Source organism: Cervus elaphus, chromosome X (genome assembly GCF_910594005.1).
Source record: "Cervus elaphus chromosome X, mCerEla1.1, whole genome shotgun sequence".
NCBI lineage: Eukaryota > Metazoa > Chordata > Mammalia > Artiodactyla > Cervidae > Cervus > Cervus elaphus.
The window spans coordinates 90,308,140-90,452,318 of NC_057848.1; the positions used below are offsets into that span (position 1 = coordinate 90,308,140).

Genomic DNA, 144,179 nt, shown 5'->3' on the forward strand with positions numbered 1-144,179 from the left:
GGGAGTAACAAGAGGCAACCCCTCCTGTGTCTTTTGTTACTCTGTTGCTCAACTGTACACATCAACTGAAAACTGCAACAACCCAACAAAGTCAGGGCCATAGGATTCAGATCCCTCAGGAATGAAGGTTTGTTACACCCAACTAGGTAAAGAACCTCATCTATTCAGGTGCTGACAGAGAGTAAGGCAAGCAGGGAATGGGAGAGTAAAGGCAGCTGTGGTTATCAGCTATGCTTCTCATTCCTTTTATCTTTTCCCCTACTCTCCATCACTATTTTAATGAACAGTAGTGGCTAATATTTTACAGGAAGTATGACTGAAATTATACCACCTTGCAATGATATGGTAGTTTGTGTAACTTCATGCAACTCCTTGGGTGGAGACATGAAATTTTTACTCAGATGAAGGACAAGAATGGATGCTGAGGTATAAAAGAGGTTTATGGTGCTAATCATGGGCCTCCATCATAGCTCAGTTGGTAAATCATCTGCCTGCAATGAAGGAGACCTGGGTTCGATTCCTGGGTCGGGAAGATACCCTGCAGAAGGAAATGGTAACCCACTCCAGTATTCTTGCCTGGAGAATCCCATGGACAGAGGAGCCTCGCAGGCTACAGTCCACGGGATCACAAGAGTCTGACACAACTTAGCGACTAAACCACCACTAGTGCTGATAATATTTCATTTGACCCTGCAGCTCTTCTCTCCACACTTTTTCAACTGACTTGGTGCCCCAGGAGGCTGACCTATGTTGGACTATATTGACAAGATCCCATAACTTCTGATTTCCAGTCAGGTAGAGCTAGTGGGGAACTAGGACAGGAGATCAGAAAGAAAGACAAAGTGAGATCAGGGAATTTGTTCTCTGAAATGTCAGATCAGGCTGACTGTGACCAGGCTCAATCCAAGGTGGTCTTCTATACACAGCTCTTACCTCTTCATGTCTAGAAGTTGTAACAACTCATTATTACTAGCCCAGGTTACCACACTATCTCATATGGATCTCCTACATTCTGCCAACACTTTTGTAAATAATTCTTTTATAAATAAACCCTTCTATTAATTTTTTTAAGAAAATTTTATTTGAGTATAGTTTCTTTACTATGGTTTGTTAGTTTCTACTGTGCAGCAAAGTGAAGCAGCTTACATATACAAATACCCTCTTTAAAAAAAAAAAAAAACTCCTTCCCATTCAGGTCAACACAGAATGTTGAGTAGAGTTCCCTGTGCTGTACAGTAGGTTATCATTAGTTATATATTTTATACATAGTATCAATAGTTAATCCTAATTTCCCAATCCATTGCATTCCCCCCTGTCCACTTGGTATCCATACATTTGTTCTCTACATCTGTGTCTCTATTCCTGCTTTGTAATTTTACAATATTTTTCTCTTTCTGACTTTCTTCACTCTATAAGATAGTCCATCCACATCTCTGCAAATGACCCAATTTTATTCCTTTTTATGGCCAAGTAATATTCCATTGTATATGTGTATCACATCTTCTTTATCCATTTCTCTGTTGATGGACATTTAGGATGTTTCCATTCCCTGGATATTGTAAATAGTGCTGCATGAACATTGGGGTGCATGTGTGTCTTTTTGAATTATGTTTTTTTTTTGTCTGGGTATATGCCCAGTAGTGGAATTGGTGGGTGACATAGTAGTTCTATTTTTAGTTTTTTTAAGGAATCTCCATACTATTCTCTATAGTGGCTGTATGAGCTTACATTCCCACCAGCAGTGCAAGGTTTCCTTTTCTCCACACCTTCTCCAGGTTTTATTGTTTGTAGATTTTTTGATAATGGCCATTCTGACAGGTGTGAGGAGACATCTCATTGTAGTTTTCAGTTGCATTTCTCTAATAATTAGTGATTTTGAGCATGTGATTCTTGGCTATGTATATGTCTTCTTTGGAGAAATGTCTATTTAGGTTTGCCACCAATTTTTGATTTGGTTGTGAAAGGTTGTTGCTGAATCATGCAAAGATGCTGTGGTTCTTGGCCTCCGGAGGAGAAGAATTCAATCCAGGGCCAGAGACGAGGCTGGATTGCTCAGAGCTTTTGTGTAATAAAATTTTATTAAAGTATAAAGGAGATAGAGAAAGCTTCTGACATAGACATCAGAAGGGGGTAGAAAGAGTACCCCCTTGCTAGTTTTAGCACTGGAATTATATACTCTCAAATTAGTTATTGCAGTGAATCAAAAGAATATCTAGAGGTTGTAAAGACCTCACCAGACCTACTCCCATGATTTACATTTTGAGATAACAGAATTAGCCAGAAGGTTTTTTCAGAGACTGTCCTCAAGCAAGATACATTATTGTTATATAATCCTAAGGAATGTAGAGGGGAAACAGTATTTGTCCTTTCTTCCTCCTTGAGAATTCCAAACCCCTCCCTCCATGGGGAGCCCTAGACTTCTTATCAACCTGCCTAGGAATTGACTCTATCAGTTGTTTATTGTTTTGATATTGAGTTGCATAAGCTGTTTGCATATTTTAGAGATTGATCCTTTGTTGCTTCCTTGCAAACATTTTCTCCCATTGTGAGGATGTCCTTTTTGTTGTTTATGGTTTACTTTGCTGTGCAAAAGCTCTGACATTTAATTAAGTTCCACTTGTTTATTTTTGTTTGTATTCTCATTACTCTAGGAGGTGACTCAGAAAAGATCTTGCTGTGATTTATGTCAAAGAGTGTTCTGCATATGTTTTCCGCTAAGAGTTTTATAGTGTCTGGACTTAAATTTAGGTTTTTAATTCATTTTGAGTTTATTTTTGTGTGTGGTGTTAGGGAGAGTTCTATTTTCACTCTTTTACATGTAGCTGTCCAGTTTTCCCAGCACCACTTACTGAAGAGGCTGTCGTTTCTCCATTTTATATCCTTGCCTCCTTTGTCATAGATTAGGTAACCATAGGTGCATGGGTTTATCTCTGAGGTTTCTGTTCTGTTCCATTGAACTATATTTTTGTTTTTGTGCCAGTACCATACTGTCCTGAGTACTATAGCCCTGTAGTATAGTCTGAAGTCAGGGAGCCTGATTCTTCCAGCTCTGTTTTTTGTTTTGTTTTGTTTTGTTTTTTTCCTTTTTTTCCTCAAGATTGCTTTGTCTATCCAGGATCTTTTGTGTTTCCATACGAATTGTAATTTTTTGTTCTAGTTCTGTGAAAATTACCATTGGTAGTTTGATAGGGATTGCATTGAATATGTAGACTGCCTTAGGTAGTACAGTCATTTTCACAATATTGATTCTTCCAATCCAAGAACATGGCATATTTCTCCATCTGTACGTGCCATCTTTGATTTCTTTCATCAGTGTCTTATAGTTTTCTGCATATAGGCTTTTTGTCTCCTTAGGTAGGTTTATTCCTAGTTATTCCATTCTTTTTGTTGCAATGGTGAATGGGATTGTTTCCTTAATTTCTCTTTATGATTTTTCATTGTTAGTATATAGGAATGAAAGGGATTTCTGTGCATTAATTTTATATCTTGTGACCTTACTATATTCATTGATTAGCTCTAGTAATTTTCTGGTGGCCTCTTTAGGGTTTTCTAGGTATAGTATCATGTCATCTGCAAACAGTGAGAGTTTTAGTTTTACTTTTTCTTTTCTAATCTGAATTCCTTTTACTTCTTTTTCTTCTTTGATTGACATAGTTAGAACCTCCAAAACTTAAAGAAAAAATAAAAAAATAAAATAAACCCTTTTAAATTATCCTAAATTGTGTGTGCATTCTGTTAAATGACTAGATCTCTGATTGATACAATCCCCTGGGCAGTGCTCTTGGTACAGTCTACTATCTATGGCTGGGTGGGTACAAGCCAGATATCTATGTGAAGTGAAAGCCACTCAGTAGTGTCTGACTTTTTGCGACCCCATGGACGGTAAAATCCATGGAATTCTCCAGGCCAGAATACTGGAGTGGGTAACGATTCCCTTCTCCAGGGGATCTTCCCAACCCTGGGATTGAACCCAGGTGTCCTGCATTGCAGGTGGATTCTTTACCAACTGAGCTATCAGTCTATCAGATATGTATAGTCAGTTTATAAAATTTTTATGCACATATATAAGTAACAGGACAAAATCAACTTATAAGTTTGTCCTGTTACTTAATTGCAATTATCCTTTAGAATTTGATTGTTAAATATTTATTCAATATTACATAGGACTATTGGGCCTATAGAAATCATTCACATGGGATTCTTGGTTAGGTCTAGAAATACATAGCCATCAGACTTGAGCAGACATTAAATGACTGCTTAATGACAAAAAAAAAAAGGTATATATATATATAAAGCTTCACACCTGGTGGGTTGATATTCATATTTCTATCTTGTTTTATGCACTGACATATTATTGAGATTGCTTTGAGTTATATACTACATCATGGATTTTATTCATTGCTTTCCCTCCTGTTCATTTGTGATAGATGTAATGGGGTTATAATATGGTTCTTCACTTTCTATTAAGTTTGCTGTACTTACAAAACTTTATCTGAGTAAAGAGGCTATAATAAAGGGAAACATCTTTCTCTGGATTATATCTGAAGAAGATCTATAAAAATTAATACTCTGAAAGTTGGGATAAGGAATGAATAGTGTATATCTTAAAAAAATAGGTAAACAAATAGAATAAAGAAATAAAGATTATATTTTGGGGTGGATGGGTTGAAACTGAGATATACTGATAACAAAATAATTAAGTTGTTCTGGGCCACTGAAGACAGAAAGAGGATTATAATTACCTCTGTGAAAGAAGAAGATCTGTTTCATGAAGAGAAGACAGGAGAAAATGAGATCTTTAAAATGTAGGGAATTTATTTTACTATTTGCACTTTGGTGATATATTGATGTAAATACATACACACACACATAAAGGAAGGGAGTGTTAAGAATTGGGGGGCAGTAAGGTACTATACTGGGATGCAAAGGGTATCTGTTGCTTTTGAAATGGAAAAGATAGTAGTGATTGAAATGCTGGAGAGTCTTAAAGCCTAAATATTTTCCATGGATTAACTCATTTAATTGTAGGGCTGCTGTGAAGCAGGTGATCTTCAAGGCCTGCATTTCTACATTGTACGGTCTCCAAATTTGGCATTAGGTTTTTGCACTTAATTTGGCAAATAAAGTTTATGGTAAAAACCACAACATATTAATCAAAACTAATAACTTTTACCAATCTCCTGTTTCATAGCATTTAATGTCAATTATATAATAACTATGCTTACGTGAAATGATTGACAGTAAAATGATTGGCCTAGGTTCTGAATTGGGATGAGATGAAGGTAGTCACACAGCTATCAACAGACAGCTGTTAACTGTGTATAGAAAAGATTTAGAAATACTCATATGAAAAGGGATTTTCAAGTCTGGAAACAATGAAAGACATAAGTACTTATTTTAAATATATAAACAATAATCCTTCCATGAAGTTGGGAAGAGATAATACAAAGCTCCTTTGGTGGAAGGCTTAATTGCTTATAGTAGCCCTTCAGAGAATGTGGGGTGGGGGGCCCTTTGGCCAGACTACATATTTGAATCCTGTAAAAGGTTGATACAATGCTGTCAAAGGAAATGAGAAAGGGAACAGGATTTATAACCTTTATTTTTTCAAAACCTTTAATTTTTAGTATCAACTAAATTTTTTGAAGATATCCTTTAAAATTATTTCTGTGAAACAGGATTTTCCTGAAAGTACTACATATAATCAGATTCCATAAGTAAAGTAATAAATGAAAGACTACTTTCCTGAGTTGTCAGCTTCCTTATCTAAAACTCTTTGATGCAATTCCACAGGGCCTAAAAATATCAGGGAATAGTCTGAATGGTGGGAATACTAACCTCATAGTCTGCAGGCCTGTCACAGAGTAGGATGTACAAACCAAATGCAGAGGCCCTCAAACCACCCAGGTTTTTCTTCTTGTGTGGAGAATAACTTGGATTTTAAAAGATGATACTTTAACCAGTTATTCTTAGATAGTACTATTGCTAAAAACATTAGATCAATATGTTTTTAAATTTGATGATGTAATATAACTATTTTAATTGATACAAATGGTTATTTTAATGATTAGTAAGTTAGTTTCTATTCTATTTTATAAGTTTATAAAAGCTATAGAATTTTAAGTTCTCAGTAAGATAGTAAAATGGGTGATGAATTTTTCAGTATATAAAGTAATTTTATAAATTTATGTCAGCTTAAATTCAAGGAAAAATAAAAGTTTTATTTTCTCCATGTGGGAAACAAGACACTAAAAATAACTAGCAATAAGATGATTTATCATAGAAATATTATTAATTTTTGTAAACAACTTCTGAGAAAAGACATCTAAAAACACCATTTGTAAGAGTTTTTGATTATACCATTCATAGTAGTTTATTGGAAGGAATATTAGCATATTCAAGATGTCCTAAAACAGTTCTGCTTTTAGCAAGTTTCTGAGCACAAAATCATACTCATGGTGTGTTAATATTATCAGCCTCCATCATAAAAATTGATCCAATTTCTACATCCAGAAAATATAATTCCTCAAATAGCTTGCTGTATAATCAGGATTTCAAAGAAGTGCAAGTTACCACTATTCACAATAGTCAATACATGAAAACAATCTAAATGTCCATCAACAGGTGAATGGATAAAGATGTGGTATACATATACAAAGGACTATTATTCAGCCATAAAAAATAAAATATTGCCATTTGCAGCAACATGGATGGACCTAGAGATTCTCATACTAAATGAAGTAAGTCAGAAAGAGAAAAGCACATATCGTATGATATTATTTACATATGCAATCTAAAATATGACACAAATGAACCCATCTCTGAAACAGAAACAGAATCATGGACATAGAGAACAGACTGGTGGTTGCCAAGGAAGAGAGGGTTGGGGGATGGATGGAGTGGGAGGTTGAGGTTAGCAGATGTAAACTTTTATGTAAAGAATGGAAAGATAACAAGGTGCTACTGTATAGGACAAAGGACTATATTCAATATCTTATGATAAATCATAATGGAAAAGAATCAAAAAACAAAAATATGTGCAAGTCAGATTAATTATGCCCAGTATATCAATGTATAGAAAGTGGTGTTTCCCTTTGTTCTAGTAGAAATTTGGTAAGATGCACCAGATTTTCTTTCATTTTATGAACCTTGAAAATCTTATGCTATGTGAAAAAAGCCAGCCACAAAAGACCACATATTGTATAATTTCATTTATATGACATCTATAGAAACAGAAAGTATGTGGAGGCTAGAGGTTAATGGGGAGGATAGGATTTCTTTTTTGAAGTGATTAAAATGTCCTAATGGGTTGTGGTTATCTTTGTATATATCTGTGAGTATATTAAACGAAACACTGAATTACATATTTTTAAATATGGATTTTATGACACATGAATTATCTCAATAAGCCATTTACAAACTGAGTCAGGGAGCAGATACATAGCAATGGTACACTGGATTTATTCAGACTCTCCTTTGTCCAAGGGCTTGACCAGCTAATTCAATTTAATGAAAGTTATGAGGCACCTATCATATGCAAAATACTGTGTACCATCATTGCAAGAGATAAAAGATGAAACAGCCTCTACTTTTCAGGAGACTACAATGAAGAAAGGAAAATGATGATATAATAATAAAATAATAATGGTGATGATGATGATGTTAGGAAGAGGAGAAAAGAAGAAGTAGCATTCACTGAGTATTTTCTATGTTCCAAAAACTGTATTAAATACTTTAAATGTTATTTTATCTAATTCTCATAGCAGTCACAGAGATAGATATTGTTGTTTTTCTGATTTTGTATCTGAGGAAATACATGTAAGAGGTGAACTAACTTACTTAGGGTCACATATCAAGAAATGGCAGGGTGAGAATTTTAAACTAGTACTTATCCAAGAGTCAATGCTCTTAACAACCTAAGCCCACAGATATACAAAATATATAATACAACATTTTATAGAACTAACACCAAAAAAAAAAAAAAACAGATTTCCTTTTTATCACAGGGGGTTGGAATGCAAAAGTAAGAAGTCAAGAGATACCTGGAAAACAGGCAAGTTTGGCCTTGGAGTACAAAATGAAGCAGAGCAAAGGCTAACAGGGTTTTGTCAAGAGAATACGCTGGTCATAGCAAGCACCTGCTTCCAACAACACAAGAGAAGACTCTACACATGGACATCACCAGATGGTCAATATCGAAATCAGATTGATTATGCTCTTTGTAGTCAAAGATGAAGAAACTCTATATGATCAGTAAAAACAAGACCAGGAGCTGGTTGTGGCTCAGATCATGAGCTCCTTATTGCAAAGTTCAGGCTTAAATTGAAGAACATAGAGAAAACCATGAGGTCATTCAGGTATGACCTAAATCAAATCCTGTATGATTATAGAGTGGAGGTGATAAATAGATTCAAGGGATCAGATCTAGTACACAGAGTGCCTAAAGAACTATGTACAGAGGTTTGTAATATTGTACAGGAGGCAGTGAACTACAACAAAAACATCCCAAAGAAAAACAAATGCAAGAAGGCAAAGTTGTTGTCTGAGGAGGCTCTACAACTAGCAAAAGAAAAGAAGAAAAGCAAAAGGCAAGGGAGACAGGGAAAGATATACCCAATTGAATGCAGAGTTCCAGAGAATAGCAAGAAGAGACAAGAAGGCCAACTTAAATGAACAATGCAAAGAAATAGAGGAAAACAAAAGATTTGGGAAAGACTAGAGATCTCTTCAAGAAAATTGAAGATATCAAGGGAACATTTCAAGCAAGGACCTAAAAGAAGAAGAAGAGATTAAGAGTTGGCAAGAATACACAAAAGTACTATACAAAAAAGGTCTTAATGACCCGGATAACCACAAGGGTATGGTCACTCACCTAGAGCCAGAGATTTGGAGTGTGAAGTCAAGTGGGCCTTAGGAAGCATTACTACAAACAAAGCTAGTGGAAGTGATGAAATTCCGACTGATCTATTTCAAATCATAAAAGATGATGTTAAACTTCTGTACTCTATATGTGTGCAAATTTGGAAAACTGAGCAGGGGCCACAGGACTGGAAAAGATCACTTTTCATTCCAATTCCAAAGAAGGGTAATGCCAAAAAATGTTCCAACTACCATACAATTGCACTAATTTAACATTCTAGTAAGGTTATGCTCAAAATCCTTCAACCTAGGCTTCAGCAGTATGTGAAGCCAGAAATTCCAGATGTAGAATCTGGGTTTTAAAGAGACAGAGGAACCAGACATTAAATTACCAACATTTGTTGCATAATGGAGAAATCAAGGGAATTCCAGAAAAATACCTCCTTCTGCTTCACTGACTATACTAAACCTTTGACTGTGTGGATCACAATAAACTGGAAATTCTTAAAGAGAGGGGAATACCAGACCACCTTAACTGTCTCCTGAGAAACCTATATGCAGGTAAAGAAGCATCAGTTAGAACCAGACATCGAACAACTGACTGGTTCAAAATTGGGAAGGGAGTAAGAGAAGGCTGTATATTGTCACCCTGCTTATTTACCTTATTTGCAGAGTACATCATGTGAAATGCTGGGCTGGATAGAGCACAAGCTGGAATCAAGATTGCCAGGAGAAATATCAATAACTTCAGATATGCAGAGGATACCACCCTTATGGCAGAAAGCAAAGAGGAACTGAAGAGACTCTTGATGAGAGTGAAAGAGGAGAGTGAAAAAGCTGGTTGGAAACCAACATTCAAAAAACCAAGATCATGGTATCTGGTCCCATCACTTCATGGCAATTAGAAGGGGACACATTGGAAGCAGTGACAGATTTTATTTTCTTGGACTCCAAAATCACTGTGGACAGTGACTGCAGCCATAAAATTTAAAAGACTTGCTGTTTGGAAGGAAAGCTATGATAAACCTAGATAGTGTATTAAAAAGCAGAGACATCACTTCTCTGACAAAGGTCTGTATAATCAAAGTGAAAGTGAAAGTCACTTAGTTGTGTCTGACTCTTTGTGACCCTATGGACTATACAGTCCATGGAATTCTCCAGGCCAGAATACTGGAGTGGGTAGCCTTTCTCTTCTCCAGGGGATCTTCCCAAGCCAGGGAGCAGACTCATGTCTCCCACATTGCAGGAGGATTCTTTTTTTTTTTTTTTTTGAAAATACTTTTATTCAACATATATACAATGCTAAATGATATCTTTACAGAGTCTATTAATATTAGCCAGTCATTGATGTTAGACTTCCCAGAGGAGCTCTTATACCACTAAGGCTTGTTTAAAGGTCAGTCATTTGTGACTATCAATTAATACAACATTTATAAAAGGCATATACCAAAATTGTAAATGAACATGCCCTTTGACTCTGTTCACTTTAGGAATTGTTCCTACAGAAAAACCTGGACAGATAGGCAAAGACATGTACAAGGGTCCAGTATAGGGATGGTTAAATTCTGATGCATTAATATGACTGAATCATATGTAAGTGTTAAGTAATTGGTGAGGCCTGGTATAGAAAACTGTGACATGTGCTATACAAGAAGCAGGTTGCAGAATAATGTGAAAAATATTACTGCCTATTATGTCTGTCCACATGAATTAAAGTTATAATAATTAGCATTTATTAAGCATTTACTATTAAGCACTACTCTTAATTACATTAGATGTATTCAGTAACTCATTTAATCCTCACTGTAGCCCTAGTTAGCTTTTAACCCCTATTTTAAAAGAAGAGTTTAATTCTTCAAGTTCATGGCTAATAAGTACCCAAGCCACAATTTGAACCCAAATCATCTGGCTTCCAGATTGCTCTACTGTGCCTCTCAAAAATATAAGGGAGAGTGTACTTTACTTTGACACACATCTACTATATCTGACTTTGATTCTAGAGTAAACATGTGATCTGCATTTGGGAAAAAAATTTAAAGTCAGCCACCTTAATTAGATGTCAAGTTCAAGCATTTAATTTTCCATTGAAAGTTTACCAAAACAGCAAATCCAAAGTTAGGGAAAACAGCTACATAAGACGAGCTTAATTTAGATTAAATATGTTGAGGCAGACATACCCATACACAGTACAAACCCCAGGATGATTCAATAGAGACTATTACTGGGTCTCATTCTTCAGGAATAGAGCTTTTCTGGTACTGTTTGTTGCCAGAGGCTTCCTCCTTACTTAACCAAATTTTGCAAACTATAAAGCATAAAGCAAGTTGGAATTTTCCCTCTCAAATATTTTTAAAGGAAAATACCCTTTATGTAGTCAAAAAGGGAAAGAACTTGCTATTAAATCTACTTGCCATGTCTGAACCATGTTACCCTGTCTGCACACCACCCCTTGGCTGTATCATCTCTTGACTGTACTAGCACCAGCCCCTCTAGGTCTGCTTGCCTCCCTCTAGGTTCTTCACAGGACAACCATAATGAGATTCTGAAAAAGAAAATTTGATCCTGTCATAGGCTTCCTCCTTTAAAATTCTTCCAAGAGCTTTTCATTGTTGTTGGGATAAAAACAAATATCCTTCAGGAGGCCAATAAGGCTTTGCAGCCTCTGGTTTCTGGACACTATTACAACTCCAGGAGGATTCTTTACCAGCTGAGCCACAGGGGAATACAGGAGTGGGTAGCCTACCTATTATCCAGCGGATCTTCCCAACCCAGGAATCGAACCAGGGTCTCCTGTGTCGCAGGTGAATTTTTTGCCAACTAAGTTATCAGGGAAGATTATATATAATCAAAGGTATGGTTTTTCCAGTAGTCATATACGGATGTGAGAGTTGGACCATAAAGAAGGCTGAGTGCTGAAGAATTGATACTTTTGAATTGTGGTGCTGGAGAAGATTATTGAGAGTCCCTTGGACTGCAAGGAGATCAAATCAGCCAATTCAATAAACCCTGAATATTTAATAAATATATTTAATAAATATATTAAATCAGAATATTCAATAAACCCTGAATATTTATTGGAAGGACTGAGGCTGAAGCTGAAGCTCCAATACTCTGGCCATGTCATGCAAAAAGCTGACTCATTGGAAAAGGCTCTGATGTTGGGAATGATTGAAGGTAAAAGGAGAAGGGGTCAGCAGAGGATGAGATAGCTAGATAGCATCATTGACTCAATGGACATAAATTTTAATCAATTCCAGGAGACTGTGGAGATCAGAGGAGTCTGACATGCTGTAGTCCATGAACTTGCAAAAAGTCAGTCACGACTTAGTGACTGAACAACAAGAACAAGGTAGATTGCTGTATGTGTCATGAAAGTCAAAAGTGATAGTCATTTGAAGAAAGAACACATCTTATTTGCAGCTCAAGTAGGACTAAGAAAACTAGTTCAGTTCTGAAGTACATAGGTATGCTTGAATGTTTGACTACAATTTTCATGAATCATGAAGTAGCTTCAAACCTACATCACAAATTAAATACTTCTTTTTTCGGTAAAATAAATATGGTCAAACAGAAAATGACCACAGAATCACAATGTCAAAGGTGAACCTTCCTCAAAATAAATTTGTAATAGCCAAAGAAAGTATCACAAGATACAAAACCAGAACCCCCAATTCTATTCATTCTCCTTATCTCCAATATAATCTTTATCTTCAGTCTGAGATCTTTTAAATTTTTCTTTTTCTGCTTGCAATTACATTCTTAATCTAGATTGTATTGATTTCCCCCCATCTCTTGTCTACTTTCTTACTGACTTTCCCACTGCTTCCCATCCCACAAATTTACTTAAATACTGTGTCTAAAGCTATTCTTATGAATCACATAGAGCACATTACTAGTAACTGTAGTGCTTTTCACATAAGGGATAACTTATTTAGCTTTTAGTCTGCAGGCAACATGTTAAATGTTCACCTAAATCTACTTAGTCTATTGTCTTCTATATATTTCCTTATCACTTTTTTTAACCATCATCTATACTTACATGTAAAAAGTAGCATCCCTATTCTTCACTGATTCCTATGAGTGCTTTAAAACTGCCTTCCGAAAACCTTTACTAGCAGATTGTTTTGGCCATAATCAGAGGAATAATGAAGTAGTTTTACTTCCTAGACAGTTATTATTGCTGATAAGTGTGAAATATCCTAGGACCCTCTTCTTCAGTCATTACATAAAAACCAAGGCAAGTAAAATAACATTTCCTTCTGTTATGGCATAAATGATTACTTTTGAATCATTCTGCTGACTACATGAAGATGTGACAGAAATAAGTGAGTTATTTTATGTAAATAATGAAATAGACATTCCAGAGTTGTATGTTACTATTCAGAGTAGGATAGTTGATTGCTGCAGTAATGAAAAGGAAGACCCAAAATCTCAGTGGCTTAACACATAACAGTTTATTTCTCACACTCAAAACATTCACCCCAAGTCCATCAGCTCTTCAGGGCAGGTCCCTTACAAACAGAGACTTAGAGATACAGGTTGCATCCATCTTGTAGGTACACCATTTAGAGCACACTGCTTTCAGGTCCACATGGCAGGTAAAGAGAGCTGGAGGGTCACATAGGACTTTTTACTGTACCAGTACTGAAACAACACATCACTTTTGTTTATAATTTCTCTGTAATCCCTCTGCTAGAAGTAATAAATGGCATTGCCTAACTACAGGGGCTGGGAAGTGAATGCGAGCACATAGATATTTGATAGCTGTTAATGTCTTTGCCACATTCTACAAATAACACATGCTTTTTAATATTTTAATAAAAAATAATTTTTGGAAAACTCTATATGGATAAAAATATCCCTTAAATATAATAGTTTTTATTTGCATATAGATATAGCTATATTTTAGGAAACAGCTACAGTTACGAAGTTTCAGTGTGACCTAACAAGGCATTACATTTATAATTTTCCAAGAATGTTACTGAGAGATTCTGGTGTATGCACTGCAAAAATTTGGGGAGTCAATATGTTACTTATCCACCAGATGTTTTCCATCTTTATAATAATTTTACTTCTGACTCAGGGGAGCTGACATAAAATCAGCTTAAAAAAATAGCTATCTATTCTCTCCTCATGCCAAAATACTTTGTACATATGACATTACAATTAGCACAGTATCTGTAATGGGTGTTTTTTAGGCATCAATTTATAATTCATATCACTCTGATATAAAATATGTAAAGCAAAAATAAATTTCAACTTATTTCAGCATAGTGGTAAACATGAATCAGCAACAAACATGAGGCAACAAACTCCAAATCTTAGTAAAATATGAAACAGATTACAATTTCCTAATTTAACTCCTATTTTAACTCAATATTAATGCTTAAGACAACAAATTTTTAAACAGCATACTAAGATTTTTGCAGTAGTTTTATGTAACAAGACTTGCTTATAGTAAACCAGCTTCAATATGAAGGCATTAAATATTTTCATAACTTTTTTTTTACATGCTAAATATTTTAGAAAGTATGCAATCAAACACAGTAATGAAATTAATATAGTAAGATTAAGAAATTAAAAACTTGAAACTTGTACCCTAAGCATAAATCATATTAAAAAAGGATTACTGATTATATAGAATGTCCCTGGATAATCAAAACTTAATAGTATAAAACATGCAAAACATTTCAGGATAAAGATTTATTAATAAAAAAATACCAGGGTCTATTTAAAATGATTCTCCTCCAAAGGGTATCAAAGTTAATTAAAATCATGTAACATTCTAACACTAAATATTATTCAGTACTGTTGAATTGGAGGTCAGTTTTATAAAACTGGGGTTTTACATATACTGTAAATTGTTGTCTTTCTTGTTCATGTGAAGCAGCATACATTACTAAGTAAGAAAAGAATGGATGCTCCACTAGCAAAAATAGGATGTGTAAGTATCAAAGGCACACTATTCAGCTCACCAAAGTGATAGCAAACTCTTTTTCCCCCACAAGCCCTTTCCCCATGTAAACAAAAGTTTATTAAGGAGAAAAGAAAAATAAACTAAATTTTAATCTTCAAACGTAAATATTTAGAGACATTAATGTTAAGTCCATGCTTCAAAAAGGTCAACTATTGTTGCCTGGGTATTTCTGAATATATTTTAAAGATGTATCCAAATTAGATACTTTCGACATTAGATACATTGTTTGGTCAGAATTATTTATCATCTAAAACGTCAATTTAATTCTAAACATTTTAACCACTAGTATGACAACACGATTTTAGCTCTCAGAGAAATTAGCCAGTGGAGGGAAAAACACGTAAACAAAACAAAACCCTACATTTAAGCTGCAGGCAACAATTACGGCACTTTCTGGCACAGTGGCATTTGACTGGCAACAAAGTCAGGAATAATTCTACTAACACAGGGAAACTCATGCATTTTGGTAAATATGCTCTAACACTCACAGTTGAATTTTCCTATAGACCTTCCTTGCTTTTTTCAACAGGTAAATCCTTTTTTCACTTGATACTATCCTGATTTGTGACTTGAACCTGATTTCTTTTTCTTCTTCTTACTATGTTTTTTGTGCTGTTTCTTTTTCTTCTTCTTTGCTTTTTCTTGCTCTTCACGTCTTCTCTTCTTTTTTGCTTGAATCTCCTCTTCATAATCTGATTCTGATGAGGACTCCAATGATAAAAGTTTATTCTCAGAACAAGTCTTCTTTCTTTTTTTGCTGAGACTTCTAATACACTTTTCTTTCTCTGTTTCATCCTTTGACTTCTTTTTCTTTTTCACAGATTCCTTGCTCTCAGATTCACAATCACATGGAGAGCTTTCTGATGATTTGTATGAATGGTTCTTCTTTTTCTTTCTCTTTTTTCCTTCTTTCTTTTCCTCACCTTCAGAATCTGGAGAATTGCTTGAAGAATCAGCGCTTGATGAAGAAGAAGATGAAGACCGACAAGATTTCTTCTTTTTCTTTTTCTTTCTTTCTCTTTTTTTGGATGAGCTCTCATTTCCACTTAATAATTTCTCTCTGCTTTTTTCTAGTTCCTTCTTCCAGTTCTCATTCATTTTTTCTTCAAATTCAGCTAATGCCTTGGAGCCTTTCTTTTTATTTTCTAATTGTTTCTTCACCTCTTCCCAGGTGGGCCTTGGTCGATTCAGATAATCTTGTATTGTTGGGCCTGCAGATTGAGATGGGCCCCTCCATCTGGCCATTGCTATAGGATTCATATAGGCCACCCGATTGTCCCGCTTCCCCATGGTGCCTGATGGTTCCCAGAGCAAACTCTCAGTTGCTAAAGAGAATAAAAACAGACACCCTCCTTAAATTCTTCATCTGCTGGTATACCAAGCAGGTTCCATTCTGTGAGAGAAGCAGATGGAATGATTACAAAACACTTTTAATATAAGACAAAGTAAGCACATAAGTTTAATTGTTCACTGTTTATCACATAGTATCGTAGAAAGATTTACAAAATCTTAGACCTTGAGAAAATATATACACAAAAGTTTTACATGTTTTAGACATTGTGGTGTAAATATAACATAAAGTGTTTTTCATATCTCATGTAAAGTTCTGACTGTTATCTAAATTTTACATAGCTATTTCTTTTTATATTGTATGGTACTTACCTTTTTTCTTTCTTTCATTCTGCCTTATATGGTATAACGGGAGAGAAATGTCTGTAGCCAAATTCTGTACCAGGCAGACCTTCCCCATTTCAGTAGAGTGCAGCACAACCCATTCCACTCTTTGACAGAAACCTAGGAGTCATGCCTGAAAAATCCTTCTCCCTCAATTCACATATCCAATTCATTAATAAATCTTGCTGTTTAAACCCCCACAACAAGAGGCCTCATGTTTGTTCACTTCTCTTCAAATATGCTGTCATCAAAATAGTGCAGGTACTGTCACCTGTCACTTGGATTATTCATCTCTCTTAGAGGCCAGGGACTGATCAGTGTTGTGCAGTGGATTATCTTATTTGGTCTCTAGACTAATTTAGAGGTTAGTCATAGATCAACGTCCTATGAAGTTGATCCTGTCATTATCCTATTATACAAATGAAGAAACTGAAGCTTAGAGAATTTGAGTAACTTGCATAAAGTGACATAATAAATGGCAAATGGTAAAACCAGGATTTAAATCAAGGCAGCATGAGGCCAAACCCTGCACACTTAACACAACATTATATTGCCTCTTGACATCAACTTCTTGACAGCCCTATTTTTTGCCCTTATTCTCTTCCCTTTCAGTCCCACACTGAAATCAGAAGGATTTTAAAATAGTCTAGTGGCTTTATATTTTAATGCTGCTTCTGTATCTGTCCCTTACACTCTTTATTCTTTATCACAGTTTCTTGCCTCTTTTATTCATAGCACTTAGAAAACTGATGATTATTTTCTTTATTGATTTGGATGTGTATTTTTGTGTGTGTGAATGCATGTGTGTGTTCACGTGCATATGCATGTGTGTATTCATTTCTAAATATAAGGCCAAGAAGGGTAAAGGTCACATTTGACCTGTCTTCTAGCTATGATGTTCCCAGTATCTTACTGGCATCTGGCCCACACTAAGTACTCAATAAATATTTGCTCAATAATAAACAAACAAATGAGTGGATTAATGGATGGGTAACTCTATGAGAGAGGTGCATTCAGAGAAGGCTCCTGGAGTTGGTGATGTCAGTACAAGATTTTGAAGAATAAATAGGAGTTCACTGAATAAATGAGGAACTGAAGGACATTCTAGGCAGAAGAAACATAAAAATAGTGGTATTATGAGTGAAAAAGGGGGAAATATGAGCCATACTAAGGAGATTCTACTGGAATTAATGAACAATTAGATACAAAGCATGAGGAAGAGAAAGGAATCTAGGGCAAGGTTCTGGCCTGTTGTTGTAGTTCAGTCACTCAGTGTCCAACTCTTTGCAACCCGATGGACTGCAAGGTGTCAGGCTTCCCTATCCTTCAGTATCTCCTAGTGTTTGCTCAAACTCACATCCATTGAGTTGGTGATGCCATTTAATCACCATCCTCTGTCGCTCCCTTCTCCTTCTGCCCTCAATCTTTTCCAGCACCAGAGTCTTTTCCAATGAGTTGGCTCTTCACATCAGGTGGCCAAATTATTGGACCTTCAGCTTCAGCGTCAGTCCTTCCAATGAATATTCAGGGTTGATTTACTTTAGAACTAACTGGTATGATCGCTTTGTAATCCAAGGGACTCTCAGCATTTCAAAAGCATCAATTCCTCGGTGGTCAGCCTTCTTTATGTTCCAACTCTCACATCCATAACATGACTATGGGAAGAAACATAGCTTTGACTATATGGACTTTTGTCATCAAAGTCATGTCTCTGCTTTATAACATGCTGTTTAGGTTTGTCATAGCTTTCCTTCCAAGGAGCAAAATGTCTTTTAATTTCATGGCTGCAGTCACTATCCACAGTGATTTTGGGGTCCAAGAAAATAAAATCTATCATTATTTTCAATTTTTCCACATCTATTTGCCATGAAGTGATGAGACTGGATGCCATGATCTTAGTTTTCTGAATGTTGAGTTTTAAGCCAGCTTTTTCACTCTCCTCTTTCACCCTCATCAAGAGGCTCTTCAGTTCCTCTTAGCTTTCTGCCATTAGAATGGTACCATCTGCATATCTGAGGTAGTTGATATTTCTCCTGGCAATCATGAGTCCAGCTTGTGATTCATCCAGCCTGGCATTTCTCATTATGTACACTGCATAATAGTTAAATATGCAGGTGACAATACACAACCTTGAAATAATCCTTTCCCAATTTTGAACCAGCCTGTTGTTCCATGTCTGGTTCTAGTTGTTGCTTCTTGACCTGCATACAGGTTTTTCAGGAGGCAGGTAGGGTGGTCTAGTATTCCAATCTCTTTAAAAAGTTTCCAGTTTGTTGTGATCCACACAGCTAAAGGCTGTAGCACAGTCATTGAAGCAGAAGTAGATGTTTTTCTAGAATTCCCTTGCTTTTTCTACAATCCAACAGATGTTGGCAATTTGATCTCTGGTTCCTCTGCCTTTTCTGGCTTGTGAGACAAGATAAAAGGCCAATGACTGGATAATATAGGAAATGACATAGACTTTGAGTAAAGTTCTAGGTTCAATGTTAGATTCATAAAGCTTGAAACATGTGAATGAACCTATATGTAGGAAATTGGATGTATGGGTGATAAAACTCTGGAATATGACCTGAGTTAGAGATACAGGATTGGCAGTCACTGCGTGTTGGCTAAAGTCATGAGAGAAAATTAAATTACCTTGAGGGAAGATTTCATATGAAAAAAGGTTTGAGCACTGTGTGCAAATGAACAACACACACAGGGCTGGCAGAGAAAGTAAAACTTACAAAGAAGACATCAGAAAATTAGCCAGAGTGGTAAGAGCTACAGCAGTATCAGAAAATAAAGTAAGGTCACAGAAAGAGAGTGGGGAGAGTAGAGTTTCAAGGCAAGGGCAATAATCCTTAAAGATTCGTAAATTTCACTTGAGGAACTTCTAAACATTAAAATTTGAGGAAAAAACCTAAATGTTCATCAATAACAAACAGGTTGTATGAATTATGGTACACACATACAGAAAGTTCACCAATGTAACTACTGATTATCTCTGCATAAGAGAAGGCATTATTTTCTTTTGTAAGTTTTCCTATACTATTTATTTTTTTTTTATGATGAACAGGTATTATGTTTAACTTTAAAAAAATCCAGGAAAAAAATGATGTTATGGACAATACTAAATCAAATAGGTCACATAAGATAAAATCTGAAAATGTCCATTATATTTGACTGTGAAGAAATTTTTAGTAACTTTTGCTAACACAATTTCAATTAATTAGGGCATAGACCAGATGACAGAAGGTTAAAGAGTAAATTGGAGGTGAGAAATTAGAGACATAGGATGTGTGTTAGTTGCTCTGTCATTTCTGACTCTGCAACCCATGGACTGTAGCCTGCCAGGCTCCTCTGTCCATGGAATTCTCCAGGCAAGAATACTTGAGTGGGTAGCCATTCCCTTCTCCAGAGGATCTTCCTGACTCAGACATTGAACCTGTGTCTCCTGCATTGCAGGCAGATTATTTACCAGCTGAGCCACCAGTGAAGCCCAAAGAGAGATGAAGAATTCTCAAAAAATGATTTTTTACTCTTGTTTGTTTTTATCATAGAAGAAACTTGAACATATTCAGAGGGTGATGGTATTTAAATAGAAAGACTTTAAAGAAGACAGGAAAGAGAGGCAATAATTCTTTGTGGCAAAACCAAAGAAGAAACAGAGAGGAATCAAAGGCATAGTTAGAGGATCTCCCTTCTTGAAAGAGCAGAGGAAAAGAATAAAGAGTATGCGTATAGGTTTTTTTTTTTTCTTTTGTTAGTGACAGGGGAGATGACAGGGGGAAATTTGAAGCATTTCTCACATAAGAGCCTTCATTTTCACTCAATCATACATGCCAAGGTCATCTGCTACGACTAACAGGTTGAGATAGCATAGGAGTTTTGAGAACATTAATTACAAATTTGAAATAACACCAGACAAGTGTTGTGGGAGGGCTTCAGACTTGCAGAATATGTGTGCTCTTTTCTCAGAAGATAATAACACCGAGAAAAAAAATAACAGCAACAAAGTCTCCTGCTCAGGTACTCTGTCTTAAAAGTACTGTGGCTTACTTTCTGTTTCTATTTTAGAAGAGAAAATTCATTTTCTTTATCTCTATTCATTTGTATGAAGTATGCTGATTTTGTATAAATATTAAATACAAATTGTAACAGCCTTGCTGGTGATCTAAGTGTTATAACAGTTATCTGTCCATTCATTTTTATAACAACTCCCTTTTGATCATCTATTATGCACCAGACACTATGCTATACCCCATGGAGATCATGGTCTAGTAAAGGTAAAAGTCATTACACAAATATCAAACAAGTGAGTATTAATTATAATCATGATTAGAATGATAAAAGAAAAACATAGGACATTATGAATAATACGTGAACTAATTTAGAATAGAAGGTCAACTCTGAGATACTAAAATACAAGTAACATGTAATCTGAGACCTGATGGATAAATTAGAGCTAGCTAGATGCATGTGACTAAAGAGTAAAGGAGTAATAAAAGAGCCAAAGTTGACTGTATGTTGCAAGCACAAGGAATATCAGATGCTAAGGCCCTGAGGTGAAAAGGAAAAGCCAAATGCAATGCATATATTCACATTACTACACTGTTGTAAACCAGTCATCATATCCACTTCTTCATGTTAAAGGTGATTGTATCAACACCATTTTTCATTGAACATGCTCAGGTGAAAGTCAATATGAATTCAAATTAACTTAAAGCATATTTTAATGTTTCACAGTCTTAATTTCAATTGTCACTATCATCAAGGCTAGTTATTTTAAAGAGCTACTCTATTTTACAAATCATTTCATTCAATTTTTTAATGATATGTCAAACTGTAGGCAATGTACTCTCTCTCACAGACATAGGGACTTCAGCTGAAAAATCTTTGCAAATAGTTGGCAATAGCTCTGAGACTTTAAAATATCCAACTCTTCTGCAAAGCTCTGGACATTTGGATGCAGCCTCTATTAAAAAAAAATTAATGTTCTTTATTACCACTAGTTAATGTAAGTTTAAATATCATGCTACTGAAATATATGCCTCATAAACCTACTTAAAGGCTTTAAGAAATCAATGAGTCTACTATATTATAAAATAATCATATGCACATATGCTAGCAAAGTAATGCTCAAAATTCTCTAAGCCAGGCTTCAACAGTACGTGAACTGTGAACTTCCAGATGTTCAAGATGGATTTAGAAAAGGCAAGGGAACCAGAGATCAAGTTGCCAACATTGCTGGATCATTGAAAAAGCGAGAGAGTTCCAGAAAAACATCTACTTATGCTTTATTGACAATGCCACAGCCTTTGACTGTGTAGATCACTACAAACTGTGGAAAATTCTTAAAGAGATGGGAACACCAGACCACCTGACCTGCCTCCTGAGAAATCTGTATGCAGGTTAAGAAGAAACAGTGAGAACTGGACATGGAACAACAGACTGCTTCCAAATAAGGAAAGGAGTATGTCAAGGCTATATGTTGTCACTCTGCTTATTTAACGTATATGCAGAGTACATCACGAGAAATGCTGGACTGGATGAAGCACAAGCTGGAATCAAGATTTTCAGGAGAAATATCAATAACCTCAGACATGCAGATGACACCACACTTATGACAGAAAGCAAAGAAGAACTAAAAAGCCTCTTGATGAAAGTGAAAGAGGACAGTGAAAAAGTTGGCTTAAAACTCAACATTCAGAAAACTAAGATCATGGCATCTGGTCCCTTTACTTTATTGCAAATAGATGAGGGCAACAGTGGCAGACTTTATTTTTTGGGGCTCCAAAATCACTGCAGATGGTGACTGCAGCCATGAAATTAAAAGACGCTTACTCCTTGGAAGAAAATTTATGACCAACCCAGATAGCATATTTAAAAGCAGAGACACTACTTTGCCAACAAAGATCTGTCTATTCAAAGCTATAGTTTTTCCAGTAGTCGTGTATGGATGTGGGAGTTGGACTATAAAGAAAGCTGAGCGCAGAAGAATTGATGCTTTTGACTTGTGGTGTTGGAGAAGACTCTTGAGAGTCCCCTGGACTGCAAGGAGATCTAACCAGTCCATCCTGAAGGAAATCAGTCCTGTGTGTTCATTGGAAGGACTGATGCTGAAGCTGAAACTCCAATACTTTGGCCACTTGATGCGAAGAACTGACTCATTTGAAAAGAGCCTGATGCTGGGAAAGATTGAGGGCAGCAGGAGAAGGGGATGACAGAGGATGAGATGGTTGGATGGTATCACTGACTCAATGGACATGTGTTTGAGGAAACTCCGGGAGCTGGTGATGGACAGGGAGGCCTGGTGTGCTGCAGTCCATGGGGTCACAAAGAGTTGGACACAACTGATAACTGAACTGACTGACATGACATATGCACACATATACCTACATATATGCTACCAATACCTTTAATTATCATTGTGTTCCGCTATTTCACACCAACTGATAATATATAGGATCGTCACAGTTTTATGGAATTCACAGATCAAATAAGAAAAAAAAGAGCATTTATGGGGATGTTTAATGATACTTGAAAATTTCCTGAAAATACTAGTTTTAGCAAGTATATAAAAAATGATATCTTTCTTCTAAATAAAACTCAAGCAACAACATATTCTATTCTAGTTGGTAGCATGACTGTTTTGAGGGAGAAATTATCCCTTATTTTGACTGGAATCAACATGATACAACGCTGTGCTATGTTAAAAGCCTTCACTTCAGGTGAATTCCCTCTAGCATAGCTGTGTCATGGAGCATTTATCACTCCAGAGAAAAGGTGTAGAATCTGAAATATTGCCTCTTTTTCTGTCTACAGAATTGTCAATTGACAAGGGATCAGTCTCTAATATCTTAAGGATGATACCAGAAATTTAGAGCAGGAATAAAATATTGCAAATACAAGAGATAAAATGGAAAAGAAAGGCTATGAGAGGATAAAGTTCTAAGTATAAATTTTAGCTAATTGTTTATTTTAAAGAAATGAGTACTTCACCCTCTTATTTCTCTTCAGTTCAGTTCAGTCGCTCAGTCGTGTCTGACTTTGCGACCCCATGAATCACAGCATGCCAGGCCTCCCTGTCCATCACCAACTCCTGCAGTTTACTCAAACCCATGTCCATCGAGTCGGTGATGCCATCCAACCATCTCATCCTCTGTCGTCCCCTTCTCCTCCTGCCCCCAATCCGTCCCAGCATCAGGGTCTTTTCCAATGAGTCAACTCTTCAAATCAGGTGATTCAGAAAAACAAATCATTGTTATTATTTAGCTTTTATGATGATGAAGTAAAATGTTTTTAAAAAAAACTTTCTGTTTTAGAATATCTTTAGATTTATAATAAAGTTGCAAGAATCCTTTGCATCTAGTTTTCTTATTGATAATGTCTTACATTACTATGTACATTTGCCACAACTAATGAACCAATACTGACACATTCATATTAACTAAAGTCTATTCTTTATTCAAATTTCCTTAGTTTTTAAGTTAATATCCTTTTTCTGTTCTAGGAATCTATCCAGTATACCATATAACATTTAGTAATCATGTCTCCCAGGCTCTTCTAGACTGGCAGTTACTCACAATTTTCTTCGTTGTGAGGAGTATTGATCAGATGTTGATTTTTCAGAACACTCTTCAATTTGGGTTTGTCTGATGTTTTTCTCATGTTTAGAATTAGACTGCAAGTTCTTGGAAGAAAGAACACAAGTAAAGTACAATTCTCATTACATTACATTGAGGGTACATGTGAAGGTGACTTATCATGATGTTAATGTTGATCACAAGACTGAGGTAGTGAATGTTTGCCAACTTTTTCCACTGCAAGATCATACATACTCTGTTTCCATACTGTACTCTTTGAAAGGATGTCACTATGTACAATCCACACTTAAGTAATGGAGACTTATGCTCTACCTCCTTGATGGGGAAATAGCTACATAAAATATTTGAAATCCTTGTGTATGGAGATTTGATCACTGTATCAGTATAGATCATGAGTTTTAATTAAGTTTATACTTCAGGCAATATTTCAATACTACTTTACTTATTTTGTTGTTGAAATTATTTCAGCGGCGGCCTTCAGGGGCTCTTTTAGTTGGCTCCTGTATCCTTTTGACACACCCTTTTCATTTTGTCTCCTAAATACTTCCTTACTTTCTCATTCTACAAGACACTCTAGGATCATCTTGTATATCCTGTGCATTAGCCCCCATTGGAATATTGCTGCTTCTGGACTCTTTCAGCAGACAGAGCTAGGAAATAGGAAATGATTTAAATTTATTCAATCATGTACTAAGCTTGAACTAAGTACCTGGCACTTGGATGACAAATATAAATTATTTGGAGATGGAACACAAAACACTGTGTTTACTATAATGTGGCATCTAGGTGACATGACTGACTCATCATCAATAGAGTCCATAGCATGGTTGTTTCTCAACTAGTAGGAATGGCACTCTCCTGCATACATTTCTGAAAATGTTTTAAAATTCTGAGTATAGTTAAAGAAAAGAGCAAAGGCCCTCAGAAGAACAACTTTGCCCCATTAACATTTTGCCCTAGTCAAGAAGCCATGAACAAAATAACAGTATTGTTTATAGTGTCAGCATCAATGTTTTAAGAAACACTCTGTTGAAAATGATTTTACACACACACACACCAAATTCAACTAAGCATTTGCCAAAAAGGTACTTATTTTGTCAGTGCACTTGATAAGTTTTGGATGTTCACTAATGATTTTCTTGAGTCTTCCTTGACAACAGATTTTGCCCTGTTGTGTGTGATTAGATGTAGTAACTCATGTTAACCAAACATCCTAGGACCACTGAAAATTCCAGTTCCTCTACTCAAGGGACCACCTTACATGAACCAGTGCTAACTGCATACTAGTTTCTTTCCATCTGTGTGATATGACTTCTATGAAAATAGACTCCTCAAATAAGATTTACCACATCTTTTCTCCCCATTGTCCCAATTTCTATTTAATAAATAAGTTTTATGTAAATCCTTGACAAGATACTTCAGGTCACAAAGCTTGTCTGTGCTTTTCAGCACTGAATATCTAAAATCAATCTCACTCACATCTCACCAGTTTTGTGAATGGAATTTAACTCATACATTATAAGTTCAAAGTGAGATAGAATTGTACCTTCCATTTATTCCTTATAATTTTATCTACATTTTGTGTTAAAAGTGATGTATTTTATATAAGAGAATCATGAGATGCTTACTGTGAATCCAAACTCAGTTGTAGTTTAAAATCTGTCAACTTTTCCCTGGATCTAGTTGTGCCAGTATACACTTGTCAGCTCTTCCAACAATGTATGAAAGATAAGTCCTAAGCATAGAAAGCAAACCAGGGAAGCTTTTATTTTGCCAGGGAACACAGTTCAAAACACATTTACTTATGCATAGCTTTAAATAACTTTAGTTGTTTTTTCATGTATCAATGCTTCAATTACTACCTTCTGTACTCTGCCACCCTTGCATGAATTTTTTAAAGTATATTTCTAAAACCAGAATAGATAATTTGATGTAATGTGTATATATGAATATACTGACTATAAACTAAAAGCAGCACAGCTAGGTGTATTTACTTGCCACCTCTCATCTCACAAATGACTACATATGCAAATTTCCTAAAAATTCAAAGGCCAGGTCATACAGACTTCTTATAATAACTAACTTATAGATGCTTATTTGAAACAATAATGAGGTATACTGAAAAGCATCGGAAAGTGTGAAAACTTGTATTAATAATACTTTAGTATGCTGGACTTGCCTGATTTGGAAAACCATGTGAAAGAGATAACTCAGTATTCATATCAAGGGGGAGAAAACTTAGTTTTCAATTCCAAGAAAAACGCTGAGGAAGAGTTGGCTTGATGAAGTCAGATTATTTTAGGAAAATTCACTAGGCAGGCTGTTTAACTTCACTGATGCAGCAATCATCATTAGAATTCAGTATCATTATAAAGGTGAAGGACCAGCTTCCCTATTAACTTACTGAGTGCTCTCAGACAAATTACATAACCTCTCTGTGTCTCAGGTTTCAATCCTGTCACCTGCTCCCAGGTTCAAATGAAATATTTTTTGGCCACAGTCTGAAAAGTATTAGAGTCTATATAAATGTAAAGACTTGATATTCCTATGACTATTTCCACCAATCATGTAATAATGATTACAATTATTCAGTATTCACCATGAACAGGCACTGTTCCAAGTGGTCTACATGGATTATCTCATTGAATTCTCACTACTTCATGAAGTAGATGCTATTATTTTCCTATCTGACAGATGAGCAAAGTCAGTCTCAGGAAGGTTAAATAATTTTTCCAATGTCTGATAGTAGTAGAGCCAAGATTGGACCCCTGGCAGACTGTTAAGCCTGCATTATTAAAGAATGTTATATCAATAGCATGAAAAATGGCTGCAAATTCTAGCTGAGGACTCTAAAGAAAATATGATGATTATTTGTAGCTGTACATCTGTCCCTTAAGTTCAGAAGGTCATAGGACAAATGCTCCCTTGAAAGAGCAGGAAAGTGTCTAATGCTAAAAATTTTAAATTGGTTGATAATATCAGTTTCTACAAATTGGGACAACCTGTAGCAGATGTTCTATTAATTGTCATATTAATCTAGAATTTTCAGATACATGAAGCATAAATCTTTCTTTAGTGTGGGAGTATAGCTTAAACTAGCCAATGTGTTTTTCTACATAACCATGTGGTGGATACAACTAACTTTAATGATAATGAAGATAACTTGAGAAAATAGAAATGTATAGAAAACTCAAAAACACCATTTCACTCACTATTTTCATTTCTTTCCTTACCCAACCTGGTTAACAGAGTTGCTAAAATGGACTGATTCAAGTTTTCCCATCTCTCTTCACATCTCCAAGTATGGGGATGCTTAAGGAACAGTGTTAACTATAATCAGCAAAAAGCAAATGGAAACTATTCAAATCAGCCTGGATAATCTATAAATTACTAACAGTTTCTTCCCTTTATAGTCCAGATTGTGTGTGAAAGTCGTTCAGTCATGTCACTCTTTGAGACATGAACTATACAGTCCATGGAATTCTCCAGGCCAGAATACTGGAGTGGGTAGCTGTTCCCTTCTCCAGGGGACCTTCCCAACCCAGGGATCGAACCCTGGTCTCCCGCATTGCAGGAGGATTCATTACCAGCTGAGCCACCAGAGAAGTGCAGTCCAGATTACTTATTACTTGTCTCTGTCCCTTTGCATGGCTGTATATGTTCCTGCCATGTATATGTAGAGTGTCACATAATTTCCTTTTCCCTCACTGGATTGCAGATTCCTAAAGAGTACAGACTGTAGTACTGCCCAGATTATCATGCTCTCTATCCACTACTTTCGCAGATATTCTAAGTCAAAGAATTTGCTAACCTGACACTTAACATGCCATATCAGTCATTTTTACCTATTTGTCATATCATTGCCAACAGCAGTTGTCATGCAGTAGTTAGGAATATAGGAAAGTTCCACACTAGAAAGTCAGCTGTTTTTACCTAGACTCCCCTGAATCATTTTCACCCTTTGACAGACACTGAAATAATCTGCCTATATTATTGTCTGAATCAGGAACCTGAAGATCTCAGTACATTTTCTTGATTTACTTCAGACTCAGTAACTCTAGATAACTGTTTTTCTCTATTGAAGGAGTCAATTCTAACCCCAATTGCTGAACAGCACTGAATGTGAGCATACAGATTACTTATGTAATTCTTTAACTCTTCTGATAAGCAGGCCTATCAAAATTTTGTCATCTATTTGGCTGATCTATTCCAAATTGTTTTAGCATGAAATTTCTCATCTTAAAAACAAATTTGACATCCTAAAAAATTAGAGAAACATCTAAAATGTGTATCTGCATGAGAGTGCTCAGTCATGTCTGACTCTTTGCTACCCCATGGACTACAGCCCACTAGGCTCCTCTCTGTCCATGAAAATTTCCAGGCAGGAATACTGGAGTGGGTTGCCATTTCCTCCTCCAGGAGATCCTTCCAACCCAGGGATTGAACCCGAGTCTCCTGCAGCTCCTGCATTGGCAGGCAGAGGTACCACTGAGCTACCTGGGCATGCTGTATGTGTATAGCATGCTGAAATGGAAGAAAACTTGCTTTCATCAGCTTGAATTACTGGATTATAGGTTTTATAAGGAAAAGATTTGTATGTACTGTGTTCACTACTGAAGCTCTTGAAAAACACATTAGCACAGAAACATGCTATTGTATCACTTAAACCAATGAAAACCACCTTGGGGCTTTTTCACCTCAACCACTCCATGGGAACTTCTGTTGTCCAGGACATTAATCACCTTCATGCCAGTAAATCTAATGATCAATTTTCATTTTCTATCTTAACTTCATCAATCAGCATCAATTGACACATTGGATTACTCCCTCCCTCCTCCTTGAACCACTTACCTTAAATGGCTTCCAAGATTATAAACATTCAATTTTCCTCTCACTTTCCTAGCTGCCTTTTTCCAATCTCCTTTTCAGGTGCTTCCACTTTGACCAAAGATAAGAAATGAGATAATATTTGTTAAAGTCTTTGCATAATTTGGCAGCAAGTTTTAGGTTATAGAAATAAAACTTAAAGCAACAACAACAAAAAGTAACCAAATTTGAAGAGATGTGTGACCAGAAGAAAAGGTTATTTTATTCAGGCAAAGTAATAACTCTCCTTAAAAGGTTATGATTAGCACTTTCTCACCATTATAGTTATTTATTCAACTGTAAATATCCACTATAAGCAACTCCAGATTATTCACTGCTTTTATACTTTTCCTACCTATGTATTCCTATGTTCACCTAATGTATTCCTTCCTCATTGCCTATTGATATCCCTCTACCCTGAAAGAAATCTTTGTTCTGAATCCCAATTTCTATAAACAAAATTCTGCCCAAACACCTGGACTCCTATTTTACATTTCTATAGTGCTTTCAAATTTATAAAGTAAATTAATAAAGGAGTAATATTGGGATACATTTTATGAAATCATTTAACAACTCCAAACAGTCTAAGAAACAAATTAATTTTTCTGCCTTCTTTAGTGTCCCTAAACTTTGATGACTAATACAGACTGAAGAACATAGCTATTTCTGATAGCAATAATAGCTATTACTTTAAAGACACCAAGTCAAAGTGTGATGCCTGTATCCATGGGAGTCTCCAGGCTCCTTTCATGTTGTCTGCAAATATGTTATTTGTGTGAGGCTTGAGTTTTTGGTTTTTTTTTTTCTTTTTCATATACTTCAACCAAAACATTGCATCATAACAAATTGAATGCAGAAATATATATGAGAATTATTAAGTCAACATAAAGGAGATTTGAAAAATGTTAAACTAATACATCTCTATTCATTAGATGTTAAGTGTAAATCTATGGCTGATTCATATCAATGTATGACAAAACCCACTGGAATGTTGTGAAGTAATTAGCCTCCAACTAATAAAAAAATTAAAAAAAAAAAAAATTATTTTTCACACAATGTTATCTAGTTAAAATTTAATGGTCTTATTATTGGCATTTTCAAATGGATTAATATTTTAAAATTTCTGTTTAAGTTTTAATACCATAAATATCAATAGCTGTCATTTATCAGATATTCTTTACCACATAAACAAATGCTTCTTGGGGTTCTCAGTAATTTCTAATAGCGTAAAGGGATCCTTAAACCAAATGGTTTGAGAACTATTTCTCTAGGAAATTTTTCTCAAAATATGTCCACTGATCATCTGCATCAGAATTATTAATATCTGTGATACTTGATAATAATATAGGTTTCTGGACTCCATATAAGACCTACTAAATCATAACTTCTGGGGTCATGAACATATATTTTTAACATGACCCTCAGGTAATTCTTATATACATTAATGTTAGAAAAATTTAATAAAGAGGTATATAGACTTTGGAGTCTGATGGATTCAAACTCTAGTTCTGCCACCTTGTTTGTCATCCTAACCTATACCACTTTCTACCAACCAATTTCTTACCCTTACTTTCCCCTCACTCCCATCTCCTGAATCCTCTTTCAACTGCAAATCCTCAATTAAATAGTTCCTCATTACCAGAGTAAGCTGGAAAATTTGTATGTAAGAGGTATTTAGGGGCAGCAATCTGGCTCTGAGTGAGAGTTGTTGTTGTTGTTCAGTCGCAAAGTTGTATCCAACTCTTTGCAACCCCATGAACTGCAGCACGCCAGGTTTCCCTGTCCTTCACCATCTCCTGGAGTTTGCTCAAACTCATGTCCATTGAGACAGTGATGTCATCCAATCATCTCATCCTCTATCATCCCCTTCTCTTTCTGCCCTCAATCTTTCCCAGCATCAAGGTCTTTTCCAATGAGTCAGCTCTTCTCATCAGAGAAAGTTAGGGACTTAAAAGTTGCATTTTCATAGGAAGCACATTGCTTTTACTTAGATTGTCTCACTTGGAGATGTGGAGATGACAAGAATTTGGAAGGGGGTTATATTGCCTAGGCTGCACCTTGGCATCAGTACTTACTTATTTGCTTCTGCTCTTGAACAGGGAAGACTTCAAAGGATTCTACTTTCTTTTCCTCATCTTGGGGCACACAGTACAGTGAAAATGGTAGCCATTTTGTCTTCCCTGCCCCTGTCTGTTATCCTTACAAACTTGCCATCCACTTCCTCAATCCTTGCTGTGATTTGAATACACAGTTATGACTAGAGGTCTGAAAACCTCTAGTCTAGAAACTGATTATAATATCATTATAACAGAAGTCTAACAGAAATCATGAATTTTTCCCAGCTGTGAAAAATTGCTTTAAGAACCACAGGTTTATTTAAATATAGTATTTTTTTTCTGTAAAACAGTGCTATTCAAGGTAAAGTCCACTAATGCTCAAGCTCAGAACCATACAGGCTGTTTTTTGTTTTTTGTTTTAATGCAGAGTCCTATGCTTCATCCCAGACTAAGTGTTATCAGAATCTCTAAGTCCCACAAACATGTAATTTTAATAATTTCCTCAGGTTATTATGGTAAAATGTCCAAAAACCATTCCATGAGGAAATTTCAACAAGAAACAATAAAAATAAGAGGAAACATAAGCATATTCTATATAACAACTTAGTTCTTTTCTTGATTGCAAATAGATAAATGATGTTACCCATATGCTTTTCCATACAGACATAATATTTGCTTCAACCTATGTAAAACTTTATACTATTTTATCAGTGTGCCAGTTGTACCTGGATGAGGGAGCCTAATTCACACTAACTAAAGTCACATGATATCAATGTATAAATCAAATACCCATCCATTAGTTTATAACTAGAAATGTTGTAAACACATGGTTGTTCAGTTTGATAACCAACATCCTGAATCCATTAGATAAAACACGCACAAAGTCTAATTAGTCATAAATTACCATGGTGAACCTGGAATCATTAAAAAATGAGTCAGCAGATATTCTTAATGATTACTGCCTCAAGATTAAATTTGATCTACCTACCAACATCCACCATTGGGTGGGCGACTAAAGTATTCCAATCTGATAATCAGGGCATTCTCTTTCCTAGACATTGCTGGAAACTTGCAGCTAGTTCTCTGATTTTCCCTAGTGTGTTTTTTTTTTCTTTCTGATAATTCAGTCTTCCATTAATTGATTAGATTTTACCTTTTAAATTTATGATCACATTCTATTCATGCCTCCCTGAAACTCAACCAAAACTTTTAGTGTGTCCAAATTAAATTATCTACTCAGAAGCAGTCCCTTGGGTTACTTTTGCAGGTGGCTTATCTTACTGTGGCTTTTAATTTTTCTCAACTTTACTTTGAATTTTTGACACCATTATAATGAAAAAGGCAAAACTACTCAGATGATAAAAAAAATTCAGTGGTTTCCAGGGATGGGGCTGTGGGGGAAGGAGATGAATAGGCAGAGCACAGAGGATATTTAGGGCAGTGAAAATACTATGTATCATACTATAATGGTGTATACATGTCACCACTATTGTTTAGTCACTGTCATATCCAACTCTCTTGCAATCCCATGGACTATAGCTTGTCAGGTTTCTCTGTCCATTGGATTTCCCAGACAAGAATACTGGAGTGGGCTGTTATTTCCTTCTCCAGGGGATCTTCCTGACCCAGAGATTGAAACCACACCTCCTATATTGGCAAGCAGATTCTTTTACCATTGAGCCACTCAGTTCAGTTCAGTTCAGTTGCTCAGTCATGTCTGACTCTTTGTGACCCCATGAAACGCAGCACACCAGGCCTCCCTGTTCATCACCAACTCCCAGAGTTTACTCAAACTCATGTCCATTGAGTCAGTGATGCCATCCAGCCATCTCACCCTCTGTTGTCCCCTTCTCCTCCTGCCCCCAACCCCTCCCAGCACCAGGGTCTTTTCCAATGAGTCAAATCTTCACATGAGGTAGCCAAAGTATTGGAGTTTCAGCTTCAGTATCAGTCCTTCCAATGAACACCCAGGACTGATCTCCTTTAGGATGGACTGGTGGATCTCCTTGCAGTCCAAGGGACTCTCAAGAGTCTTCTCCAACATCCAACTCTCACATCCATACATGACCACTGGAAAAACCATAGACTTGACCAGACGGACCTTTGTTGGCAAAGTAATGTCTCTGCTTTTTAATATGCTGCCTAGGTTGATCATAACTTTCCTTCCAAGGAGTAAGTGTCTTTTAATTTCATGGCTGCAATCACCACCTGCAGTGATTTTGGAGCCCAAAAAAATAAAGTCTGACACTGCTTCCACTGTTTCCCCATCTATTTCCCATGAAGTGATGGGACCAGATGCCATGATCTTAGTTTTCTGAATGTTGAGCTTTAAGACAACTTTTTCACTCTCTTCTTTCACTTTCCCTTTCTGCCATAAGGGTGGTGTCATCTGCATATCTGAGGTTATTGATATTTCTCCCAGCAATCTTGATTCCAGCTTGTGCTTCTTCCAGCCCAGCATTTCTCATGATGTACTCTGCATATAAGTTAAATAAGCAGGGTGACAATATACAGCCTTGACATACTCCTTTTCCTATTTGGAACCAGTCTGTTGGTCCATGTCCAGTTCTAACTGTTGCTTCCTGACCTGCATATAGGTTTCTCAAGAGGTGGGTCAGGTAGCCTGGTATTCCCATTTCTTTCAGAATTTTCCACAGTTTATTGTGATCCACACAATCAAAGGCTTTGGCATAGTCAATAAAGCAGAAATAGATGGTTTCCTGGAACTCTCTTGCTTTTTTGATGATCCAGCAGATGTTGGCAATTTGATCTCTGGTTCCTTTGCCTTTTCTAAAACCAGCTTGAACCTCTGGAAGTTCACGGTTCACGTATTGTTGAAGCCTGGCTTGGAGAATTTTGAGCATTACTTTACTAGTGTGTAAGATGAGTGCAATTGTGCAGCAGTTTGAGCATTCTTTGGGATTGCCTTTCTTTGGGATTGGAATAGGGAAGCCCATGTACATCACCATGCATTTGTCCAAACCCATAGAATCTGCAATGCCAAGAGTCTACTCTAAGGTAGACTATCCTAAGGTAGACTTTGGGTGAATATAATGTATCAGTGTAGGTTCATTTTTGGTAAAAACAAACGAAGAACATATAACCTGGGTCAGATCCCGGGTTAGGAACATCCCTTGGAGAAGGAAATGGCAACCCACTCCAGTATTCTTGCCTGGAAAATTCCATGGACATAGAAGCCTGGCAGCTACAGTCCTTGGGGTTGAAAAAGTCAGACACGACTGAGTAACTGAGCACACACACACACATGGGCATGTGGAGGGCAGAGTGCAAGGAAATCTCTGTACCTTTCTCTCAATTTTATTGTAAACTTAAAACTGCTCTAAAAAATAAAGTCTTAAAAAAGACATTCCAAATGAAATTACTGTAAATGATAAACATGCCATACCATTTTCCCCAAAAGATATTCAGTCATACTAACATTTCCATCTTTTAGCATCTTTAATCCTTTTTTTTTTATCTTATCTTCACTTTCTAAAGAAATGGGATGATTGGTGTTCTGCCAATACAATGCAATTCTTCTATGTGAGTGCTCATTCCTATCCACAGATTTTTTTTAATTAAAGATTTTTTAAATGTGTTTTTTTACAAGCTAATAATGAACATATGTTTTTTTAGTTAAGATTGTAATCTATGATCATTTATCTAGGAAATTCTTTGTTCAGGCTGTATAGATTGTGGAAATGTTTCAAAAGAGCAACTTGAGGGAAGCTAACCTTGTTGTTATTTCAAAGTTATGAAAACTCATTACGAAACTTTTAAAAGAATGAGTTGTAAAACGAAGAACAGTAAAATTAGTACTAAAATGCATGGATGTGTACTAAATTGAGAAGGATCTTGGACTTAGAAAAAGGTTGCAATGCTAAATCTTAGCTTTACTAGTTATGTAACTGTAGGCTAGTCTTTTAGCCTCTGAGAATCCAGTCTTCACATTGATAAATAAGAAAAGTTGTCTCTATTTTATGGCTTTGGGTGAAAATCAAATATACTCCTATAAGTGAACATACTTTAAAAAGTTAAATGTTACAGGCTGAAATAATTTCATATTTTTAGAATTGTTAGTATTAAGAATTATCATGATATCATGAGGACATAAAGGGAGGCCCTGTGACAAATTCTGAAATTAAAGTATATCTGAATGACATCTCTCTCTCTCACACACACACACGCACATACACAAACACACAATGGTAGAGTTTTAGGAGGGTGCTATAAAAAATACAGACTGCTATGCAAATATTGTGCATCACATATACCCCACTTGCTTACATATTATTCTTTACTCTTTTTTTCTGTCCAGTCCCTCTTCCACTCTGCCCAATTCTAGTCACCTTCCTTTAAAGAAAATCTGATGTGGTCACTCCCTAATATTTATTTAATTGAACTTGAATTCCTTAGTTCGGCAGAATGACCCTGGTCTTGACCTGCTTCTCCAAACTCATCTTTCCTTAACTCTTCCTCTTATTCTCTCTTTTTCTTCCATGTGTCACTGAAATTCCTATGCTTCAGCAACAGAAAATACCTTACTACTTCTCAAATATATTTCTTAATTCTTTGTACAAATGTTTTGTTTCCTTTGCCTAGAATACTTTTGTTTTAACCTCCAACTTTCCAGATCCTCCTAGTAGGAAACAAGTTCTTTCTCCCTACATTACTATAGCATGTTCACTAGTTAATTCAGCCAATATTTACTGAGTGTTTACTATGCACCCAACACTGTGCTAGAAAATGCTAGTGACACTACAATATAATCATGGTCCCTCACAGATTTTAGGAATGCTCATTTTAAATAATTAACCTACAAATAACTATATAATTATATAGTTATATATAACAAGTAGTTATAACAAATTAACTACACACACACACACACACACACACACACACACACACATATGTACAAGGGCTTCCCTGGTGGCTCAACTGGTAAAGAATCCACCTGCAATGCAAGAGACCTGGGTTTGATCCCTGGGTTGGAAAGATCCCCAGGAGGAGGGCATGGCAACCCACTCCAGTATTCTTGCCTGGAGAACCACCATGGACGGAGGAGCCTGGCAGGCTGCAGTCCATGGCGTCACAAAGAGTTAGACATGACTTGAGTGATGAAGCACTGAAAAACTATATATTTATAACTGTTATAGTGCTATAAAGAAAATGGAAAGGGTTTGATAACAGTACATAACTAGTACTTAGTGGGATCAGGGAAGATCTCTCTTTGAAAGTGGGAATTAAAATAAGACCTGAAAGAAGAATAGTCATTAATCAGATAAAGAGGATGAGGATTAATTCAAGGCAGAAGGAAAAAACATATGTGAAGGTACTGAGGCAGAAATGAGCTTGGCTCCTTTAAGAAACAATGGGCCAATATGACTGGAAAGTAATGATTAATGGTGATGGTGCCATGGGATGATGCTGAGGAAATGGGCAGGAGCATGATCATGAAGGACCTTATAGGCAATAATAGAGATGAACTTTGTCATAAAACTTATGGGAAGATTATGAGTAAAGGAGAAAAGAGACCTGCTCGTATTTGTATTTTAGAAAAATCATTCTCTTCACTATGTGGAGAATAGATATAAGTAAGACTGTAAACATGTTGCAGAAACCAGTACTCGAGAAACCAAGCACCACACTCAGAGAGTTGCAGAACTCAGGTTTATTACGCCATTGGGCCCAGAGGAGTTAACACTCCAAACTCTGAGCTCCAAACAAGGGGATTACAGAGTTTTTATAGACAGACTGTAGTGGGCAACACTAGCTGTTAATAGGCTGGTTTAAACTAAAGGGTTTTGCATGTGTGGGAAGGGTGGTCAAGATGGGGAGGGGGATGCCTGACCTGGACAGGTATGATTAAGCTGGTTTTCAGGGGCTGGGCGATTGGAAAGAGTAAGACAAGGGTGAGTGAGATAAACTTCAGTTCCTAGTATTGCAAGTCTCCACTTTCTGAGACTATGTGACCTATGTGATCTAGACTTTGCAAGGGGCAAGCTGAGTTACAGAGGCAGAAGGAGAAGGAGGTTATGTAAAATTTTACCTTTCCATCTTCAAACAGAAGGAACGTTAATTTAGGTGGGAGATCTAGGTGGGAGGTTAGTTGGACTAGGTTGGGGCTAAAGTGCCATGGCTCTTGAATAACATACTTAACTGGGCACCATATTGTACATCAATTGTGTAACCACTGAAAATTTTAAGCAGGGATGTGATATGATCATATTTCCATTTTTCAAAGATTATCGTTAAGTAGTTAGAATAGGAAATAGGAGTCCAAAATGGTGGTAGCTAAAAGACAAGGAAGGGAAAAGCCCGCAAAAATAGAACAAAGGAAGGTCAAAGGAAGGTCTAAGGATGGGAGTGAGGACCTCAGGTAGAACAAACAGCGCTCCTGGCTAGCCCAATTTACATAGGGCAGGCCCAGGGTGGGAGGCAAAAACATATAAAAAGAGGAGTCAAAGAGCCAGAGCTCTCTCTTCTCTTCGCGTCTTTGGGTTTGCATGCCCTCACACCTCAAGGATGTATTTTCCTGATGTTTTCTAAATAAAACTGAGCTGTAACATGGAGCTGTAACACTGATCTAAGAGCTATAACATGGTCTGTTCGAGACCTGAGAGCTATAACATGGTCTGTCCAAGAGCTGTGACACACCGAGGGCTTTAAGGTTTGTCACTTCAAATTTTGTTGAGATGAGACAGAACCGAGGAGATTACACTTGCCTGACATTACTTTGCCCCACATGTGAAGAATTGACATTAGCTGTCTAGGAAGGAATTCAGGGTGATAAACTAGGCAGTAGTTCAGGTATGATAGCTTGGAGGGGGTGGTGGCAGTAAATGAACATGATTTGGACTAGGATGTTGACATTAGAGTAGGAGACAAATGAGCAGATAGATATGAGATAATATTTTGGAGGTAGAAGCAAGAGGACTTGGTGACTGATTGGATAGGGGGTACGGGAGGAGAAAAACAAACCAAGGATAACTACCAAGTATCTGAAACTTGGCAGAGAGAAGTACCACTTATTGAGATGGGGTCACTAAATAAGATTAGTTTTAAAAGGTGGCTGAGCAAATTCATTTTTGTACATGTTAATTTTGAGATGCCTGCTAGGCATCCAAATAGAGATTTTGAATAGGCAGTTAATTATATGAGTCTGAGGCTCCAAAGGGATGTACACTTGGCTGTCTACTTATACTTAAGACTCTGAAGACTTGTAGATCTGAAGTATACTTAAAGACTCTGACACAACATGGAGAATTTCTTTAGGGTAACACTAATGATTTATTCATCTATTACATCCTGTGTATGTGTACCAAACACATAAGAAGTGCCTGATATATCTGTTTATTTGAACTAAATTATGCAGTCAATTTTAGTCACTTTCATCACAACTCTAACACATAGTCAATGCTACACAAAAAGTTACCAATAAGTCATATGTTTTGTCTTTACAAGACAAGTGGCAGTTTGACATATTTTTTTGAATGAATTAGCATTGCTCAGAAGATATTCTATCAGTGGGGTTTTGGAGTTAGAAGTAGTTGGAACACAAATTCTCATAAACACACACACATGTTGGAACTTCCAGCTATGGCTAAATGAGGAGGTCAGGAAATCTTTCCCTAAAGCATTATAAACCTGGACAAAATTAACAAAATAACCATTTCAGCACTCTGAAAACTGACCAAAACTATATACCCATCTGAGGAGTGTTTATTCCCAAAACATCACTGACCTTGGGGTACAAAGAATGGGAATCTGTGGCATTAGGACCTGGAGCTGCTCCCATACCTTCCACCCCTCCGTTCATTCAGCACAGAGGTTCTTCCAGGACTTATACACTAAAAACCACAAAATGCTGCTGAGAGAAATTAAAGAATATCTAAATAAATAGATATTTCATGCTCTTAGATAGGAAGACTCAATATTACCAAGATAGTAATTCATCCTAAATTGATGGATAGACTAAATACAACCCCTATGAATGTCCCAGCTGGCTTCCTTGCAGAAACTGACATTGACAAGCTGATTTTAAATTTCAAATGGAAATAAAATGGACCAGAATAGCTAAAACAAACCTGAAAATGTGGAACACAATTGGAGGACTCAGACTTCCTAATTTTAAAACTTAAGATAAAAGCCACAGTTAATCAGACAATGTGGTATTGACCCAAAGATAGGTACATAGATAAGTGGGACAGAATTCAAAGTTCAGAAATAAATTCTAACATTTATGGTCAGTTGATTTCCCACAAAGTTACCAAGACAATTCAATGGGGGAAAGTATAGTCTTTTCAACAAAGGGAGTAGGATAACTGGATATCCACATTTGAATAAAAATAGAGGCGTAATTTCATGATGTTCCAGCGGTTAGGACTTGGTGCTTTCACTGGCTGGGGAACTAAGATCCTGCAAGCCAGGTGCATTGCCCCCCCCCCAAAAAAAAAATAGGGAAAGAAATTAGACCCTTGCTTCATGCCATGCCATATACAAAAACTTAACTCAAAATGGATCACAGACCCAAATTTAAGAGCTAAAATAAGTAACTTCTAGAAGAAAAAAAAGAAAATTTTTGTGACCTTGAGCAGGGCAGAGATATAATACTGAGGGCATGACCCATAGAAGACAAACTTGATCAATGTGAATTTATCAACTTTTGCTCCTCAAAAGTCACCAATAAGAAAACAAAAGTAAAAGTGACAGACTAGCAGAAAGTATTTGCAAATCACAGATCTAATAAAAAGCTTGTAGATCCACAGCTATGGCTGGTCCAGGGGCTGCTTTCTGCTGCCTGAGTACCTTGTCTATAGCGGTAGGGGGTAGAGGGCTTTAGGCTTGGCCTCCTACAGGGCTCATGGAGCTAGTTCCTGGATGCCCACAGGAAGGAGCTCTTTCACAAGACCAAGAAACACCACTTTTTACATAGCCTGGCCCTGTTAGGGGTACTCCTGTGCAGAAAGTCCCTCTGGGCAGGGTTACTGGTAGCATTTGGAGTACTTTATTGTGCACCAGCTTTAACTACCAGGCTCTGAATGGAGACCCCAGCACCCAGAACTTTGGCCTCTGTGGGAAGGTGTTTGCTTCTCAGGCTGGGTTGCCTTGGTTCTTTGAGCTTCCGTATGTTTAATTTCTGGGTTGTTTTTTTTTTTTGAGAATTTGAGAAGGTAAGGGATTTAAAGAGAAAGCCATATTAAAAATAATAATAATAATAATAAGATAAGCTTGTATACAGAGTATTTGAATAACTCTTATGACTCAATAATTATTAGGAAGAAAAAAAACAAATTAAAAATAGGCAAATGATTTGATTCAACATTTTGTGAAAGAAGATATGAATGGCTTAAAAGGATATGAAAAGATATGCAACATCATTAATCATTAGGGAAATGTAAATCAAAATACCAATTAGAAACTGCTACATATCCACTAGAATGTCTAAAATAAAAAAGACAAATAGTATCAAGGTTTGAGGATGTACAGAAAGCAGACCATCTGTGCATTGTTGGTGGGAATATAACATGGTACAGACACTTTGGTAAACATTTTGACAGTTTTTTAATAAGTTAAACAAAATTTTCCCATATAATAGTCATTTTATTTTATGCCCTCTAACCAGAAGAAATAAAATTATATGTCCACACAGAGGCATGTTGTCACTATTCACAGAAGCATTACCCATAAAAAGAAAAAAATGGAAAAAATGTAAATGTCCAGCATCTAGTAAATGGATGAACAAATTGTGCTATATTTACACAATGGAATATTATTAATCAATTAAAAGGAACAAGTTATTGATACATGCTACACCTTAAAAATATGCTCAGTGTAAGAAGCTAGGCACAATGGACCACATATTATATTATTCCATTTATATTAAATGTACAGAAAAGGCAAATTTACACAGAAAGAAAACAGAAGAGTATTTGCTTAAGCCTGAGGATGGGAGAAGAGATTTACTGCTAATGGGTCTCACAGAATTTTTGGATGATGGAAAAATTTTAAAACTGAATTGTGATGATTGTTGCACAATTCTACTAATCTACTAAAACCACTGAATTATACATTGAAAAGAATAAATTTTATAGTATGTATTGAAATGTAGTATGAAAAAGTGAAAGCATTTTTGCCTAGAGAATTCCATGGACAGAGGAGCCTGGCAAGCTACAGTTCATGGGGTCGCAAAGAGTCAGACATGACTGAATGACTAATACTTCCACTTTTTCACTTTTTCATACTAAATTCAAAAAAATCTGTTTTAGAAAACACAGGGATGTTTTAAATGGAAGAATTTGGTGGACTTCCTTTATGGCACCTATATGGCTTTTCTTAGGCTTACTCTATGTACTAATTTTCATAATTTCTCCATTTACACTAACACTGCTTACAAAAAAAATGAATCACAAGCCTGTATCTCCAGCCCCAATTGCTAAGCCTTTTCCCAGTTCTGGTTTCATATATCCATTTATGTTTCAGACTACTTCCTGCTAGGAAGAAAGGCAGTGCTGAAGAATGTACAAACTAATGCAAAAATGCACTCATTTCACACACTAGCAAAGTAACGCTCAAAATTCTCAAAGTGAGGCTTTAACAGGACACAAACTGAACTCCAGATGTTCAAGCTGAATCTAGAAAAGGCAGAAGAACCAGAGATCAAATTGCCAACATCCACTGGATCATAGAAAAAGCAAGAAAATTCCAGAAAAACATCTACTTCTGCTCCATTGACTACATTAAAGCTTTTGATTGTGTGAATCACAACAAACTGGAAAATTCTTAGAGATGGGAATACCAGACCACCACACTTGCCTCCTGAGAAACCTATATGCAGGTCAAGAAGCAACAGCTAGAACTGGACATGGAACAATGGACTGGTTCAAAATTGGGAAAGAGTATGTCAAGGTTGTATATTAAAACCCTGCTTATTTAACTTCTATGAAGTGTACATCATGCAAAATATTGAGCTGGATGAAGCACAAGCTAGAATCAAGACTGCAGGGAGAAACATCAAAAACCTGTCATGCAGACGACACCACCCTTATGGCAGAAGGCAAAGAGGAACTAAAGAGCCTCTTGATGAAAGTGAAATAGGAGAATGAAAAACTGGCTTAAAACTCAACATTAGAAAAAAACTAAGATCATGGTATCTGGTCCCATCATTTCATGGCAAATAGATGGGGAACCAATGAAAACAGTGACAGACTTTATTTTCTTGGGCTCCAAAATCACTGTAGATGATGACTACGGCCATGAAATTAAAAGATGCTTGCTCCTTGGAAGAAAAGCTATGACAAACCTAGACAGCATATGAAAAATCTATGGCTGATTCATGTCAATGTATGGCAAAAACCACTAAAATATTGTAATTAGCCTCCAACTAATAAAAATAAATGGGAAAAAATAAATAAAAGATAAGCAAAAAAAAAAAAAAAAAAAAAGCTAATACATCACTTTGCTGACAGAGATCCATATAGTCAAAGCTATGGTTTTTTTTCAGTAGTCCAATAGTCATGTATGGATGTTTGAGTTGAACCATAAAGATGGCTAAGTGCTGAAGAATTGATGCTTTTGAACTCTGGTGCCAGAGAAGACTCTTGAGAGTCCCTTGGACAGCAAGGAGATCCAAACAATCCATCCTAAAGGAAATCAGTCCTGAATATTCATTGGAAGGACTGATGCTGAGGCTGAAACTCCAATACTTTGGCCACCTGATGCGAAGAGCTGAATCATTGGAAAAGACCCTGATGCTAGAAAGCAGGAGAAGAAGGGGATGACAGAGGTTGGGATGGCTGGATGGCATCACTGACTCAATGGACAGGAGTCTGAGAAAGCTCTGGGAGATGGTGAAGGACAGGGAAGCCTGGTGTGCTACAGCCTATGGGGTTGCAAATAGTCAGTCGTACATGATTGAGCAACTGAATAACAAAAACTTCTTGCTAACTCCACTTCTCCACCTCAATAAGACTTCCTTCTCAAATTTTCCATAACTATTAGTTATTCCTGCTTTTTGTATCTTCTCATACACAGTACCAATATATAACATCTTATCATGATATGTTTTACTTATTAATATAACTGCACTTTTGGTACTTCACGCTTTTATTTTTTTTGCTTGTAAATTAAACTGTAACCTACAAAGGCAACTTTCAATGTGTTTTTTTTTCCCTACATTCTCAAAATAATCACCACAGTGCTGAGTATACAGAAGGTGATCATTAAATGAACGTTTCAATTTAAATTAATAATTTACATTCTTGCACTCATTTATCATAAGTTTATGAGCACCTACTATGTGTAAGGCACTGGGTTCAGTGTCATCAAGGAAGCAAATAAATATATGATACATAATCTCTCTTATGAAGGAATGTATAATCCAGCTGGGAATGTGAAGATTTAGCAATATAAGACTACCATTCAAAAAAGATGTCAAGAAGCAATGCATGATTAAGAGAAATGAGGAAACAAAATCAGTGATTCTGGGACCAGAAAAAGAGCTAAACTGAGTCTTTCAAGAGATGAATTGGAAATTAAAAAGTGAGAGAGGTTGAGAATATTTCAGGCAGTGAAAATGGATTAAGTGAGAAGGAAAGAAATGAGAATTCAAGGTTTATGTAGAGAATTGGGGAGAAAATTAAGTTTAAAAAGTTGATTAAGGTCAGAAACTGAACAGCCATGAAGGCCTGATTAAGTTTTCCAGACATAATTCTGTTAAAATAGCCATTTACTGAGCACCTAATATGTGACTGGTGGTTTACATACACAGCTGGCAATTGTTGTATGTTGGATATTGGGCATCCATTTCCTCATTCTCCTAGCACTCTGATTTTCTCTTGAGAAGAATCTAATGGGACTATAACTAGAAGCCTTACCCTATTGTAGTGAAAGGACAAACAATTAAATTGAAAGTGATTGAAGTTTCAGTTTATCTCATCCTAAACATCATGATTAGACTACTTTGGTTATGAGGTCCTGTGTTTTCTCCTTCCTAAGGTACCTAGAGCTACTTCAGTTCCTGCCTGCTTCCAGACCTGACTCACCAATCTTCCACAGATTCTGTGAAACCTTGTTATTTTCCAATGAATTAAATTTTGAGTAAAACAGCCAGAGTTGTTTTATACGGCTTGTAGCTGAAAAGTCCTAAGTGATATGTTATTATTAGCAATTAGTTGGGCTTCCCTCATGGCTCAGATTGTGAAGAATCGGCCTGTCAAACAGGAGACCTGGGTTCGATCCCTGGGTCAGGAAGTTTCCCTAGAGAAGGGAATGGCTCTCCACTCTAGTATCCTTGCATGGAGAATTCCATGGACAGGGGAGTCTGGCGAGCTACAGTCCATGGGGTTGCAAAGAGTTGAACATGACTGAGCAACTAATACTTTTTCACTGTTATGAATTAGTTATGTATTATTTTCCACTTTTCACTGATAAAGAGGCTGTGGGTTGATGAGATTAAGTAACATTCCAAGGCCATACAGCTAGCAACTGGTAAATATGGGTATATTTGACTCGAATCTTAATTTCTAAAAAATTACTTACCAAGACTCAAACCCAAGTTTGTCTGACTTCAAAACTTCTGTTTTGTTTTTTTTTTTCCCTTCACCACTCTGCCTTTCAATGAAGATTCACTGCAGAGTTTCAAGAAGGGTAAAATATGATGAAAATGGCATTTTAGAAAGGTTAGCTTCACAACATAGTATAGGCTAGAAGAGAAGGAAGAGAGCTTGAAGTAGGGAGATAGATAACAAGGATGAGGTAAATAATTCAGATGGAAAATAACAGTGGTTTGAAACAGTGAAATGACAGAAAGCAAGAGAGTACAGAAGGGAATAGTAAATAGAATACTTTATCAATTGTCATAGCTTTATCTCTAAAATGTGCATCCTATTAATTTTTACTATTTTATAATGACTTTGGTTCAGTGATTTTAAATTTCAGTACAGTAAGCATATGTCTTTTACTGAATTAAACAGAATCTCATAGTAAGCATATTATAAACTTACAAGCAAATTCACATCATTTGTAGTTAAACTCTGTATACATCACTTGAAAAAATGCACTTTGCTTAGTAATTTTATGATCAAGCAATATTTTATGGCTTTAAATTTCTTCAAATCATCACAAAGCCACAGGAAGGAAAGGATATCACAAAATCCAAACAGTTATTTGTAAGAATTGGCCTAAGTTTTCCCCATAAAGTTAAAAATAAACGGCTCAGAAGAATGGTTAGTCTACTCATGGTCTTCATTTTCCAGGCAACCTGAGCCTCTAGAAGCAAGAATCATTTTCTCCATTAAAAATAGCTGTACATGGGGAGAGGAGAGGAGAGGGTGAGATATATGAAAAAAGTAACATGGAAACTTACATTACCATATGTAAAATAGATAGCCAACAGGAATTTGCTCTATAGCTCAGGAAACTCAAACGGGGGGGGGGGGGGGGGCTCTGTTTCAACCTAGAGGGGTGGGATGGGGAGGGAGATGGGAGGGAAGTTCAAAAGGGAGGGGATATATGTATACTTACGGCTGAATCATGTTGAGGTTTGACAGAAAACAACAAAATTCTGTAAAGCAATTATCCTTCAATAAAAAAAATTAATTAAAAAAACAGCTGTACAAGTCAATAGGATATGAGTTTTGAAATAAGTGGAATGGAAACAATTTGAATGAAAGAAATGTATACAGATCAGGCTATATGAGTATGGCTCAAGCAAAAGCTGCTTCCTACTTTGCAAAAGTAATAATTGGGACAGTACTCACACTCTTTGTAGAAACCTTGTTTGACTAAAATACAATGCAAACTTATTTAAACAATGTTATTCATTGTCACTGCAATATTTTTTTCTTTTTAGTTATAAAAATAATATGTGCTCATTGTTTAAAATTCAAGAAGGGCTTCAGAATAGAAAACAAAAAGTTAAAGCTTTTCCTTCTAATTAGATCAGTTTGGTGCGTATATTTTTGTAAAGTTTTCTATGAACATGAAAATACCGGACACGACTGAGCAACTGAACTGAACTGAACCAGAGAATCCCATATACACATGCACACTCCATATATACACCTTTTTATATGCATTTTTATATAGACAAATCATACTGATGATACTGTTTTGCAACTTGCCTTTTTCATTTGACACTCTACTCTGGGCATATTTGCACGCATTGATAACCAGCTCTTTTGTTGTTACCAAGGCAGATGTGTTCTCAAGTCCTAGTTTCTGGCATTTTCCTAATCATTTAAAGACTTCCATAACTGGATTTTGTGTTAAAGAAAAACATGACTTGTCAAAGAAAAGCATCTTATAAGTAATGCAGGAATTGGTAAATTTGTTTCTAAATATGCTACAAGTAAGGAAAATTCAATGTGACATATTACATGCTTAATTAACACAGCAAGGCTCTGAAAACAAACAAAATCTGGTTCTCAGAGTAGTCTTTTTTTAAAAAATATTTTATTGTGGTAAGAACCCTTAACATGAGATATATCCTCTTAACAAATTTTAAGCATACAATACACTATTGTTGACAATATGTACAATATCATACAACAGATCTTTAGAGCTTACTCATCTTACTTAACTGAAACATACTGAATAGTTTTTTTAATGATATCCAGAGTACAATTTATTGAAAAAAGATGCTCTGATACTTCAGTATATATTTTTGTTTTAATGCCTATTATTTGTAAAACAATTTTCAGATAATTATTTTTTAGAAATCTTGTCTTATGAAAGAAAATACTAATGAAACAGAAGGTTAAGTACATAGACATTTGAATTTAATACTCTAGATCCTCATTAAATTCCACAATTTTTCTTCTAAAGACTGCATAGTCTCCTAGCTATAAGTGTGTGAAGTGCTCCTATTTAAGATTTGGTTGCTAAAACACTAATTCTTTAAATATTGAAAATGTACTAAATTAATGTGATTTGCTGCATGGCAGGTATGCAGCAGTAAATTTGGCACATTAGGGTATGGCACAATTTTTAAAGAAAAATAGAGGCAATAAAAACTTCAGCAGCAAGTACTAACACTCTTGATCTCAGAAAGCCAGTTCACTAGTTTCAGAAGTTGGTTTATTAGTACTAAGTGTATTCTTGTGCAGAGCAAATAATCTGTGTGAAGATGGAGAGTTACATATAAGAAAACATCTCACGTCCTGTACTAGGGAAATTTAAAATATACTTGGGGAAAGAACAGGTTTGCAAAAGAAATGATCTATGTGGCTCCATTAAAATGTTTTTCAAAACATATATAAAACTTTAATATGGCTTTAGTAAATAAGCCCTGAAATAACTGAAGAGTTAAAGAACTACATTCTACTGGGTAAGCATTCCTGGAGAAGATAAGTTTGGTAAGGAAGTTAGAATTCACTGATGGAGCATTCACCACATTCAAAGTATTTTACATGTATTATGCTACTTAAAGCTCACCATGTTTCTATGAGGAAGGTACTGTTATCCTCATTTTACAGATGATGAAACTGGGGCAAAGGGAATCGAAAAATTTGCACAAGGTCACCAGAGGGTAAAAGACACAGCTTAGGCTTACATGCACAGATCTGACTCCAGACAGTGGAATATCACCAAAACTTTGGGATTAGAACAGGGATAAGGTAAGTATTTTCAGGAATTTTCTTCAAAAAACTATGTATTAGAAGCTAAGGAACAGCATGGAGAGCGCTGCAAGCAGATAGGCCATTTAGTCTAATAATTCATGTAATTCTGTCTTTAAGTCATCTTTAATCTTCCTTCCAGAGAAGTCAAGATAAAGTCTCATGATGCTAGATAATGAAATTGTATTAATTAGAACATTTGATTATCTCTAAACAAACAATGCTTAGCCTTTTAGATAGACAAACACTGGTTATAAAACAAGAGAAACAAAACTGCTCGATATCATAAGTTTGAAATTTTGGTTACAACAATTTTAAGAGAGTCACTAAAACAAAATTATAAATCTGGAGAATTTATGGTTCCATTTCATTTCTTTCTCTGTATTAAGTAGCTTTTTGATAATTAAAACAATGGCCTAATTAGCTATCTTGTTCATTTACTCACTTGCAGTCAGTCATGATGCAATTTCCCTGCTTCTCTTTCATTGATGAGTTAGAGAACAGTGAAGTATTAGCTATCTTCACCTTGGAAGTATTAGTACTAACTAGATTTGCTGAAGCATTGGTGGCTCAGATGGTACTGAATCAACTTGCAATGTGGGAGGCCTGGATTCAATCCCTGGATCGAGAAGATCCCCTGGAAAAGGGAATGGCTACCCACTCCAGTATTCTTGCCTGGGGAATTCTACGGACAGAGGAGTCTGGCAGGCTACAGTCCAAGGAGTTGTAAAGAGTGGGGCATTACTTAGCAACTAAACAACAACAAGCATGTCATTTAACTGAAAAGCCTGCCCCAGTGGAGAATAACTAACCCAAGGATATAAGTTCTCACCCTGACAAAACATTACTTTGGGTTATAAGGCAAATTCAACTTATTTTCTAAGTTGAATATATAAAACATAGCATTGTAAGTTGATTAATCTCATTAACCTTGGCCCTGGAACATCCTTATTTAACTGGGACAAGAACCCTATGTGGTCCTGTGAATGGCATAATAATAGATAGCACTTATTGAGCCTTTACACATATGAATAAATAATTTACACAGATTAGCAGCAGAAATACAAGTTCCTCTGCTGCTGGGGATACTAAATGCAAAAATTCCTAGTATAATATTCATTTAATTGTGGATTGAATACTTTGGTATTTACTTTAAACTCTGATCTCCCAGTGTTTGGCTGTTAACCAAATAAAGTCATTAGGCATGTTAAATTTAATGAAAACCATCTTTTTCATTAAACTAGCTTGTTCCAGTATACCCTGTCAGTTCAAGCTAAATCTCTTGTGTAAGTCAGAGGAACTTGAGTACTGACGCCCATGCTGCTGCTGCTGCTAAGTCACTTCAATTGTGTCCAACTCTGTGCAACCCCATAGACGGCAGCCCACCAGGCTCTGCCGTCCCTGGGATTCTCCAGGCAAGAACACTGGAGTGGGTTGCCATTTCCTTCTCCAATGCATGAAAGTGAAAAGTGAAAGTGAAGTTGCTCAGTCGTGTCCAACTCTTTGAGACCCCATGGACTGCAGCCTACCAGCCTCCTCTGTCCATGGGGTTTTCCGGGCAAGAGTACTGGAGTGGGGTGCCATTGCCTTCTCCAACTGATGCCCCTAAAGTTGCTAATACCAAGAGGACATAACTATTACAGAAGGATGGAAGAATGGTCAGGGCTGTCATTTAACTCCAGTTCTAGGAGTCGAGGAGCAAACTCCTGTTGAGGAGTTCATTCACTTTTGTTCCTTAAAGATGGTGTAGTAGAGTGGTTAAGAACTCAACTTCTGGAATCAAATCATCTGTTTTCACATCTGAGCTTTTCTGATTATAAACTATTTGACCTTCAACAAGTTACTCAGTCTCCTCACTGAAGATATAGTAAGTACTAAGGGTGAGATGAGGATATCAAACAAAGATAGTATGAGGATAATAATGAACCTCAAATGGGTTCATTAAACAGTAAAAGTAAAGCACTTATTTCAGTGTCTGATACCTGAAGGTGATAAATACAATTATTTATTATCATTTAGTGACAACTATGTATACTTACTACACAGTGCTTATGGTTAGGGTAATTATCCATTATTAGAGGATGTGAACAATCTTTATTTACTCCTTAAATTGCTCTAAACCAAAGCCATTAACATTTGAGAAAATCACTTTTTGAATACATAATAATACAAGTAAAAGTGTGTTAACTGCAGAATTGTCTGTGGTAACAAATATATGTAAAGTCCTAGAATGTCCATCCAATAAGGAAGGCCTCAGTTTCCCCAGTCTGTATAAGAAGATTGGACTAAAAGATCTCTAAAATCTGTTTTGTCTCCAATTAGGACTATATTTTCCACCAGCTGTTCATTAGATTTGACACCAATACTCTAAGAAATAGAAATGAGATAGGACATCTAAAGTACTATGTGAGTATTTAAAAGTAAGTCATGATGCATAGTATGCTAAAATTAACCAACATGTAAAAAGTAAATGTATATATATATATACATTTAAATATCAAGAGCAGAAGTCATTATTTGACACATTGGGAGTTATTTTTTATTATGTTTTAAAATTTATGTAATTAATGGTATGCAAATTTTATACTTTTAACCTTCATAATGGTATAAAAATAAAAGATATGAAAAATAAATATAAAATATGAGTCTGAGATTTAAATAATGAAGATGTATAATTTAGGACTATCAACAAGTCTGAAAGCTCTCAAGAAAGAAAAGGGGCTGCATGTGCTGTAAAATACTAAAATGATACTTGGTTTGAATTTTATTTAAAATTGTGATGATTTATTTTCCTTTGAAATAATAGGAGATATTCTGTAGGCACACAATGCCAAGCAGGATGAGTGACTATTTGACTTTAGAACTATTAAGACCTAATATTACTATTATCAAGGAGTTGCTGACAGTCATAAAATTTCCACCCTCATGCATGTTAGAGTTGGAAAATCTCTATTTGTAGAGTCCTATGCTGCTTCCAATGGAGAAGGCAATGGCACCCCACTCCAGTACTCTTGCCTGGAAAATCCCATGGACGGAGGAGCCTGGTAGGCTGCAGTCCACGGGGTCGCTAAGAGTCAGACACCACTGAGTGACTTCACTTTCACTTTTCACTTCAGTGCATTGGAGAAGGAAATGGCAACCCACTCCAGTGTTCTTGCCTGGAGAATCCCAGGGATGGGGGATCCTGGTGGGCTGCCATCTATGGGGTCTCACAGAGTCAGACATGACTGAAGTGACTTAGCAGCAGCAGCAGCAGCATGCTGCTTCCAAAGAGTCGGACAAGACTGAAGTGAAATAGCACATGCTGCTTCCAAAATACAAGTCACAGCATATTCAGAAAGAAATGCTATGAGTGGCTTAAGACTACATAGTAAGAAATGTTTCTTTACACACAATCTTGATCAAAGATAATATTATGAAAACTAGCAAATAATACTGAATTTGAGATCTGTGTGATATTTCAGCCCCATTTTAGAGAGGGAGAATAGAAGTAATAAAAGTGAGGTAGCCTGCCCAATGTCTAATACAACTAGTAAGAGGAGTAACCAAGATTCAGCCTAGCAATTCTGACGCCCAAACCTACGCCAAAATCACTTAGGTCATAAAGTCTCACTAAGGAAATCAAATGCTGAAATTTGATTATTATTGAGATTCTACTCTTAAATTCTGAGAGGATTTTTAAAATGGTGTGTATGTTGTTTGACACAATCACCTCTGAAGAGCTGTGGAATACATATTTGTTTCCACCAGCAAAAATATTTACAACTCCTTAAGACTTTTCTTTTTCTCAGAGGATGCATGTAATATAATTAATTAAATATATTTGGGTATTCTGGATGAAAAAATTACAGAAAATATCATTTGGGCTTGTTCTATATTGTCCAAATATAATATAAAATTTAGAAACAGTTTTTGTAGTCATATATAAATGCATGAACATCGCTTACCAGTCAAAACTTTAAAAATTTTTCCTCCCTTTTTAGCAGAATGAAATAAAATGCTTCCAAATTTGCAGTTTAAAAGGTTTACTTTACTAGAATTTTTGTGTGATAATTCTTCCCATGAGTATTGTGGGCAAAAGATTCTTGAGTGGCCTTGTAAAAGTGCTCTTCTGTGATATGGATTTACATTTTTGAACAATTTTTGCTATTTTTTAAGTTGAAAAGTAGCATTAGAACAAGTATCCAAATTACTAACCAATTTTCCTTCTCTTCTATTGTAACTGTTCTCTTAAATTCCATGCAGGCAAGGCTATAATGCCAGAAATGTAATTTACAAATAGTTCCTTTTAAAAATCAAATGTTACAGGGGCATATTCCATTTGTGTCAGAAAATATTATGCATGTTTACTGGCACAAAGTTTGATATGTTTACTAAATCAAGTTTCTTAAAAATAAAAGTTATAGAAACCTAGATGCCCATCAGCAGACGAATGGATAAGAAAGTTGTGGTACATATCCACAATGGAATACTCAGCCATTAAAAATAATACATTTGAATCAGTTCTAATGAGGTGGATGAGACTGGAGCCTATTATACAGAGTGAAGTAAGCCAGAAAGAAAACACCAACACAGTATACTAGTGCATATATATTGAATTTAGAAAAATGGTAATGATAATCTTACATGTGAGACAGCAAAAGAGACACAGATGTATAGAAGAGTGTTTTGGACTCTGTGGGAGAATGCGAGGGTGGGATGATTTGAGAGAATAGCACTAAAACATGTACATTATCATATGTGAAACAGATCGCCAGTCCAGGTTCAATGCATGAGACACGGTGCTCAGGGCTGATGCACTGGGATGACCCAGAGGGATGGGATGGGGAGTGATATGGGAGAAGGGTACAGGATGGGGAACACATGTACACCCATGGCTGATTCATGTCAATGTATGACAAAACCACTAAAATATTATAAATTAATTGGCCTCCAATTAAAATAAATAAATTTAAAAAATTAGCAAACTGCACACTTTATGTATGATTGTATGTCTTTTACAGTCCCTTGAACAACTCTGGGGGTAGGGGTGCTGATCCTCTGTGCAGTCAAAAATCTTGTGTATAGCTTTATAGCGTGCCATAGTATCCACAGCTTTTCATCCTGGGATTCAACTAACAGTGGCTTGTGTAGTACTATGATACTTATTGGGAAAAAAAAAAAAAAACGTGTGGGTCCATGCAGCTCAAAACTGTTGTTGCAGGGTCAACTGTACTTCAGTAAAATTGTTTTAAAAAGAACTGTTTTATTAGAACTGATTCAAATGAATTCTTTTAAATGGCTGAGTAATATTCCATGGTGTATATGTACCACAGCTTCCTTATCCATTCATCTGCTGATGGGCATCTAGGTTGCTTCCATGTCCTGGCTATTATAAACAGTGCTGCAATGAACATTGGGGTGCACGTGTCTCTTTCAGATCTGGTTTCCTTGGTGTGTATGCCCAGAAGTGGGATTGCTGGGTCATGGCTGATTCATGTCAATATATGACAAAAACCACTACAATATTGTAAAGTAATTAACCTCCAACTAATAAAAATAAATGGAAAAAAAAGAGAAAAAAAAAAGAACTATTTTTTTTAACTCAGAAAAAGTCTGTCTAGAAGAACAATAAAAAAAAAAAATAAGTCCAAAAATAAATGAAGTTTCAATGCTTGGCTTCTTAAACACCTACAACAAAAGATACTGCTAAAGCAGTTTTCATTGTGTATTATGTATTGTGTTTGTGTGGCAGGGGTGGTGGGTAGGATTGTGTGTATGATCAAAACAGGGAAAGTATAAAGAGACGTCCAAGAGTCCTGTTCAACCTGAAATAGATTCTGTCTTAACCATCTCATGTAGAACTACGAACATTTAACCCAGCAAAAGAATATCTTAAAACAATGGAACAGAGATCATATCACTATACAAGTAATTTACAGATAGCCTTATGTAGAAAAATAGCATATTATATACTAGCACTAATACTTAAAATAGAAAAAATATGGTATTATATGTAAATTAAATTCATTATATGAATACAATATTTTCTTTTAGGGACCTGCCATTATAAAATTAACTAATCGACCAAAAAAAGCTACAGAAATAAGTGTGTCATGAGATATCTAAAGTAGTGCATGCACATCAAAAATAGACCATTGTTAGATAAAGGCACCTAAAATCTATGGCTTGGGGGAAAAATACTTCCAATCAAAAGCCAGCATAGCTCATTAATATAGTATCTTTGTATGAGGTTCTTTTCACAAGTATTTTTTCTCTTTTTACTCTCCCTGTTCCATTCCAAATTTTTCTGTATCAGCGTGAGTGATTAAGAAACTAATGCTTGAAAAGCATGTAAACAATGCTCTAAGTAGGTAATTTTAGAATGAAAGCTGTGGTTGAGCCATATTTGTCCAATATCATAAATTAGAAGAGAGATATTTTCTAAAAGAGTCACAGATGTCTTAAATCAAGGCCAAAACTATTTCACCCTTAGGATTTCAACCACTGATTATTTTTTTCTCAATTCAGCAGAAAAACAAAGGATATGAATAAGCAATTCCAAAGTGGATGATAAACAAATGAAAGACTTTCAATTTTACCACTAATCTAATAAATACAAATGCATAATAATAAGAAATTAACTTAGAGATGTTTATTAAAATGAGAATGGTGACTATCAGCATATTTTGAGTTATTTTAAATTTATTTTTTGGAATTCAACATACTGACTTTTTTCAATCCATATCATTTCTAGAAAAGATAAAGTTATTTTAAAAACTGCCTCCTTAGTTATTTGCAGATAAATTATGGAGATTGGATCAGGCTTCCCTGGTGGCTCAGATGGTAAAGAATCTGCCCACAGTGCAGGAGACCTAGGTTTGATCCCTGGGTGGGGAAGATCCCCTGGAGAAGGGAATGGCTACCTACTCCAGTATTCTTGCCTGGAGAATTCCATGGACAGAAGACCCTGGCATGCTACAGTCCATGGGGTTGCAAAGAGTTGGACATGACTGAGCACCTAACACTTTAACTAACTTTATGGAGAATGGATCAGAAAACAGAATTCAGAAACAACCAAATGATTTAGTTAATACCGTAAAGGTAGCACTTCAAATAAGTGTGAGACAGAAAGATTATCAAATAAGTGATACTCAGAAAATTAACTAGCTAATAAAAATACATTAAAAAATCTGAATCCCAAACTCATTGCTCACTTCAAAATACTAATTCTTGTTGGCACAAAATTTAACATGTATATTAAACCATTAAAGTACTATAAAATATAAGTTCCTTCATTAACAAAATAAGTCCATCATTTTAAGGGAAAATAATAATTTGTAGAATATTTACAGCATAGCTTCATTGATTTAAATCATTGTTTCCATAGTATATATTTTAACTAAAATTATAAAAATGAAAGGATATGCACCCAGTAAGTTTTATTCAGCATTATATCATCATCCTCTACCACATGTGCCTGGCACACGGCAGGCACAAAAATATAATAGTTGAATGACTAAATAAATGAACTGATGCATTGTTGGTGTAATTGCAAATTGTGATAATTTTTTCTGGAGAGACGTTTGGCACTATGTATCAAAGAGTAAAATGAGCAGGCAGTTTATTTCAGGACTCTCATTTCTAGGAATTTATCATATGGCTAATTTTTACAAGTGCATAGAGTAGGTATATGGGATAACTATTTTGTAACAGGAAAAATATGTGTGTGTTAGTAGAGAGGTAGTATGAGAAGTAGCTGCCGTACAATAGGAATCTGGTTAAATTAAGGGAAATATTTCCATGGAATATGCATCTATTTTAAAATGATATGTTCAACCATTTACTGTGAAAGTATAGCCACAATTAATTGATAAATGAGCAGATTACAAAACACAATATGGTATCACATAGATAAAACAGCATATGTAAACAGGCATGCGTGTATATTTACAAAGAAAATTCTGGAAGGAAATGCATCAAAATTCTAACAGTGGCTATCACTTGATTAAGACTGTGTTTGTATCATCATTGAAATTTTCTATGCTGTGTTTTTCCTTACAATGCTAACATACTTTGACAATCAGGAATAAATAATAAAAGTAAATTCATTTACAAAATAGAAATAAAAGTGTTTCCTAATTTTTAAAAAATATGACTAAATAAGCACAAAATTCTGTAATAAAAAGGAAAGATAAGGGTTAATCTAACTTTAATCCTTTTCCTCATTTGAAATGAATAATTCATCATATTGTATATTTAATTTGTTACTTGTAGTCTATGAGCAAGTTTAGAAAAATGAATGTGATTAATTAGGTTATTTTCTACATTAGTATTCCAAATCACCTCCGTGGGAATTTCTGTTTCCATGGAACTAACAAGATATCTTCCAATTAAAAGACTACATCTTGTGAATTTTTATTCAAATATAGATAGGTAATGCTTGTCATTCATAAAAATGGGCTAAATATGTTCCTTACCTTTTAATGAAAAGTAAACACTGGTCTTTTTGGTTGTAACAAGGGAGTCGTTCTGTTGCAGAAAAGAACCCTGTAAATAAAAATAACATACCTGTTTTTAAACTTCATTTTGCAAGTTTATTTATATATTACTGGACCTGTAAATCATACTTCAGTATGGCTAGAATTTTACAATGTTAGACGGAAACTGGTGGCAGATGACATTGTAAAGTACACACTGACAGAGGATGCAGTTTCATCAGCACAGATTCCCCCTCCCACCCTGCTATTCGTGAAATTAAAAGCTGCTGCACGAAAGTATAGCACAAACCATCTGCTTTTAAATAATACTACCTAACATTTGAATGCCCGTTTATCCCTTTTATCTACAAGGTTGTTACAAGCATCGAGAAGGACTACGTGGCAAATCACCAGCAAGGATGGGGTCTATTATATGTCAGCTTAAAGAGAGAGTACAGTAAAAATGGTGTAACTGACTCACGGCCACATGGGTTCGCAAACCTTGTAGATGGATATAAACCAGGCTTGCCAAACATCACAGACAGCACTTATTAAAGCTGCTCCGTGGAATTCAATATGCCTGCTTTCTAGGCCCCCCCCCCCTTCGCCAATAAACCACTCCCCCCTTTTCCCCAGTGTAAAAAATACATGCTCATAAAACATTCAGATAAAAGAAAGAGAATTTTAAAAAATCCATAATCATACTACCCAATGATGCCATTTGGAGCATTTTCTTCCAATTTTTTAAAAACAGCTTTTTGTCACGAGGCCCCTGACAAACCAAACGGGAATTAAGGATGCGCGGATGGGAGGATACTCCTCTTCCCTTGTTAGGAACCATGACTAGTATTTTTACCTCATATCTAAGCTTTTTTTTTTTTGAAATTATAAATCTATAAAGATAGAATTTTAAGGGAAAAAAAAAAAAAAAACGTCTTCCAGTGGTGTGTGCCTCAGCAACCAAGGAACGTCTGGAAGGGAGGGCAGAGCCTGGAGGGGGCGGTGTGCTTGCGCACTTATTGGGCTGAGGCATTGTCAATCAAGGTCAATCAAGTTGGTCCAGCAAATGAGGTGCGAGGTAAAGGCACCCTGGGAACTAAATGAACGGGAGGTCTGACTGCGAGGGGAGGGGGCACAAGATGTAAGCAGTGAAGAGATCTCGGGCTCACGCAATGCGACTTTCAGCTGCGTCACGCCTCAGTCCGCCGCAGCTGCAGCTCAGAGAGGCTTGGCCTCCGCCTCTTTCGCCCAGGCCTCCGCCGCCGCCGCCGCCGCCGCCTCCGGTGCCATCACCTCGGCCCAGCCGCGCCCCGCCCAGCGCTCCTGCTGCCTTCTCCGCTGCCACCTCCTCAGCCCCGGCTTCCGCCGCCAGCATCCAAGCATCCGTGAGTCATTTTCTACCCATCTCTGGGCACGCGGTAGTGACCACCCTAAGAGGTTTGCAGGCTTGCAGAATGGCAGAAGCGGATCCTAACAGGGTCTCGGAGCCTGCCGCCCAGGGGGTGGATGAAGAGATGGTAGCTATCTCGTCTAGCGATTCTGGGGACGAATCTGACAGCAGCAGCTCTAGCAGCAGCAGCAGCAATGGCCGCAGCCCCTTCTATAGAAGTGTAAGTGTACCTGGGCCTTCCAGAAGTGTGCGGCGGACTCTGTCAGGTAGAAGTTTCGTGGATCAGCTGCCTCGGGCAGTTAGAAATCGTGTGCAGGCTCTCAGAAATATTCAAGACGAATGTGACAAGGTAGATGCCCTGTTTTTAAAGGCAGTTCATGATCTTGAACGAAAATATGCCGAACTCAATAGGCCTCTGTACAACCGGCGATTCGAAATCATCAATGCAGAATATGAGCCCACGGAAGAAGAATGTGAATGGAATTCGGAGGATGAGGTGTTCAGCAGCGATGAAGAGATACAGGAAGACTCTAGTGAGATGCCTGCTTTAGAGGGTGAGGAAGAAGAGGATGATCTGGAAGCAAAACCTGAGGTCAAGGCTGAAGAAAATGTAACACCAAAAGAAAATCCCAAAGCAAAGACTGAAGAAAAAGCAGAGTCCAAAGATGCTCTGGAGGCCAAGCCTGAAGTAAAAGAAGATCCAAAAGAAGCCCCCCAGGCAAAGGCAGAAGATAAAGGGCAGACTAAAGCAGCAGAGGCTAAGACCAGGACTCCAGGAAAAGAGGCTCCAAAAAGAGTTCCTGAGGTCACGCCTGAAGAAAGAGCTCTTAAAAGAGCTCGCAAAGGAAAGCCTAAAAGAGAAGATCCTAAAGGCATTCCCGACTATTGGCTGACTGTGTTCAAGAATGTTGACAAGCTGGGGCCCATGATTCAGAAGTATGATGAGCCCATTCTTAAGTTCCTGTCTGATGTTAGCCTGAAGTTTTCAAAACCCGGCAGGCCTGTAAGTTACACATTTGAATTTTGCTTTCTACCCAATCCATACTTCAAGAATGAGGTGCTGACCAAGACATATATAATAAAGTCAAAGCCGGATCGCAATGATCCCTTCTTCTCTTGGGGCTGGGAGATCCAAGATTGCAAAGGCTGTAAGATAGATTGGAGAAGAGGAAAGGATGTCACAGTGACAACCACCCAGAGTCACACAGCTGCTACTGGACAAGTTGAAACCCAGCCAAGAGTGGTTCCTAATGCATCATTCTTCAACTTCTTTAGCCCTCCTGAGATTCCTACTATCGGAAAGCTTGAACCACGAGAAGATGCTATCCTTGATGAAGATTTTGAAATTGGTCAAACTTTACATGATAATGTCATCCTGAAATCAATCTATTACTATACAGGAGAAGTCAACGGTACTTATGATTTCGGTAAAGATTATGGAAACAGGAAATAACAAAAATATAAAAGAGGCTGCATGAAAGAATTTTCAGGAATCTCAAATTTCAAGCAGAAGTAAAGAAGGTTTATATAGCTTTGCAAAAACCTGCCCTGTAATCTCAACACTAGTATTCCTCATAGTCTTGAGTTTTTGTACCTTCTTGGTAGCCTAAAATATTGTCTTAAATTGTCTTAAGTATCAGTTTATTCTATCTAGGCTGTTGCTATGTAATATTCGTCAAAACATGTAAATTGCTGTCAGTTATCTAAAGCATGTTGTTTGGTGCTACAAAGTTTTAATTCCTGTGAAATTTTTTGTTGTGTTCCTATTACAATATAGCTGTGACAACTGTCAGAATTGTTAACCAAGACAATATTTTCTTGAAATAAAACAAAGTTCCTGAAGTATCAATGCAAGTGTATTTTTTTTCCCCAGCCCAACAGACTAAGGGTTTAAATCTGCTTTGTACTAGCTGTGCCTTCATTTGCTATAGAAATACATATTATACTAACTTGAACAGCACATTGTGAAATTTGACTGCTTGAAAAAAGATTAGCATACATTTAATAATGTCCATCAAACCATGTATGATATGACTGAGCATGTTAATGTGACATAGTGATTTATAAATTTAAGCATAATGAAGTTACTGTTTATTACTGAGGTGTTAACATAGTATTTTTTAAAAATCTGCTCATCTTATCCTGTGTAACTGTGAACTAAAGGTACTAACCACATTTTCTTTGTAATATGTTCTACTTTGCCTTTCACTGGAAATGATCACTTTATATCATTTTTTTCATATTCTATTGCAACTTAAAATGTCAAATAAAGTGTATCGTGCTATAAAAATCTACCATATTTGCCTCATTATAAAAAAATGTGTTGCTTATTATAGAAAAAGTAGGGAATCTTTAGGAAAAGGGATGTTTTAAAATATATGATTATAATTAACGTTCTGATGCATTTCCTAGATCTTAGGTCTTTTTTGGAGGATATGCATTCAAGTGATTGGAGAAAAATGGGAGAGGGGAGGAGGACTAAGACAAGGGGGAGAGAAATAGAAGGGGAGGAAGGAATGGGGAGGAGGGTTGAAGTAGAGAAAGTGGGGAGGCAGAGGGAGGGTGAAGAGGGGGGTGGAAGGAGAACAGAGTGGAAGAGAGAAGGATGGGAAATGAGAGGGGAGAAGAGAAGGGAGGAGGGTGGGGAGTGGAGAGAATGGGAAGAAGTGGGGATGGGGAAGTGGGGAGATAGGCAGGAGTGCCTCACCCAGAAAGGATATCAATAACAGTTTTCACTTTCCAGAGTAGGATCTGAAATGACCCAGGCCCATCCTCCACTGTGACTTGGGAGGAGGTCTCCCTCCCTTGTGTAGTTTATTTTTCCTTGTAAGTGATATTATGCATGATCCTAAGATTTTGGTTTGAATTTATTTTAAGGAGACCTCTTAAACTCAGTTTAGCAGAGTGCTTTGTACTAGGCATAAAGTCACAAGCACAGCAAATGATACTTTATTTCACATCTGCTATTTCCCCAATTGCATACATTTTCTTCAAGACCTTACAGGAAAGAGTTGCAGCAGGAGGAAGATAGGATTTGCGAATTTCAGGGTCTCTTGCCATAAAATTACCCAATAGTCTTCCCAGATCCCACCATATATAGTTTAGTATCTTGCATTTACCCCTGCTTAACAGTAGCCCCTCATGTCTATGTGTTTGTTGTGTGCTCAGCCGCCTCAGTTGAGTCCGACTCTTTGTGACCCCATGGAGCATAGCCTGCCAGGCTCCTCTGTCCATGGGATTTCCCAGGCAAGAAAACTGGAGTGCCCTCCAATCGATCTTCCCAACCCAGGGATTGAACTGGTGTCTCCTGCATTGCAGGCAGATTCTTTACCCCTGAGCCACTGGGAAGCCCCTTCGTGTCTATAAATGTAAAAATCTTCCAACCCATGAAATATATATTTAACCAGTCATGCATGTTTGGATATGTAGGTTATGATTTATACAAAATCAGGAAGCAAATGGTTGCTTTTTGCAATAGCTGTGCTATTCTGAGAGTGCCTGTATTTTAGTTCTGAGATTTTTGCATCCATCGAGAAGTTGTGTGGCAGCAGATTTACTTATAAGCCAGTGCCAAATAGAAGACTGTAGTAAATAGCATGTACCTGGCTCAGTATGGGCTACTCAGGTGGTGCAGTAATAAAGAATCTGCCTGTCAATGTAGGAGACTCAAGAGATGTGTGTTTGATCCCTGGTACAGAAAGAGCCTCTGGAGGAGGAAATGGCAACCCACTCAAATGGCAACCCACTCCAGTATTCTTGCCTGGAAAATTCCATGGACCTCTAGAGGAGCCTGGTAGTCCATGGGGTCTCGCAAAGGGTTACACGTGACTGAGCACACACACAGACATACACACACACAACACCTGGGTCACTGCTGCAGAGGTTCTCAAATAGGATAATATACCGTGCTTGCCAGACATCACAAATAGTAGAGCCCTTAAAATTTCTACATGGAATGCAACATCCTTGTTGCAGCTTAGCACATTTACTGAAGTATTTAGCCCCTTCCTGCTGTGTATTTTCCAGTATTAAAGGAACACATGTCATTATGGAATATTTGCAGAATAAAAGGAGATATGCGGATAATAATAATCATTCAGAAGCACCCTACAGGAAGATTGGTGTACGGAGATTGGTATATTTTCTCCCCGTTCATCTCTTTGATTAGGTTTTACCAAAAGTTCTTGTCTCAAATCAAGTTGGGTGGGCATAAGAAGCTAATTGGAAAGACAACTTACTGGTCTTTTCAGGTTAAGTCTGGTTGGGGTTGGGGTGGGAAGTGGGCAGGTGTCCTGGATTTTTTAATCAGTATAGATAGGATTCTGGGAATGCAAAAGGTGGGCGTTGGGTGCTTCAACCACCTAGGCTAAGTCAAAGGTAAAAAGAGCCAGGAAAGCCGATAAGCTTGCACATTCTTTGGGCTGCAGGTTTGTCCATCACACTCAGCCAATGAATGATGCCAGGAAAAAAAAAAAAAAGTTGACTGGGAATGCAGTTCACTGGCAGGGGGCAGGGGCTTGAGAAGGGTTTTATGAGGTCTTCCTCAGTGCCTTCTTACTAGTGTGCTCTTTCCTTTGGCAGTGATTAAGGATGAGGCCAGCCATTTCCTTTCTTCCCCCAGCCCGACCTAAGAGGTCTTCATCTCCTCCGCTGCTGCAGTCGTCCCCGCCTTCTCCTTTGAGAGTTTTCAGCAACCTGAATTTGGCCCTGAGCGTCCAGGTCGTCACTATAAAAGTTTGTTCTTTCCCTTTAACATGGCAAACGTAGATAAGGGAAGGGCTTTCCTAAGCAGCAGCAGGGGCTGCTGAAGAGGTCAGGGAAGAAAGGAGTTAAGAAAGAGACCACACAGATAGTCAAAAGATGCAAATGCTCCCGTTCTGACTGGGTCTAACAGTACAGGTGTCCTAGACCTCAAAGAGCTTCAGGGGTTAAATGATAAGATAGAAGCTGAGTTTGAAAAGGAATTGGCCACTTTGGAAAAAAGGATAAATCCTCACTTGATTAGGTGTTCGCTGGGATTGGGACAACCTGCAGTATCGTAACTTCAACACACGTGTATTACTTCAACTTTTATGTTTTGTGTTTTTTTGTGGAGTGTCTTTTAAATTTAAAAATGAAAAACTTGAGTATTGTAACAGACAGCATTTAGAAATACACTTCTTTACAAGAGATATAGAACACAACACATTCTCTAAAGCCTCTGTGTAATTTAGTCCTTATGATGCCCTTTTAGAGTGTAACTGGGAAAATTATCAGAACTCCACTGAAACTAGTATTTACTTGAAGAAAAAAAAATACAGAGCCAGTTTACATGTGTGATGCCTGCTCCTCAGAGGCACAAAGACTAAATCAACTCGGACCAGGTGTATCTTATTATTGTGCTATAAATTATGAATTATTATGATATAGTACTTTACATATAGTACATTATTATCACTGACTTAAAGTAGCATAGAGTTAAGAATTTTTAATAACACATTAATACCACTTCTAGATTATTTATGTTTTTAAATTTTGCATGACAGAGGTATTTTTAAAGAAAAAAATAAACATAATGGAGCTATTATTTCCTTCTGTGTTGCTAGTAAAAGTGTTTGCAAGTGGTTTTCTCATCTTTTACTCATAAGTTATGTAAACTAAGGGCATTAAGTATATCTTTGCAGTATGCTTCACTGAAAGTTATCACTTTATTATTATTTTATTATATCTTTTGATTATAAAATATGTTCATTATGGAAAATATACTTTTCAGTATAAAAATTATTTTAAACAATTCTATCTTCAAAGATAACCACATTTCACATGAAAATATTTATATCTATCTTTATTAATGTACTACTATCCCTTTAACTTTTCATTTGATGTATTTTGGAACCCTTTCTCTATCAGGGCATGTAAACTTCATTCTGCTTAACATATCATAATGTTTCTTATGGGCATTTAGGTTAGGAGAATCTTTTTTTTTTTTTTTTTTCCAGGAAACTTTTAGCTTTATATAAAGATTGTTAAGATAGCACGGAGTTTTCAAATATCCCACACTTAGTTTCATTTGCTATTTAAATCTTATGGTAGTATGGTATGTTTTTCACAATTAATAAAGAGAACATGATACATAACTATTAACTAAATATATATTAATATTTTATTCAGATTGCCTTCATTTTTACCTAATGTCCTTTTATAAGCATATAAAATTTCATTGTATGTATTTGATGCACCAGCTATGTCTTATTTTTCCACAATAATTTTATTTTGTCTCATCTTTTCATATAGAAAATTTTATGCCTTGGATATGTTGTTGAATATAGCATAATTCCACTTTGACCATTGGGAGCTCTTTCAGTTGGCTCCTGTATCACTTTGGTAGATCCATAACTGTTTTTTTTTTTTATCACTTTCTTATTTTCTGGGACTATAAGATGCTCCAGGTTTGCTTTTTTTATTTCTGTCCTGGTCCTAAAAACCAACCATTTCAGCAAAGATCATGGTTCCTTTTACTGGAGACAATATTGGAAGCTGGGTATGCTTGTTCCATAGATTTTCTTGCTTCTAATCCATTTCAACTGAGAGCACAAGGTAATATATGTATATGTATTAACCTATGCCTATACTCATATTTCTATATTTAACTACTTATTTCTATATTTAGGTACTCATGAATTCATACTGATGTCTCCAACGCTAATCTGTTAACACATGGATACCTCTAGCCTTCCCCTCTTGTTTCTAACATACTACTCCAACGGTAAGCATGGATTCAACTATCTGCTATCCTTTTACATAATTGTTCATTCCACTATATATTTGAAGTGAGTGGTTTCAAATTTGTTAACCAGTTCTCCATGAGAAATACTTTACCCAGAAGAGGACTGTGCTATGCATGTTTCCTTTTTGCTTTATTTTTTTCTTTTGTCTGCATTTCCAAGGTCACCTACATTAGAACATTTTTCCACCACCACCTTCATTGAAATTATTTCATATATTTGTAGTAGAGTTAGATTATTTTTTTTCATTTATTTTTATTAGTTGGAGGCTAATTACAATATTATAGTGGTTTTTGCCATACATTGACATGAAACAGCCATGGGTTTACATGTGTTCCCCATCCCGATCCCCCCTCCTTCCTCCCTCTCCATCCCATCCCTCTGGGTCTTCCCAGTGCACCAGCCCTGAGCACTTGTCTCATGCATCCAACCTGGGCTGGTGATCTGTTTCACCCTTGATAGTATACTTGTTTCAGTGCTATTCTCTCAGAACATCCCACCCTCGCCTTCTCCCACAGAGTCCAAAAGTCTGTTCTGTACATCTGTGTCTCTTTTTCTGTGTTGCATATACGGTTATCATTACCATCTTTTTAAATCCATATATATGTATTAGTATACTGTATTGGTCTTTATCTTTCTGGCTTACTTCACTCTGTATAAGGAAGCTATGGTATATATACACTATGGAATATTACTCAGCCATTAAAAAGAATTCATTTGAGTCAGTTAGATTCTTGTTACAGTTATTATTTCATCTTGGAATCCAACAACTTCTTAAATTTTTTACTTTATTTACATATATAAAGATTTGTATACATTATTCTTTGTGTCATTAAGTTCTATTGGTTTTAACAAATGTATAAGTGTTATATATGCTATATAGTATTATACTGGATAGTTTCACTGACCTAAGAAAATCCAGATTCTTTGCCTATTTAACTGCACCCTACAGACCATGGCAACCACTGTGCTTTTAACTATCTTTATAATTTTGCCTTTTCTAGAGTGTCATATTAATGGAATTATAGTGTATGCAACCCTTTCGGATTAGCTTCTTTGATTTATGAGTATGCATCTATCATTCATTTATGTCTTTTCATGGTTCATTTCTATTTGTTGATGAAGAATATTCCATTTTATGGATGTGCCATAGGTTTTGGCTCCATATCTAATATTTTTAACCACCATGTTCCATATCTCTTCCCCAAAACTATATAAACTCAGGCTATCATTATTTGGGGAGTTTTTTTTTTTTTTTTTTAGGATTCTTAAATCTACTCTTAGCCATTTTTCCTCCCTCTCTATCCCTATGCTTTTGTAGATAATTGTAGTGCACTGAGTCTGACTTGAAGAATCTTGTTTTATTTTTTTTGTTTTTTTGTTTTGCTCTGATAACAAACAGTGATATGCCAGGAGCAGACAAAGTGAAATCCCAAACTCTGTTATAAGGGTATAGTTTTAAGAGCATCTTTTTCTAATTGATTGGTAATTGTAAGAACTGTCTTTGAATTAAGGGAAAATGTTGCAGTTGCAAAGAATTGGACACAACTGAATGAGTAAGCCCAAGCCCAAGCAAGGATTTAGGCAGCTATATGACTTTTTATCTTTCTGCACAACTAATCAGTTGTTTTGACACCATTTATTGAATATTAAATATCCAATGTAAATAATTGCTGCCTTTATTATGTAATCCATTCCCTTATGTGTCTGTACCTATTTCTGAACTGTTCTGTTTAGTAGTGTTATTCTTGTGCCAGTAAAAATCTTCTAAAACAAATTTCTCATATACATTTTATTATTTGGTAAGAAAGGTCCTTATAAAACTTGTTTTTTAAGATTTTGGAGGGATATTTTCACCTATTTATTTTCTGAGATGAACTGTAGTATCAGTTTTTTTCAGGCTCCCTCCCTAAGGCCTATGGATATTTTGATTATTATTTTATGATTTCATTTACAGAGAATCAGGAGTATCATATCTTATCCAAGGACAAGCTGTGTTTAATACCCTTCAGTAGAATTGTAGAGTTTACCTGTTTTAAAGAATATTCAGAGCCTGTTCTTCAGTTTCTTCTTCCTTCATCTACTTTTTGCTTATGCTGTTCTGCTTCTTATTTTTCAATCATCTGTGCTTAGGCATTGTCCCTTTTATTTCCAGCTTTGAATGGGAGCAACTGTTTGCTGAAGTGTGATGTGTAAAATGGCAGGAGGAATGAGACTGTGCATCGCAGAAGCTTCAATTCAGGTTTGTCTCATTCTCTTTCTGAATTGCCATATTTATTTTCTGCTGGAGGCCATTTCTATCTTCAGTTTATGGTATTCTCTACTTTCTCAGCCCTCACTGGTGCCAGCTTTGGATTGAGTAGGTCAGCATGACTCAGTGAAATGCCTGCTTTAGAGGTATTCTGTGGCAGTCTTCTTGTTAATTTCTGCTCAACGGACTGGCTGGCATCTTTAGTTACCTGTTGCTTATCTGTCTCCTCATATTGAAGCAATCTCTAGCTGCTCTCTGAAAATGAAGATGATGTGTTGGTATAATTTCTCCTTAACTCCAGCTCCCTTTTTGTTCTATATTATGAAGCTATTTTCCTAATGGGTCATTTCTTGCTGCTTTCAATGTCTGTCACAGGCCTAAATCAGATATTCATAGCTTGAACACTGAAGGGAAAAGCAAGCGTTAGCTCAGAGTCCTGCAATATTTTTGTTTAAATTTCATTGTAAGTGGAAGATATTCTTTCCAGTGTGTGGCTAGGGATTGTGATGATTTCTTTGATTTAAGGATCATTTCTGCCTTTAAATTTTTTTGGATAATTCTGGTGCACAGGAAGGATTGAAAACAACAGAGCAATGTAGAAGGGAATCTCCAAGAGGGGAGGGGGTATGTCATGTTCCCTAAATGTATTGACCTCAGAAAGCTTTTCTGAAGCCCAGCTATTAGCAATTCTAACTCACAGTGTTCTGAAATACCAGTCTGGTGAATTTGGCCTTGGACAAATAGGGAAATTAGCCCAACTTTATCTACTAATAAAAGCATCCTTAATCAGCATTTAAAAATTATTTTGAGATAATTAATGACTCACAGAAAGTTGCAAAAATAGTACAGAAAATTCCTGTATACCCTTCACCCAGCTGCAACTAATGGTAACATCTTAGATGGCTAAATACCCAAGCCAGGACATTAACATTGGATAGTCTACAGATGTCATTCAGATTTTGATAGATTTTGCATGCATTCCTCTCTCTCTCTGTGTATGAGTGTGAGTTTGTGTTTGTGTGTAGTTCCATGTCATTTTATCACATGTATAATTCATGAAACAACTACTACTAAAATAAAAATTCAAAATTATTCCTCTTGTCCCTAAATTCTGACAACTATTACTTTGTTCTCAATATTGAAATGTGAAAATTATAAAGAATGTTAAATTAATGGACTTATATAGCATGTAACCTTTTGAGGATGACATATTTTCACTAAGCTAAGTAACCTTACAATCCATACAATTTGTACCTGTATCAATAGGCTCTTCTTTTTATTGCTGAGTGGTATTCCTGCATGTTAATCACTGACTTATGACTCTTTTATAGGAGAATAAGGGTTTCTCTGGTGGCTCAGTCTGTAAAGAATCTACCTGCAATGCAGGAGACGCAGGTTTGATCCCTGGGTGGGGAAGGTCCCCTGGAGAAGGAAATAGCAACCCACTCCAGCATTCTTTCCTGGGAAACCCCATGTATAGAGGAGCCTGGAAGGCTACAGTCCATGGGGTCACAAAGAGTCAGACACAACTTAGCAACTAAACCACCACCACCACCATAGGAGAATAGAGGACTGCCAGTGGCCAGAACCTCCCATAGGGACAAAAGAAAGAATTAAAAGGTCCTTCTTCCGAAAATCTGAAAGTGAAATTCTTGTTTTTCAGTCACTCAGTCATATCTGACACTTTGTGACCCCATGGACTGCAGCATGCCAGGCTTCTCTGTTCTTCACCATCTCCGGCACTTGCTCAAACTCATGTCCATTGAGATGGTGATGCCATCCAACCATCTCATTCTCTGTCGTCCCCTTCTCCTCCTGTCTTCGATATTTCCCAGCATCATGGTCTTTTCTAATGAGTCAGCTCTTCACATCAGGTGGCCAAAGTATTGAAGCTTCAGCATCAGTCCTTCTAGTGAATATTCAGGGTTGATCTCCTTTAGGATTGATTGGTTTGATCTCCTTACAGAACTTATCCAGTGCTTACTGTGCACTAGGAGTATGCATGTTATTATTTGTGTAATCTTTATTACACATCCATTGAATCATAGAAAAAGCAAGAGAGTTCCAGAAAAAACATCTACTTCTGCTTTATTGACTATGCTAAAGCCTTTGACTGTGTGGATCACAGCACTGTGGAGAATCCTTAAAGAGATGGGAATATCAGACCACCTTACCTGCCTCCTGAGAAATCTGTATGCAGGTCAAGAAGCAATAGTTAGAACTGGACATGGAACAACAGACTTGTTACAAATCGGGAAAGGAGTATGTCAAGACTATGTATTGTAACCCTGCTTATTTAACTTATATGCAGAGTACATCATGTGAAATACTGGACTGGATAAAGCACAAGCTGGAATCAAGATTGCCAGGAGAAAGAGCAATAACCTCAGATATGCAGATGACACCACCCTTATGGTAGAAAGCAAAGAACTAAAGAGCCTCTTGATGAAAGTGAAAAAGGAGAGTGAAAAACTTGACTTAAAACTCAACATTCAGAAAACTAAGATCATGGTATCCGGTCCCATTACGTCATGGCAAATGGATGGGGAAACAATGGAAATAATGAGAGACTTAGTTTTTTGGGCTCCAAAGTCACGGCAGATGGAGACTTCAGGCATGAAATTAAAAGACGATTGTTCCTTGGAAGAAAAGCTATGGCCAACCTAGACAGCATATTAAAAAGCAGACACATTACTTTGCCAACAAGTTCCGTCTAGTCAAAGCTATGTTTTTTTCCAGTAGTCATGTATGGACGTGAGAGTTGAAATATAAAGAAAGCTGAGTGCCAAACACCAAAGAATTGATGTTTTTGAACTGTGGTGTTGGAGAAGACTCTTGAGAGTCCCTTGGACTGCAAGGAGATCAAACCAGTCAGTCCTAAAGGAAATCAGTCCTGAATATTCATTGAAAGGACTGATGCTGAAGCTGAAGCTTCAATACTTTGGCCACCTGATGCGAAGAACTGACTTAATCGAAACAACCCTGGTGCTGGGAAAGATTGAAGGCAGGAAAAGGGACGACAGAGGATGAGATGGTTGGATGATATCACTGAATCAATAGACATGAGTTTGATCAAACTCTGGGGGTTGGTGATGGACAAGGAAGCCTGGCATGCTGCAGGCCATGGAGTCACAAAGAGTCAGACATGACTGAGCAACTGTACTGAACTGAATTTTTCTTACAGTATTATTAATTAGGTAAATTATTATTTCTATTTAACAAATGGGAAGACTGAGGTATAGAGAGATTAAGTAACTTGTCCAAGTTCATACAATCAGTAAGTGACAAAGTCAGACTTTAAAGTTGAGAATCTGGCTCTAGTCCATGTTCTAAACTGCTCTATTATTCCACCTCTCTACCATGCTATACCACGGAGAGAAGCACCTTCTTTGTCCATACTTAGGAGTAGATAGGGCCCAAGGGAAGCAGCAGAGGAGAAATAAGTAAAACCTGCAATAAAAGGGGGATGCCTATCTATAGAGGAAAAGTAAGAATTTCCATTTCCCTAGCAGTAGTGTCCCCTGAATCCACTTGTAGCCTGTGTATGAGAAATCTTATCAAATTTTATAGCTTAGTGAGACCACTGGGTAATGGTAAGCTACTAGGTCATATTTATCATACACAGAAATATGATGAGAACTGACTTAGTAAGTTTCTATTTCAATTAAATATAGAGTGATCCATTACTACTAAAGATTTCTTTTACCTTTTCAACTGCTCATATTTTTAATCATTCCATTATCTCCTTTAATAAGCAGCAGTAAAGAGTCTAACAATCAATAGGTGTAAGAAGGGAAAAAAATGCTGAAAACGTGGTTTACTCCTAAGCATCCTTGAGCAGAACCCAAGGGACATTTACAGGAATTAGGCAATATAGAGGATGAAAGCTCATATTTGAAGTCTAATAGTCTTGGTATTGACTCCCACTTTTGTCACTTATTGGCTGTGTGACCTTTTGCAAGTTGCTTAGCCCCTCTAATCCTTGTTTTTCCTATCTCTAAAATGGGCATATTTATCTGAATGTATGTGTATGTGTGTGTGTGCGCACTCAGTCACTCAGTCATGTCTGACTCTTTGTGACCTCATGGACTGTAGCCTGCCAGACTCCTCTGTCCATGGAATGCCCCAGGCAAAAATGTTGAAGTGAGTTGCCATTTCCTTCTCCAGGGAATCTTCCTGACCCAGGGATCCAGCTCACATCTCCTGCGCCTTGTACATTGGCAGGCTTTACTGTTACCTGGGAAGCTTGTTACCTGGGAAGCTTGTTATCTGACTACTCATAGAATTATTGTAAGGTTTACATGAGATATTGTTTATCAAGTGCTTTTAGAGTGTTTCACATGCAGTGACCATTCAAATAAAAATTTATTGCTATATTTAGGATAATTGAGTTTTACTTGGTAACTCCAGGTAATATATCATAATACTAAAGATGTTAGAGTTGATAATAACTTATCCAGGTTTGTCTGTCTTCAAAGAAGAAAATCCTCTTTCTTTCATGGATTTCATGTAACTGCTACTGTTCTTTCTTGGATTTTTCCTCCCTAAATCACTAGCTCGGAACTAATTCCTGGTAAACACCCGCCTGCCTGCATACTTCCTTACTCCCTATGTCTACAGTCCTCGAAGGTGATTTTGAATTTTTAATCCATTCCTCCAAGGAGTCAGAACTTTACCCAGTTTGTTTTCTCCCCAAAAAGTCTATGACAAATGCTTTTCTTTAGTAATGTTGAATACATCTGGACCATTCCCAGACCCCAGACATGCATTTCTATGCAAGATAGTGGTTTACAAACCATCTCCAGTGTGAACTGTTTTCCTCATAACCTCCTCTTAGTTTTGACCAGGATATTAACTGGGGACATAGAAGTCAGGTCAGTGATTTTTATTTATTTATTTATTTTTACCATGGTTTCTAAAAATGTTCTTTTGGTCAGGAAATTCATTTATAAGAACTGCTTGCAGAAGTTTAAGAGAACACAAGAGGTAGCATAGCAGATGGCATCACTGAAAACATTTGCTCTGCACTGCATAAGAAATGAAATGTGAGGAAAGTAAAAATTTTTCTTGTAATGATTTCCTTAAACTGTCATGACTATTTACAGCTTCACATAAAATATCAGCTATAAAGCTGTTGAAATTGGTATTAACTCACACAAGCCTGTCTTGTTTTAAGGGAAAACATCCCTTTTAATCCAGTAAAAATATGGGAATATGATGCATTACTTATAATTATTTAGGTGTAATTCAAGTTTTAATAGAGTTCATCAGTCTCTGGATTGAAAAACAAATTTAAAAATGCACCAAAACAAATATACAACTTAAATGTTTTTTCACTATTTTTGACTAGGTTCAGGGTGCTAGGAAAACATTTCAACCAGTGTAGTATACTTGTGAATATTAGAAAAGTTGAATTTTCACAGCATAATTACTGTCAACAGTTTGCCAATTAATTGTTAGGTATTCTTTTACATGAAGACTACAGATGCATTTAATTATACTGAAGGGCTAGCGAAAGAGCATAGGTATTTTTGAAAAAATCTGTATAGATGATGAGGCTTTATGGAAATGTATCGACTTTTTGCAATTGTAAGTTTACTAAATGATCAATCTCTAAGCAGCACATGGGGAAGTATCAGAAAATTTCTCTAGCTTAGGGAAATGCCCAGTTGATTTTTCTGAACAACTGTTTTGGAAATAAGTTAGATCTTTTGAAATGTTGTGTTTAGGTTTGTTTAGCTCATGTTATTAAATATTCCCATTAGTATAATTATTAGTGATTTCACAAGGAAGCAAGAATTCACAAATGGCTTACCTCAATTACTCTAATGTTTATATGTGAAAAAGAATGTTTCTTGCAGAAACACTTATTTCATATTAAATATGGCTTAAATCTCTGTCCTAATGTTATCATCTTTTTTAGTACACAAAAAGTATTTGTGTATTGTACAGTGTAGTTGGGTCAAAGTTTTGTTACTCAGGGCAGATTAACAAATTTTCATCTACCAAAAATGTATTAAATGATTTTTTAAAATACTAGAATTTGTTGATGTTTAAGAACTTTTATTTAGCCTTTCTTCTTTATCTAGCAACCTGATTTGTGGTAACTTTCCTAAGGGCACCTTGTACCTAAGGGAAGATAGGAGAGAGAATACAGGCTGACATTTCTCATCCAATTTTAGGGTCTGTCTTGATAATTCCTGTTTAAAACCATAATAACACCATTTATAAGGTAATGTATAAGAGGAATGACAATCTTAGGAGAAAACTATTTGCATAAGAAATGAATAAGTAATTCAGAAGAATATTTTTATAGGTTAGTCTTTTGGCTAATATATATGAAAAATGGTCTCCTCTACTACTAATAAAAGAAAAAAAAGATGAACATTAAAATAAGAAGATACTGCTATTTACCTGTTTTGTTGGCAAAGTAAAATTTAAAATTTTCCATCATCATTCCAAACTGTGAAGAAAATACCTGACCATGTGCTGCAAGTGGAAAGGTATAATGGTACACATTTTCAGGAGTATGATTTGGCAATACTTAATAAAAACCTTTAAAATGTGCATATTCTTTCACCTGGCAAATCTTCAAGGAAGTTTTCTTAAGGAAATAATAGTGAGCAAAAACAGTTATAGGAGTGTTCATTTTGGTGATGCTTACAATACTGAGATTTCTGAAACAATTTAAATGTCCAAAAGGAGGGGTTTCAATTTATAAGCTATTGTTTATCCATACAGTTGAATAATGTAAAGGCATTTAAAATAATAATCTATGCTGACATTGAAAGGTAGCTAAGATAATTGTTTAATGAAAACATCTCAAGATATGGAAATGTATGCATATATATGTAAATTATATGTAGTACAAAAAAGTGCTGATGCTAGTTATCTATGTGTAATGGAGTTTTAGGTAATTTATATTCATGATTTTTGGCATTCTAAATTTTATATAATGATCAGAACTTACTGTTGTGATCAGAAAAGAGAGCAGGAGAAATAGGAACATTTTAGAATTATAAACAATTATGTGGATGTGTAGAGTCAGAAAACAAATAAGGAATTGTGAAGGTGCCATAAGGCACATATTTGAGCTATGTAATATTGGAAACTAACTTTTAAAAGTATATACACAAGTGTTGTTTCCTTCCCAGTGATCACCTTAAGACCAAACACTTATTCCAGTTATGCTGACACTAACAGAATGTTAAAGATGATCTACTTCCTCATTTTATAGGTGAGAAATCTTGGGCTCACTGCATCTAAAAACCACCTAAGGTCACGCAACAGCCAGGTAATGAGAGGTTTACAAAACCACAATGCTTTCCCTTTCCATTTTTGGGATAATTAACTATTACTACAAAGCCGAGTTTTTCCAACCTCTCTGACCTTCAGTGGCTGTTTTTCCTTTTAAATATTCAAATAACCTAGCCTCAGCATTCCTTCCCCCATGTTACCTAACTAACCTAATCAAGTAACCTAGTCTCTGCCCAGTTTCCTTTCTAAGTATTTCCTAGAAATACTAGAGAATGCTTGGTCGTATGTTCCAAAAGTGTGCCCAATGGTCGTTTATCAGTTCTTTCTTAAGGAATGTGCTTCACTTTTCGACTGGTCATGTTATGCTGTCTTACAACTTTTTCTTCACGCCACTGCCTCTTACCCAACCCACATTACACTAAGAATGAACACATCACTCTAGAAATTAAACCCCTAAACACAGTTCATATCTGACTCTTAAATGCTTAACAATACTTTATTGATGGTTTGGGAATGGCAGAAGAAAATTATCAGACAGAAAAAGGAAATTTAAAAAAAAATTAGTTTTGTATTGGAGTGTAGTTGCAAAGTGAATCCACCATATATATACATGCATGCCCTGTTTTTTGGATTTACTTCCCCTTTGTGTTACCACAGAGCACTGAGTGGAGGTCCCTGTGCTATCAGTAGGTTCTTGTTACTTATCTGCTTTATACATAGTGGTGTGTACCTGTCAATCTCAATCTCCCAATTCACCCTACCCACCCTTCCTATGCCTGTGCCCCCATCCCATATGTTCGTTTTCTATGTCTGCACAACTGGATCTTTTTTTTTTTTTTTTTTTTAAGAAAAAGGAAATTTAAAAACTAGCCATCAAAGGTCCATTGTCTATGCATTTGAACAGGGGTCCCTGAATTGCAGTCCTCCCTGATGCCATATATCTTGCAAGCACCAGCTTATTTCTCACACTGGGGTTTCTTGACCCCCTTCTTCATTACAGGTGATTAAGGTTCCCATTGTTCTTGGAGATTAGAGAAAAAAGGAGTTTCTTCCTCTCCTTGTCAAAGGACTATTGTTTTGCCAATGGGAAAGTTAAAAGCCTCATTTCCTTCAGCAGAAACTCCATCACTGCCACAACAATGTTCCAGATAGATTTTTTTTTTTTACTCTGGAGAATTTTTTTTTTCATTTATTTTTATTAGTTGGGGGCTAATTACTTTACAATATTGTAGTGGTTTTTGCCATACATTGACATGAATCAGCCATGGGTTTACATGTGTTCCCCATCCCTATCCCCCCTCCCGCCTCCCTCCCCATCCCATCCCTCTGGGTCTTCCCAGTGCACCAGCCCTGAGCACTTGTGTCATGCATCCAACCTGGGCTGGTGATCTGTTTCATCCTTGATAGTATACTTGTTTCAGTGCTATGCTCTCAGAACATCCCACCCTCGCCTTCTCCCACAGAGTCCAAAAGTCTGTTCTGTACATCTGTGTCTCTTTTTCTGTTTTGCATATAGGGTTATCATTACCATCTTTTTAAATCCATATATATGTGTTAGTATACTGTATTGGTCTTTATCTTTCTGGCTTACTTCACTCTGTATAATGGGCTCCAGTTTCATCCATCTCATTAGAACTGATTCAAATGAATTCTTTTTAATGGCAGATAGAATAATTTTAATAGTACATTTCTCAGTCTGTTCTTTATATATACATAGAGTATATTAATTTACTTCTGTGAACCAGCAACTTCAGTTCAGTTCAGTCATTCGGTCATGTCTGACTCTTTGTGACCCTATGGACTTAAGCACACCAGGCTTCCCTGTCCAACCCTGACAGGTTCCCTGTCACCAACTCTCGGAACTTGCTCAAACTCATGTCCATTGAGTCGGTGACAAAATACTACCATTTCATCCTTTGCCATCCCCTTCTCCTCCTGCCTTCAATCTTTCCAAGCATCAGGGTGTTTTCCAGTGAGTCAGTTCTTTGCATCAAGTGGCCAAAGTATTGGAGCTTCCAGTAAATATTCAGGACTGATTTCCTCTAGGATTGACTGGTTTGATATCCTTGCAGTCCAAGGGACTCTCAAGAGTTTTGTCCAACACCACAGTTCAGAAACATCAATTCTTCAGCGCTCAGCTTTCTTTATGGTCCAACTCTGACATCCATAAATGACGACTGGACAAACCATAACTTTGACTAGATGGACCTGTGTCAGCAAAATAATGTCTCTGCTTTTTAATATGCTGTCTAGGTTGATCATAGCTTTTCGTTCAAGAAGCAAGCGTCTTTTTAATTTCATGGCTGCAGTCACAATTTACAGAGATTTTGGAGCCCAAGAAAATAAAATCTGTCACAGTTTCCATTGTGTCCCCATCTATTTGCCATAAAGTGGTGGAACCAGATGCCATGATCTTAGTTTTTTTGAATGTTGAGTTTTAAGCCAGCTTTTTCACTATCCTCTTTCACTTTCATCAAGAGACTCTTTAGTTCCTCTTTGCTTTCTGCCATAAGGGTGATGTTATTTGCATATCTGAGGTTATTGATATTTCTCCTGGCAATCTTGATTCCAGCTTGTGCTTCATCCAGTCCAGCATTTTGCAGGATGTACTCTGCATATGAGTTAAATGATCAAGGTGACAATATACAGCCTTGTCATACTCCTTCCCCAATTTGGAACCAGTCCATTGTTCCATGTCTGGTTCTAACTGCTGCTTCTTCACCTGTATACAGATTTCTCAGGAGGCAAGTAAGGTGGTCTGGTATTCCCATCTCTTTAAGTATTTTCTCCAGTTTGTTGTGACCCACACAGTCAAAGGCTTTAGTGTAGTCAGTGAAGCAGAAGTAGATATTTTTCTGGAATTCTCTTGCTTTTTCTATGATCTTTTGGTTTTTCTATTATCCAACTCCTCTCCTTCCTTAAGCCCTCTGAAGTTATTATTTTGTGAACCAACAAAGTTTTTTCAGTTACAAGGCCTAAATAATCTTTCCAGTTGCTTCTTTTTTGTTCTCTTTATTTCAGTTTGTCTCTCACTTTTTCTAGTGTTCTACTTTCTCTCTAACTTTGTCTATCTTCACTCCTCCTTCTCTCCTCTTTTCACATGTTCTGTTGCTTTTTTCTTCCTAGACAAATGATTAAGTCATTTTTGACTTGGTTACTCCTTTTCTATACCATTTTTTGATAGTTAATGTACTATAATATATAAAGATGAATTGAAATTCTCAGAGAAGGGGATTGTTTTTACTTCTAGATTAAGTATGATAAATTTGCCAATTAATCTGGTTCTAAATATTTCAGATGAGAAGACTTCCTAACAGAGACACTGTCTTCATAAAGATACAAAATACACTAACAGCAGAACCCTTAGTAGCAGAAAATGCCTGAAAAATTCAAACATCCCCAGTATAGAAATAAAGAGTATATAATGATATTGAACATACCTTCTTCTAGATTCATCTCTTTAAGACTTCCAGTTCTCTTGTTATTATGTTTTTTATAATTGCTAAATATCTGCAACAAGTTTATGACTTTTATTTTAAATAATACTAAAGTAAAAGTAACACACATTTTTTCCTCTCTACTCTCCTTTTCCTCCCTCTTCATGATCACAATGGAAAAATCAAGAAATCCTCTCCTTCCTCCAACCCTCAGAAGTTATTATTTTGTTGTTCTATCCTTTTGAAAATAATAGCTTTTTTGAGAGACAGTTCATGGACATTGCCATTTACTTTTACAATATATTAATACAATCTAATGATTTTTAGTATATTTACAGAATTGTGAAACAATCACCATGATCAATATTTTTTTTTATCACATGAAAAAAATCCTATACCTACTAGTGGTCACTCCTTATTTCCCCCAGTTCTCCTTTCCTCCAGCCCTAGGCAACCATTAATTTACTACCTGTCTCTATAGATTTTCCTGTTTTGGAAATTTCCTATAAATAGAATCATATATAATGTGGCCTTTTATGACTGGCATTTTTTCACTTACCACAATGTTTTCAAAGATCATCCATTTTGTATCATGAGTTAATACTTCACTCCTCTTAATGGCTAAATATATTCTATTGTATGGATATATCACATTTTCTTGTATACTGTGATGACATTTGAGTGCTTCCACTTTTGGCTATTATGAATAATGCTACTATGAACATTTATGTGGACATGTGTTTTCATTTCTCTTGAGTATATATCTAGAAGCAGACTGCTGGGTCATGTGATAACTCTGTTTAACCTTTTGAGAAAATGTCAGGCTGTTTTCAAAGGTGGTTGCATCATTTTACATTCCTACCAGCTAAATATGAGGAATCTGTTTCTCTGTATCTTTTCCAATACTTGTTATTATCTCTATTGTTGATTCCAGTGGTTCTAGAGAGTGTGAAGTGGTTTCTCAACATGATTTTGACTTGAATATTCTTGATGACTAATGATGTTGAGCCAGATCTAAAAGATGACATATAATTATTGATTATTAATTGACTTTTAAAAGTGAACAAGAGGAAAGAGTAGACCTGCTTCCTTTTTAAGTTTTTATTTTTTATCAGAGTATTTTTGACTTGCAGTGTTGTATTAATTTTTGCTGTACAGAAGAGGGATTCAGTCATATATATATATATGTATATACACATATATATATATACACACATACATACACATATTATTTTTTAAGGTATTCTTTTCCATTATGGTTTATCATATATTACATTATATAATTATCTGTGCTATATGCTAGGACCTTAGGGTTTATTTATTCCATATATAATAGCTTACATCTGCTAACCCCAGTCTCCCATTCTATCTGTCTCCTAGTCCCCTCCATCTTAGTAACCACCAGTCTGTTCTTTATGTGTGTGTCTGTTTCCATTTCTTAGATAGGTCCCTTTGTGTCATATTTTAAATTCCACATGTAAGTGATATTATATAGTATTTATGTCTTTCTCTTTCTGACTTATTTGATTTAGTATGATAATCTCTATTGTATCCATGTTGCTGCAAATGGCAATATTTCATTTTTTATGGCTGAGTAGTATTCCATTGCATGTATGTACCACATCTTCTTTACCCATTCCTCTGCTGAAGGACATTTAGGTTGTTTCCATGTCTTAATTGTTGTGAATAGTGCCACTATGAACATAAGAATGCATGTATTTTTTTGGATTAGAGTTTTGTCTAGATGTATGCCCAGGAGCCAGTTTGCTGGACCATGTGATAATTCTATTTTTAGTGTTTTTGAGGAACCTCCATTCTGTTTTTCATAGTGGCTGTATCAACTTATATACCCACCAGTATTGTAGGAGGGTTCCCTTTTCTCCACATCATCACCAGAATTTGTTGTTTGTATTAATAGATTTTTAATGATGGCCATTCTGACTGGTATGAGGTGGTACCTCACTGTAGTTTTGATTTACATTTCTCTAATAATTAGAGATGTTAAACATCTTTCCATGTGCCTGTTGACTGTATTTCCTCTTTGCAGAATGTTTGTTTAGATCTTCTGCCAATTTTTCAATTGGGTTTTCTGTTTTTGTTGTTAAGTTGTATTTGTATATTTTGGAAATTAAACCCTTGTCAATCACATTGTTTGCAAATATTTTCCCCCCATTCTGTAGTTTGTCTGTTTCTTTATGGCTTCTTTGGCTATACAAAAACTTGTGAGTTTGATATGTCTTATTTTTTTATTTTCATTTGTTTTTATTTCTGTTGCCTTGGGAGACTGACCTAAGGAAGCATTGGTGCAATTTTTGTCAGAATTTTGCCTATGATCTCTTCTAGGAGTTTTATGTTGCCATGTCTTATGTTTAAGTATTTAAGCCATTTTGAGTTTATTTTTGTGTATTTTTTGTGAGAGGGTGTGTTATTTTTGATTTACATGTGGCTGTCTAACTTTTCCACCACTTACCAAAGAGACCTTTTCCCTTTGTATGTTCTTGCTTCTTTTGTCAAAGATTAATTGACCATAGGTGTGTGTGCTTCCTTTTGATAATAATAACCATCAGTTCAATCCCTGGCCAGGGATCTAGATTACACATACCACAACATATATATATATATATATATATATATATATATATATATATATATATATTTACATGCACACACACACACATACACACACACAAAGTATATGCCTAAAACTTTCTATGTGAAAATTCTGATCCAATAATGATGGAATTCTGGGTGCAGTTTTACAAAATAGATAACTTTATCAACCTGTCATAAAACAACTCCTGTTCTTGAGTTTCTAAGCAAAGGAAACTTATTAATGACCTTACATTCCAGTTGCTCAAGTAGATCATTGCTTGTATTTTTACTAAAGTTAAAATTCATGCATGGATAAGCTTTAAATTTTTTCTTTGCATGCGCAGATGTATGTTTTTTGCAAAATGTCCATACCATTTTTATATTCTTCACTCTAGAGTGACTCTGACCTGGGATTAAAATACATATTGCTTTTTCAGTTATTAGTTGAGTCATCTTGGGCAAGGTAATCACTTTTAAAACTATTGGATATATAGAATTATGAATCATGTCTCTGCCCATATTCTTTATACTATTAATAAAATACTATACTATACTAATAAAAGTTAATAAATATTCTATTTATTAACTTTTGCAATTAAATTATACATATATACATAGAGGAAATATTTTAGATCATTGAGTCTATTGTGAGGCACTTGTTATAAGGTAGAGAGTTTACATTTTAACAAAAAGTTCAGAGCATTAGGAATTAGTAGCTCAAATATTTCTAGACTTTGGGGCTCAAATGTAGTTCCAATTGCTATTTGAAAAAAAAAAAGTTTAAAAACAACTCCAAACCATGATATTGGCCACCTATGTGAAAATACAGGAATGTTGTTACAGGAGATCTTCTCCAGGCAAGTAACATACCTGTTAAACAAAATGTTTCCATGCATATTTTATGAGAAATATATTCTGTGTCACAATACATTTTCTATTGCTTATTTTCAACTCTGACTAGAGAATTTGGCCATCAGGTCTTATTCTCTGTGACTGAGATGACGGGGTAGGGTGGTAGCACTGTGGTTTTTAGAATTCTTGCAATCTTCAGGATTAGACTAGACCATGGTAAATAAATATAGCTGAATATATTATTCTATTTTACTATCCAGTGTGCATGACTGTGCAGATGTAGCTTAATAATGCTAGCAACAACATATCTTCTCTAAATTCTTTAATACTTTCATGATGAGTATGTTTCACAGACGTGTTCCATTTTATGGAATATACTGGCAGGAGATGAATCTTTTCCTAGAAGCTGGGATTTAGGATCTTTTTCAAAGTCTCTGAAGTACAAATTTGCTTAAAGATGTGTGTTCAAGTTGAAGATTTCCAGATTAGAAGCATGTCAGAAAAACAAGTCCTATCAAATATCACTTTGCCACCCACCCCCCAGTTAACCTGTTCTCTGCATGTGACAAGGTTTTAGTAAAGGGAAAGCTTTGATATTTAAAGGGAAACATTCATGGAGATACTAGTGTGGAGGAAGGGTTTTCTAGGCAGTAATTATTATCCAATTGAGTAAATTCTAGCTTCTTTCACATGGTAGAAGTCACAAAGTACATTTATGAGAACATACATAGGCATTCTGGCATGGTATTCCATATTTGTCAGTGTCTCTGGAAGTCACAGTATTCTTATAATTTCTCTGTTATAACATTTCTTTCAATCTTATTGACCCTTGGATCTGCATATGCAACTTTTAGAGAACCTATGGATAACGTTTAATAAGATGCAGCTTCCAAATATCAGGAAAAATTAGAGATCATCTACTGTGATCCACCCTGATGCAAGGAAAGATTGAGGGCAGGAGGGGAAGGGGATGACAAAGGATGAGATGGTTGGATGGCATCACCAACTCAATGGACATGGGTTTGGGTGGACTCCGGGAGTTGGTGATGGACAGGGAGGCCTGGCGTGCTGCGGTTCATGGGGTCGGAAAGAGTCGGACACGACTGAGTGACTGAACTGAATTGAACTGTGATCCAGAAAGTATATTGGTACAAGAAAATTGTTCTCCATACTCCTGCTGCAGTTTTCTGCATTTTGTTTCTTTAAATCTACACTAGTAGTAAATGTGGAATTGAATGCCTAGAAACGTCAGGAAAGAATACTTGACTGACAGATAATTGATCCTGCCATGACTATGTGAACTTGGTAAGATTTTAACCTCTGAGCCAGGGAAGCATTATTTATTAATCTGCTTCACGTGAGTCTGCTAAGAAGCTGAAATTTAGCCAAGAATATTCTAGTTATCTCTATTATTATTGATGTGAAAAATCCTAGTATACTTGTATGAGTAGTAGAATGATACAGGGGAAATAAAGTGATGTTATTTAGTGAGTGATAATTGTATTTTATAACTTTAAAAATAAATCATCACTAAGGAAGCTTGATTTCTTATTTGCATGAAAGGATATACAGTGTTGATGGGTGTTTTGGAATACTTATCTGGAAGGTGTCTCAAATTATTTCCTGAGAAATGCAGTCTTGAAACCTCACAATCATTTTGCCTGCTTCTCTTTCACAACCCCTTCCCAATGAATGGATTGCTCAGTGTGTTCTAATATTTCCTTTATACCAACTCTCAAGTATATTCCTTTCCCTTAAGGGACATACACTTTAGAAGCTGGCTGTCTGAATTTGAATTCCAACTTGGGCCTCTACTAATTGCATAAATCTTGAAGAAATACTTAACCTTTCTATATCTCAACTTCTTTGTCTATAAAATGGACTTAATAATGATGCTTGCTTCATGAGATGGTTGTGCTTCTGTATATCCCACAGTATAGAGCCAGGTTTGATTCTGCATGAATTTACTCAATGAATGAATGCCTCTCTATCCAAATTTTAAAAAATGAACCATCTGAATTTAATACTGTGACCCAGGGATTATTGAACAAAGATTTTTACTACTTGGCCTTAGAATGTTGCCCTGATTTCGTATAATATGCGTGATTTGAATTTCTCCCCCTTTTTAAGAGAGTCAATGGAACCATCACAGCTGCAGTTATTTTTATTGCATGCTTATAAGGTGTCCAGCACAGAGTTAGACAGTATATAGAATATGGAAGAAATATATGCTGCACACCCTGTACTTAGTGATCTCACCCTCTAATTAGGAAGACAGGAAACAAATCCTGTATGCATGAAAAGTTAAATAGCAAAATAAAAATGTCTGAAGGATACACAAGAAACTATCAGCAGTAATTACTGGAGTGAGGAAAAGGGGAGGTTTACTGCTTGTTGATACACTTTCATACATTGTTGTTATTACTGTTTCTCTACTGTTTGTTACCTTAATGTATTCATATAAAATCATCAAATTCTGTATTAAAATATGGCATATAAAATATGGTTTATAGTTATATTCCACTTTTTAGCACAGAGTGTAAGTGCATTTCCAAGGAAGGAGTGAGCTGCTTTCACAATTTACATGGAAAACTTTTGTGGAGTACCTCAATACCCTCATAGCTCGGTTGGTAAAGAATCTGCCTGCAATGCAGGAAACCCCGGTTCAATTCCTGGGTCAGGAAGATCCGCTGGAGAAGGGATATGCTACCCACTCCAGTATTCTTGGGCTTCCCTTGTGGCTCAGCTGGTAAACAATCTGCCTGCAATGTGGGAGACCTGGGTTCGATACCTGAGTTGGGAAGATCCCCTGGAGAAGGGAAAGGCTACCCACTCCAGTATTCTGACCTGGAGAATTCCATAGACTGTATGTATAGTCCATGGGATTGCAAAGAGTTGGACGCAACTGAGCAACTTTCACATCACTTCACTTCGCTTCTCCAGTACCATAAATGGGACTGAAATAATTTGGACTCAGCTTAACAGCACACACATGCATCATTGCTTGTAATTCTTTTTATATTACTAGGACACAAATCTGATAAATACTATATGACATTGAACTGTTTGATTTCTTTACCTTTTCCTGATATATATATCCATACATGCATTTTAGGTTGACCAAGTTGAATTTAGCATGTTTAAATTGTGTGCATATATATATACACATACACACTTATATCCAAATTCCACTGCTAAGAGAGTAAGATATTAATTAACATATTTATAATAGGAAGTAATATATTTAGTCTAGATGTGACATCAATTTGAATTTAGGAAAAAAAGCTATTTTGAAATTAGATTTAAAGGTTCATTGCTTTAAAGTTTTGTTTTTAAAAATGTATACAGAATTTTAATATTATACAGAAATAACTGAATTTGAGAGATATAATAAATAGCTAGTAGGACCCATAGATTTAGTTCTACTCCAAAGGTATTTATTATTATCTAGTGCATGCTTGTTTTAATAGTCATGGAGCACTTCCTATATGCCAAGTTCTGTACTAAGTACTTAGCAATTCAGCACTTAGTACTTCACTAACTGTGTTAGTTAAATGGGAAATATTGTAACATTGCAGGTAGAAATAAGTATAGGAGGCATGGATGGACTCAGTGTGCCAGAGACATGACATCATTTTCTGTAATAACATGATCTCTGCTTCTTAGTCTCCATTCCATAGGGATAGTGGACATGTAAACTCTTATGTTTAAGGTTCTGTATTCTGTAGAGTTTGTGTCACACATTTAGGGTCTTAAGCTGTCCCAGTATTTTAGCTGAGATTCTGGTCTTCAGATACTTGGCCATACAGATACCACTGAGTTGCCCATTATCCTAGCCTAAGTAACTGTCAGGTATGGGGGAAAACAGCTAATTTTGTGCCAAACCTGGACACAAGGATCTTTGTTGAAGTTTGATTGTTCTGTGCCAAGGCTCTCACCCACCCCGCAGCCATTCCTCTGCAGGATTTGTTATCATCCCTCTCTGGGACTTGTTACCTCTTCAACAGTTCTGATAAAAAGCAGAAGTCAGGGAACCTCAGGCATCCTTCTCTCTCCTCCTCCAGACATTGAGGTTTTCTTCCCGCCAGCTTTGTATGTATTTGGCCAGACTTTAGAGCTATCTGGGAATCTAATTTTTTCAGTACAATATAGTAGCCAGAGGCTCGGGCCCTAGAATCAGATAAAATTGAAGTTCAAATTCCCATCTCCACCATCTACTGTCTATATGACTGGGGGCGAGTTCTTACTTCTCTGGATCCTCATCTTTAAATTGTACATTTAAAAAATACCTATTTTGTAGGGATATTGTAGGATATAAGATAATGAACACACATGAAAGGCTTGTTAAAGGTGGTATTCAAGGAATAGTAGCTATTCCAGGAAATATAAAGTAACCTCACCTCAAAAGATTGGAGAACACAAAATAGACCATGTCTTATTTTATTAAAGACTTTGAAGGAAAAAAAAAAAGACTTTGAAGGATTATAACAAGCTAGAGGTACTATTGAAAATAAGTTAAAGGCCCTGATCCTTTTTTACACTGCTTTAAATTACTGCTTATTACTTGATCTTCTTATGCAGTGTTCAATTTGCCTTTTCTTTGATCAAGGCCCACATGGTAGATGATAAAATTTTCAAGTTTGAAACTCTACCAGTCTTTAAGAAGAATGGTAATAGATTGACTAGGCTGCTAGAAATTATCCCCTATTAATATGCTTGAAACAAAATATGTGCTTGTTAATGGGGTGATATGACTAGATTGTGAATATCTATAATAAAATCAATAAGGGAGGAGTAGCTATATTGTATATCTTTCTGGTGTGTTTTTAGAAAGGCTAGAAAGAGGCTATAAATATTAAGTCATTAAAGAAAGATGTACTTGTATAAAAAGGCTAAGGGATAGAGATGGAGTGGAGGCAGAAGTGGCATATGCTTCTCTGAGTACTGAAAACAAAACAAAACAAAAATACAGGCCAGGAATTATTTTATTTTCTGATAGTTATATATAAGATTTTGTTTCCTCCCTTCTTTGAATATACATGTTTCTTAATGGCATATGCTTAGAGACATGTCGATAAGGCATGTTAGCTCAGCTGCATATTCTAAATCTAACCCAAATATCACTAACTCAATATTCATATATAAAAGAATACCATTGTAGTGAGGTCAGTTATTACTGAGTACCTTGTTGGCAGTTTATTTCAAAGATAGTAATTTTGTCATTATAAATACTAATGTTAAGTATGTTAATATGTTGATTGATGACTTAACTGGTTAAAAAATGTATCAGTTGTTGAAGTCAATTTACATTGACAAAGAACTGTTAAATACTGAGGTGGATTGAGATATAATCATATTTTACTATTTCCCATTCTAACATATAGTCTTGAGTTTTGGCTGTTGAAAGTGAGGGAAGGGAGAAAAAGAAGAGTAAATTGCTGTTCATAAATGGATCTTTAGATGGTAAGTCCTATCCTTTGTCATTGACATGCTTTCAGATTGCTTTTTACTAACCATTCAAAATATCAACACTTCTCTAACAGATTATTTTGGGGAAACACATGACTGAGAGAAGAGGGATGATGGAATGAAGATGGAAAGAAATGATAAATGTATTTTATAAATAATTAAAGTATTTTGTTCTCCTTGGGGTGCTATTCTAAACAAAAATATGCTTATAAGAGACTTGAACATTAGGTCACCAAATATATGCTTTCCAAAGTACCCTCAGTACAACTTTTATTACTTCCCCTCATTTATAAGTATTTGTTCCCTATTATTCCTACTAAGATCCATAACTTCCCCAGATCATACAATAGAGCCTGGGATATAGGTGGTGGTGACAAATGAAAGTGAACTTTAGATAAACTAATTAAGAAAGCTCAGAGGTTAATCACAGAGCAGTTCCTTGATTACTGTATACATGTTCTCCTGAATTTGGAGTTTATAACCAATCACAGATCAAGTTAGTTCACTAACATAGCATTACAAAAAGTCCCTCTCCTGTATCTTTTAAGATAAACATGGCTAATTTAATGAAGATAATAACAATAATGGGTGAAGCACATTGCATGTATTATCTCATTTGATGCTAACAATAATCCTGGAAGGAGAGTAATACTATCTTAATTTGACAGATGAGAAAATTGAGATTTAGAGAAGGTACGTTCTCACAATTAGGTTGTAGGATGGCAGACACTGAGCACTGAATCAGCACATCAGCCTGATACACTTTTCTTCCTATGACAGCTCATCCTGTGTTTGAAAAACACTGTCCCAGCTTTCTTACCCCTCAAAGTTTTTTTTTTTTCTCTCTTTTGTGTAGTTTTTGGCAGAGGGAATTATGGAATAGTACAGTTATGATTTGTACATTTCATTTTATGTAAATTTTAAATCAACAGAAAATCTATAAACAAACTCCAGTTAATGAGCTACATGCTGGAGTATTTGGGGAAAGTACACTGATAGCTGCAACTTTAAAATACATAACGCTAAGATGGGATGATGGATGGATAGAAGGATAGTTTGATGGACAGATATAGCCTAAAGCAATGATAGTAAAGTGTTAATTGTAGAACCTAGGTGGTGGCTGTGTTGATACTCACTAGAAAATTAAGCTTTTCTTTGATAATTTCAGTTAAAACATAGAAGAAAATGCTTTTAATATAGAACTTAAAAACAAAATAAAATTCTCCAAAGCCATTACACAATCTCAAACCATAAGCAGTAGTTAAATACATGAATTCAACAGTCAGCAAGACATGATTTTAATTCTTGATCTGTCACTTTCAAACTGTATGACTGGGGAAATAAGTTGATCTCCTTGATCTTCCACTTCCTTATTTATAAAATAATGATAATAAGATCAAGGATCTAATTAATGTAAATAAATCACCTAGTATTCTTTTATTCTGTTAAGTGTATATCTGACTATAAAGTAAACATATATATGTATGTTTATATACATATATATATGTCTACCTGTGAAATGTGTAAGTAGTGGAGAGAGGATACAGGAAACGGGGTAAATCTAGAATAAACAGATCTATTAATAGTAGACATACATAGCAATATCCAATAAAAGAGGGTTAAACTAAATGATTTAAGATTTAATATCCAGACCTGACCCACAATATCTTGGAGACCCTACTAATCTTCCATGAGATGGTAATGAGGAAAAATGAAGTTAATATCAAACTGAGGTAGGACATTTTGTGACCAGAATTTAATGCAACAGATGAGCTAGAAGTGAAGGTTAAAAAAAAAAAGACTAGCTCTCTTATGTAGTTAAGCCTGGCTTCCAGGTTTGAGTGCATTTTCTGATAAGTTAAAAAAGTGAAAGAAGTTCCTGTAACTCTGCTACATTTCCCCAAATGACTGTCTTTGTGTGAAATGAGTGAGAATAAATCCTTTGGGAATTTTAGAGGGGAAGAAACGTCTTCCGGTCCTCTGCACCTGAATTCAGAAACAAATGAGTGAGATGGAGAACAAAGTAGCTGTTAACAACAAATGCTGAAAGACACGCCATGGCTTATACTGAAGTCACAACGGACATCCTGATATTTTACTCTTGAGGAAGATAAACTTACTGAGCACTAGCACAGAGTGACATTTCAGGGTGTTCATAATGTGTACCATTGTGCACCTCCACAGAAAACCTCCAAGCATGCTCAGTTATCTTTAACTCACCAGTTAGGGAAGTCGCTGCACATCTTCCGGGCAGAGTTAGTAAGGGAGTGAAGAGTGTGCTTTCTATATGTTTCTCTCCTGCCACCTATGGACCCAGAAGGCATTGGGAATAAGGGTTTCTTTCCAGCTCTTTCTGATGGGTCTTGATTTAATTGTGCACTCCTCCACTTCAGTTCACTGGCCAGGGTTCAGTTCACTCCAGGCACGGAGTAAATGATTCTCAAATGGCTAGGAATTTCCTGGTAAATGTGCCTACCATTCAGTGGTAATGAGAAGGCTGAGCCCGTGCTGACTGTCTGGCTACAGAATTTCAGGGAGAAAGTTACCTGATTTGAATCACTCTCCAAAGAGTTGAACCATGAAATAGAAACCAAAAAGGAGGTGTGGAAAGAACATACTCCTCTAGCCTTGCAAAAATGTCAAGAGAAACCTCAAAATCACATGAATGTGATCTACCATCAGGGTGCTCTTTGGAGTCCAATGTCCCGAACCCTGAGGGAAGAGAGATGGCCTCTGAAATAGAATACGTCTCCTGGAGTCCCCTTTCTGTGCTTCCTTCTTTGCTGATTCCTGGTCGTCTGAGGAGGATGGTTCTCAGCCCGAGTCATTTGTGATGGTCCCAGCCTCTAGTAATATAATAGGAGAAACTTCCTCTGCCTCTACAGGATATTTCTCTTGTGCCTCCTCCGAATGCGAGCTTGGCTCTTCTGATGAGGATGGAATCCAACAGTCATGTCAAGATGTTTCTTGTCTTGAATCCACTGAGATGCCTCCAGTCCTGGATTTGGAACAAGGAGAGACTTCTTCCGCTTTCCCACAAGTCTCTCCTCCAGTTAATTTGGTTAATAGTAATAAGTCATTTATGTCATCAGTACCTAAAAAAAGAAAAGAGTCATGGAAATTTACTACATGCAGGTTCAAATCGAAAAGGATGTGGCTGCCTTACAGGATTCAGAGGAAGAACTGGAACCCCCCGAAAAGAAGATACAGATGGAAGAAATTACCTGTCCTGAAGAAATCCATACAACATTCACCTCCTCTCAAGTGACTACAAAGGAGCTCCTGACTGACAACGAATCCAGTTTGGATATCCAAGTCAAAGATGAAAGGGAGAGGGCTGAAAGTCCAGCAGAACCTCAAGCTTTGGAGGAATGTTCCAAGGGCAAGACACCTGAAAGTCTGGCAGCCCCGGACAGTGGCTTCCAGTGCGTGAGCTGCTACCGGATCTTCCCCAGCTTAGAGGTCCTTCAGAAGCACGTGGAACATGCGTCCAGTGAGGGCTTTAACTGCTATACTTTCCATGTTGCCTTGGCTAGGCTAAAGAGAAAGCGGAGCAGAAGAGGGAGGAACAGGAGAAGGAAGAATATCAAGACGGCAACATCTGATTGCCACCAGGAAAAACATTTTGGCATGGAGACATACTCATGCAATGACACTGATTCTCAGGCCTAAAAAGAGAGGAAATGAAGGAGGCCAACCTCTACTGAGGAGGCTTCATCTCCAAGTAGCCACAGTACCTACCTTTGTTTATGCATCTTTGTTAGCATACCACCCAAAGAGCAGAGAACCTATTCTAATATTATCCACTGCTCTCTTGAGGAGAGGGGAGAGGAAGGCAGATATCACCATACAGAAGAGCAAGATGTCCTTATGCAGACTAAAGACAAATGAACAGCAGTATATCTTCACCACCACTACAAGTGAGAAAGGGACGAAAGTGAAACTGCTATGGACTAGATCACAGAAGGGTGACACAAACCTGGTGGCCTGAAGATTTCAAACGATGATGTCCAGCACATTCCCATGATCTCATGAGAGCCCAGCAGTCCCTGTGAACACCACAGCATCAAGAAAGCAACATCCTGAGTTTTGGAACAAGGTAAAGAAGACTGGAAGAGGGACATAAAGAGACAAATGGGAAATGACCAATACATCTGTGAATTGAAGCTTTTTAACCTGAAGATCTCAAAGTTCCTTTCTGCTTAGTAGTTCTGCCTGACTCTTACCTGTAGCTCTTTGCCATACCTCAAATATATGTATGCAATTTAAAAAAAAAAAAAACCATCCTGAGAGGTATAGAAGATATTAATATTTTTTTCCCATTTTACAAATGAGGTATTAGAGGCTGAAAGAGACTGAATGATGTTGTAAGTGGCAGGATTGGAACAGAATCATGGGGAATACTTTTATGCAAATTTGTGAATTATGTCATTCCTTCAATGTCACACCACATATTTTTTCACATGTTCATTTATCTATTAATCACTTTTTATGTATCAGGCATGTGTGTGTATATATATATATATTCTAATGCAGAAGTCTGTTGTAGTAGTGTCTATACCTTGAACTTAGGTTATCAGCATCCAATGTTTGGTGAGTTATATTGTGCCTTAATTTCATAGATAATGATTTCACACTGGAAAGTGAGATTTCACACTCTGGTGATTTTTCACATCAACTTTCTTAGGAATGGAAACATCAAAATATAAAATTAACAAATTATAGTTTAGAAAAATCAGATGCTACAGAAAAGAATAACACCTTCCTATCATTTTTCTAACATGACCACTGTTACTATTTTTTTGATGCAGTTCTTTCTGAAAACTAACATTAGTTAAGTTCTCCTATATACCAGCCCTGAGTGAGGCCCTTTCATATTTTGTTTGATATATCATTGCAATCCTTTTAATAATCTCCATGCTAAGAAAAATTTTATTTCATTCTAAAAAGTAATTTTTACTTTTTACATTCCCCTGGTAGCTCAGCTGGTAAAGAATCTGCCTACAATGCAGGAGACCCCAGTTTGATTCCTGGGTCAGGAATATCTGCTGGAGAAGGGATAGGCTACCCACTACAGTATTCTTGGGCTTCCCTGGTGGCTCAGCTGGTAAAAAATCTGCCTGCAATGCTGGCGACCTGGGTTATATCCCTGGGTTGGGAAGATCCCCTGGAGAAGGGAAAAGCTACCCACTCCAGTATTCTGGCCAGGAGAATTCCATGGACTGTATAGTCCATGGGGTTCCAAAGAGTTGGACACAACTGAGAAACTTTCACTTTCAAAAATTAATAATATTTTTAAAGTAGAAGGAAGGAGATTTATACTGGTCGTGTTACAGAAACCAGTACTCGAGAAACCAAGCACCACACACGGAGAGTTGGAGAACTCAGGTTTATAACGCCGGCGAGCCCAGAGGAGTTAACACTCCAAGCTCTGAGCTCCGAACAAAAGGGTTATAGAGTTTTTATACATGGACAGGCATGATTAAGCAGGTTTGCAAAGAGCAGAACAAAGGTGAGTGAGATAAGCTCCAGTTCGTAGTATTGTGAGGCCCCACTTTCTGAGACTACATGACTTACGTGATCCAGACTTTGCAAGGAGCAAGCTGAGTTACAGAGGCAGAAGGAGCAGGAGGTTATGTGAAATTTTAACTTTTCCTCTTCATTCTCCTCTTTTGATGCTTCTGTCACTCATTATAGAAAGCATCATCTCATGCTTTGGTAGGACATTCAGAGCTCCCCATCATTTAGAGGGCTATATTGAGCTATTACCATTTGTAACTTTATGGATTCAATTTGAGAGGTTTTGAACTGGGTAATAACATTGAGAATAAAAGGGCCAAACAAGAGCGCCACAAAGAACATGAAGAAAGGATGGGGTAATGGGAGAAGCCAGGATGCCCAGCTCCAGATATTGTTCCAGTTACCCCAGGAATTTGCTGGTTCCTTTCTCCTTTTCATGATTCTTTTCCTTAGCTGTTGGACCATGTCCCTGACTATTCCTGATTGGTTTACATAAAAGCAGCATTCTTCATTCAAGAGGAGGCAGAGCCCTCTCTTTTCAGCTGTCATTAGGTCTAGCTCTCTCCTACTCTGTAAAACCGCCTCAGCCAGGGAGTCTAGTTGGTCCCGTAACGAAGAGCACATCAATGATACTAATTAGGGATAGAGGCCATGGTCGACAATGAAAACCCATCGATAATTTGAAAGCCGGATCCTCAAGCTTCTGCCGTGCGTTGACTAGTCAGCTTCTGGAGTGACTAGAGCAGGGCTTAGCATCCTTCTTGGGTGAAGGCTATTGTTTTTGGAACCGGACTTGGAGGGGATTTGTGGGGTCCTGAACTGCTTTCCAGGTGTCCTCACCATAGGAAGCCACTACCTTTTTGACTCTGGTGTGGTGCATCCAAGGCATGACGCCTGTAACTTTAACAGCAGTAGGGGTTGCCAGGACAGCTGTGTGAGGTCCTGTCCAAACTGGCTGAAGTGGTCCTTTTTTCCAACCTTTAACCCATACCTCATCTCCTGGCTGATAAGGATGAACCCAGTTGCCCAAAGGAATGGGTGTGTGTCCTTTCTAAGATTTTCTCAGGTGATATGGTAGAAGACTTTCGCCAGGGCCTGGAGGTGTAGGACATCTCCAGGTCAGCCAGTTGTTGGGAGTTTCACTTGAGTTTTCCTGTCACTGGGGGTGTTCTCCCATATAAAATCTCAAAGGGTGAATAGCCTAAGGCCTTGGGGTCTATTTATGGAGGGAGGTGAATGTCCACAGAATGATAAGGCAGCTTGTTTCAGCATTGTCTGGGTGTTGGCTGGGGGATATTCTTGTCATACTACTACTTGGAGAAACAAATTTAACAAGAAAGTTAAAGATATATGGCCCAAAGATTAATAGAAGGAGGAAAGCTGCAGAGGGGCTAGCCAGGAGAACCAGGTCTAGACATTGATTCCTAACATTAGTGTTTCTCTAGGTATGAGAAGATGCAAGAATTTGGACTCATAAAAATCTTTACCTGAAAACATCTGACTATCTGGAGGCCTATTTTTCCAGGTTTCTCCCAGAGCACAGAATGCTTATTTTTTTTGTCTCCACCCTGAACTCCTTTCAAGGGGGTGTTGAAGGTTAGCATCTTGTAGTAGTCATGATTTAATCTTTGTAGAGGCAGCTGGCAAGGGCCAACTTCCAGTCAGCAGGGCCCCTTCATAGCCACATATTTGGCCATGTTTTAGGGGCATTTCATGGTCATTGTGTCCCACAGTGCTGGGAAGGCTCATTCCCAGGTCTAACAAAGATTCTATTGACAGGCCACTCAATGTATTGTCACTAGATCAGGCCTTGTAAGTAGCAAAAGTCTCTGGACCCCACCTGACTTACTAGCCTCTTGGTCCAGGAAAATATTTCCTCTTGTTGCTTCTTCCCATATCTAGAGTTACATTATTACAATTATTGATCTAATATGGAACTGTATATCAGCATTTTATCAAAGGCTCAGTCACACATTTGGTAACATGAGAAACAATCTTTTGAAAAAAGCTACATAGAAAATAATATAGCTAGCAGTTATTAGTAAGGTCACAAGCAAGAATTTAAGTCAAGAACTTTCATTGGGTATAGCCCGGTATACCCCAGGTCATCTGACTAAGTTAAATGATTATAGCCAAATGTTAATCTCTTGTTTGTACATCATGGAGCATTATCCAAAGATTGGTTACTGAGATAAGCTTTAGAAACGATCTTAGAGCATCCTTTTTAATAACTTAATTAAACTGTTTAGCAATATAACAAGGAGCTATCTCAGAAGTGAGCCTTAGTAAGCACAGACCTTAATTACAAAACTAGAAGTTAATATTGAGTGAAACATATATATATATATATATATATATATATTTTTTTTTTTTTGAGAACTCATTGTGAGGGCATTAACACTGTAGCCAGGGAGGGCTTTAACCCATCAAATAAAATGAGGTCTGTCAGGGAGCTGGGAAAAGCCAAGTGGCTGTCTTGGACTTCCCATAGTCCTGGTTCTTTGATTTTCATCTGTTTTTTATCCATTTTTAATTTCCTGATTTAGGAGCAGACTATCACCATGTTTTAAGGACATCAGGATAGCAAAAGTCTTACCGTGAGGGGTTATTTTTTGTAGAAGTATTATGAGCTTTGTCTACATGTGTCATAATCTTAAATAATTCTTATTTACTTTACGAAAGTAACAAAAAGATTTTAAAAGCAAATATAAATCACTTAAACACAAAGAAATCCGTAATCTGTTATCAAAATCTGCATTCTAAGAAAACTTAGTTCTCTAAACAGAGAGAAGACCAAATTCTAGTCTGGTGTCAGCTTACTGTTAAAAACAAAATTTGTTTATCTATTTAATCTTAGAAAGTCTTTTTCAGAAATCCTGAAGAACTAGCAATATTCTTCTAAAGGCATGAGAGTAAAACCATAGAAAGCATGTTTAAAATCTGATTGTATTGCAATTGACAAAGAAACCTGGTCATTTTTGTGATGTGTAACACCTTAATAAGATAACTAGAATGGCAATTGACTATATTTTATCAGGGCATATCAGACCTATATGAATTTCACACAATTTTAGGATATCTATTTAGTAATATCAACCATACAGTATAACCTGAAAAGATTTATCACCCCTTTAACAGTACTTCCCATGTAATTTAACATGTCCAATGAGCCCAGGTAGCTTAATAACTCTTTGGGATGTCTCGGGGGCCCTCTAAAGCATCCCAAAGTTAGCTAGAAGTCAATTTATTTAGGAAGTTTTGTCAGTAAATATCAAAAGGGTTTATAACAGTCAGGTAGGATCATATAAGTTACTGTGAAATAATAGTTATTTACTTAGTCAAAGTTAACAAAAGATTTCAAAGGTAAATATAGAATAGATCAGTTAAGAGGTAAGAAAAAAAAAACACCTTAAATCTATTATTAAATGCAGTTCAACATCTGAACTCTCTTAACAGGGAGAAAGGCTGAATTCAAGTTTTGCACCAGCTTACTTTAAACTCATTTAGGTAAGCTTAATTAAAATTATTTTAAACTTTGTCAGTCCTAACCATGCACAAAAGTCCCCCCCACCCCCGAGTCACTTTCCACAAACCTTCTAATCACTTTTTGTAACAGCTACCTGTAAGTCAGACCTACTTTCTTTTCCCTTCATAAAATGTAATTTTATTTTTATGACTTTTTTAAATTAAAAATATACATCCTACTTCCTTATTAGATTAGCAAACATTAATACTAGATATTTAATATTGAATATTTCCCAGTTTATGTGAATCTGAAATTTATTTAGGTTAATTTTTCTTGTATTTAGAATTGTTTGATTTGTAAGTGCTTACATTTCTTTAGGCCAATTAAATTATAACTCATTTACAACTTCAACAATATTATCAGAAAAAAAAAAAAAGACAATGCGACATATATAAATCCAGACAGACAGACTGACAGAGGACTTACATTTTTCTGCTTGAGATTAAAAATATCTCTTTGACCACCCCCCCTTTTTTTTTTCTTTGTTTGAAGTTCTAATTTGCCCAAGGCTAAGGTCTCAGGCAAAGTTGGCTGTGTATTTCAAGGACATGGAAAGGGTTAACTTCAAACTTTTTCCTAGGCAGGCCTTGTAACAAGCTAGTTGTTTTTAACTGTATATGCAAAAATAATTGGTTTTGCAGTTTCCAAAAATAAAAATTTCTCTGACTCCATTCAGTCAGCAATCACACACTGACAGTCATTCAGAGGCTATCACAATGCTTCCCTGCTCCCGAGTCCCCAGGTTTCCTTAACTGTTGCTCCCTTCCTGGGAGCTCTAAGGAGGTTAGCAGTCACAATGCCTCCCTTCTCCTGAGTCCCCAGTTCTCCCTATCTGATGCTCCCTTCCTGGGAGCTCCAAGGAGATGATCAGTCTCCTCTTCTACCCATTGGGGTAGGACCTGACTGGGGACTGGCCCTGGGGCCTTACCTGATCCTGTGGCCATTCCTGGTGAGTTGTTCAGTCCCTTCAAAGAGTCTGGTCGGGGCTCAGCTATCTGGAGAGTCAGAACACTGGTCTGAAAGAGAACCCGGAATACTGTTAGGTGGTGTGCCTCCTCGTTCGTCTCCGGCCCTTCTGCTCCAACCCAGCCAAGTCACCAGTCAGGCAGCTCAAGGGGCCGGCATGGTTGGAATCTCACTGGAGCCTCCAGAAATGTTGCAGAAACCAGTGCTGGAGAAACCAAGCCCCACACTCAGAGTGTTGGAGAACTCAGGTTTATTACGCCGGTGGGCCCAGAGGAGTTAACACTCCAAGCTCTGAACCCCAAACAAAGGGGTTACAAAGTTTTTATACATGCAGGCATGATTAAGCAGGTTTGCAAAGAGCCAGACAAGGGTGAGTGAGATAAGTTCCATTTCCTAGTATTATGAGTCCCCACTTTCTGAGGCTACATGACCTACGTGATCCATACTTTGCAAGGAGCAAGCTGAGTTACAGAGGCAGAAGGAGCAGGAGGTTATGTAAAATTCTAACTTTTCCTCTTCAATAGTTTTCCATGGAGGTAGCTGTTAAGTGACAGCTTCTTTCTAGTGAAAACACAGCTGCATTTCCTGTAAAAGGAACCTTCTACTATTTTGACCTTGCTTCTTATTAACTCTTCAACCCATTACAGTCTGGCCTCTTCCAACATTAATCTCCTAAAGCTACTCTTGGAAATTTTGCCAAGAACCCTAGAAGCACCAAATTCCTAGGCAATTTCCTGTATTTATTTTAGTTGACTTCTAGTCTATGGAAATGTAAACCCTTAAGCCTTCCTTTCTCATTGAAATGTCTTCCTTTGTTTACATGAAAGGAATTACTCCTACTTATTTTACCTTTCTGGCTGCTTGTTATCAGAATTTGTTTGTGGTTTGCTTTGTCTCCACATTTGATCCTAAATGTTAATATTTCTCAAGATTGTTGTTAGGCCACTTTGCATCTAATATATTCTCTGGGCTAACTCATCCATGTGTGCTGCATGCTAAGTCACTTCAGTTGTGTCAGACTCTTTGCGAATCCGTGGACTGTAGCCTGCCAGACTCCACTGTCCATGGGATTCTCCAGGCAGGAATACTGGAGTGGGTTGCCATGCCCTCTTCCAGGGGATCTTCCCAACCTAGGAATCAAACCCATGTCTCTTATGCCTCCTGCATTCACAGGCAGGTTTCTTTTTTACCACTAGCACCACCAGGGAAGGGCTTCCCTGGTGTATCAGACAGTAAAGAACCTGCCTGCGATGCAGGAGACACAGGTTTGATCCCTGGGTCAGGAAGATCCCCTGGAGGAGGGAATGGCTACCCACTCCAGTATTCTTGCCTAGACAATTCCAAGGATAGAGGAGCCTGGCAGGCTGCAGTCTGTGAGGTCTCAAAGACTCCGACATGACTCAGCAACTAACATTTTCAGGGGAAGTTCATCCATGTACCTAACTTAGTCTGCAATTTAAATGCTAAGGACTCCAAATCTAGACCCTTCTTCAAAGATTTATATATTCATGAGGGTAACAGAGATATTTGTTCATTGTAAAAATCTAGAAAATGTAGAAATATAGAAAAGAAAAAAAATACTCCCATCTGTGTGAGATAACCCCTGTTACCTTTTGGTGTTTTAATTTTAAAATTATTTGTTACTCTTTGTTTTTACATAGTTTGAAATCATACTGTTCACATACTGCTTTAATCATTAGAGAGTAGCACTGACCTATATACACTACCATATGTAAAATTGATAGCTAGTGGGAAGCTGCTTGTAACACAGGGGACTCAGCTCAGTGCTCTGTGATGACCTAGAGTGGTGGGATGGGGGATGGGTGGGATGGAGGCTCTAGAGGGAGGGGATATATGTATCCTTATAGTTGATTCACATCGTTGTATAACAGAAATCAACATAATGTAAAGCACTTATCTTCCAATTTAAAAAATCAGTATAAAGCTGGCCACCTTGCCTTTGCCTTGAACTTCTAGTACAGGGTTACATTCAAATGAACTTTAGGCAAACTCTAAAATTACATACTTGTAGGTTTTCTTCAAGGAGTGTCACAAGACTGTGAGTCCAATCAACAGCGCAACTTCTGAAATTCCTTTTTATATCTCTTCCTTCTCAGTATCTTCCACTGCTCTCCCTTCCCTTCTTCCTCTTCGGTGCCAAGCAGCTCACAAATGGCGCTTTGCCCAAAGGCTCTCAAAATAACACTCTCTTTTGAACTGTTTTTCTATTTTTCTACAAAAAAGTAATTCTCCTAACATGCTACTCAGGTCTTGGGAAAAAAAGCCTCTAACTTGGTATAGTACTGTCTACTGATTTCTTTTACTGTTGCATCATAGTTTAATACATGTTTATAGACATAATTTTTGGACCATTTTTCTAAATTATCATTATTCATGCAACTTCTCACCTTAAGATCTATCATTGATTGCTCCACCCCACCTCTCATAGCCTCAGCCTCTCAGTTGGTAAATTTCAAACTTTTAGCATAAAGTCCTTCATTACATAATACAAAATTGTACCTAGTGCTTAGCATATAGTTACATAGTACAGATTATCTTTCCCCTTCATGATCTGGCCCTTGTCCATCTTTCTGGTATTATTTCCTGTCAGTCCCACTTGAACTCTGTATTCCAGTAGTTCTGAATTATTTTGGATTTTGGACAAAGTGCTGTGTTTCTCTTGTCTCCAGTAGTTCTGGGCTACTTTTCAGATGCTTTCCCCTTGCTTGCATCCTACCACCCATCCCACCCCATGAACACATTCCATTAGGATTCAGGAGAAATATTAGCATCCTCAGAAAGCCTTTCCCTGTTGCTTTCCATATTTATAGTGGAGCACTATGCAGTTATTAGGTTATGGTTATTAAGTATTATAATAACATGAGAATTACTTATAGTATAATGCTAAATAACAACAAAAGCTGTATACAGAATTCTATCAATAGTATCTGAGCTGTATAAAGAAAACCATCCAAAATACATCAGAATGTTACAGGAGATTATGTCTTGATAGTGCAGTAATTATGATACTGAGTAATTTTATTTTTTCTTTATAACTCTTTTTTTTTTTTTTTTCCTGTGGCCGCTACTCAGCTCTGCATTGTCCAAAGGCAGCCACATATGACAGGCGGGGGTGCACAGGCACACACGTTCAAAATTAGTTTCCAAAAATAGAAAGTGAAACGTGAAAGTGAAGTCGCTCAGTCATGTCTGACTCTTTGCGACCCCCATGGACTGTAGCCCACCAGGTTCCTCCGTCCATGGGATTTTCCAGGCAAGAATACTGGAGTAGGTTGCCATTTCCTTCTCCAGGGCTTTTCTTTATAACTTTTTAACCATTTCCAAAATTTAGACAATGATCATGTTTTACATTTTTAATAGGGAAGATATAGTTTAAAAAGCCTTACACTCACAAAGCAGAATATTTAAGGACCACATCTTACTTATCTTTGTATCTCTAGTATGAACTCACTCAGTTCCTATCAGAGAGTAGGAACAGAAAATTAAAAAGGAAGAGAAACTTATTTACTTTTGAGATTTGCTTAAGTAATATTTGCTAAGAATTTATAGTCCCCATAAAAAATTGGGGTGATAAAATTAATCTTATGTGACTTCATCTGTCTGTTATTAAACTGCATTGGATGCTAAGACAATAAATTAATGAGAGGATGATTTCATGGTGAAGGATTGGTTGGCTAGAGACAAAAAAAGCACTGAATCTCTGTTCCAGATTGCAGGATGAATCTGTTAAGGGCAGTCATGTTGTGCGAGATAAGATTAATTGGTTTCATTGACAAGAGTATTTGTCTGGTCATTAATGATGGTGTTGTCTTAAAAGGAGATGACTGTCAAATTAGAGAATCATGACAGGGAAGTAGAGCCCACTTTTAAAAATATAATCTTGTTGCTTTTATTGCTTACCGGAAAAGGCATGATTGATCATTCGGACTGAATTTTAAATCACATCTACCATGCTTTCATTGAAAGCCATTTCATGCTTTTAAAGCCCCATGGCATTTGTTGCACTTTGATTCCATTTCAGATTCTAAAAAAGCCATATCCTCTTTATTATTTTAACTCCAAAATCTGTTAGACAAGTACTATACTAATTTATCCTCAGTGTAAAATGTTCAGAAGTCTAGAGAGTAATGTATGAAAGTCTTTCCTTACTGCTTTCTTTACCTGACCCTCTGCCCAAATACCTCTTTCTCCTAATAGGTAGCAGTTGTTAGGTTTGGTGTGTGTCCTTCCAAATGATTCTCTCTATATGTACATAAAAACATATATGTACAAATCAAACATCTGTCTACCCACTCACCCACCTACCTACCTTCTATCTGTTTTTGTCTCTCTCTCTGTCACACACACATGCACACACACATAGGAACACATACAAATATCTGTGTATATATCTCCTCCACAAATGGGAGCATTTTGTGTGTGGTGTTCTGCAACTTAGTTTTTCATTTAATGTTTTGGGTTTTTCCATGTTAACAGAAATAAACATATGCACCTCACTTCTTTTAAACTATTGCTACATATCTGGTCACCCTTTGGCCCAGCCAAGTTGACACATAAAATTAACTGTCACATCTGTTTATTCCTATGTGGCTTGATTTTTTTTTTTGGTCTAATATTATATATTTGCAATGCATCAAGAATAACACATGTGGAAGCAGTTTATTTTCACTATTCAATTTTTTGAACATTCCACAATTTATAAATTTCACTCTTGATGAACATTTAGGTTATCTCATGTATTTATTATATGAGCAAAACTATAGACACTTTTCTATATGTGTCTTGATGTATATGTAAAATGTATACCTCAGAGAAGAAATGCTGAATTATAAGGTATACACATATCCAACTTACTAGGTAATGCCAAACTGTAATTTTTAAAATAAGTGTTGCTATCTTATAAGTTACATCCTTCCAATTTACTCTTCTTCTAGACTGCCTTGAATCCTCCTTATTCTTTGCTCTTCCATATATTTTCTAGATTTAGCACATCAGGAGCCACAAAATCTCTTTCTTCTCCTTTACAGCTTCTGCATAAGAACTCCTTTCTTATAATAAGATTATAAATATATGTTCATTCAATCAATACTGTTTTTTATAAAGTACTTGTAAAAAGTTCCTTTTTTGGCTGTGCTTGGTCTTCATTGCTCTACATGGGCTTTCTCTAGCTGTGGCAAGCAGAGGTTACATTGCAGTTGTGGTGCACAAGTTTCTCATTGATGTGGCTTCTCTTGTTGCAGAGCATGGGCTCTAGAGCATACGGGCTTCAGTAGTTGCAACGTGTGGACTCAGTAATTGTGGTGCATGGGCTTAATTGCCCCATGGCATGTGAAATATTCCCGGACAAGGGATCAAACCCATGTCCCCTGCATTGGCAGGCAGATTATTAATTACTGGACCACCAGGGAAGTCCTCTTCTAATATATATATTTTTTATTTTTTTGTTTAAGCCTTTAACCCCATCAGGAAATTATTTTTGTGCTCGGGTTAATTTCAGGGTTGATTAAAAAAAAATAGTTGTCCAAATGTTCCCAAACAATTTATCAAATTTACCATAATTTCCCTGCTGATGTGAATAGCCACTTTTATCACACACTGAATTATTATATAAAAATGGATTTATTTTCTATTGGACTATTTTTGTCTATTTTGTGCCAGTACCATACTACTTAATTACTAATACTTTTGTATGTTTTAATCTTTGGAAAGTTTTTATTAGTTTCTTCAGGCTTCTGTAATGTATTCCCACACACTGGTTGGCTTCTAAATATAAATTTATTCTCTCAGCTCTGGGGGACAGAAGTCCAAAATCAAGGTGTTGACGAGTCACTCTTCTGCCAGTGGCTGTATGGGATTTTTTGTTCCTTGAATTTTCCATCTGCATCACTCCAATCTCTACTTCCATCTTCACATGACCTTTTCCTCTTTTATCTCTGAAATCCCTCTCTCTTCACTCTTATAAGGACACTTGTCTTTGAATTTAGGGCCTACCCAGTTAATTCAGAATTATCTCATCTCACAATCCTAATTTAATTATATCTGCAAATTCCCCCCACCCCCACCCCTTCTTTCCAAGTAAGGTAACATTCACAGTTCTGGGCATTAGGGCTGTGTACATATCTTTTGGGAATCTATCATTTACCTCAGTACAAACGACAAAGTACCCTCTCTCTCTCTCTCTTTTTTTTTAATTGTGTGTATTAATTGTTGTTGTTAATTTTCTCCCCTACATAAATTTTAGAATAAATCTGTGAAGCTAAAAAGATTCACATTGGTATTTGGTTGTAATAGGATTTAATTTATAGAATAACTTTGGATTACTACTAAATCTTCCCATTCAGGAATGTGCCATGTCCCTTCTTTTCTTTAGAGTTATTTTAACTTGTTAGAAAAGTTATATTGCTTTCTTCTTATACATCTTACACATTTACTTTTTTAAATTGAATACTTATACATAAGATTATTTTACTAGTTATATTTAGATTTGTTGGTATTGAAAATAGGATCTGTTTTCATGATATTATCAACTTGGTTATTTTTGGCATGAAGGAAAGGTATTGACTTCTTTTATTTTTTAACTTTTATATAGTTTCAGTTTACATTCAGCTTTTCAGCTGATTTTCATGGATTTTCTTGGAAGATTATCATAACATCTGCAAATAATCACAGTTTTGTGTCCTACTTTCCAGTGTTTATCTATTATTGCTTCCTTTTTTCTTTTTGATTGCTTTAGCCATGATCTCCTTTACAGTGTTGAATATATTGAGCATGAGAAACATCACTATGCTGTTTGTATTGGGAATACTTTTAATATATGGTCATCACTATAGTTTTATTTTCAATACCTTTAATCACATTTAAGAAGTACATTTATTGTTCACTCACATTTTGTTGGTTCTTTGCTGGTTTTCTTTCTTTCTTTAAAATCAGGAATTAGTACTGGATTTCATTAAATGAGGTCTTCTCTGATGGCTTAGCTGTAAACAATCTGCCTGCAGTGCGGGAGATGTGGGCTCAATCCCTGGCTTGATAAGATCCCCTGGATGAGGGAATAACAACTCACTCCAGTATTCTTGCCTGAAAAATCTCATGGACAGAGGAGCCTGGCGGCTATAGTCCAAAGGGTTGCAAAAGAGTCAGACATAACTGAGCATGCACACTGTGTTTTTGAAATGTGGTACCAATTGAGATGTTCATGTGATTGTTTTCTTTTAATCTTCAAATTAATTTTGTTAATGTTGAACCACACATGACATTCTATGATAAACTTATTTAATCATAATGTATTATTCATTATATGTTTAAAATTTTGTTATCTCTGTTTCTAAGTGAGGTTCAACTCTTATTTTCTTTACTTCCACCCACTTCCCTTATGTTCCTTTTGTGTTCTGCTGTCGGGTTTTGACTTTAGGGTGTGCTAGCCTCATAAAGGGAGTTTGGTAACTTCTCATCTTTTCCTGTGTTTTACAGTAAAGGTGTCTTTACTGTAAAAAGTAAAGACACTGTACTGTACTGTACTTTTACTTTACTGTGTAAAAAAAAGTAAAGGTGTCTGATCCTCGTGGCTCATTGTGAGCTTTAACAGACAGTTCATACTTTGACCACTTCTGCTATAGTTATTACAATGTCCAGATAACCTTCCTCTTCTTGAATGACTTAAATGTCCCTAGAAAACAATTGATTTAATCTAAAATTTTAAGGTAATTGATATAAAATTATACATGCATTTTTACTTTTTAAACTTCTCCTTATTTGCCATTATTAGTTGTCTCTGATTTTCCTAGGATAGCCTTCTGCACTTTGTGTGCTCTCACTACATTGGGAATTTCTCTTACCTTCAAAATGTTCTTTCCTGATTCTTTTAAGCTGTTGATATTTTTCTTCTTCTCCTGTTTCTCAGTAAAAATGCCATGCCATAAGCTCTTAATTTTCTAGAAAGTTCTGTTTCTAGCATTTTATAGTCCCCTCTCTTGTTTTCCAGTGCTCTCAGGGATTTATTCTTTTTAAAAAATTTTTTCTGGTACTTTAAAAGACTTGGAACAATAAAAGAGATGAACTTGCATTTTGAATCTTATATGTAAATATCCAACCCCATCTGCCAAATGTTCCAATACATAGTTTCATTTTCTTTGGATTATGTGATAAACCACAAAACTGAATTTCTTTAGTATCCCATATAATTAACTTTACTATAGTTTCTTTAAAAATAACATACAATCGTACTCTTCTATATAAAGAAGCTCAAACATTAGACAAGTATAAAGGACAGCTTCTTGTAACTTGTGTTTGAATGTGAGTGATAACTAGTAGGATTAAAGAGCTAAGTGACTGAGATGTTAAAACTTCGATAGTTTATATTAAAAGAAAGTTTGGTTTTTAGACTAATACCAGCTGCCCTTGATTCTGGCTCTCAGATTTCAAGCAAGACACGTTTCTTCTTATGGCTCCTAGCAGCCTCGTAATGCTACCTGTGCCAATTCCCATCACACCACAGTGGAATAATAATAATAAAAAATAGTAGTACAACCACAGCATTTTATGTTCCCTCAGCACAGGGTCATCTTTGTGACTTGAAGGCTCCAGCACAGGGACTTTCAGTCAATAAATATTTGTTGCACTTAAATCTACTCTTGGATTTTTGTAACTCAGATGCCAGCTGGTATCACTCTGTCAATTAAATCTAGGTAAGATCATCTCAAATATCCTTTGCTCATCTTGTGGAAAGTCTAATGCTCTTGCAAAGATTTCTGTAAATTCCTGGTGGCTTATATTTCTCCCAGTCAACCCTGACTGTGATTCTGCTGAATTCTAACTTCTGCTGAATTCTCACTCTGCATTTTATGTCTTACTTTAATTGTATATGGTATTGACTCCCCAAATGACACTCATGTGAAATGACTCTGTGTTGTGGCCTTTTATTAAAGACTCAGGGCTATTAATGAGAGGAGTTATACTAAACTAAATACATAATTTAAAATAGAATATTTTATTTCCATATGTTTTGAAAATCCCTTGGCCATTTTTGTCGGTTCAGGTATTGACCTTTCATCATACTGTCTAATACTCTGTCTTTTTCTAGCTCCTTCACTTTTCCTAACTCCTCTGCTCTCTCTACCCCACCTTAATTCTATTAATGTATTATGAAGAATAGTTTGAAAACCTCATTGTTGAGTCCTTCCAACAGGTGTCCAGAGCTTTGTGATATAAAGACTTGAGTGTATCATTTTTTTCAGAGGTGATCAGGTTCTGGAGAATTATTGCTAACCAAACTCTCATGAATCTGACATATCCAAAATGTTTCTAATATGCAATAGACTTTCTCAGTAATCTGAGAACATGGTCTGAATCCCAGGTAAGTTTCGCTGGCTCCAAAAGTTAACTCAAACTATCCTCCTCATCAGTGGAGTTCACAGGTAACTTTCTCTCTGGAGACTTAATTAGATTTGTTTTCTTAAACTCATATCACATCTCCAGGTTAACCTCAATCTCCAGTAACATATGCAAGTAGACAAAAGATAATTTTCTTTCAGGATAGTCACCATATTACATTTATCACATCCATATCACGTGTCACAGAGAAAGGCCCACTTATCTTGATTTTGGAGTCCATTATTTTTATGTGGGGCCCAAATCATCCTCTTTATCTATGTCAGTGACCCTAAGCTACTAATATTGATATCCAAGTTCAAAAATTGAGTTCACGATCTTTGAATTTAGTATCAGCTATACTGTAGAAGTTAAAAGACAAGAGGAAACAATCAGATATTCTATTCATGTGATTGAGTCCATCAAATATATATGAAGTGTTTGGTATCTGACAAGTACTGAGAAGAATTAGTAAGACAAAATTCCTGTCTTTAAGAAAACTATAGCTTGTAGGTGACAGAGGCATTCCATGAAGGAGCTTCCAAGAAACAGTGCCTATTCTTCAGATAGCAGTCTCCATTCACCTGTTCTTTTCAATTACAAGCATTTATTTATCTATTTTTTAAGATAACTCTAATAGAGCTATTTCTTAACCTTTTTGGTCTAAAACCATTGTAGCCATCTTCCTGTTTCTTGAATGCATGAACTGGAGCTTTCGCCCTTGACCTTTTGTGCTGATCATTCCCTCTGCCTGGAACATCACACCTCCAGATAGCTCCTTGCTTGTCCCCTCACTTTATTCAGATCTCTACTCAAATGTCATCTCAACATGCAAGATTTCTCTGACCATCCTAGGTGTCATTCTCTAATTTAGTCTGCTTTATTTTTCATCTTGACACATCATCATGTATTCTTTCTCCTAACTTGAATATAAGCTCCTTAAAAAGGACTTTTCATTAATACATTTTTTTTCAATGTTAAACCTCTAGCACCTAGAATGTCTGGTGTAATAGGCACCCAATATTTGCTAATGATGAATTATTAATATATAATTTCTTGGACTTGTCTAGGGAATTAAAAAATTCATTTTGTCATTTTTTCTATGCTATGTGATTGAAAAGTGATTTTAAATTAAAATGTTTTTTTTAGGTCAGTCCATTATGAAAGATTTATTATATAAAATACATTAAAATAATTTTTAGTCATACTAGGTGTATAATATTGGAGAAGGAAATGGCAACCCACTCCAGTATTCTTTCCTGGAGAATCCCAGGGACAGAGGAGCCTGGTGGGCTGCCGTCTATGGGGTCACAGAAAGTCGGACATGACTGAAGTGACTTAGCAAAGTATATAATACTTCTGTTTCTCAATATTTAATAAGCCAAGCATATTCTCTAATTTAATTATATAAGAGGGTTCCCTGATAGCTCAGTTGGTAAAGAATCCAACTGCAATGCAGGAGACCCTGGTTTGATTCCTGGATTAGGAAGATCTGTTGGAGAAGGGATAGGCTACCTGCTCCAGTATTCTTAGGCTTCCCTTGTGGCTCAACAGGTAAGAATCCACCTGTAAAGCAGGAGACCTGGGTTTGATTTCTGGGTTGGGAAGATCCCCTGGAGAAGGGAAAGAAAGAGAAAGCATGATATGTGAACTGATTTTTAAGTTCTGTATGGAATTCTTATATATTGCTCTAACATATTTAGCTCATTTATTTTTATAATTTTCCTTTCATAAATCAAAATAATGAAATAATAGTAACAATAGGTAACAATAATGTGTAGCTTATTATTCCCATGCACTGTTCCAAGCATTTTGCATATAACTCATATAATCCTCACAACAACCCCATGAAATATATGCTATTAATATTCCCATCTTTGAAAGGAGAAAGCTAAGGTGCAGGTGTATTGTGTGTACCCAAATTCCCACAAGTTCAAACTTAGAATTTAGGCTGGTATTTTATGCAGTAAGTTGTTTACAAATAATAAATTACATGTGTGAATTTTTTATTGAAGTATAGTTTATTTACTTTATTAATCAATAATTTTATATATTATACTCCATATAGTTATTATAAAATATTGGCTATATTCCCTGTGCTGCACATTATATCCTTGTATCTTGTTTATTTCTAGTAGTTTGTAACTTTTAAGCTCTTTCCCTATTTTGTTCCTCCCTCAGTCCCTCTCCCCACTGATAACCACCAGTTTGTTCTCATATCTGTGTGTCTGTTTCTGTTTTGTTATATTCACTTATTTGTTTTATTTTTTAGATTCCACATATAAGTAAAAATACAGTGTTTGTCTTTTCTGTCTGCTTTAGTTAACTAAGCATAATAGCCTCCAGGCCCATCCATGTTGTTGCAAATGGAAAAATTGCATTATTTTATATGACTGAGTAATATTACATTGTGTGTGTGTATATACACACACAAAGACCCTGATGTTGGGAAAGATTGAAGGCGGAAGGAGAAGGTGATGACAGAGAATGAGATGGTTGGATGGTATCACTGATTCAATGGACATAAGTTTGAGCAAACTCCGGGAGATAGTGAAGGACAGGGAAGCCTGGCATGCTGCAGTCCATGGGGTCACAGAGTCAGACACGACTGAGTGAATGAACAACAACAAATATATATATATATATAAAACAAATATATATATATATATAACAAATATATATATAAAGTTATATAACAAATTTTGTACACACACACACACACACACACACACACACACACACACACACCACATCTTTACCCATTTATCTGTTAATGGACACTTAGATTGCTTCCATGTCTTGGCTACTGTACTGTGTTGCTTTGAACATTGGGATGCATGTATCTTTTTGAATTAGAGTTTTCATCTTTTCTGGATATATGCCCACAAGTGAGATTGCTGGATCATATGGTAACTCTATTTTTCATTTTTTAAGGAACCTCCATACTGTTCTCCATAGTGATTGTACCAATTTACATTCCCACTGACAATGTAGTAGGGTTCCCTTTTCTCCACACCCTCTCCAGAATTTATTATATGTAGAGTTTTTGATGATGGCCATTCTGACTGGTGTGAGGTCATATCTCAGTGTAATTTTTATTTGCATTTCTTGAATAGTTAGTGACATTGAACATCTTTTCATGAGCCTGTTGGCCATCTGTATGTCTTCTTTGACGGAATTTCTATTTAGGTCTTCTGCCCATAGGTTATCTGTTTTCTAATTATTAAGTTTTGAAAGTCTTTTATATAATATATTCTCAATACCATTCATTCATCAAATATGTATCCTTCAATATGTTCTCCTAATCTGTGTGTTATCCTCTCATTAAAAGAAGAGAAAAGTTTTGTGTCAGATCTAAGAAATGTTTGCTTAGCCCAAGTTTACAAGGGTTCTCTCCTTTGTTTTCCTTGAAAAGTTTTATAGTTTTAGATTTTACATTCATGTCTTTTATCCAGTTAGTCTTAAATTTTGTATATACTGTTATGTATGAGTCAGTTCATGTCATGGAATCAGTTCAGTTCAGTTGCTTAGTAATGTCCGACTCTTTGTGACTCCCATGGACTGTAGCACACCAGGCTTCCCTGTCCATCACCAACTCCTGGAGTTTGTTCAAACTCATGTCCATCGAGTCGGTGATGCCATCCAACCATCTCATCCTCTGTTGCCCCCTCTTCCTCCTGCCTTAAATCTTTCCCAGCAGCAAGGTCTTTTGAAATGAGTCAGCTCTTTGCATTAGGTGGCCAAAGTATTAGAGTTTCAGCTTCAACATCAGTCCTTCCAATGAAAATTCAGGACTGATTTCCTTTAGGATGGACTGGTTGGATCTCCTTGCAGTCCAAGGGACTCTCAATAGTCTTCTGCAACACCACAGTTCAAAAGCATCAATTCGTCAGTGCTCAGCTTTCTTTACAGTCTAACTCTCACATCCATACAAGAGTTTGGGCTCATTGAAATCATCCCTTTGATATATGCACCTCAGCTATCTAGGGCCAGAATTGTTTTTCTCCATCCTGAATTTCTTCAGAGTACACAATCAAGGATGGCTACCCTGGTTGATACTCTAATGGCTGCAACTGATATGGCAGGCAATATTCTGTTTGGCCAAAAGTTTTCACTTTTATCTCAGGTTCAAAGGATTTGTTAACAAAATAAACCACTCATTATACACAAACACATAATACAAATATTTATTAGATAGTTATCTAGCTTACTTTCAGTATACTAACTTTAAAAGAAAAGAGAAATAGGAAGAACAGAGGATACATGACCAAATTGGATTTTGACCAATATCCAGCATTAATCAGTGCTGAGAAGTCCCGTGTCACAGCACGTCTGGAGTCCCAATTGAGAAAAGGACCCAGGCATCACGTCCACCCCATGGGTGAGACTTCAAAGGTTATAGTTTAGGGTTCCCACGTAAAATGCCAGGACAGATATCATTATCAATCTGAGACCAAATTGCAAGCCTGATTTCATGTTAATGCTTTTTGTTTTGTCTTGTAAAACTTGGAATGTTATTAAGTCTGGGGCTTGATTGGCCAAGCTCCCTCCAGGGGCTCAACAATCTCAAAATATGGTACTGTAAGTCTTGCACTCACAACAGGCAGTCACTCCCAGTCAGGGCAGTGTCCAGGCAGGTTAGAAGCAAGATCAGAGACCTACTCTGCTCTTTTGCCTCTGAAGCCTGAACAAGACTACTTCTATTTTATTTCTCTAACACATTCTTTGTCCACAACACTGTCTTTTATTTTGGTCATGCCAAGAAGCAGTGAGTGCCACGTCTTAACCACTGTACTATCACAGAATTCCCCACAACAGTCTTGATTACTGTAGCTTTGTAGTAAGTCTTGAAATTGTATAATGTAAATTTTCAAATTTTGTACATTTCAAAATGGTTTTCCCTCTGGTAGTTGCTTTGCTTTTCACTATCAATTTTAGCATCAGTTTCTATGAAAATTTCTCCTGTAATTTTTATTGAAATTCTGTTCAATTCATAGATCACTTTTATGTCTTACCATTGTAGAATGGTACAATCCATGAACACAGTACACAAAAATACCTCAGAAATACTGTTGTTTTGGTTCCAGACCAGTCTAATAAAGTAAATATCATGATATACCAAGTCATGTGATTTTTATTTGGTTTTCTAGTGTATATAAAAGTTCTTTACACATACTGTAGTCTATTTAAAGTGTGAAATAATACAATTATGTCTTTAAAAATGTATATACATTAGTTTAAAATACCTTATTGATAAAAAATCCTAACCACTTTTAATGAGACATAACCTTTTTACAATAGTAATGTCAGGTTAGTGTATTTCTCTTCCTCAGTTCTTGTCTCATTGCAGCAAACATTTGCAGTGACAGACTAAAGGATTTAAAACAACAGAAAGATTACAGCTCAGTTCAGCTCAGGCAGACAGATTTTCTATTATAGAGACACTCCCAAGGCATGGGAGCAGGCCAATCCCAAAGGAGTGTGATCCAAATTCCCTCTTGGCTTCCCCCTTTTTATACTTCCTGTCTCCTCCTTTTGGTTGTGCCCTGTACAAAATAAGGCTTGTACCCACCACTAATCAATGAAAAGGAATGCAAATGGGCATACGCTCAAGGCTGATTGACAATCACAAATTATATAACATCAGGCTCTGTTGTATATGTCTTCCATTAATTCAATCTGTTAAAAACAGATGCAAACATGCATAGAATGCTTATTAACCCTTAATGGGATCCTGGCTGCCTAAAGTTACTTGAGGTTGCACCTCTGGTTAGTTTGTATCCACTGTGTGCTTAGGAAACATGTGTAGAAGTTGGAAAAGTCTCTGTGGTTATTTGGTAGCATATCTGTGAGCTTTCTTGGGTCTGGGATGGGGTTGATAGATCAGCTTGCATCATTTTCAGCTAGGCTAACCCTCTTTGCTCATGCTTAACTTCCTACCTAGCAGTAACATAAGATTACTAACCACAGATGACCATAGCAAATATAATAATAATGAAAAAGCTTAAAATATTGCAAGAATTACCAGAATATGACACAGAAGCAGGAAGTGAACAAGTGCTGTTGGAAAACTGGTGACCCTAGACTTGGTTGACACAGAAATTCAGTTTGTAAAAAAATGCATTTTCTGTGAAGTGCAATAAAATGATATATGCCTGTATCCTTCAAGTCTTTCTGATTTTTTCATTAGTGTTTCACTATTTTTAGCATACAATTCATACATATATTCTTATATTTATACCTAAGTATTTAATGTTTTTGGTGCTATTGTAAGCCATACTGTTTATTATTTTAATTGCAATTTGTTCACTACTTGTGTATAGAAATATAAGTGATTTTTAAAAATTTTTATAGAAATATAATTGATTTTTGTTTTTAAAAATATTTATTTTTAATTGATTGGTTTACAATATTGGTTTGATTTCTGTCATACATGAACATGAATTAACCATAGGTGTACTTATGTCCCCTCGCTCTTGATAGATTTTTGTACAGTGATCTTTTATCCTGAGATTTTTGCTAAACTCACCTGTTTGTTCTAATAGCCTTTTTTTTTTTTTACATTTTTGGGAATTTTTACATAGACAAGTGTGTTTGAATAGAGACAGTTTTATTTTTTCTTTTCTAGTCTATATGAATGTTCTTTTCTTGTTGCATTGGATAGGACTTTTGGCAAAATATTAAATAGGAGTGTGGATAGAGACATCCTTTCTTTGTTCCTGATCTAGAGAAAGCAGCCAATCTTTTACTGTTAAGTATGAAATTAGTGGTAGGATTTTTGTAGATGTCCTTTATCAGGTTGTTGGGATTCCCTTGTATTCTATGTTTGCTGAGTTAAAAAACTTAATTTTAGTTTTAGTTTTTTTGTTTTTTTTTATTGCGAATGGACATAGAACTTAGACAAATGCTTTTTCTGCACCTGTTGAGATGATCACATGTTGGGATCCTTTAATGGACCAGACCTGGAGGTCTGGAGTCGACAATAAGAAAGTGAAAGAGAGAGCTTGGAGGGAGGGAGAGAGAGAGAGAAAGAAAGACAGACAGACACGGGGACCCAAGCTCTGATGGAGCAAAGATGCTTTAATGATTTTTCTGTGAGTATATATAGGCTATAGTACAAGAACTTTCTTTCAATAATGATAAAGATCAGAAAACCAAATGTACAGTAACTGTTACCAAGGAAACAAAGGATAATAATGGTCACAAGGTCAGGAGACAATCCATATCTCAAGAAAAGAGGGGAGAAACTAAGCAGTTTTGTCATAAAGAGAATGTTTTACTAAAGGAGACCCAAGCCTGTCTCACACAATGACCTCAGTCCTGAGAGCTGCGTGCAGTTCTACTCACTTCTGGCAGAAGCTGATAAGGAACAGAGGATTTAAGAGAAACAGCACGTAGGAATCCTCCCGTCGAACACTCCCTGGCAATCCCCCCCTTATTTATTTATAATATTTGTTAAAAGAGTTCTGACCATAACAGTTTGTTTAGTTTTAACAATCTTTGCATGAAGGTAACAGTAGATGACAAATATAATTGTCAAGACAATAACTAAAATTACAGTTGCAGACCCGACGCTGTGAGTAATGCTTGGAAACCATCCACGTGGGTCTAGCCTAGATAACTGATCAGCTAGTTGTTCAGCTAAAGTTTCCAAATTAATGGAAGAGGCGAGATTATTAGAAAAGGTTTCAAATAGTTCTTTTTGTAATAATTGTGCATTCAGAGAGGCATTATCATGTATGTTTTGTAAATGAAATTTGATTTGTTCCCAGTTGTAGGCATTATTATTGAATTGAACAGGAGTAACACAAAATTGAGTAGAATTCTAATCACATTTTAGTATCACCTGTTTTTGTACATCTAATAATTGATCTCCAACCCATTTGATGGCTGATTTTAGTTCCTGTATTTCATCTTGAATATCCTCACCTATTTGAGCCTGAGTGGCCCACATAGTAGGAGCATCTTTAGTCCAATTTTGGATAAAATTATGTGTTTGAATTGAGGTTTGTAAAGCAACACCAGTGACAGCAGCAGTGGTGCAAATAGAATTAACCCCAAAATGCCAAAAATCAGCCATCCAATGAATCGTTTAGATCACTGGAGCAATTTAGTAAGTAACCGGGAAGTAAGTCCAGCCATGGGACCCTCTTCCCAGGGCTGCTGGAGATTTATTGGTAACCACAGATTATGTTGAGACCAAAGAATCAAAAGGGAGTCCTTTCTCAAGGAAATAGAGGAGTTAAGACAGGTATATAATTTACAATTTATGCAAGTTATAGAACATAAAGTCTTATTGAATTGTAAATTTCCTATAGCTACAACAAAAGGAAGTGGAACATAGGCTTGTATAAAATATGATTGATTATAGTGAAAGAAATAATTTCTATAGCTACGATTGGTCCCTGAGAAATGTCCAGTCCAAGTCCCAAGTTCTTCGGTGTTTGCAGCAAGTTTCCAGATGTCCCATTGTTCAGGCCCAATCTGTTTATCAAGGATGATTCAAGGACGAGGGGAGGCCATTCCACCATCAAGCCACCCAAGAAGTCCTCTGTCATGGTAATGCTCCATTGTAGTATTAGTAACCTTCCATGCTACTTGAGTAACATAATCACACATAGTGCTGTTAATATCATCTGAGCAGTTAGATAACCACATACAATGGGGTCCCCAATCAACAATTGTATGATTAGCCACAAGCATTAATTTTCTTGATTTGGCCTGACATTTGTCCTAATGAACAGGAATATATATAAAGTTCTTATTAGTAAACCCTTTGCACAGTGTTCTTTGTTCTTTCTTTCATTCTTTCCCTAAAGTTTCAGTAGTATAAACATGATTCGTGGACAAAAAAGGGCAGTAAATAATCCAAGCAGCATCCGAAAGTCCTCTTTTGGAGGCAGGGCGAAAGCCCAAGTTTGTCGGCTAATGTTTATGCATAATTCTGTTGGGCTCATACACAAAGGAAGGACTTTATAACCTAGAGAGATATAATTAGTTTTTCTTCTTCTTCAAGATGAGAGGGCCCCTCCAAGTTCCAAGGAGGGGGCATATGTGTTGAGTCATTAATGGATATGATTGGTCTTATATCTGTCCATTTTATAACCGACAATAAAAAAGGGGGGTTAGGTATATAAACCCAATAAGTGTGATCAATCAAATCAACCTGAGTGGGGGAAGCAAAAGCAAGCAAAGCAAGCATAGCGAAGAAAAATATTTTCAGGATTCCGAGGCAGTCTCTGTTGAGAAATCAGATTTTCAGTTTGATAAGAAAGGGTTTTCATCTGTCCCCAAGTAGGGAGATCATAAGGTCGGTGACATCGAGTGCAGTGTTTTGTGGAAATTTTTAAAGTCTCCATGGCTTGTATTGGAATTATTTCCTCTTGGAGTTTTGTTGTTTTGTCTCTAGTCTGAATGCTGGGGGCCCCCTTAGGTTGAATCTTCTGAAGAGGAAGTCATGTGAGTTCGTTGGATCCATCTGGAGAAATAGAAGCATACCCCTTTCCCTGTAAGATTAGTTTCTTGGATTTCCATTGATTAGTTAACCCGTCTTGATATCAATGGGCAAAGGAAGGGAGGTGTCCTTTAATGTTTCAAAATGTTTCTCTGCTTTTGTCAAAATATCTAGTTGCAGTAAGTTTACAAAATTTAAAACAAATAAGGCTATATTAACAATAGTTATAGAAAGAAAGGAAAGCAATAGATAATGATGAAAACATTCGTAGGAAATATTTCAGTCCAAAAGAAAAAAATCATCTAGAAATCTGTTTGGGACTGGTATTTGGCTGTGGTTTTGAATTAATGGGTTGATTTTCTCTTCATTCAGTACATACATTCTTACTGATATAAAAAGAAATGGGATCTGACTGTGTTTTAAGTGGTTTGTGTTACTTGGGGCAAAGGATTAGGAGCAAACATTCAAACATTTTTTCCTAAGTGAAATTATTAAAAAGCTGATACAGAATAACTTGACAAATAAAATGTTGCTCACATCCAAATATATTTGACCTTGTCCTTGGAAAAGAAATGCAGCCTGGCAGCTGTTGAGTCTCTCTGTTCAGTGTGTTAAAGAAGATGATTATACCTTCAAGACAGACCTGAAAATGTTAATATTTTGCACTTTTGATATTCTTAGGAACAAATAAATTATTTGGCAAATGGTGTAATTTTTATGTTGTTTTTTGTTTTGTATTGTGAAACAGGCATTGAAGTTGACATTGTTTTGTTTTAAGAATCTTACAGACTGGAAAGAGAAATAAAGCTATATTAATAATAGTTATAGGCTTAAAGAATATATTGAATTAGAATCTAGTAAAGTCTTTTCTGGATAAGGAAGACAAAAGTGTTCCTGTGTATTTCCTCTTATTTAAAATTTTAACTGCAGTTACAGTGTGTAATGCATTTGTTTAATTATGTCTTGTGTTTGTGGATAATAAGGAGTGTCTGTAATCTGTTTAATAGAGATGAATGTAAAAATTGTTTGAACTTCTTAGAAATATAGGCAGGGCCATTGTGTATTTTTATAGAAATAGGTGTTCTCATTACCACAAAGTAAGTTGATAGGTGGATTATAACATGTATAGTTTTACCTTGGAGAGGAGTGGCCCCTAGAAAAGAAGAATTTCTATTGATCAAGACATGTAAGAAGGAAGAGGAAGAAAGTTCAGGGCAATGAGTCACATCTATTTGCCATAAAATTCTCTTTTATTTGTCATAAACCATTTTTATATTTTTGTATTCATCATTTTATTTGCCATTTCTTATATCTTTTTATTAAAAGCATATATCTTACTTTTCTTTAGCAACTATGAAGTGTCTTGTATGTTAGTACTTTACAGATTGGTGAATATTTTATTATATCATATTATATATTATAATGTATATTTATATAAACATATATATATATTTATTTATTAATAAGTTAAAATCTCTTTAGTTTTTCTGTAAGAAAAACTTTTTGTTACAGGAAGTTAATGTTCAGTAATTAATGTTTTAAAATCTTACTTCATTTGGAAATGACCACAGTTCAGTTCTGTTCAGTCACTCAGTCATGTCTGACTCTTTGTGACCCCATGAATCGCATCACTCCAGGCCTCCCTGTCCATCACCAACTCCGGATGTTTACACAAACTAATGTCCATCGAGTCAGTGATGCCATCCAGCTATCTCATCCTCTGTCGTTCCCTTCTCCTCCTGCCCCCAATCCCTCCCAGCATCAGGGTCTTATTCCAATGAGTCAGCTCTTCGCATGAGGTGGCCAAAGTATTAGAGTTTCAGCTTCAGCATCAGTCATTCCAATGAACACCCAGGACTGATCTCCTTCATGATGGACTGGTTGGATCTCCTTGCAGTCCAAGGGACTCTCAAGAGTCTTCTCCAACACCACAGTTCAAAAGCATCAGTTTTTCGGTGCTCAGCTTTCTTCACAGTCCAACTCTCACATCCATACATGGGTACTGGAAAAACCATAGCTTTGACCAGACAGACCTTTGTTGGCAAAGTAATGTCTCTGCTTTTTAATATGCTAACTCTTACCAGGTTGGTCATAACTTTCCTTCCAAGGAGTAAGCATCTTTTAATTTCATAGTTGCAGTCACCATCTGCAGTGATTTTGGAGCCCAAAAAATAAAGTCTGACACTGCTTCCACTTTTTCCCCATCTATTTCCCATGAGGTGATGGGACCAGATGCCATGATCTTAGTTTTCTGAATGTTGAGCTTTAAGCAAACTTTTTCACTCTCCTCTTTCACTTTCATCAAGAGGCTCTTTAGTTCTTCTTCACTTTCTGCCATAAGGGTGGTGTCATCTGCATATCTGAGATTATTGATATTTCTCCTGGCAATCTTGATTCCAGCTTGTGCTTCTTCCAGCCCAGCCTTTCTCATATGTACTCTGCATATAAGTTAAACAAGCAGGGTGACAATATACAGCCTTGATGTATTCCTTTTCCTATTTGGAACCAATCTGTCAGTCCATGTCCAGTTCTAACTGTTGCTTCCTAACCTGCATACAGGTTTCTCAAGAGGAGGGTCAAGTGGTCTGGTATTCCCATCTCTTTCAGAATTTTCCACAGTTTATTGTGATCCACACAGTCAAAGGCTTTGGCATAGTCAATAAAGCAGAAATAGATGCTTTTCTGGAACTCTCTTGATTCTTCAATGATTCAGCTGATGTTGGCAATTTGATCTCTGGTTCCTCTGCCTTTTCTAAAACTAGCTTGAACATCTGGAAGTTCACGGTTCATGTATTGCTGAATCCTGGCTTGGAGAATTTTGAGCATTACTTTACTAGCGTATGAGATGAGAGCAATTGTGCTATAGTTTGAGCATTCTTTGGGATTGCCTTTCTTAAAGATTAGAATGAAAACTGATCTTTTCCAGTCCTGTGGCCACTGATGAGTTTTCCAAATTTGCTGGTATATTGAATGCAACACTTTCACAGCATCATCTTTCAGGATTTGAAATAATTCAACTGGAATTCCATCACCTCCACTAGCTGTGTTTGTAGTGATGCTTTCTAAAGCCCAACTGACTTCACATTCCAGGATGTCTGGCTCTAGGTGAGTGATCACACCATCGTGATTATCTGGGTCATGAAGATCTTTTTTTGTACAGTTCTTCTGTGTATTTTTGCCACTTCTTAATAACTTCTGCTTCTGTTAGGTCCACACCATTTCTGTCCTTTATCGAGCCCATCTTTGCATGAAATGTTCCCTTGGTATCTCTAATTTTCTTGAAGAGATCTCTAGTCTTTTCCATTCTGTTGTATTCCTCTATTTCTTTGCATTGAATGCTGAGGAAGGGTTTCTATCTCTCCTTGCTATTCTTTGGAACTCTGCATTCAAATGGGAATATCTTTCCTTTTCTCCTTTGCTTTTCACTTCTCTTCTTTTCACAGCTATTTGTAAGGCCTCCTCAGACAGCCATTTTGCCTTTTTGCACTTCTTTTCCATGGGGATGGTCTTGATCCCTGTCTCCTGTACAATGTCAGGAACCTCCATCCATAGTTCATCAGGCACTCTGTCTATCAGATCTAGTCTCTTAAGTCTATTTCTCACTTCCACTGTATACTCATAAGGGATTTTATTTAGGTCATAATTGAATGGTGTAGTGGTTTTCCCTACTTTCTTCAATTTCAGTCTGAATTTGGCAATAAGGAGTTCATGATCTGAGCCACAGTCAGCTCTCGGTCTTGTTTTTGTTGACTGTATAGAGCTTTTCCATCTTCGGCTGCAAAGAATATAATCAATCTGATTTCGGTGTTGACCATCTGGTGATGTCCATGTGTAGAGTCTTCTTTTGTGTTGTTGGAAGAGGGTGTTTGCTATGTTTGCTATGACCAGTGTGTTCTCTTGGCAAAACTCTATTAGCCTTTTCCCTGCTTCAATCTGTACTCCAAGGATAAATTTGCCTGTTACTCCATGTGTTTCTTGACTTCCTACTTTTTCATTCCAGTCCCCTATAATGAAAAGGACATCTTTTGGGGGTGTTAGTTCTAAAAGGTCTTGTAGGTCTTCATAGAACCGTTCAACTTCAGCTTCTTCAGCGTTACTGGTTGGGGCATAGTCTTGGATTACCGTGATATTGAATGGTTTGCCTTGGAAATGAACAGAGATCATTCTGTCATTTTTGAGATTGCATCCAAGTACTGCATTTCGGACTCTCTTGTTGACCATGATGGCTACTCCATTTCTTCTAAGGGATTCCTGCCCACAGTAGTAGATATAATGGTCATCTGATTTAAATTCACCCATTCCAGTCCATTTTAGTTTGATTCCTAGAATGTTGACATTCACTCTTGCCGTCTCCTGTTTGACCACTTCCAATTTGCCTTGATTCATGGAACTAACATTCCAGGTTCCTATGCAATATTGCTCTTTAGAGCATCGGACCTTGCTTCTATCACCAGTCCCATCCACAACTGGGTATTGTTTTTGCTTTGGCTCCATCCCTTCATTCTTTCTGGAGTTATTTCTCCGCTGATCTCCAGTAGCATATTGGACACCTAATGACCTGGGGAGTTCCTCTTTCAGTATCCTATCATTTTGCCTTTACATACTGTTCATGGGGTTCTCAAGGCAAGAATACTGAAGTGGTTTGCCATTCCCTTCTCCAGTGGACCACATTCTGTCAGACCTCTCCACCATGACCTGTCCATCTTGGGTGGCCCCACACAGCATGGCTTAGTTTCATTGAGTTAGACAAGACTGTGGTCTGTGTGATCAGATTGGCAAGTTTTCTGTGATTATGGTTTCAGTGTCCTGCCCTTTGATGCCCTCTTGCAACACCTACCGTCTTACTGGGAAATGACCTAGTTATTTAATAAACTTTTATTATTTAGTTTAGTATAACTCCAGAAACTTAAGTAACCCCCATCCTAAGAGATTGTTTTAGATTATAATATTAGATTATTCTATCAAAAATATAATTATTTTAATAGAGTTTATCTAAAGGTTTTCATCATATATATATATATATATATATATATATAATATACATAAAGTGTTACCTTTTTGTTGACAAACTTAGTTTACCTTAAACCTAGGCATAATAAAAGTATTACATAATGTTGATGACTTAAGACATGTCTTAATTAGATTAACAAATAGTTATATTTAAATTATATTTATATTAAACATTATATTTAATATTGAATGTTTTTTCAGTTCATGTGAAGTTGAATTTAAATAGAGCTTATTAACTTCATATTATCCAAAAACAAAGACATATATTGAGACATAGATAATTTTAAATAGATAGGCATAGTTTTCCATTTGAAATTTAAAATATCTTTTTGTTTTATTTATTTATTTTGAGTTCCACCAATTTGTTTGTGGCTGGAGTTCCAGATAGAGTGGGCTGTGTATCCCAAAGACATGATAAGAGTTAACTTTAGGTTTTTTCTTAGTCCTGTTTTTGTTTCCCAGGCAGAATTGAAGCTCTAAAAAAGTATTTTAACAGGTTAACCTTTTCCTAACTGCACGTGTAAGAAGAACCAGTTTTGCAATTTCAAAAAAGATTTTATTTTAATAAGTTTTCTCTGGACTCTAAAGAATATCATGGTCATTCAGTGTCAAAAATATCATTTCTCCTTTGTATATTTATAGTATATTATTAATGATATGTGCATGAGGGAATTGCTGCCACATAGAAAGTAAAGCCTTGGCTACAAAATTTTGACAAATACTAGGACTGTTAAGCATACATTGAGGTAACATAGTCTATTGAAATCTTTTATGAGGTCCGATATGATTAGGAAAAGGGAGAGCGAAAGTGAATCTCTCCCAGTCTAAAGAGTGTAAAGGTATATTAAAAAAAAGCAAACTTGTAAACGAGTAATAATAATGTGCCAATTTTGAGGAATAGTAATAGGTGATGTTGTATTGCACCCATTGCACTCTGGTTGTATTGCACCCATAGGTTTCATAGATGCATTAACTTTTCTAATGTCTGTTAAGAGACACCATTTGTTAGATTTCTTTTTTATAACAAAAATAGGAGAGTTCTAAGAAGAGCAAGATTCCTCAATATATTTTGATTCTAATTGTGTCTATAAGTTCTTTAGTAGCTTGTAATTTTTCTTTCTTAGGGGGCCATTGCTCTGTCCAAATAGGCTCGTCATTTTTCTCAGTTATTTTAATAATTATTTTGTTTGTTAAATGAGCAGTGGCCCCTAGGAAAAATGTGGAATCTATACCTGAGTTTGCCGTTGCATAAGTAAGTCCCTTCCTATTAGATTAAGGGGTGCATCTATCACATAAGGTCTTATTGTTGTAGGTTGGCCTTTTGGACTATTATATGGTAGATTTGAACATTTTGATAAATTTCTTGTACTTTGGTTTGAGAAATTCCTGCAATTTGGCAAGAGACCTTCTGTATAGGCCTGGATTTGGGCCATACATGTTTGGAAATAATAGTAATATTAGATCCAGTGCCAAGGAGACCAGAATATCTTTTACCATTAATTTTGATATTTATATTTGGCCGGGCATATTCAGATACCAGTGATGTCCATAAGGATTGTTTTGATCTGTACTGCCAAATCCGCCTGTCTGTACATTAATAGAGGAGTTAATAGAAATGTAAGGCAAAAGAAGGAACTGAGCAATTTTGTCCCTCTTTTTGAATTGCCATCGAATCTGAGATGACATCATAATTTGAATCTCTCCTTTATAATTTGAATCAATTATTCCAGGGTGAATAGTAATTCCTTTAGAAGCCAAATTAGATAGGCCAAATAAAAGACTGAAGGTTTGTGGGGACAGGGGTCCAAAATGTCCTGTAGGTACTCTAGAAGGGAATGCTTAAGGGTAAAGGAAAAAATCATTTAGGGCTGGTATATTGATGACAGCAGTACCGGATGTTGAGGGTTTGAGGGAAAAGATAGAATTTGCCCCTGGTTTTGTTGTAGGGGACCTGGGAGGTCCCCTGTTTGGAATTTCCTGGAATAGGTTTTCCTTCAGTATCAAATTTAAATTTACAGTTTTTGGCCCAATGTATTCTTCTGCAGCAGCAAGGGTGGATTCTTGGAGGAATCTTATTAGCCTTCTTAGGGCAGTCTCTTTTTAAATGGTTTTTATCTCCACATGTGAAGCATCCTTCATTTCCCTTTTTAAAGGTAGTAGCCATTGTTTCAGCTAGTATTTGCATCTTTTGAGTTTTTGATCCTAGATTGTGACAAGCCTTCAAATAATCAATAATAGTCCCAGTCTCATGAAATGTAGTGATAGCTCTTTGACATTCCTGATTTGCAATCTCATAAGCAAGTAATTTCTCTAGCTGTTTCTTGGTTTCTTCTCCGATTACAGTACAGGAAATAGCAGTTTCTAATCTAGCTAAAAAATTAGCATAACTTTCATTAGGGTCCAACAAAGGAGAGACTTTTGGAGTTGCACCTGTTGGCAGAGGAGGAGTATTTGGAGCAGCTGGGGCAGGGTTAGTAAGAAAATTTTGAAATATTTTATGTTGTTTTAATTGGGCCTTTTGTAAAGTTTTATCATTTGATTTATATTAATGTAATAAGTGTTCTGTCTGTTGTCAAATATTGGAAGGGCTAGAATTTACCTTGAAATGGCAGAATTACAGCTTTAATGAGAGCCATAGGGGCTAGAAATCAATTGGAACATTGATTGTTTGGCGGCTCATTCAACATTTTCTTTGACCTGGTGCCAAATTTCTAAATCAAAATTGCATTTATCAGGGAATCAAGGATAGAATTTAAACACTGCTTGAAAGTAAGCCTCTTACCTCAAGAAACAAGGAAAAGAGTCAAATAAATAACCTAACTCTACAACTAAAGCAACTAGAGAAGGAAGAAATGAAGAACCCCAGGGTTGGTAGAAGGAAAGAAATCTTAAAAATTAGGGCAGAAATAAATGCGAAAGAAACTAAAGAGACCATAGCAAAAATCAAAAAAGCTAAAAGCTGTTTTTTTTTATAAACAAAATTGATAAACCGTTAGCCAGACTCATTAAGAAACAAAGGGAGGAGAATCAAATCAACAAAATTAGAAATGAAAATGGAGAGATCACAACAAACAACACTGAAATACAAAGGATCATGAGATTACTACCAGTAGCTCCATGCCAATAAAATGGACAACTTGGAAGAAATGGACAAATTCTTAGAAAAGTATAACTTTCCAAAACTGAACCTGGAAGAAATAGAAGATCTTAACAGACCCATCACAAGCACAGAAATAGAAACTGTAATCAGAAATCTTCCAGCAAACAAAAGCTCAGGACCAGATGTCTTTTTTTTTTTTCTTTCTTAAGACCAGATGTCTTCACAGCTGAATTCTACCAAAAATTTAGAGAAGAGTTAACACCTATCATATTCAAACTCTTCCAGAAAATTGCAGAAGGTAAACTTCCAAACTCATTCTATGAGGCCACCATCACCCTAATTCCAAAACCAGACAAAGATGCCACAGAAAAAGAAAACTACAGGCCAATATCACTGATGAACATAGATGCAAATATCCTTAACAAAATTCTAGCAAACAGAATCCAACAACATATTAAAAAGATCATACATCATGGCCAAGTGGGCTTTATCCCAGGGATGCAAGGATTCTTTAACATCTGCAAATCAATCAATGGAATACACCACATTAACAAATTGAAAGATAAAACCATATGATTATCTCAATAGATGCAGAAAAAGCCTTTGACAAAATTCAACATCCATTTATGATTAAAACTCTCCAGGAAGCAGGAATAGAAGGAACACACCTCAACATAATAAAAGCTATGTATGACAAACCCACAGCAAACATTATCCTCAATTGTGAAATATTGAAAGCATTTCCCCTAAAGTCAGGAACAAGACAAGGGTGTCCACTCTCACTACTCCTATTCAACATAGTTTTGGAAGTTTTGGCCACAACAATCAGAGCAGAAAAAGAAATAAAAGGAATCCAGTATGGAAAAGAAGAAGTGAAACTCTCGCTGTTTGCAGATGACTTGATCCTCTACATAGAAAACCCTAAAGACTCTACCAGAAAATTACTAGAGCTAATCAATGAATATAGTAAAGTTGCAGGATATAAAATTCACACAGAAATCCCTTGCATTCCTATACACTAACAATGCGAAAACAGAAAGAGAAATTAAGGAAACAATACCATTCACCATTGCAACAAAAAGAATAAAATACTTAGGAGTATATCTACCTAAAGAAACAAAAGACCTATACATAGAAAACTATAAAGCACTGATGAAAGAAATCAAAGAGGACACAAATAGATGGAGAAATATACCGTGTTCATGGATTGGAAGAATCAATATTGTCAAAATGAGTATACGACCCAAAGCAATCTATAGATTCAATGCAATCCCTATCAAGCTACCAACGGTATTCTTCACAGAACAAGAGCAAATAATTTCACAATTTGTATGGAAATATAAAAAACCTCTAATAGCGAAAGCAATCTTGAGAAAGAGGAATGGAACTGGAGGAATCAACCTGCCTGACTTCAGGCTCTACTACAAAGCCACAGTCATCAAGACAGTATGGTACTGGCACAAAGACAGAAATATAGATCAGTAGAATAGAATAGAAAGCCCAGAGATAAATCCACGAACCTATGGACACCTTATCTTCGACAAAGGATACTTCAGATATGGTGTTTACTTCAGATTTGGTGTTTAACTTATTAAAATTTTTAAAACTACTGTTTTAATTTCTATTGTACTTATTGGACTCTGTATACATTTTATTTTTCTTGAATCAGTTTGGCAATTTATATATTTCCATGAAATTATCCATTTCATCTAACATTTACTGACATATTTCACAACTCTTTAAAATAACTTTCTAATATCTTCTTTCCCTGGAAGAGAGCATGGCAACCCATTTTAGTATTCTCGCCTGGAGAATCCCCATGGACAGAGCAGCCTGGTGGCCTACAGTTCATGGTGTTGAAAATAATTGGACACAACTGAATGAGTAAGCACAGAACATCTTCTTTAACTGAAATCATGTTTCATTTCTCATTTATAGTATTCTATACCTCATGTCTTTTTGAAGGTAGATATTGCCAGGGTTTTTTTTCAATAATGTTTCTATATCTGAATCCTATTTTTGATGTTCATAGATCACTGTGATTTTCTACATTTAACACCTACTGAGTCGGGGAATAGCTAAAGGCTACCAAACTTCATCTAGCAAAAAAAAAAAAAAAAAAAAAAAAAAGGCCTATTTATAGTGGGGTTAAAAGATTGAATGCAAGGACTAAGCTCATGATTTTTAGGTATTTTCTTGAAATCTGATAGAAATCCTTCCTTCTCTTTTCTTTTCATCCTATGCAATCAAGTGTGAGAAGCAATAAATAGGACATTGTTCTTCAGCTACAATAAACTAAGGAGAATTGTTAATGAAATTGAAAATGAAATTAATAATGATGATTATTAATATATGTTTACTGTAATCTTTTGGGGCAAATATAATAATAACACTTGAATTTCATTTCACAGTGTACGTGAGAGTCCTTTTTACTTATAGTATTATTAACACAAAATACATATCTTTTTTCCCTATTTCTTCAGCTTTCTCAGGTGCAAACAAGATAGCTAAGTTATACTACTTTGACAATCCAAGAAATTGGCAATTATTACTTGCTTTTCAAAAACAAACAGACCAAAATTTGTAACTTGGATTTGACTTTGTGATGTTTAAAGTTTTATCAAGGCAACAGCTCTCAGATGTGGACTGTTTACAATAGAGGTGATAGATAGATTTAATTAAGGAAGAGAAAGGACCATCTGGAATGTCCTGTTCTAAAGTGCTGTCTCTTAAATTCAAATCTGTACTACTAGCTATAGTGTTTGGAGCACACACTAAGTTATACGTATCATGCTAAAAGCTTTTCATATATTTCCTTTGTTCAGTTCAGTCAGTCTCTCAGTCATGTCCGACTCTTTGCAACCCCATGGACTGCAGCGTGCCAGGCTTCCCTGTCTATCACCAACTCCCAAACATTGCTCAGACTCATGTCCATCGAGTCCATGATGCCATCCAACCATCTTGTCCTCTGTCATCCCCTTCTCCTCCTGCCTTCAATCTTTCCCAGCATCAGGATCTTTTCCAATGAGTCAGTTCTTTGTACCAGGTGGCCAAAGTATTGGAGTTTCAGCTTCAGCATCAACCCTTCCAATGAATATTCAGTACTGATTTCCTTCAGGATTGACTGGTTTGATCTTCTTGCAGTCCAAGGGACTCTCAAGAGTCTTCTTCAACACCACAGTTCAAAAGCATCAATTCTTTGGTGCTCAGCTTTCTTTATGGTCCAAATATCACATCCATACTTGACTATTGGAAAAACCATAGCTTTGATTAGATGGACCTTTGTTGGCAAAGTAATGTCTTTACTTTTTAATATGCTGTCTACGTTGGTCATAGCTTTTCTTCCAAGGAGCAAGTGTCTTTTAATTTCATGGCTGCAGTCACCATTTGCAGTGATTTTAAAGCCCAAGAAAATAGTCTCTCACTGTTTCCATTGTGTCCCCATCTATTTGCCATGACGTGACAGGACCAGATACCATGATCTTAGTTTTCTGAATGTTGAGTTTTAAGCCAAGTTTTTCACTCTCCTCTTTCACTTTCAGCAAGAGGCTCTTTAGTTCTTCACTTTCTGCCATAAGGTTGGTGTCATCTGTGTATCTGAGGTTATTGATATTTCTCCCAGCATTCTTGATTCCATCTTGTGCTTCATCCAGCCTGGCATTTCATATGATGTACTCTACAGCCTTGACATACTCCTTTCCTGATTTAGAACCAGTCTGTTGTTCCATGTTCAGTTCTAACTGTTGCTTCTTGACCTGCATACAGATTTCTCAGTTGGCAGGTAAGGTGTTCTGGTATTCCCATCTCTTTAAGAATTTCCCACAGTTTGTTGTAAGCCTGAGAGCTAAGGACAGTTATCATCATTACCCTGTTAAAGAGGAGGACATTGAAGCACAGAGATCCCCATGGTTAAAATATTACCAAGAGTTTCAAAAGAATTTTGACTCTAGAGTATCATTAGATTGTACACTGAGGAAGAACTTATTTTTTTTCTGGTTTACCCAACCAAGGTTTATTTCTTACTCATATCATATGTCCAGCACAGGTCAGAATAACTTAATGCTTTAAAAACAGTACATGTAGCTAAAGAGATAAAGAAGTTCATGACCTAAGGATGAATCATGCCTAATTGAACCATAATATTTGCACTTAAAACTGTGCATCATTTCCTGAGGATGGCTCATGCCTAATGTAAATACAGGGATATTAAATCACATCAAAGAGAAATTGCAACTTAGGAACTTAGGGCAAGTCAACAGCTATGACCTCAGTCAGCAGTCTGTGGAGTTTTCATTCAGTAAGCTGTGCCTCATGCTTCTTTGGCTAGAGCTATGTATATTTAATTAGTGTCCTCTCACCTTCACAGTACATGTTTTTCCACTTGACAGTTTCTGGCACTAGAAGAATGTCCTTGAGAAAAAAGTCAAGCTTATTGACTACTAAGCATATTATTTGACTTGATGTTCAGCCATTCTGATGAAAGAATTGGGAATAATGAAAGACAGTGGGGCATAGATCCACTTTAACTGACAGTGTCAGGTCGGTCGAAGATATTGAACAGTTCCTATTAAATTAGCTTAGCTTCATCTCAGCTAGTTAAGCCTGGCATGCTGACAAATTAGTTTCTATCTGCATAGGGGAAAAAAAAAGAGTAAGGAAGAGCAGATTTACATTTCGGGGCTTAGTTATAGTCACATCACAAGGTCAATAAGAATATGTCCATCACAGAACTGTTTGTCCCATGTCAATACATTGGATGATCAGCTTCAAATTATTTAGCCCATCATGAGGTGTGAGCACATGCTTCCTAATGAAAGTTATTTTAACATTTCTTTTAAGGATTTAACACAGATAATGTCACATATTTTTGTTGGAAATCCAACAAATGTATATTTGTAACAAATATAAATAAAATGTAAAATAGTTATTTTAAATAAAAATATTTTATTTTATTTTTACTTATTTTAAATAAAAAATGAAATGTAAATTTTATTTAGCATTCTCACTCATAGAGACGTGGGATAAGATTGTAGCCCCTTCTGGAAAAAAATCATAAAGATGCTCATTTTCTTATGAAGCAGAAATTGAGGCCAAAGCACATGCTCTTAAACCCGTAGTATTAATACAATACTATTGTACTCACGGTACCATTGCGCCATAATACAATCCCATTCCCCTTCGCTTCCTCCTTCATCCCCACTCTGAAAGCCACACTGAAGTTAAAGTGATGTTTCTAAATCACAAATCTGTCCTTCTTAAACCTTTGCTTAAATACTTCCAGCAGTAAATAAATAACCTAAGGATAAAATCCAAGGTCCTCTCATGGCATGCATGGCCTAATATGACCTGGCTCCTACTTATATTTAACACCTCCTGCAGTGCCATCCCTTTGCTCATATACCCAGGACTCCTCTTGCTGAACATCTTGGGCCCCCAGAAAGTACCCACGCCTTCCTGACTCACTCCTTTGTTTAAACTGTTCTCACTGTTGCTTGCAATTCACTCCCTAGTTCTGCCCTCCTGAAACATTCTTACTTCAAGACTCAGGTAACGATTCAACTCCTTTCCTGGCTATTCAGGCAAAGATATACACTTCATTATCTGTAGCATTTTAGTCAACCCTCTATTCTCACACATGCTTTATACGTCAGTTTGGGGGTGGTGGTGGTTTAGTCACTAAGTAATATCCGATTCTTTGCAACCTCATGGGCTGTAGCCTACCGGGCTCCACTGTCCATGGAATTTCCCAGGAAAGAATACTGAAGTAGATTTCCATTTCCTCCTCCAGGGGATCTTCCCAATCCAGGGATTCAACCCATGTTTCCTGTGTCTCCTGCATTGCAGGTGGATTCTTTACCACTGAACCACCTGGGAATCCCTGTTTTATTTACCTGTTAGTTACTTCCACTAGACTAGGAGACCTGCAGGGCAGAGGCTATTCTATTTACATTTGGATCTACAGTATATTGCATGATGCAATATGCATCAGGAGTTCAAATGTGAGTATTTAATTAGAAATTAACAAAATAATTACTCATATCTGCTTACTAAACCATATCTTTGTTCACTTCTCTCTTTCTTGATCATAGTCCCATTCTACTAAATCCTTAAAAATATGCACCTTCATAAAAGCAGGCACTATACTAACAGTAACTGACATAGGTCAAATGAGCATCTATAGATATAGTCTCTATAAATAGTTTAGACTCTATATATAACTTTAAGCATTATAAACTTATTAATGAATTAATGTCACCCTTCCCATCCCTTGTTTAGCTGTGTGTAAATGTGGCAGGAGCCTCCATGATGGACCCCAACATTATCCATCTCCTGATATTCTGACCCTTATGTCACCATCTTCCCTTGAGTGTGATCTGAACTCAGTGGCTTGCTTCTGAGGAACAGAAGTGATGGGATATCATTTCTGATAAGATAAGGTTGTATATAAATCTCTGATTTCTATCTTGGGTTCAATCGCAGTGTGTGTATGTGTGTGTGTGTGTGTGTGTGTGTGTGTGTGCATTAAGAAGCTACGCTGTGAGCAGCCCTATGGAACTGATATCCCAAGCCAATAGGCAGAGAGGCCCCGAGGCACACCAATAGTCACATGACTGAGCTTGGAAATAGATCATCTCCTAGTGAAGCCTTGAGTTAACTGTAGCCTCAGCAGCTTTGTGAGAGATGTGCCAGAGCCACTCAGCTAAGCTGTGCTAAAATTCCTGATCTACAAAAGCTGTGAAATAAAAATGTTTATTGTTGTTTTCAGCCTAAGTTTGGAAGTAATTTGTTATTCAATGGTATAACTAATACAGCAGGTGTGAAGTCTGAGGATCAACTCTCACAATCTATTGTTGTTCAGCCACTAAGTTGTGTCTGATTCTTTGCGACCCAATGAACTGCAGCGTGCCAGGCTTCCTTAACTGTCTTAACTGTCCTTAACTGTCTCCCTGAGTTTGGTCAAACTTATGTCTATTGAGTCAGTGATGCCATCCAGCCATCCCCAGTAGTATATTGGACACTTACTGATCTGGGGGGTTCGTCTTTCAATTTTATATCTTTTTGCCTTTTCATACTATTCATGGGGTTCTCAAGGCAAGAATACTGACGTGGTTTTCCCACTTCATTCTCCAGTGGACCATCTACAGTCTGTAGGGAGGGAGTTTAAAGACAGAAGAAAAAAACTAAAAATAAAGTTGCTATGTGATCCACCAATCCTACTCCTGGGCATATATCAAGATAAAACTATAATTAAAAAAGATACATGTACCCCTATGTTCATAGAAGCACTATTCACAATAGCCAAAGCATGGAAACAACCTAAATGTCCATCAACAGATGAATGGATAAAGAAGACGTGAGATGATACAGGTGTGCGCATGCACACGTGCACACACACACACACACAATGGAATAGTGTGCAGCCATAAAAGAAATGCAATAATGCCATTTGTAGCAACATGGGTGGACCTAGAGATTGTCATCCTGAATGAAGTCAGTCAGAAGAGAGAGACAAATGCCAAATGCTATCACTTACATGTGGAATTTAAAATATGATATAAATGAACATATCTACAAAACAGAAACAGACTCACAGACAGATAAGAAATTTGTGGTTGCCAAGGGGGTGTGTGAGAGGGATGCACTGGGAGTGTGTGATTTGCTGATGTAAGCTATTATATATAGAATAAACAACATGGTCTTAACTGTATAGCACAAGGAATTATATTCAACATCCTGTGGTTAACCATAATGGAAAAGAATATGAGAAAAGAATATATATAACTGAATCACTTTGCTATACATCAGAAATTAACACAACATTTTAAATCAACTATGCTTTATTAAAATAAAATTTAAAAAGAGAGAGAGAGAAGAAATACAGTAGAGTAGGCATGAAGGAAAGTAGGTAGGGTACTTTACAAGTGCAGTTGAGCCCCTTTGCTTTTGAATTCTTCTGGAAGAATAATTTGTTTTGTGGTAGTTTCTGAATTCTACCAATTAGAAATTTATCTACTTTTAAAATACAAAGTTCCTCTAAGGGAGCTATGAGCCACTTAACCTCTTGTTGTACAGTAATCTGATTAAATACTGAGATCAACTTCAATATGTGGCTGGACAATGAGCAGAGATGGAGAAGAAAGAGTGAATTTTGAAGCATGAGAAGATTTAGTTTGGAGAATGTCACAATTGAAAACTTTGGGCAGCCAAAAGGGGACCAGGTAAGTGGAGGCTAAAGGGAGAGAGTAGTATCAAGTGATGGGAGAAACTGTCTTTTCACTATACCCAAGCACCCAGAACATTGGTTTAACATGTACCATTTTCTGATTTTTCCAGAATAAGTTTTTCATTCACTTCTGTTGTGAGAAACATAAGGAAATAAGCTATTTTATGCATGCATGACATTGGTTTTTTAAAGAGACATTTTTTAAAATCAAAGGAAAGTACTCTTGTTCCATATCTAAAAGAATTCTTAGAAGTGCCCAGAATTTCCTCCATTAAAGTTATCTTCCCTTGTATTGGTGGAAATCCTAAATATCATAGGACTTAAAATCTCACCCCTAGGGGGGAAAAAAAAGCAGATGGGATCAAATTTTGTCTGATTTTAAAATCATATATACAAGGTTATTCTTGAAACCATTTCAAACCTGCTAGTGGTGAAGAACCCACCTGCTGATGCAGGAGACGTGTGAGATGCAGGTTTGATCCTGGGTGGGGAAGATTCCCTGGAGGAGGGCATGGCAACCCACTCCAGTATTCTTGCTTAGATAATTCCATGGAGAGAGGAGCCTGGCAAGCTATAGTTTATAGAATCACAAAGTCACATGACTGAGTGACTAACACTTTCACATATATATATATATATATATATATATAAAAACATATATATGTATATATGTAATATATATACATACACAGCTTTTGAATATCCTAAACTTAGTCAATCCTAAAGGAAATCAGTCCTGAATATTCATTGGAAGGACTGATGCTGAAGCTGAATCTCTAATACTTTGGCCACTTGATGCAAAGAACTGACTCATTGAAAAAGACCCTGATGCTGGGCAAGATTGAAGGCAGGGGGAGAAGGGGATGACAGAGCACGAGATGGTTGGATGGTATCACTGACTCGATGGACATGAGTTTGAGCAAACTCTGGGAGTTGGTGATGGATAGGAAAGCCTGGTGTCCTGCAGTCCATAGGGTCACAAAGGGTTGGACACCACTGAGTGACTGAACTGAACTGAACTGAATACACTGGTAAATGGTTACCATAATCAAGTTATTTAACACACCCATCACCTCACATAGTTATCTAATATTTTCGTGATGAGAACACTTAAGATACATTCTAGCAAATTTCAAGTATACCGTACAGCATTCTTAACCATAGTCACCATACTGTATATTCGATCTCCAGAAGTTACTCATTGTACGTAACTAAAATTCTGTAAACTTTGACCAACATCTCCCCATTTCCCCCATCCTCCAGCTGCAATCTATACTCTATCTCAGCTATTATGAGTTCAACTATTTTAGATTCTACATGTAAATGAGATCATGCAGTATTTGTCTTTCCATGTATGGCTTACTTCACCTAGCCTAATATCCTCTAGGTTCATTCATGTTGTTGCAAATGGCAACACTGACTTCTTTTTTAAAGGCTGAATAATATTCCTGTGAGTATGCATATGTGTGTGTGTATACCTGTTACATTTTCTTTTATCCATTCATACACTGACAGATACTTAAGTTGTTTCCATATCTTGACTATTATGAATAATGCTGCAATATATATCTCACAACATATATAGAATTTTACTCAAAATGGAGTAGATATTTAAATATTATACCTGTAACCATAAAACTTCCAGAAGAGAACATAGAGAAAGAGCTTCTTGACATTGGTCTGGAAGTGATTTTTTGGGTGTGACACCAAAGGCACAGGAAACAAAAATATATAAGTGGGATTTTATCAAACTTCATCAGAGCAAAGGAAACTTTCAAGAGTATAAAGGCAGCCAATGTAATGGGAGAAAATATTTGGAAGCCAAATATCTGATAAGGGCTTAATACTTGGTTCTCCAAAAAGTTTGTTCTGATTTTTCCATAGTATGTAACAGAAAAATCAGAACCAGCTTTTTTGTTGTTGTTTAATGTTTTAATTTCTGGTGTATGGAAATACAATGGACAGCTTTGTATTGTATATTTTTTAGCTCTTTATTTTATATTGGGCATAGCTTATTAACAATGCTGTGATAGTGTTAGGTGGACAGCAAAGGGACTCAGCCATACATATATATGTATCCATTCTCCTCCAAACTCCCCTCCCATCCAAGCTGCCACATAACATTGAGCAGAGTTCCATGTGCTATACAGTAGGACCTTGTTGGTTATCCATTTTAAATATAATGATGTGTACATGTCAGTCCCAAACTTCTTTACTATCCTCTCCCCCTTCCCTCCCCACCCCCCTCCCCCAGAAGCAAGTTTCCAAATGAATTTTTTGGCCAACCCAATATTTACTATGTAAAGGAACTCAGCTCAATAGCAAAAACAAAACAAAACAAAAGGCACACAAATTCAAAAATAGGCAAATGACCTAATAGACATTTTTCCAAAGAAGACCTACAAATGAGTAACAAGTACATGAAATTCAGTCCTCAGCATCACTAAGCATCTTGGAAATTCAAATAAAAACCACCAGTATCACCTCACACTCGTTAGGATGGCTATTATCAAAAAGTCAAAATATAAAAAATGTTGGTGAGGACGTGAAGAACAGAGAACTTTTGGTGGGAATGTAGATTAATACATTTGGTATGGAAAACAGTATGGATGTTCCTCAAAAAAAATTGTAAATAGAACCACTGTATGATTCCGCAATCTCACTTCTGGGTATATATCCAAAGGAAATGAAGAGAAATATATGGCTATAGGGTTTAGATATCTTTTATCTGGTTGAGAAAGTTCCCCTCTGTTCATCATTTGCTGAATATTTTTATTGTGAATATTGGATATTGTCAAATGATTTTTCTTCCTATTGAGATGTATATATAATTTAAAAATTTTGGATTGATATATTACATTAAACCAACCTTACAACCCTAGAATAAATTACACTTGGTCATAGTGTATGATGTGGCTAACTTTGGTTAGTTAGTATTTTGTTGAGTAATTTTATGTCCATATTCATAAGATACATCGGTCTGCGATTTTAATTTCTTATGGGGTTTGCATTTTGTTTTGGTATCAGGGTAATTTCAGCCTCAAAACTAAGTTGGGAATTGTTCCCTTTTCTCCTTCTTGGAAGTGTTGTGAATAATTGGTATTAATTCTTCTTTGAATATTTGATTGAATTCAGAGGTGAAATCATCTGAACCTGGGACCTTCTTTGTAGATAGTTTTTTTGGTTAGATTCAATTTTTCATTTGTTATATGTTTAGATTGTCTATTTCTTCTTGAAATAGAAGCTTGTGCCTTTAGATGAGTTTTTCCAATTGAAATTCATAATTTGTTGGTGTAAACTCATTTGTAGCATTTCTTTATAATGCTATTTATTTCTGTATGGTTAGTAATTTTAAACTTTTATTTCTGTTTTTTTTTTTTTTTTTTTTTTGTAGTTTGAATCTGTTCTTTTTTCCCAAACCAGCTAAAAGTTTGTTGCTCTTTTGAAGAAACCATCTTTTTGTTTCATTGATTTTATTTCTGCTTCTCTTTTATTCCCTATTTTGATTATTTCTACTCTAATCTTTATTTTTTTCTATCTACTTGCTTTAGATTTAGTTTGTTCTTCATTCTTCAATGTCTGAAAGTGGACTGTTAGGTTATTGATTTGAAATCTTCTTTCTTAATGTGGACATTTACAGTTATATATTTCACTCTAAGTACTGATTTAGTTACATCTAATATGTTTTGGTACATTGCACTTTTATTTTCAGTTGTCACAAAAATTTTCTTTCCTTGTGATTGTTTTTTTTTTTTTTTTGATCCATTGACTGTTTAGTAGGGTGTTGTTTAATTTCCACATTTTTTTAAATTTATCAAATTTTCTTCCATTGTTGATATGTAATTTTATTACCTTGCTGTCAGAGAGCAAACTTTGTATACTTGTATTATTTAAATTCTTTTAAATTTATTGAGGCTTATTTTGTAGGCTAGCTTATTGTATAGCCTCTAGAATGTTTCACATACACTTAAGAAAAATATACATTCTGCTGTTGTGGATGGAATGTTTTGTACATGTCTGTAGGTTTAGTTGGTTTATAGTATTTCTCAAAGGCTTTTAGTTCATTGTCTACCTTTGCCAGGTTGTTTTATTCATTACTGATCAGTTCAGTTTAGTGGCTCAGTTGTGTCCAACTCTGCGGCCCCATGGACTGCAGCTTGCCAGGCTTCTCTGTCCATCACCAACTCCCAAAGCTTGCTGAAACTCATGTCCATGGAGTCCATGATGCCATCCAACTATATTGTCCTCTGTCTTCCCCTTCTTCTCCTGTTTTCGATCTTTCCCAGCATCAGGGTCTTTTCAAGTGAGTCAGTTCTTCACATCAGGTGACCAAAGTATTGGAGTTTCAGCTTCAGCATCAGTCCTTCCAATGAATATTCAGGACTGACTTCATTTAGGATTGACGTGTTTGATCTAACTCCTTGCAGTCCAAGGGACTCTCAAGAGTCTTCTCCAACATCACAGTTCAAAAGCATTAATTCTTTGGCACTCAGCTTTCTTTATAGTCCAATTCTCACATCTATACATGACTACTGGAAAACCATACCTTTGACTAGATGGACCTTTGTCAGCAACGTAATGTCTCTGCTTTTTAATATGCTGTCTAGTTTGGTCACAGCTTTTCTTCCAAGGAGTAAGTGTCTTTTAATTTCATGGCTGCAGTCATCATCTGCAGTGATTTTAGAGCCCAAGAAAATACCAAGAAAATCCATTACTTATAGTGGGGGTTTAAAATCTCGAAACATAATTTTGTCACACTATTTTCCCTTTCCCATCAATATTGTCTGTTTTTCTCATATCTTGAGGTTCTATTATTATGTGCATATAGTGTATCTTTCTGATAAACTGACCCTCTTGTCATTATAAAAGTGTTTCTTCTAACAATTTTTAATCTTAATTTTATTTTGTATGACACTAATATATCCACTACAGCATTCTTTTTGTTACTGCTACTTATATTTGTTCTCATCCTTTTGCTTTTGAAAATTTTGTCTTTGAATATAAAGTAAGTCTCTTCAGATGGCACATGGTTGGATCAGGTTGTTTCTTTTTCTTGACTCCATTTTCCTCATATGTGACTTTAGATAAGAATGTTTAATCCATTTATATTTAATGTAATTCCTGATAAGATAGGTTTTACATCAGTCAATTTTCCAATTTGTTTTCTATGTTTCTTACATTTTTTTTCCTCTAGTTGTCAAGCCACACCCCCCCTCCTTTTGAAATTAAGTAAATGTTTTTATTTTGCCTTTAAAAATCCTTTCTTTCTTTTGTTATACATTTTTAAAATATATCTTCCTACTGGTTACTTTGGTGAATATAATTGGCATCTTATCTGAAAATATCACATTGAGATCAATGCTAACTTAATTTCAATAGTTTATAAAATTTTGCTTCAATAAATTCCAATCTTTCCTTCATTCTTTGTAAATTATAATTTTGTCTTCCCAACAACACAGTTTGGTAATTATTATTTTGTTTTTTTCTAATATAGATACAAGGAGAAAACAGGAACAAAAATACATATTCTATCTTTTATAATACAGGCTGCAGTCCATGGGGTTTCAAAAAGTTGGACATGACTGAGCCCTTTCATTCATTCACTTAACTACTTTTACAGGTTCTCTTCATTTCTACATTTAAGTTACCATCCTGTGTCTTGCATATCAGTGTGAAGGATTGCTTTAGTATGTGCTATAAGTCTGATCTGATATCAGTACATATTCTTAGTTTCTATTTGTCTGTAAGTGTCCTAATTTCATCTCTACTTTTAATGAAGATTTTATAAAGGTGATTGCCTAGGAGATTTTATAGAATTCTTGCCTGATTGTCATTTTCTTTCAACAGTTTTATCACCCCATTATTTTCTCTTTATTCTGTTATTCATGGTTATCTGATGTTTGAGAAATCAGCTCTTCAGCTCATTAAGTAACATTTGTATCTCTGACATCTTCTTTTTCTGTATTCAAGATTCTCTCATTTGACCTTTGTCAATTTGACTATGGTATGTTTTGGTGTTATCGCTTTCAGTTTATCCTAATTTGAATTTGTTGATCTTCTTGGATATTCAAATTAATGTTTTTTCATCAGTTTTGGCAAGTTTTCCTCTATTATTTCTTCAGATACTTTATTTGACCCTTCTATTTTTTTTTCTTCTTTCATGATTCCCATTATTCATGTTGGTATGCTTGAAAATAATGTTGTCCCATTAGTAGGTAATGCTCTGTTATTTTTCTTCATTCTTTTTCATTTTGTTCATCATCCTCAATAATCTCTATTGATCTATTATCAAAATCACTACTTCTTTTGCTGAAAGCTCAAATTTTTTATTTAGTTTCTCTAGTGAACATTTTTTCAGTTACAGTATTTCTTAACTCCTGAATTTCTATATCATTCTTTTTATCATTTCTAGATCTTTATGAATATACTTTAAGGATACATTCTTTTGTCATACTTCCTTTAATTCTTTAAACATGATTTCTTGCATCTTCAAAGATAGTTATAATAGCCTATTTAAAGTCTTTGTTTACTAAAGCCCAAATCTAGACCCTTCTCATGAACATACTCAATTGACTACTCTTTTTTTTTTTTTATTGAAATATTTTTAATGAAATCTGTGATAAACTATATCATAAAGTAAGTACAGAACAGTTACAACAAAGTCTATTTGGGTTACATGGTCAAAAAAATTTAGGTTATATATATCCCACAGTAGTTTCTATAGAAAGTTTGTTTATAGTATACATTATTCACATTTTCTTTTTTTTTTTTTTAATTTATTTATTTATTTTTTCAGTGGGTTTTGTCATACATTGACATGAATCAGCAATAGATTTACATGTATTCCCCATCCCGATCCCCCCTCCCCCCTCCCTCTCCACCCGATTCCTCTGGGTCTTCCCAGTGCACCAGGTTCGAGCACTTGTCTCATGCATCCCACCTGGGCTGGTGACCTGTTTCACCATAGATAATATACATGCTGTTCTTTCACAACATCCCACCCTCACCTTCTCCCACAGAGTTCAAAAGTCTGTTCTGTACTTCTGTGTCTCTTTTTCTGTTTTGCATATAGGGTTGTCGTTACCATCTTTCTAAATTCCATATATATGTGTTAGTATGCTGTAATGTTCTTTATCTTTCTGGCTTACTTCACTCTGTATAATGGGCTCCAGTTTCATCCATCTCATTTCCAGAAAAATAAATGACCCAATCAAAAAATGGGCCAAAGAACTAAACAGACATTTCTCCAAAGAAGACATACAGATGGCTAACAAACACATGAAAAGATGCTCAACATCACTCATTATCAGAGAAATGCAAATCAAAACCACAATGAGGTACCATTACACGCCAGTCAGGATGGCTGCTATCCAAAAGTCTACAAGCAATAAATGCTGGAGAGGGTGTGGAGAAAAGGGAACCCTCTTACACTGTTGGTGGGAATGCAAACTAGTACAGCCGCTATGGAGAACAGTGTGGAGATTTCTTAAAAAACTGGAAATAGAACTGCCATATGACCCAGCAATCCCACTCCTGGGCATACACACTGAGGAAACCAGATCTGAAAGAGACACGTGCACCCCAATGTTCATCGCAGCACTGTTTATAATAGCCAGGACATGGAAGCAACCTAGATGCCCATCAGCAGATGAATGGATAAGGAAGCTGTGGTACATATACACCATGGAATATTACTCAGCCGTTAAAAAGAATTCATTTGACTTCTCTTTTATTCCTGAGTATTTGGTACACTTTTGTTTCTTTGCATATATAGCAATATTTTGTTTAATTATTTTATATTTTATCCTTCTGGTATCATATTCCTGTGTCTCCAAGATTTGTGATTGTTCTTGGTTTTTTGTGTGTGTGTGTGCTGTTCTTTTTTGTTGTGTCTTTATTTGAGAACTCTTTCTTAGTGTAGTCATTTATCACTATAAACTTGTGTCTTAGAACTGCTTTTTCTGCATTCTGTATGTTTTGATATGTTGTATTTTCATTTTCATTTATATCAAGGTATTATTTGATTTCCTTTTTGATTGCTTCTTTGACACTTTGTTTAGGAGTATGTTGCTTAGTTTCCTTCTATTGGGGAACTTTCTAGTTTTCATCTTACTGATTTCTAATTTCATACCATTTTCATCAACAAAAGTACTTGATATATTTCAATATTCTTAAATTTGTTGAGACTTATTTTGTGATATAACATATGATCTGTCCTGGATAATGTTTCATGTGTGCTTGAGAAGAAAATGCATTCTGCTGTTATTGATTGTAGTATCTGTCAGGTCCACTTGGTCTAAAGTGTAGTTTGTCTATTGCTTGCTTACTGATTCTCTCTCTGGATGATATATACATTATTGAAAGTGATATAGTAAGGGCCCCTATTATTATTGTCTTCCCTGGTGGCTGAGATGGTAAAGAATCTGCCTGCAATTCAAGAGACCTGGGTTTTCCCATAATGAGATGTGGATTTGATCCCTGGGTCAGGAAGATCCCCTGAAGAAGGGAATGGCTACCCATTCTAGTAGTCTCACCTGGAGAATTCCATGCACAGAGGAGCCTGGTGGGCTACAGTCCATGGGGTTGCAAAGAGTCAAACACAACTGAGTGAAAACCAACATTATTTTCTGCTATTTATTCTTCCATTCAAATATGTTAATATTTGTATTATATAGAGTTAACACAGCTTTAATATATGCAGATCCAGTTATACATGGATTTTGTTCAATAAATACATACAGGGCTACACAATTCATGGTTGGTTGAATCTGCATATGTGGAAACTCACATATGGAGAACCGACTGTGAGACTTGATCATCTGTGGATTTTGGTATATACAGCAGCTCCTGAAACCAATACCTAATGAAAATTTAAGGCTACTGGAACCAATACCCCATGGAAATCGAAGGATGACTGTAGTGTTTGGTGCATGTATATATTTATATATATATATATACACACACATTCACACACACACACACACAATTGCTATACAATTGCTATTTTCTCTTTGAAGAGTTGACCCCTTTTTCATTGTATAATAACCTTTGTCTCTTATTACAGTTTTTGACTTTAAGTCACTTTGTCTAATATAAATGATATAGAAAGAGAGTCTCTGCCCTCTTTTGGTTGCCATTTGCAAGGAATAACCATTTTCATCACTTTCAGTCTCTATGTGTCCTTAAAGGTGAAGTGAGTCTCTTGTAGGCAGAGTATGAGTCTTTTTTTTTTTTTTTTAATCCAATCAGACAATTTAGGTCTTTTACTTGTATAATTTAACCTGTTTAAATTTAAATAATTATTGATAGGGAAGGACTTACTATTGTCATTTTGTTCATTGTTTTCTCAGTGTTTTATATATCCTTGTTTTGCATTTTGCTCTCTTGCTGTGTTCCTTTGTGACTTGATGATTTTCTGTAGTGGTTTGCTTGGATTTCTTTCTCTTTATTTATTTATTTATTTTTTTGTATCTATTGTAGTTTTTTGCTTTTTGATTACCACAAGTCTTTCATAAAACGTAGCAGTCTGTTTTAGGCTGATAACTGCTTAACATCAATTACATACAAAACCACTACACTACTACTTTTTACCCTCACATTTTGTATTTCTGTTATCACTATTTACATTTTTTCATATTGTGTACCCATTAATGAATTATTGTAGTCATATCTTTTAAAAATACTTTTGTCTTATACCCTATATACTAGAGTTACAAACGATTTATATACCTTAGGCATACAATGGCTCTAGGTGTGTGTTTTGGGAGGTGTTCCGTATCTCATTGGCTCAGGCAGTTGCAACCCACAATGTCAGCAGCTGTGTGATCTTTGGCAACCAGAACTGTGATGAGGCACGGTGACTGCAAGGTCTGCTGTGGTTCTCAGCAGCGGCTCCAGGTTCAGCAGTGACAGACTGAAGCATATAGCAGTGATGCTTCAGAGTGATTGTGTGCTCACACATGGTTGCAGAGGCTAGCTGTGGGGCATGAATGCAAGGTTGGGGGCTGACAATAAGAGTCATAGTTAGCTGCATGCATGTATTTACCTGCATGGTCCAGGGTCAGCTGTAGGGGACAGGGTAGAGAGACTCAGGCAGCTGGAGCCTGTGAATTTGAAAACCGGTGGCCCTTGGGGTGAACACTGCCATGAATACAACACAGCTGTGCTGATTGCTGGTTTCCTTAGTAGTGAAAGCTGTTAGGGAGCAGGCCTACAACAGGCCACTGGGTCCTGTGGCTGGTCTCACCATGTGGCTGATACTGATAACTCTTGCCATTCTAGTAGCACCTCCAAAGTCTCAGCTATGCTTGTATACCCAGTGAACTGGATAGGGATAAAGTGAAGCAAGTTTATTTTTCATGCAATGACCCCCAAAGCTGGAAAAGGTGATTGCTCATTCTGCTAGGGGAATTATTAGATTAGAGTGTTACCTATTTTCACTGAGCAATGCTGACTTGAGAAATGGGATGATGCAGGCAAGGTGAAACTATTGTTCCTACCCTTTTTTTTGGATTCTATTTTGATTATTTATATTATTTTTCAGAAGTTTATTGCTTTGTATGTTTGTATCAATATTAGTGGTTGCCCTGAGCATTATGAGCTTCCTTGCTGGCTTAATGGTAAAGAATCCTCTTGCCAATGCAGGGGATGCAGGTTTGATGCCTGGGTCAGGAGGATCCCCTGGAGAAGGAAATGGCAACCTGCTCCAGTATTTTTATTTTATTTTATTTTATTTTACTTTATTTTATTTTTGCTCCAGTATTCTTACCTGGGGAATCCCATGGACAGAGAAGCCTGGCAGGCTATAGTCCATGGAGTTGCAAAAGAGTCCGACTGACTTAGTGACTAAACAACTGGGCATTACAACATGTGTGTATGTGTGTGTGTGTGTGTGTAAGCTATCATAATCTATTCATATCAACCATACCATTTCAAGTGAAGTATAGAAAATCTTGCATCCATATAGGTTCCCTTGCTCTGTCTGATTATCAAAAGTATTTTCTATATATACATTGAATGGCACGTAAACAGGTAGCAATATAAATTTTGCTTCAACCATGTTTTTCTTTTTTTTAAACCATGTTTTTCTAAAAGCATGAGTGTGCATGTGTATGTGTGTGTATAAAGAGATTTCATTGCAGTATAGCTGATTTGTACTATTATACTAGTTTTAGGTGTACAAAATAATGATTCAATATTTTTATAGATTACACTCCGCTTAAGGTTATTAAAAATAATGGCTTTATTTCCCTGTGCTGTGCAGTATATCTTTGTTGCTTATTTATTGTATACATAGTAGTTTGTATCTCTTAATCCTCTAACAATATCTGGCCCCTCTCCCTCCCCTCTCCCCACTGGTAATCACTAGTTATTCTTTATATCTATGAATTTGTTTCTATTTTGTTATATACATCTGTCTTATTTTTCAGATACCACGTATAAGTGATAATAGAGTATCCATCTTTTTCTGATTGACTTATTTCACTAAAGCATAATGCCTTCTAAGTCCATCCACATTGTTGCAAATGGCAACACTTCATTTTTTATGACTGAGTAATATTGTATGTTTGGTATCATTCTCCCATGAAGCTTTCTGGTCCTAGACTTTTGTGTGCTGTGAATTTTTATTAATAGATTCTGTTTCACTACTAGTAATCAATCTGCTCAGATTTTCTATTTCTTCCTGATTCAGTCTTGGGAGGTTGCATGTTTCTTTGTTCAGTTTTGCAAAGTTTTCAGCCATAATTTAAACAAATACATTTTCAATTATTTTCTCTGTCTCTTCTCCTTCTAGGAGTCCTGTAGTGCAAATTTTGGTATACTTGGTGCTATCTCAGAGGTGTCTCTTAAACTGTTCTCCTTTTTAAAATTTGTTTTTCTTTTTGCTGTTCTGTTTGGGTGATTTAAAATATTGTATCTTCTAGATGACTTATGCATTCTTCTTTCACCTAGACTGCTGTTAATTCCTTCTAGTGTGTTTTCCACTTCAGTTATTGTGTTTTCACCTTTGAGTGGTTCTTCATTGTATTGTCTAGTTCTTTGTTAAAATTCTCACTATGTTCATCTATTTTTTCTCTAATTCACTTAGCATTCTTTTTACAAATGCTTTGAATTCTTTATCTGGTAAATTATTTCTGCTTCATTAGTACTTTGATCTGTGTTGTTTTTTTTCCTTGCTCTTTCAAGTGAAATAAATTCCTGTATTTTCATTTTGCTTAACTTGTTCTGTGTCTATGTAATTACGTGAAACAGTTGCATATTACAGTCTTGAAGGCATGTGCTTGTATTGAGATTGTCCCTATATAGTCTTCATTTGCTCAGTGGCTTTGGTGTAAGAGCTGGATTTGATATGAACACAAGTCACATGTTTCCCCAGGGTATGCTGGCAGCTATCAACTTGGTAGGAAGTGGGGCTAGAGATGGAGGGGCTAGAGCTAGTGCTTGGTGTGAGCTAGGGCTTCTCCTCTGGTCAGTGGCTGTCACTGACCTATTGAGGGTCAGGTCATGTCCCATTACTGGAACAGAAGCCCTGGGGAGTTGAGTCTGAGCTGGCTCCATTCCTTTTAAGTGTGTGTTCTCCCCCTTCCAGCATTTGCACTCTTACCCAGAAAAGAGCCATGATGGACAAGCTTGACTGGCTTGGGTGCTCAATGTGGGTCTGGGTATAGGCTATGTTGGCCCTGGTCTCAGCCAGAAACTCAGGCTACTTCTAATGTACTGTCACTTTGGGTCTGAGCCACCTTTGTTCCTCATAGCTTAGTTCTCCCCTGCCCCACAGAGCAGGTGGGGCTGGTGTGGGCAATTGGTGTGAGTCAGGGTATGACCCATGGTATTCTGGCCTCAGTCAGAGACCTGGACTGCTTCTGGTATGCCGCCTGTG

General features: G+C 36.3%; 2 protein-coding genes across 25 annotated transcripts; one reads left to right on the plus strand and one right to left on the minus strand.

The window, feature by feature from the left end:
* Nucleotides 1-13,298: 13,298 nt before the first annotated feature.
* Nucleotides 13,299-96,378, minus strand: FAM133A (family with sequence similarity 133 member A). Of its 24 annotated transcripts, none has more exons than XM_043895891.1 (7): nt 57,270-57,397; nt 56,101-56,170; nt 45,549-45,604; nt 44,565-44,653; nt 28,951-29,037; nt 24,079-24,185; nt 13,299-16,229 (listed from the first exon to the last, which is right to left on the minus strand). In XM_043895891.1, exon 7 carries the CDS (start codon nt 16,124-16,126, stop codon nt 15,389-15,391), a length of 738 nt encoding a protein of 245 aa, XP_043751826.1. In that variant the 5' UTR covers nt 16,127-16,229; nt 24,079-24,185; nt 28,951-29,037; nt 44,565-44,653; nt 45,549-45,604; nt 56,101-56,170; nt 57,270-57,397; the 3' UTR covers nt 13,299-15,388. The 24 variants fall into 24 exon arrangements, 23 of the variants coding, with proteins under 23 accessions (XP_043751826.1, XP_043751828.1, XP_043751813.1 ...); XM_043895893.1 differs by lacking the exons at nt 45,549-45,604; nt 57,270-57,397 and adding exons at nt 25,728-25,834; nt 56,809-57,055; XM_043895878.1 differs by lacking the exon at nt 57,270-57,397 and adding an exon at nt 56,809-57,055.
* NAP1L3 (nucleosome assembly protein 1 like 3) lies at nt 57,186-59,505 on the plus strand. Its single transcript, XM_043895875.1, has one exon. It carries the CDS (start codon nt 57,273-57,275, stop codon nt 58,941-58,943), a length of 1,671 nt encoding a protein of 556 aa, XP_043751810.1. The 5' UTR covers nt 57,186-57,272; the 3' UTR covers nt 58,944-59,505.
* Nucleotides 96,379-144,179: the final 47,801 nt, after the last annotated feature.

Bases quoted from the DNA above. Each gene is read 5' to 3' on its own strand.
- FAM133A (XM_043895885.1), bottom strand. From the start codon at position 16,126: ATGGGGAAGCGGGACAATCGGGTGGCCTATATGAATCCTATAGCAATG.
- NAP1L3 (XM_043895875.1), top strand. From the start codon at position 57,273: ATGCGACTTTCAGCTGCGTCACGCCTCAGTCCGCCGCAGCTGCAGCTC.